The sequence below is a fragment of the Pseudophryne corroboree genome, chromosome 3, assembly GCF_028390025.1.
Source record: "Pseudophryne corroboree isolate aPseCor3 chromosome 3, aPseCor3.hap2, whole genome shotgun sequence".
NCBI classification, from domain to species: domain Eukaryota; kingdom Metazoa; phylum Chordata; class Amphibia; order Anura; family Myobatrachidae; genus Pseudophryne; species Pseudophryne corroboree.
This window is the reverse complement of record NC_086446.1, coordinates 164,983,477-165,127,655: the sequence shown is the minus strand read 5'-3', so window position 1 is coordinate 165,127,655 and position 144,179 is coordinate 164,983,477. Positions and strand designations below refer to the sequence as shown.

Below are 144,179 nucleotides of genomic sequence, written 5' to 3'. Positions count from 1 at the left end.
TCTCTTCGCCATAAAGACATTATGGTCACGTTCTTATCCTAAAGGACCTTATTAGCCCTCTCATGGTTATGTCCTTACGGCGAAGAGAAACTAGCCAGATAATGTTAAAAACAGCTATTTTCTCTTCGCCATAAGGACATTATGGTCACGTTCTTATCCAAAAGGACCTTATTATTCCTCTCATGGTTATGTCCTTACGGCGAAGAGAAACTAGCCAGATAATGCTAAAATCAGCTATTTTCTCTTCGCCATAAGGACATTATGGTCACGTTCTTATCCGAAAGGACCTTATTAGCCCTCTCATGGTTATGTCCTTACGGCGAAGAGAAACTAGCCAGATAATGCTAAAAACAGCTATTTTCTCTTCGCCATAAGGACATTATGGTCACGTTCTTATCCGAAAGGACCTTATTAGCCCTTGCATGGTTATGTCCTTACGGCGAAGAGAAACTAGCCAGATAATGCTAAAATCAGCTATTTTCTCTTCGCCATAAGGACATTATGGTCACGTTCTTATCCGAAAGGACCTTATTAGCCCTCTCATGGTTATGTCCTTACGGAGAAGAGAAACTAGCCAGATAATGTTAAAAACAGCTATTTTCTCTTCGCCATAAGGACATTATGGTCACGTTCTTATCCGAAAGGACCTTATTATCCCTCTCATGGTTATGGCCTTACGGCGAAGAGAAACTAGCCAGATAATGCTAAAATCAGCTATTTTCTCTTCGCCATAAGGACATTATGGTCACGTTCTTATCCGAAAGGACCTTATTAGCCCTCTCATGGTTATGTCCTTACGGCGAGGAGAAACTAGCAAGATAATGCTGAAATCAGCTATTTTCTCTTCGCCATAAGGACATTATGGTCACGTTCTTATCCGAAAGGACCTTATTATCCCTCTCATGATTATGTCCTTACGGCGAAGAGAAACTAGCCAGATAATGCTAAAATCAGCTATTTTCTCTTCGCCATAAGGACATTATGGTCACGTTCTTATCCGAAAGGACCTTATTAGCCCTCTCATGGTTATGTCTTTACGGCGAAGAGAAACTAGCCAGATAATGCTAAAATCAGCTATTTTCTCTTCGCCATAAGGACATTATGGTCACGTTCTTATCCGAAAGGTCCTTATTAGCCCTCTCATGGTTATGTCCTTACGGCGAAGAGAAACTAGCCAGATAATGCTAAAATCAGCTATTTTCTCTTCGCCATAAGGACATTATGGTCACGTTCTTATCCGAAAGGACCTTATTAGCCCTCTCATGGTTATGTCCTTACGGCGAAGAGAAACTAGCCAGATAATGTTAAAAACAGCTATTTTCTCTTCGCCATAAGGACATTATGGTCACGTACTTATCCGAAAGGACCTTATTATCCCTCTCATGGTTATGTCCTTACGGCGAAGAGAAACAAGCCAGATAATGCTAAAAACAGCTATTTTCTCTTCACCATAAGGACATTATGGTCACGTTCTTATCCGAAAGGACCTTATTAGCCCTTTCATGTTTATGTCCTTACGGCGAAGAGAAACTAGCCAGATAATGCTAAAATCAGCTATTTTCTCTTCGCCATAAGGACATTATTGTCACGTTCTTATCCGAAAGGACCTTATTATCCCTCTCATGGTTATGTCCTTACGGCGAAGAGAAACTAGCCAGATAATGCTAAAATCAGCTATTTTCTCTTCGCCATAAGGACATTATGGTCACGTTCTTATCCGAAAGGACCTTATTATCCCTCTCATGGTTATGTCCTTACGGCGAAGAGAAACTAGCCATATAATCCTAAAAACAGCTATTTTCTCTTCGCCATCGGGACATTATGGTCACGTTCTTGTCCGAAAGGACCTTATTAGCCCTCTGATGGTCATGTCCTTACGGCGAAGAGAAACTAGCCAGATAATGCTAAAATCAGCTATTTTCTCTTCATCATAAGGACATTGCGGTCAGGTCCTTATCTGAAAGGAATTTCTTATTCCTCTGATGGTTTTGTCCTTACGGTGAAGAGAAGCTAGCCAGATAATGCTAAAATCAGCTAGTTTCTCTTCGCCATAAGGACATTGTGGTCAGGTCCTTATCAGAAAGGAATTTCTTAGTCCTCTGATGGTCATGTCCTTACGGCAAAGAGAAACTAGCCAGATTAATGAAAATAATGCTATTCTCTCTTCGCCATAAGGACCTCTTTGCTACTTATACCCCTTTCAGACATGCTCTAAATTTCCGGGGTTTTGCACATAAACGTGCATCAACCCAGGAATTTGGTATGTCTGAAATGCACCGACCCAGGAACGTGATCCAGGTCGCCAACCCTGCAATTAACCAGGGTTTTTCCCGGGACTCAAGTCCCGGGAAGACAACCCAGTTTAGGTCTGAAAGGTGCTCCCAGGTCGCCTCTGATTGGCGTGGCTGCCTGAAGGAGGCTGGAGTGAAGAGAGGGCGTGCGCCGGCTGCTGGAGTCTATGCTGCTGTGAATAGTTGAAGCAGCCGGCGCAACCAAAAACAGGCCTGTTGGGGTGAGTGAGAGTGTGTGTGTAATTGAGTGTGAGTTTATGTGTATATATGAATTTGGCATGTGTGTATATATTACATGTATGTGTGTTTGAGTGTGACATGTGTATGTGTAAGACGTGTGTAAATGTACGAGTGTGACGTATGTGTTTCTGTATATAAGACTCGTACTTTCCCGCCTGACTTGGAAACTCAAACGCGGCAAAACGTCATCATCCCACTGTCGTATTCTCACGGGATTTGGATTCCATATAAGGAGCCGCGCGTCGCAGCTATTTTCACTCCAGTCTCGGAGAGTGTATTGAGAGGACGTGTTATCAGTGTCCAGTGTCTGTGTGGAGGCGGGAAAGTGGGGTGGCGAGTCCAGTGGCGGTTCTTGCCACGGGCAAGCGGTACTTTTGACCGGGGCGCCGCCTTCCGGAGGGCGCCGCACCAGGGCAAGATCCGCCACTGTGCCCCCCGCAGTGCCCTGCTGTGCCCCCCCGCTTTGAAGGGAACCAGACGCGTAGCGTCTAGTTTCCCTTCATTGAGAGGACTTTAGTTGTGTGGTGCGCGATGACGTCATCGCGCACCGCACAGCAAAGGTCCTCTCCATGAAGGGAAACTAGACGCTACGGTCTAGTTTCCCTTCATGTAGAGGACCTTTGCTGTGCGATGCGCGATGACGTCATCGCGCACCGCACAGCATAGTGGCACAGACACTAGGGGTCATAATTGACCTCTAGTGTCTATGCTGTTCTATGGGAGAGACGTAATAACGTCTCTCCCATAGATCGAAGAGAGGAAAAGAGCGGCGCCGCCGGCGGATGGGGGTCTGTAGCGGTCTGGATCAGGAACGGGGATGGTAAGTATACTTTTTTTTATTTTATTTTTCTTTCAGCGTCGTGACCACGCCCCCATTCGAAGCCACGCCCCCATATTTTGCCCGGGGCGCCACAAGACTAAGAACCGGCCCTGGGCGAGTCTTGTGCTGTGTTGTGCTGCCCAGTCCAGTGTAGTCAGTGTATTGTGCTGAATCAGTCCAGCCAGTCACAGTGTTTGTGTCCTCTCCTTCCAGTGTAGCTGTATAAAGTGGTGCTGTGTTGTGTTGTGCTGTCCAGTTCAGTGTAGTCAGTGTATTGTGCTGCATCAGTCCACCCAGTCACAGTGTTGGTGTCCTCTGCTTCCATATATCCAGTGTAGCTCTGTAAAGTGTTGTTGTGTTGTGCTACATCAGGCCAGTGGTAGTGTCCTGTTCATCACATCAGTCATTCCAGTGACGATATATGCTGCTGCTATATGTCCATTGCTGCCATATAAAAATAATAACAACAACAACAACCACAAGTCCCTTCCAGTGTTGTTGTGTTGTGCTGCATCAGACCAGTGGTAGTGTCCTGTTCATCAGTCATTCCCATCATTCCTGTGCCGCATATTGTCTCATAACTCCCAAAATATAATGGAGAACAAAAATTTAGAGGATAAAATAGTGAAAGATCAAGAACAACTTCCTCCTAGTGCTGAAGCTGCTGCCACTAGCCATGACATAGACAATGAATGCCATCAACGTTGTCTGCCAAGTCCGATGCCCAATGTGATAGTAGAGGGCATGTAAAATCCAAAAAGCCAAAGTTCATTAAAAATAATAAAAAAAAATGTTTCATCGTCTGAGGAGAAAAGTAAACTTGCCAATATTCCATTTACGACACGGAGTGGCAAGGAACAGCTGAGGCCCTGGCCTATGTTCATGGCTAGTGGTTCAGCTTCACATGACGATGGAAGCCCTCATTCTCCCGCTAGAAAAATTGAAAGAGTTAATCTGGAAAGAGCACAGAAAAGAACTGTGCGTTTTGAGATGGTATCACAAATCCCCAAGGAGAGTCCAAGTGTGTCGGCAGTTGCGATGCCTGACCTTCCCAACACTGGACGGGAAGAGGTGGCTCTTTCCACCATTTGCACGCCCCCTGCAAGTGCTGGAAGGAGCACCCACAGTCCAGTACCTGATATTCAAATTGAAGATGTCACTGTTGAATTACACCAGGATGAGGATATGGGTGTTGCTGGCGCTGAGGAGGAAGTTGACGATGAGGATTCTGATGGTGATGTTGTCTGTTTAAGACAGGCACTGGGGGAGACACCTGTTGTCCGTGGGATGAAGAAGCCCATTGTGATGCCTGGGCAAACTACCAAAAAAGCCACCTCTTAGGTGTGGAATTATTTCTACACAAATCCGGACAACAGGTGTCAAGCCATCTTGCCTCTGTCAATCCATAATAAGTAGGGGTAAGGATGCTAACCACCTAGGAACATCCTCCCTTATACGTCACCTGCTGCGCATTCATCAGAAGTCAGTGTCAAGTTGTGAAACTTTGGTTAAGAGCGTAAGCAGTCCACTGACACCTAAATCCCTTCTTCCTCCTGTACGCAAGCTCCTGCAAGCTATACCACCAACTCCCTCAACGTCAACTTCCTCCTCAGTCAGGAACGTCAGTAGTCCTGCAGGCCATGTCACTGTCAAGACTGAGTCCTCCCCCAACCGGGATTCCTCCGGAAGATCTTTGAGTGGTACACATGCTGTTGCTGCCGCTGCTGTTTTTGCTGCTGGGAGTGGATCGTCATCCCAGAGGGGAAGTCGGAAGACCACTTGTACTACTTCCAGTAAGCAATTGACTGTCCAACAGTCCTTTGTGAGGAAGATGAAATATGACAGCAGTCATCCTTTTGCAAAGCGGATAACAGGCCTTGACAGCTATGTTTGTGTTAGACGTGCGTCCGGTATCGACCATTAGTTCAGTGGGACTTAGAGAATTGTTTGGAGGTACTGTGTCCCCGGTATCAAAAACCATCTAGGTTCCAGTTCTCTAGGCAGGCGATACCGAGAATCTACACAGACGTCAGAAAAAGAGTCACTAGTGTCCTACAAAATGCGGTTGTATCCAGTGTCCACTTAACCACGGACATGTTGACAAGTGGAACAGGGCAGAATAAGGACTATATGACTGTAACAACCCACTGGGTGGATGTATGGCCTCCGGCAGCAACAACGGCAGCGGCACCAGTAGCAGCATATCGCAAACGCCAACTTGTTCCTAGGCAGGCTACGCTATGTATCATCACTTTCCTTAAGAGGCACACAGCTGACACACAGCTGACAACCTCTTATGGAAACTGAGGAACATCATCGCAGAATGGCTTACCCCAATCGGACTCTCCTGGGGATTTGTGATACGGACAACGCCACCAATGTTGTGCATGAATTATATCTGGCCAAATTCCAGCATGTCCCATGTTTTGCACATACAATTAATTTGGTGGGGCAGATTTTTCTGAAAAATGACAGGGGTATTCAGGAGATGCTATCGGTGGCCCGAAAAATTGCGGGACACTTTTGGTATTCTGCCACTGCGTGGCGAAGACTGGAGCGCCAGCAAACACTCCTGAACCTGCCCCGCCATCAACTGAAGCAAGAGGTAGTAAAGAGGTGGAATTCAACACTCTATATGCTTCAGAGGATGGAGGAGCAGCAAAAGGCCATTGAAGCCTATACATCTACCTATGATATAGGCAAAGGAGGGGGAATGCACCTGACTCAAGCGCAGTGGAGAATGATTTCTGTCTTGTGCAAGGTTCTCCAACCCTTCGAACTTGCCACACGTGAAGTCACTTCAGACACTGCCAGCTTGAGTCAAGTCATTCCCCTCATCAGGCTTTTGCAGAAGCAGCTGGAGAGATTGAAGGAGGAGCTAAGATGGAGCGATTCCGCTAGGCATGTGGGACTTGTGGATGGAGCCCTTCACCAAAGGACAATTCCATCTTGCACTTCTTTTTCTTCTTATCATCATGTGCTGTTTGGGGACTAGTTTTTTAATAGTGCCATCCTGTCTGACACTGCAGTGCCACTCCTAGATGGGTCAGGTGTTTGTGCCGCCCACTTGTGTCGCTTAGCTTAGTCATACAGCCACTTCGGTGCAACTTTTGTGCCTAAAAACAATATTGTGAGGTGTTCAGAATAGAGTGGAAATGAGTGGAAATTAATGTTATGGAGGTTAATAATACCGTAGGTGCAAATTTACCCCCAAAGTCTGTGATTTTAGCTGTTTTTATGTTTTTTTCAAAAATCATCCAGATCCAAAACACGAAAGGGTGGTTTTCCCAAAACCAAGCCAAAACCAAAACACGAAAGTGGAATTAGAACCAAAACACGAAAAGTGTCCACCGGACATCTATAGCAGGGACGTGCAGTCAGGGGAGGCAGTGCCTCCCCTGTCATTAATGATTAAAATAATAGAAGGAAGATACTTATGACACATATTCTGTGTCATAAGTATCTTCGTTGTATTATTATATTCATTGTAAGCCCTGAAAGTAGGTTAGGAGGCACTGATAACAGTGCCTCCCGTTGTGAATGGGAATGAGGATAAAGTGGGGGGCGTGGCCAAACACTGGGCTGTAAAAACCCATTGCAAATCGACGAGAAAGCGGCTCTCTTATAAGTGCCTCGTCGATAGGGCCATTGTGATTGGACAACGGATCCAGGGCTGGATCCGCTGGTCCAATCACCCATACGCTGAAGGATGAGTGCTCACCTCCCTCTCCGTTACCCGAGGCGGCCGCATCCTGGTCAGCCACAGTCCCTCTCCTGCCGCATGTTTTCCCTCCTGTGTCTGTGTCCGCGTCGGTGGATTCTGAAATGAGCCGCTGGCAGACCTGCTCCCTCTGCCTGCAACAGAAGGCCACCCACACCTGATGCATGTTTCCCCTTCCTGTGCGTCTGTGTCCACGCCGGGGTGTGCTGAAATGAGCCGCTTGCAGACCTGCTCCCTCCGCCAGCAACAGAAGGAGCAGCTGGAGGCCGGAATCTACAGCTTCATCCAAGGTGTGTGTCTCCCTCTCCCAAAACCTGAATTCTATCCTGAGTGTATAGGGAGGGAAGTCTTTTACAAAGCAAATTGTGTGCCCTCTCTCCTCTACAGGTACCCCTATTGAATTCTACTGGACAAGTGGACGTGATCGGCGTGGGATGTAGGTAAGTAATCTCTCATTTTTACAGGTACCCTTATTGGATTCTACATGGACAAGTGGACGTGATAGATGTAGGTAAGTATGTGTGAATGCGTAAGTGTGTTTTAATAAATTTGTACTTTCAAGGTGTGTGTGTTGTGTTTTTATTTGGGTATTTTTTTTGTTATAGAACTACAGTTACCAGCGGGCCCGTTATTTCCCTGCATGCTGGTACTTGTTGTTCTCAAAGTTCCAGCAAGTGGGGGAGGCTTGCTGGGCCTTGTAGTTCCACAACAAAAAAACAATATCCTTTTTTTTTCTTAAACACATTTATTGCCTATCAGTCTGGCACCCACCTCCCAGGGGTGCTGGGGACAGCCTCGGGCTTCACCTCTGGCCTTTGGGTGCCTTGATTAAAGGGGTCCACACTCCTCCAGGGAACCCCTGCCAGGGGTGACTAGTTAGGGGGGGTAATGCCACGGCCGCAGGGACCAATATTAAAGTGTCCCCCGGCTGTGGCATTATCTCCCTGGCTAGTGGAGCCAGGTGCTGGTTTTGAAAATATGGGGGACCCCTATATCTTTTGTCCCCCGTATTTTTGGAACCAGGACCGGTCTAAGAGCCTGGTGCTGGTTGTCTAAATACGGGGAACCTCTGTCCATTTTTCTCCCCTGTATTTAAACAACCAGGACCGGCTCAAAGAGCCCGAGGTGGGTTATACTTAGGAGGGGGGACCCCACGCATTTAAAAAAATTATTTTTTTTACCCATTCACACCCTTTTCCACAGATAAGTATGCACAGATCTCACTGATCCGTGCATGACTATCACAACACGCCAGCAAAAAGCAGGTCTATTTGAAAGCTCCATTTTTTTACGAATTCCATACTTTCCCGGCAGTGTTTGACTATTGTCGGCAGTGATTGAGACTACAAATTCTTAGTAAATGAAGAGTTCTATTAAAGAACAGCCGTGTTTGACCGATGGTCTATTGATTCGTATTTGTGTGGTCGGCAGTGTATCTCAATACAAATAGCCCTAACACTGCCGAGATTAGTGTTTAGTAAATTACCGAGATCACACTTAGAAAAAAAAAAAGCCAACTCGAATGAAATCGGGACCTTAGTAAATATACCCCAGTCAGTCCAGTCTGGCCAGAGGGGGAGAGGGGCCACGATCTCCCGCTTCTCTCACTCTCTCTCCCGACCCCAGATTCCTGTTCAGGCTGCTCTTGTCACGGGCGATCCCGCAGTTCTAGGCCCATGTAAGTAAATACCAATATAATGGTCATTCACTGTCTGTTCCCATCACCCTTTACTTCTCTCTTTTACATTCTCACCCGCTGCTACCCTATCCCTGGCATTACCCTCTCCCTGTCACCCACTAAAGCCACCCTTTCCCCGGCGTCACCCACTGCTGTCACCCTCTCCCTGGCATCACTCACTGCTGTCACCCCCTCCCTGGCGCCACCCTCTCCCTGGCATCACCCATTGCTGTCACCATCTCTCTGGCATCACCCTCTCCCTGCTGTCACCCCCTCCCTGGCGTCACCCACTGCTGTCACCCTCTCCCTGGCATCACCCTCCCCATCACCTTCTCCCTGGCATCACCCACTGCTGTCACCCTCTCCCTGGCGTCATGCTCTTCCTGGCATCACGCTTTTCCTGTCACCCTCTCCCTCGCGTCACCCACTGCTGTCACCCTCTCTCTGAAGTCACCCTCTGCTGGCTATTTTGTTGTCCAGGACTTCCGTTAAATTAATAGCACTGCATCCACGGTTCTATTAAGTTAATGAAAGCCCTGGACAACAAAATTGCATTCATGTCCTCCTCCCACTCCAAAACACTAATTTTTATTTTTCTCTAAAAATGTACAATATATCACAAGTATGATGAGCAGGCAGGCAGCGGGCATTGGCGGTAGGGGTCATCGGCAGGATTCGGCGGACATTATGGTTGCAGTGCCTCACCAGCCACTGACCTCACCGCATGCCACTGATCTATAGAGTGAAAATCCCAGGTCTGAAGCAGGGAAATTACTAGAGATGTGCACTTGAAATTTTTCAGGTTTTGTGTTTTGGTTTTGGGTTTGGTTCCGCGGCCGTGTTTTGGGTTCGACCGCGTTTTGGCAAAACCTCACTGAATTTTTTTTGTCGGATTCGGGTGTGTTTTGGATTCGGGTGTTTTTTTCAAAAAACACTAAAAAACAGCTTAAATCATAGAATTTGGGGGTCATTTTGATCCCAAAGTATTATTAACCTCAAAAACCATAATTTCTACTAATTTTCAGTCTATTCTGAATACCTCACACCTCACAATATTATTTTTAGTCCTAAAATTTGCACCGAGGTCGCTGGATGACTAAGCTAAGCGACCCTAGTGGCCGACACAAACACCTGGCCCATCTAGGAGTGGCACTGCAGTGTCACGCAGGATGGCCCTTCCAAAAAACACTCCCCAAACAGCACATGACGCAAAGAAAAAAAGAGGCGCAATGAGGTAGCTGTGTGAGTAAGCTAAGCGACCCTAGTGGCCGACACAAACAGCTGGCCCATCTAGGAGTGGCACTGCAGTGTCACGCAGGATGGCCCTTCCAAAAAACACTCCCCAAACAGCACATGACGCAAAGAAAAAAAGAGGCGCAATGAGGTAGCTGTGTGAGTAAGCTAAGCGACCCTAGTGGCCGACACAAACACCTGGCCCATCTAGGAGTGGCACTGCAGTGTCACGCAGGATGGCCCTTCCAAAAAACACTCCCCAAACAGCACATGACGCAAAGAAAAAAAGAGGCGCAATGAGGTAGCTGTGTGAGTAAGATAAGCGACCCTAGTGGCCGACACAAACACCTGGCCCATCTAGGAGTGGCACTGCAGTGTCACGCAGGATGGCCCTTCCAAAAAATACTCCCCAAACAGCACATGACGCAAAGAAAAATTAAAGAAAAAAGAGGTGCAAGATGGAATTGTCCTTGGGCCCTCCCACCCACCCTTATGTTGTATAAACAGGACATGCACACTTTAACCAACCCATCATTTCAGTGACAGGGTCTGCCACACGACTGTGGCTGAAATGACGGGTTGGTTTGGACCCCCACCAAAAAAGAAGCAATTAATCTCTCCTTGCACAAACTGGCTCTACAGAGGCAAGATGTCCACCTCATCATCATCCTCCGATATATCACCGTGTACATCCCCCTCCTCACAGATTATCAATTCGTCCCCACTGGAATCCACCATCTCAGCTCCCTGTGTAATTTGTGGAGGCAATTGCTGCTGGTCAATGTCTCCACGGAGGAATTGATTATAATTCATTTTAATGAACATCATCTTCTCCACATTTTCTGGAAGTAACCTCGTACGCTGATTGCTGACAAGGTGAGCGGCGGCACTAAACACTCTTTCGGAGTACACACTTGTGGGAGGGCAACTTAGGTAGAATAAAGACAGTTTGTGCAAGGGCCTCCAAATTGCCTCTTTTTCCTGCCAGTATAAGTACGGACTGTCTGACGTGCCTACTTGGATGCGGTCACTCATATAATCCTCCGCCATTCTTTCAATGGGGAAAGAATCATATGCAGTGCCAGTAGACGACATGTCCGTATCCGTAATCGTTGTCAGGTCCTTCAGTCCGGACCAGATGTCAGCATCAGCAGTCGCTCCAGACTGCCCTGCATCACCGCCAGCGGGTGGGCTCGGAATTCTGAGCCTTTTCCTCGCACCCCCAGTTGCGGGAGAATGTGAAGGAGGAGATGTTGACAGGTCGCGTTCCGCTTGACTTGACAATTTTATCACCAGCAGGTCTTTGAACCCCAGCAGACTTGTGTGTGCCGGAAAGAGAGATCCAAGGTAGGTTTTAAATCTAGGATCGAGCACGGTGGCCAAAATGTAGTGCTCTGATTTCAACAGATTGACCACCCGTGAATCCTTGTTAAGCGAATTAAGGGCTCCATCCACAAGTCCCACATGCCTAGTGGAATCGCTCCGTGTTAGCTCCTCCTTCAATGTCTCCAGCTTCTTCTGCAAAAGCCTGATGAGGGGAATGACCTGACTCAGGCTGGCAGTGTCTGAACTGACTTCACGTGTGGCAAGTTCAAAGGGCAGCAGAACCTTGCACAACGTTTAAATCATTCTCCACTGCGCTTGAGACAGGTGCATTCCACCTCCTATATCGTGCTGAATTGTATAGGCTTGAATGGCCTTTTGCTGCTCCTCCAACCTCTGAAGCATATATAGGGTTGAATTCCACCTCGTTACCACTTCTTGCTTCAGATGATGGCAGGTTCAGGCGTTTTTGGTGTTGCTCCAGTCTTCTGTACGTGGTGCCTGTACGCCGAAAGTGTCCCGCAATTCTTCTGGCCACCGACAGCATCTCTTGCACGCCCCTGTCATTTTTTAAAAAATTCTGCACCACCAAATTCAAGGTATGTGCAAAACATGGGACGTGCTGGAATTTGCCCATATTTAATGCACACACAATATTGCTGGCGTTGTCCGATGCCACAAATCCACAGGAGAGTCCAATTGGGGTAAGCCATTCCGCGATGATCTTCCTCAGTTGCCGTAAGAGGTTTTCAGCTGTGTGCGTATTCTGGAAACCGGTGATACAAAGCGTAGCCTGCCTAGGAAAGAGTTGGCGTTTGCGAGATGCTGCTACTGGTGCCGCCGCTGCTGTTCTTGCGGCGGGAGTCCATACATCTACCCAGTGGGCTGTCACAGTCATATAGTCCTGACCCTGCCCTGCTCCACTTGTCCACATGTCCGTGGTTAAGTGGACATTGGGTACAACTGCATTTTTTAGGACACTGGTGAGTCTTTTTCTGACGTCCGTGTACATTCTCGGTATCGCCTGCCTAGAGAAGTGGAACCTAGATGGTATTTGGTAACGGGGGCACACTACCTCAAGAAATTGTCTAGTTCCCTGTGAACTAACGGCGGATACCGGACGCACGTCTAACACCAACATAGTTGTCAAGGCCTCAGTTATCCGCTTTGCAACAGGATGACAGCTGTGATATTTCATCTTCCTCGCAAAGGACTGTTGGACAGTCAATTGCTTGGTGGAAGTAGTAAAAGTGGGCTTACGACTTCCCCTCTGGGATGACCATCGACTCCCAGCAGCAACAACAGCAGCGCCAGCAGCAGTAGGCGTTACACGCAAGGATGCATCGGAGGAATCCCAGGCAGGAGAGGACTCGTCAGAATTGCCAGTGACATGGCCTGCAGGACTATTGGCATTCCTGGGGAAGGAGGAAATTGACACTGAGGGAGTTGGTGGGGTGGTTTGCGTGAGCTTGGTTACAAAAGGAAGGGATTTACTGGTCAGTGGACTGCTTCCGCTGTCGCCCAAAGTTTTTGAACTTGTCACTGACTTATGATGAATGCGCTGCAGGTGACGTATAAGGGAGGATGTTCCGAGGTGGTTAACGTCCTTACCCCTACTTATTATAGCTTGACAAAGGCAACACACGGCTTGACACCTGTTGTCCGCATTTCTGTTGAAATACTTCCACACCGAAGAGCTGATTTTTTGGGTATTTTCACCAGGCATGTCAATGGCCATATTCCTCCCACGGACAACAGGTGTCTCCCCGGGTGCCTGACTTAAACAAACCACCTCACCATCAGAATCCTCCTGGTCAATTTCCTCCCCAGCGCCAGCAACACCCATATCCTCCTCATCCTGGTGTACTTCAACACTGACATCTTCAATCTGACTATCAGGAACTGGACTGCGGGTGCTCCTTCCAGCACTTGCAGGGGGCGTGCAAATGGTGGAAGGCGCATGCTCTTCACGTCCAGTGTTGGGAAGGTCAGGCATCGCAAACGACACAATTGGACTCTCCTTGTGGATTTGGGATTTCGAAGAACGCACAGTTCTTTGCTGTGCTTTTGCCAGCTTGAGTCGTTTCATTTTTCTAGCGAGAGGCTGAGTGCTTCCATCCTCATGTGAAGCTGAACCACTAGCCATGAACATAGGCCAGGGCCTCAGCCGTTCCTTGCCACTCCGTGTGGTAAATGGCATATTGGCAAGTTTACGCTTCTCCTCCGACAATTTTATTTTAGATTTTGGAGTCCTTTTTTTACTGATATTTGGTGTTTTGGATTTTACATGCTCTGTACTAAGACATTGGGCATCGGCCTTGGCAGACGACGTTGATGGCATTTCATCGTCTCGGCCATGACTAGTGGCAGCAGCTTCAGCACGAGGTGGAAGTGGATCTTGATCTTTCCCTATTTTTGGAACCTCAACATTTTTGTTCTCCATATTTTAATAGGCACAACTAAAAGGCACCTCAGGTAAACAATGGAGATGGATGGATACTAGTATACTTATGGATGGACGAGCGACTGCCGACACAGAGGTAGCTACAGCCGTGGACTACCGTACTGTGTCTGCTGCTAATATAGACTGGATGATAATGAGATGAAATTAATATATATATATATAATATCACTAGTACTGCAGCCGGACAGGTATATATATTTATTATGTAATGACTGATGACGGACCTGCTGGACACTGTCAGCTCAGCACCGCAGACTGCTACAGTAAGCTACTATAGTAGTATGTATCAAGAAGAATGAAAAAAAAAAAAACCACGGGTAGGTGGTATACAATTATGGATGGACGAGCGACTGCCGACACAGAGGTAGCTACAGCCGTGGACTACCGTACTGTGTCTGCTGCTAATATAGACTGGATGATAATGAGATGAAATTAATATATATATATATATATATATATATATATATATATATATATATATATAATATCACTAGTACTGCAGCCGGACAGGTATATATATTTATTATGTAATGACTAATGACGGACCTGCTGGACACTGTCAGCTCAGCACCGCAGACTGCTACAGTAAGCTACTATAGTAGTATGTATCAAGAAGAAAGAAAAAAAAAACCACGGGTAGGTGGTATACAATTATGGATGGACGAGCGACTGCCGACACAGAGGTAGCTACAGCCGTGGACTACCGTACTGTGTCTGCTGCTAATATAGACTGGATGATAATGAGATGAAATTAATATATATATATATATAATATCACTAGTACTGCAGCCGGACAGGTATATATATTTATTATGTAATGACTGATGACGGACCTGCTGGACACTGTCAGCTCAGCACCGCAGACTGCTACAGTAAGCTACTATAGTAGTATGTATCAAGAAGAAAGGAAAAAAAAAAAAAACCACGGGTAGGTGGTATACAATTATGGATGGACGAGCGACTGCCGACACAGAGGTAGCTACAGCCGTGGACTACCGTACTGTGTCTGCTGCTAATATAGACTGGATGATAATGAGATGAAATTAATATATATATATATATAATATCACTAGTACTGCAGCCGGACAGGTATATATATTTATTATGTAATGACTGATGACGGACCTGCTAGACACTGTCAGCTCAGCACCGCAGACTGCTATAGTAAGCTACTATAGTAATATGTATCAAGAAGAAAGAAAAAAAAAAACACGGGTAGGTGGTATACAATTATGGATGGACGAGCGACTGCCGACACAGAGGTAGCTACAGCCGTGGACTACCGTACTGTGTCTGCTGCTAATATAGACTGGATGATAATGAGATGAAATTAATATATATATATATATAATATCACTAGTACTGCAGCCGGACAGGTATATATATTTAGTATGTAATGACTGATGACGGACCTGCTGGACACTGTCAGCTCAGCACCGCAGACTGCTACAGTAAGCTACTATAGTAGTATGTATCAAGAAGAAAGAAAAAAAAAACCACGGGTAGGTGGTATACAATTATGGATGGACGAGCGACTGCCGACACAGAGGTAGCTACAGCCGTGGACTACCGTACTGTGTCTGCTGCTAATATAGACTGGATGATAATGAGATGAAATTAATATATATATATATAATATCACTAGTACTGCAGCCGGACAGGTATATATGTAATATCTCTATAAAAGGGTTCGTACCTGAAACTCTGTCGGTCTCGTAATCGGCCGTATCCACTCTTCAACGATGTCTTGGCCAGCGTCTATTCTTCTCCTCACCTGTAAGGCTGGGGCAGAAGGACCAGGAGAACCCGGGAAGGGCAACCCAAACCCAATGTGCTCAAGGACCACGACACATGGAGACGGTGACAACCATTTATTGCACTGACGATATCAGTCACCGCTGTAACTCAATTTTCATTAAACACAGTTGCATAGGTTGAACATTATTACAATAACCTGAGTCTTTCCCTGTCTTATAACAACATTCACAGTTTTAACACCTCGAAGGTATAACTTTGACCAAATCAAACAATCAAATACTTCACCCGTACTACCAATCATTTGGAGGATAATGTCCTATTAGGGTAAAGTATGTCCTGGCAGTAACGCGGGAGCCCTCCCTAAACTGTCCACGAGGGGGGCGTTATATGCTGGACCGTAACGTTCAGTTCCTGCGCCCCAGGGGCGTTTGCGGCCAATGTCTCTCTAATAGACTGCTTATACTGAAACAGAGGACTTCTAAGGAGGCGTCAGTGGACGCAAGGTAAACAGTTGTAAACAGGCATGCAAAACCACTTTCTCCATAATACAGAACAGCAGTAATGATTCACGGTACCAACCGCATTTGTATCCACAGAAAGGTAAGTCAGTTATCATCCAGTGATATAAACTAGTAAACAGACCAGTTCTGGCTTGCACAGTAAGAACAGGGGTTTGCACAGTAAGAACAGGGGTTTGCACAGTCCTGTTACCTTTTGTTGAACTGTGCTGTAACAACCGGGTGCAGTATAAGTGTGAAGGTCATAACATGGACCCGTTAGGAGGCGCTATTACATAGGGAGAGTCTTTGACGGAGCTGTTTAGGGTTAGGGGCGTCCCCCTTTCTGACAGGCGGCAGTTAATGATAACCCTCTACTTTACATGGAAACATCTATGAAGACCCAGGTACAGTACTTCTGTACTTGGGGTTCCTGTAACCCGGATAGCTGGGATATTGGGGATAAGTGAGAGTACCTGCGGTATATTTGTTGCTCCTGCTGTCTGCAGCCGTGCTCCCAGTCACTGCAGTCTCTCCCGTATGACTGTTGTTAGGGGAATCCTCTTCCCACGCGATCTCCCCCCTTCCGGATCTCGAGCCCTTGTGCCGTGGCGTCTTTGATGTTGGGCAGGTGTCAGGAAGCCTCTGTGACCTGAGCCACCTCCCTCTCTTGTACACGCAGCGGTGTTGTTCCTTTGCTCCGGCTGTGGCAGGCAGCAGCGAGTCTGGCGGGTGGGCGCGCTCTCTTCGTTCCCCTCACACCGCGGTCCTCTCTCTCTCCGTCTTCCCGCCTCTGCCCCGATCACCTCAGCTCACTGTTCTCTCAGTCTCCTCAGTGCCTGCTCACTCTCCTCAGCTCACTGTTCTGCAGGCAGCTGCAGGACAACCCTTTTATAACTTTGCATTCCCAGGACCACATTCTATCTGGGATTTCCCGCTCTTAGTTTGCAAATGGGTGAGTCATGCCCTTTGCATTTTGCAGACTGATCTATATTGCTATGAGCTGTGCTGTTAACTCCTTCTGTGCTGCAAGCTGTAGGCTGCTGGCACAGTGCTTATGCAACTCCAGCAAACATTTTACTTTTATTAAAGTCATGCTGGCACCTGTAGTGCCACAGTTGATTTGGGCTGCAGTTTCAGGGTATCACATGCACCCCAGCTAAAATCTTGCGTGTCCTCACGCCTATGGCAGCAAGCCAAAGTCTCTAATATAAATCTCAATTTAAGCATAACAATAAACAGGTGTAAACAAATCGGATATAAGTATACAGTGGAAACGGTTAACAGTTTACTCCCTATACCTTAAAGGCGGGACGCCCTGGGTGCTGCGTCCTGACCTTCTGGTCTCAACCCCAGGGATGTCGCTCTCGTCAGGAGCGGTAATTAGGCTAGGCCGATCCTGGTCTTCAACAGGCCCATTGAACACCGGGTTTGGCGTTATGGGTGGGGCTGAATGCGGTTGTGGTAGTCCACCCATAAACACTAAGAGCTCCATGGGATCGTGTAAGGGTATGCCCCCTAGGGTCTCCCGGCCCTCTGCCACAGGTGGATCTGCGCTTCTCATTGGTAACTCTACGGTACAGAGCTTGAGTTGGTCTCTTGGTACCACGCTGACTGGACCTTCCGGGCCCTTACGGATCTTGTAGGTGTATCGGTCGCCCTCAGGAACACTGATCACGACGTACGGGCAACTTTCCCACATAGCGTCAAGCTTGCTGGTACGGTGATTCCGTTTCTTCCAGACAAGGTCCCCAGTCTTCAGTGCCTCCGGTCGGATGTGGGCATTGTAGTTTATCTCTTGGCGCTGCTGGGCATGCTCAATTCTTTTTATTACAATTTCTCGGGCAGCTTCTATCCTCCGCTGGTGCTCACGGACCCAGTCGGTCTTTGGGTCGATGGGAGGGACCACAGCAGGGGTCAATTCCAGGTCCTGGGGTAATTTGCCTCGTCGGCCGAACATGAGGTAGTACGGTGTGAAGCCGGTAGAGCAATGTTCAGTGTTGTTGTAAAGATAGGTTAATTCGGGGAGTACGGTCGGCCACTTGGTGCAATCTTCTGCCACCAGGCTCCGGAGCATCCCGATGAGGGTCTGGTTAGCTCTTTCGCACAATCCATTCCCCTGTGGGTGATAGGCTGTGGTCCGAGCTTTCCGACAGCCGTAGTAGGAACACAGTTCGTGAAACAACTGCGACTCAAAGGCAGGGCCTTGGTCGGTCAAGATGCAGTCTGGATACCCATAGGGCCTGGCAAAGTGCTTCAAAAACAGTTCAGCAGTGGTTTTTGCAGTGAGGTCTTTGGCCGGGACGGCTACTAGGAATTTACTGTAATGGTCCGTTATTGTAAGGGCATACAGATATCCATTGGTGCTCGGCTCCAATTTCACGTGGTCCAGGGCAACAATTTGTAGTGGATGTTGACTCTTAATGGGATGCAGAGGATCCTTTTGGGTAATGTCGGCCTGCCTTTTCCTTGTGCATGGAACACAGTCACGGCACCATCTTTCTACATCTTCTCGCATGCCCACCCAGAAATACCGTGTGCGTAGGATAGCTTCAGTCTTTTGTGTGCCAAAGTGCCCGGACTTGTCATGGTAGGCCGTGAGCAGAAGAGCAGCTTGATCTTTGGATACAACCACCTGAGTGACTGGTTGGTGGGTACTTGGATCTATGCTGGTACGCACTAGGATCCCCTCCTCCAAGTGAATGCGGTCCCTATGCCGTAGTAACTTTATCAATTCCGGGTCGGCTTTATCCCGTTGGGCCCGGGTCAATGGGCGCCGCTGGTGCAACAAGGCCACAAGTTCCCTCAGCACTGGATTCTTCCGCTGCTTCTCGCGCCAGTCGACTGTGGGAGCATCCAGTAGGGCATTCTCCACTCGTGGAGGTCCAGTGACGGATAGGGGGTCTGACGTGACCGTTCGTCCCTTTCGAGAGACTTTAAACACCGGGGTTTCGACATCCTCATCCACATCTCTATCTTCCTCTGTAATGTCCACGGTGGGTAATCGGGAGAGGGCATCGGCGTTCCCGTTGGACTTCCCACTTCGGTAGGATACGGTGTACTGGAAATTTGCTAATCGGGATACCCATCTCTGTTCCAGGGCTCCGAGCTTAGCAGTGGACAGATGTGCCAGCGGGTTATTGTCCGTCATGATGACGAACGGCGTGGCGGCCAGATAGTGTTTAAACTTCTCGGTGACGGCCCAGATGAGGGCGAGTAACTCTACCTTAAATGCGCTGTAATTCTCACAGTTACGCTCGGTCTTGCGGAGGCCCCGGCTGGCGTATGCAATCACTCTTTCCCGCCCGTCCTGCACCTGGGAGAGTACGGCCCCTAAACCCCGGTGACTAGCGTCTGTGTAAACTTGAAATGGTTGTTCATAGTCGGGATAGGCCAACAACGGGGCTTCGATTAAGGACGTCTTCAACCGATGAAAGGCTCGCTGCTGTTCCTCTCCCCAACATACCAGGGACGACCCTCTTCGCTCATGACCCGATTGGCCTCTGAGTAATTCGTGCAACGGGGCTGCCACTGCGGCAAATTGTTCAATGAAGCGTCGATAGTACCCCACAAATCCCAAATAGCTTCGGACATCTCTGACGGTCTTGGGGACTGGCCAGTCCTGAACGACTCTGATCTTCTCCGGATCGGGCATCACGCCCTCAGCGCTGACGACATGCCCCAGATACTGGACCTTGGGCTTGAGCAGGTGACATTTGCTCGGTTTAAGCTTCAGGCCGCAGTGGATCAACTGTTGGAACACTTCTTCCAATTGTCGCAGATGGTCCTCGTAGTTTCTGGAGAAGATTATCACATCGTCGAGGTACAGCAGGACCATCTCGAAGTTGCGGTGTCCGAGACAATGCTCCATGACACGTTGGAAGGTGGCCGGGGCGTTGCAGAGTCCAAATGGCATCCTTAGGAATTCGAATAAGCCCATTGGCGTAGTGAAGGCCGTCTTCTCAATGTCTTCAGGGGCCATTTGGACCTGCCAGTAGCCGCTGGTGAGGTCCAGTGTGGAGAAATACGCCGCCGTCTTCAAGGCTGTCAGAGATTCTTCGATTCGGGGAAGCGGATAGGCGTCCTTGTGGGTTGCAGCATTGAGCCTGCGATAATCTACGCAGAAGCGCAGGCTACCGTCCTTCTTCTTCACTATCACCAGTGGAGCGGCCCATGGGCTGTGGCTTTCACGGATGACTCCAGCCTCTTTCATTTCCGCAATCATGTTCCTCACTGGCTGGTACATAGTTGGGGGGAGGGGTCGGTGGCGTTCCTTGATAGGAGGGGTTGTCCCGGTGGGAATGTGATGATACACTTCATCCGCTTGACCAAAATCCGAAGGGTGTTGGCTGAATGCAGCAACGTTGCGTCGCACCAGCTGTAATATTCCATCTCTTTGGTCAGTGGGGGTGTCAACATCGCCAATCTGGATCTCGGCCCACCATGGGGGTTCTTCCTCAGCCGCCGACTTTTCGCCGTCTGCCGCTCCTGATTGAGCCATGGTTACCCCCTGTCTCACGATGTCTTGGAAGTCGATCCAACTGACCTTCGCCACCGGACAATACTTGTAGAGTCTGATGGCATACGAGTGTGGGTTCAGAAGACGGACTGGTACCCTCCCGTGTACCACCTTGGCTAGTGTCCTCGCCACAGCGAACGGCTGTTGTCCGTCCCGGTCACAGGGTTCCACCAGAGCCTCGTAGTTTCTTCCCCCCGGACCAATTCTCGTTTTGCACCACACCACTTGCTCCGAATTCGGTTTCAACAGAACAGGTTGGCGGTCGGTGATTCGGGCTTTTCCAATCTCACCCTGACCATTAATGAATTTCCTTCGGCCCTCTAGTACTTTGACGGTCTGTTGCAGGGCCTTTCGCTCCTTAGGGGTCGCGGTCTTCATCTCGTGTCGCAGGGCTTCTACTAGTTCCTCTGGACAGTTTCGCAGAATGTTCATGCCTAGGATCACGGGTGGCAAGTGTGCGTTGGGCGCCGTGGTGATGAGGTATCCTTGGCGGGTCAGGGCGGCGTTTCCTACTTCCACGTCGGCTTCCCAGTAGCCTTGGAAGGCGATGGGTTGTCCATTGCTGGCTAGCAAGTGGAGCCATGTAGTGGGTGGGGACACAATGGTAGCTTCGTCCCAGTGTTGGAGGAACTCCGTGAATCGGATTGTAGAGACTTGTGAGCCCGCATCCAAGAGAGCTGGTATCTCGATCCCATTGATGCAGATGTTCAGGTGAGGGCACTCTCCTACATACTGGGGCCACCAATCCCGCGATGGCAGACCTGTCAGTGGTTCTCCTCCCGAGGGTCGGTCCCTCGCCTCGGGGTCCCCCCGTTTAAAGGGTCAAGTGGGCAGTTCCGTTCGATGTGTCCGCTCTGGTGACATCCCCTACAAATCGGTCGACCCTGTGGGTCAAACCGATCGGTAGGCCTTCGGCCTGACTCCCTCGTGACCTCCCATCGAGGGTGGCGTCTTCCACCGCGTTCTTGACGCCCTTCTCTGCGTCGGCTTCCACTTGGTTCTTTGCCGAGTTCTTCCAGCTTCTGGCTCATCCGAGACAGGCTGAGCGTCATTTCTGACATCTGTCGGTTAAGGGTTTCGATAGGGTCTGGCCCTGTTGGGGCCTGTGCCTGCTGAAGGACTGCCCCCGCTCGGGTAGTGGTGTCTACATTCTTGTACGAAGGGATGCTATGGAGGCTTTCTTCGTCCACTTTCCTTGGTGTCTCGTCGTCTTCAGCCTCATTGCCCTGATTCATTCCTAAGATCTGTAGAACATCTTCTTTAAATGCAGAGAAGGAACTGTCCGGTTTTTGGCGTTTCCACATTCCTAATTGTGACCGAATTGCTTCACCTTGTGCTCCTTCCATAAATAAATTAATTAGGGTGTCATCGGTCAGTCCGGCATCCAGTGGATCTAGTGTTCGTACAGCTCTCAAGGCTTCCTGTAGGCCTAGTGCAAACTCCCGTAGAGATTCGCCTGGTCGTTGCTTTCTTGCGTACAGACGGCTCTTTAGTTCTGCTACCGTTCTGCATTCAAATATGTTCCTTAATTTCTGGAGTATACAATCTGCACTCTTCTTCTCCGTATCCTCCCATGCTTTTACCTCCCTCAGTGCTGGGCCGGTTAATTGTCCCTTCAGGATCTCTACTTTTTGTTCTTCCGTGAGCGTATATAGGCGGAACATGGAGAGCATTTTGTCTTTGAATGCCTTGAAAGTACTTGAGCCAGGGACTTGTTTTCCTGCATATGTCGGCAACCATGAGGCCCCAAAGTAATATGGCATGGTGATCGGTGATGCCGTTGTCCCTGTCGGATTTCCGGGTGCTGCTGGTGGTTGTCCCTGTGCCGAGGACGACTCCGGAACATCTGGGTTCGACATCTTGAAACGATCCTGTTCGCGGACGCCAAGTGTAATATCTCTATAAAAGAGTTCGTACCTGAAACTCTGTCGGTCTCGTAATCGGCCGTATCCACTCTTCAACGATGTCTTGGCCAGCATCTATTCTTCTCCTCACCTGTAAGGCTGGGGCAGAAGGACCAGGAGAACCCCGGAAGGGCAACCCAAACCCAATGTGCTCAAGGACCACGACACATGGAGACGGTGACAACCATTTATTGCACTGACGATATCAGTCACCGCTGTAACTCAATTTTCATTAAACACAGTTGCATAGGTTGAACATTATTACAATAACCTGAGTCTTTCCCTGTCTTATAACAACATTCACAGTTTTAACACCTCGAAGGTATAACTTTGACCAAATCAAACAATCAAATACTTCACCCGTACTACCAATCATTTGGAGGATAATGTCCTATTAGGGTAAAGTATGTCCTGGCAGTAACGCGGGAGCCCTCCCTAAACTGTCCACGAGGGGGGCGTTATATGCTGGACCGTAACGTTCAGTTCCTGCGCCCCAGGGGCGTTTGCGGCCAATGTCTCTCTAATAGACTGCTTATACTGAAACAGAGGACTTCTAAGGAGGCGTCAGTGGACGCAAGGTAAACAGTTGTAAACAGGCATGCAAAACCACTTTCTCCATAATACAGAACAGCAGTAATGATTCACGGTACCAACCGCATTTGTATCCACAGAAAGGTAAGTCAGTTATCATCCAGTGATATAAACTAGTAAACAGACCAGTTCTGGCTTGCACAGTAAGAACAGGGGTTTGCACAGTAAGAACAGGGGTTTGCACAGTAAGAACAGGGGTTTGCACAGTCCTGTTACCTTTTGTTGAACTGTGCTGTAACAACCGGGTGCAGTATAAGTGTGAAGGTCATAACATGGACCCGTTAGGAGGCGCTATTACATAGGGAGAGTCTTTGACGGAGCTATTTAGGGTTAGGGGCGTCCCCCTTTCTGACAGGCGGCAGTTAATGATAACCCTCTACTTTACATGGAAACATCTATGAAGACCCAGGTACAGTACTTCTGTACTTGGGGTTCCTGTAACCCGGATAGCTGGGATATTGGGGATAAGTGAGAGTACCTGCGGTATATTTGTTGCTCCTGCTGTCTGCAGCCGTGCTCCCAGTCACTGCAGCCTCTCCCGTATGACTGTTGTTAGGGGAATCCTCTTCCCACGCGATCTCCCCCCTTCCGGATCTCGAGCCCTTGTGCCGTGGCGTCTTTGATGTTGGGCAGGTGTCAGGAAGCCTCTGTGACCTGAGCCACCTCCCTCTCTTGTACACGCAGCGGTGTTGTTCCTTTGCTCCGGCAGTGGCAGGCAGCAGCGAGTCTGGCGGGTGGGCGCGCTCTCTTCGTTCCCCTCACACCGCGGTCCTCTCTCTCTCCGTCTTCCCGCCTCTGCCCCGATCTCCTCAGCTCACTGTTCTCTCAGTCTCCTCAGTGCCTGCTCACTCTCCTCAGCTCACTGTTCTGCAGGCAGCTTCAGGACAACCCTTTTATAACTTTGCATTCCCAGGACCACATTCTATCTGGGATTTCCCGCTCTTAGTTTGCAAATGGGTGAGTCATGCCCTTTGCATTTTGCAGACTGATCTGTATTGCTATGAGCTGTGCTGTTAACTCCTTCTGTGCTGCAAGCTGTAGGCTGCTGGCACAGTGCTTATGCAACTCCAGCAAACATTTTACTTTTATTAAAGTCATGCTGGCACCTGTAGTGCCACAGTTGATTTGGGCTGCAGTTTCAGGGTATCACATATATATTTATTATGTAATGACTGATGACGGACCTGCTGGACACTGTCAGCTCAGCACCGCAGACTGCTACAGTAAGCTACTATAGTATGTATCAAGAAGAAAAAAAAAAAAAAAAAACACGGGTAGGTGGTATATTACAATTATATATATATACAATTATATATATATATATATATTAAACTGGTGGTGATTAATTAAACTGGTGGTCAGGTCACTGGTCACACTATCAGCAACTTGCAAGTAGTACTCCTAAGCAGACAATCACAATATACTGGTGGTCAGTGTGGTCACAATGGCAGTGTGGCACTCTGGCAGCAAAAGTGTGCACTGTACGTTAAAATATGTACTCCTGCTCTCAGACTCTAACTGCTCCCCACTGTCTCCCCCACAAGTCAGATATACACAGTCACACTATCACTTCAGCAAGTAGTAGTACTCCTAATGCTCCCCAAAATTACTAAATACTGTGTCTCTCTCTACTCTAGTCTCTTCTCTATAAACGGAGAGGACGCCAGCCACGTCCTCTCCCTATCAATCTCAATGCACGTGTGAAAATGGCGGCAACGCGCGGCTCCTTATATAGAATCCGAGTCTCGCGAGAATCCGACAGCGGGATGATGACGTTCGGGCGCGCTCGGGTTAACCGAGCAAGGCGGGAGGACCCGAGTCGCTCGGACCCGTGAGAAAAAAGCTGAAGTTCGGGCGGGTTCGGATTCCGAGGAACCGAACCCGCTCATCTCTAGAAATTACCCGGGACTTATGTCTGAAAGGGGTATTAGTGGTCAGGTCCTGCACATGAAGTGAAATTAACCAACCAAGCACAAAACATGTTCTTTACCCTTTGAGGAAAGGACACTTTTTACCCACCTGATAATTCTGTGCTTATGACTAAGGGGAACTAAGCAGCTATAAAGAAATGCTATTTTAACTTCAACCTTAATGATTTTTTTACACTCCCACGAGCACAGGTTCTCAAACTCTAGAGCAGTGTTTCTCAATCTCGGGGCAGATGTATTAACCTTGAGAAGGCATAAGGAAGTGATAAGTGCAAGGTGATTACATATTGGAGTTGATTGGCTGGTATGTTAAGTAACAGCTTGGAGCTGATTGGCTGGTACGTTTATCACCTTGCACTTATCACTGGTTTATCACTTCCTTATGTCTACTACAGATTAATACATCTGCCGTTCTCAGGACCCCACACAGTTCATATTGCAGGTCACCTGGCAGATGCACAGGTGTTTGCATTACTCACTGACACATGTTAAAACATCCACTGCTGGAGCAAATTAGCGCTTTTGATTCTGTGGTAAAACATTAACTGTTTGTAGTCCTGTGGACAGAGTTTGAGAATCACTCTCCTAGGGGATCAGCTCCTAGTTGTCAGGTTCTTTCGATGAAGGGGAACTAGCCAGCTTCATTTGAAGGCCATTTTCCCTTCAATGTAAGAATTTTTTTTTAGAGCCCTAGTGCTCATGTCCTGCATACCAAGGTAGAATGTCCGGCTACAATGTAAAACATGGGTTTCCAACCTGTGGCCCTCCAGATGCTGTGGAACAACACATCCCAGCATCCCCTGCCACCGTTTTGATATTAAGGCATGTTAAAACGTGTAGTTTCACAAAAGCTGGAGGGCCACAGGTTGAAGACCTATGCAGTACAATCAAGCTATTTCCCCTTTGCTGATGTTACTTTTATTTCTTTCTTCTCATTGGTCCACTTCTGTGAATAAAAATATTTTTTATGATATATTGGTCATCTTATTTTTTCAAAGTACATATGTACTTTGAAGTTAGTTAATAATAGATATATAGCAATAGTTCTCAGACTCTGTCCACAGGACCACAAACCGAGCACATTTTAGAGATGAACTATCATGAACTTAGGTGTACTCATTGCTCACTGACATTTTAAAAGATCAACAGGTGAAGCCAACTATTAAACCTCTTATTCTTTGTTTAGAACGTGAAAACGTGAACTGTTTGGGGACCCGAGGACAGAGTTGGAGTCTGTCCTAGTACTTATATACAGGCGAGAGTGGTAAATATTGTAAACTCCCCTGAGGCAGAGACTGATGTGAATTTTAATATACGTGCATTACTTAAATAATGTTAGTTCACATGAAAAAAAATTCTGCTTGAAGCTAGAGTTATCTTCCTAGGACAATAGCAGTCCATAAATAATTAGAAATGATGGATTTATTTTATCATTTTCAATTTACAAAGTATAATCTGACAAGCCTGTTGCCTTCACAATTGAGGACCAATATTCCAAACTAGGAATAATTTTCAAGTTTGAAGAAACACCAATACTGGAATAATATTGGTCAGCCACAATGTAAAACTATTTTCATCTACAAGGTTCATTAATAAATTTTTCCTTTAAAATTTAGTTGACATCATAGTGATAGGGTCTATATGAAGGTTGCAGTTTGATAGATAGACAGTGTCTAGTTAGACAGTCAATAGATAGACACCGTATGTTAGACAGACATTAGGTCTGCATGGTCAAAATGTCAACATGAAAATGGTCGACCACTAAAAAATAGACACCATGTTTTTTGCATTTTTGTGGTTTGTGTGGATAATTTTGTCAACTTGGACCCCAATTGTAGACTTACCCTCGCCTCACTTGCCACAAGGTTTATAACCAACTCTATGCCGACATGGATAGAGAAGGTATGAAATAGTCACAAATACATGTTACATTTAAAAAAAAAAAAATTGTCTATATTTTTTTGTCGACCATTTTCATGTCGACCTTTTGTACTGTCTAACATATGGGGGAGAATTCAAATGTTTGAAAAGTCAGTTGGGTGGCTGTTTTTTTATATCTAATATATAGGGTGGAAAAAGACAACCAACCGATTTTTCAAACATTTGAATTCCCCCCCATGGTGTCTATCTATTGACTGTCTAACTAGACACTGTCTATCAACCAGATACCCTATATGATGGTGATGTCAGAGTAAAACTGGTGTTTAGGATATATGTTCTATTAGTTTGACCCAATATGGGCTACGTAAAGTATCTTGAACCATTGCAGCAACAGAGTCCTCAAAAGAATGCGCCTATACTATATGTATGAGGACAAGTATGGATGGACAACCTCTCACCGAGCGTGTGTGGCAGATTAGTGAGTTATTTAAGTTAGGTATTGTACAATGACTGCAGTTTATATCTAAAAATGTTATCAGGCATTTGTTTCAGAATTATATGATTACATAGGCAAAATGAAAATAAAATTAAACTTATTTAAGTGATAATGAACCTCGGGTGATGTCAGATGGGCATGTTAGCTGGTTGGCACAGAACAGTCATTAAGCCAGTAATGCACACAGCGTGGTGGACATAAACTCCAAGGCATATTAGGAAGGGGGGGGGGGGGGGTCATTGCGAGTTGATCGCATGTAGCAACTTTTTGCTGCTCACGCGATCAACCTGACGTCACCTATGTGGGAGTGTATTATAGCATAGCAGTGCTGTGAACGCTTGTGCAGCCCTGCTCTGCTAAAAATGTTTCTATCAAAACAAGACCAGGGTATTAGTTACTTACCCTGTGCGACGGATCCATCCCGGTCCTGACGTCAGACATCCGCCCTCCAAACACCTGTGTTGGACTTACCACGCCTGGAAAACGGTGAGTATCCTCCCCGTAACGCCTCCCGCCTGACCGTCTTATTGCTATCGCAGGTGCAATCACATTTCTTGTTGGCAGCATCGTTGTCTAGCGATGTCGCACGTGCGCAATGCAGACGCCGCAAATTTCCGCCCCGATCGGAATAACCCCCATGGTTGGGTAGAAGTATACCAATGTTTTATAGAATATATTTGAGTATCCTTAGGGTACAGCTTTTGTCTTCCCCATTCACTCCTTTCAAAATTTCCTCTATTATGCCAAATTAAAACAGTTTTTATTCTGCTGTATTTGAACCTGAACAGTAAATTACATTTAAATTTGAAAAATCAATATATATTAAAATAAAAACAATACAAATTTGCAATAAATAATTTTTATTTTTAAAACATAAATTTAAATATAGAATAACATTTTTGTAATTTTGTAAACATTTTATACGTTTAAGGCATTTCACTTATACTGAAAAGTGCTGAACAGATCAGCAATAAATCCAAGTTACGTTAAATAACAAACATAACCACTTCCTAACATGGACAGCTTTAAACTAATTCATCTAAACTTGTGAGTATTCAGGGGTGTAGACGTAGCACTCACTAGCACAATGCAGACTGTTCATAGAGGTACCACTCTCTGTAGTGATGAAATGGAAATAAAATATTCTGCGTTCAGTCTCTGCAAGTGTTCTCATTAATATGTTAACTAACAAGGTATGGGGGCGTGGCTTGGCTGGCAAGTGAAGTAGATGTGCTTCTCCCCAGCTCTCCTAAAACCGGCACATATAGGGTCTCTTAACCCTCCTTATTTACTCCCCCAAACGACCAGAAGGTACTCCGGTGGCCCCCCCTATCTAGCTGCTGGTGTCTGGGGGACCCGCGGAGTCGGGGAGCGCTTTTAAGCGCTCCTGCGGATTGCGGCCTTCCCCCCCAGACGGAAGCCGGGACCTGGAGTAAGTGAAGCGTCCGGATCACCTCTCCGGAGACGACCTCCCGCTGCACGCGGGGCCTATTGCTGGACCTTGCCGCTCCTCCTGCACCCCTCGTGCCTCACCTGGAGAGTGGGGAGACGGACCTGTACGCGGGGGTGAGTTTGCTCCACAAACGGAGCTCAGTCTGCGACCGCCGCGCCGGCTACCCGTACGGAGCTGCTGAGGCGCCCACGAGTCAGCTGCCTCTCTCCTATAGCCCCGAGGCGCAGTGAGTCCCGCTGCCCTGACCGTCCGGCCGCCTCAGAGACAGTACACTCTCCCCTCACCCTCCACGCCCTGCAGACCCCAAGGCTCCCCCTGCCCTTGGACGCATTGCCATGGAAGACCCCGGGGTGGTCAGAGATCACTGCCTCATTAGACACATTGCTTCTTCTATAGAGGCTCATCCCACCCTCACCCCAGTGCCCACATATATACCAGTGGGGCTAAGCCACTGTTCTGACCACAGGAGTTGGGTCCGCGGAGCCGAGGAGGGCCTTAACACCCCCCCTGCAGGTTGCGGCCTAACTCCCCCCTTGAAGCCGGGGACTCCATTATCCATTACACCCGGCAGGCATTGAGACGGATCCTACCACAGATCCCAAGCCATAGCTCACATAGAAGGCTCCCCCTGGTGGCTACCTTGGGGTAATTCACTAGAGAAGTATATATCTGCTCAAATAAGAGAAATCATATAACTGCTTCACAGTCTCTCAGAGCCTATAATGCTATAAGATATATGCCTAAACCGGCTGCCGTGGCCACCGATGCCGTAATGTACTGCTGATGCCAACCCATAGGGAGCCACACCGCTGAAGGCACTCTTATGCGAATTATGTAACCATATTTCACCTCGTCAACTTGACCTCAAGGAACCTGAGCTTCTCGATGCTGATTGAGTGATGCCCAAGAACAAGAAATCTTCTCAGAAGACCGGCAAATCAACTCCTCGGGGGAACATGTCGCAGTCTGCTATGAGGCCCTTTTTACAACCCACCTCGCCCGCTCTAACAGACAACCCTCCTGCTGCAACTTCCCCCACTCCCCCGTAGGCCCCTCACCCGTCTCCTCCAAGCGCAGACGTACCACATGCTCGCTCCTCGGGAGGTAGGGATCTACAAGACATCTTAGCCTATATGAAAAATCTACCCACTAAACAAGATCTGCAAGACACAGTGAGACGTGAACTGGCTACTATGAGACAGGATATTTCCCACATCTCTGATCGGGTGTCGAGCTTGGAGGACCACCAGGTTTCCTCTGACACTTTCCTAAAGTCATTGACGACCGTCATCGAAGCCCAATCTTCGGAGATCCGCTCCCTCCAAACGCGGTTAACAGATTTGGATAACAGAGGGAGGAGAAACAATATCCGCGTGCGGGGTCTGCTGGAGGAAGTCCCTCAAACAGGCCTGATCGACGCTCTTACGAAGATCTTCAACGAGATCCTGGGTAACGACCCCAATGATACCATCACTTTCGATAGGGCTCATCGTGCCCTGAAACCAAGGGGTCTCTCCGCAGACAGACCACGTGATGTCATATGCAGATTGCATTATTTCTCCCAGAAAGAGGACATTATGCGCAAAGTTCGCCAACTCGATGGAGTTGATTTCAACGGTTCCGCGATCCAAATTTACCAAGACTTGTCCTGGCATACACTACAACAACGGAAAGCCCTCAAGCCCCTAACGGATGAACTCCGCAAACGCCAATTGAAATACCGGTGGGGCTTTCCCTTTAATCTCCAAGTCTCCTCATCGGGGAAAACCCACACCCTCAACTCCTACTCGGATCTCCCAGAGTTCTGTACGGGACTTGGCATACCAAAACCTGACTTGCGCGATTGGGACTTCCCTACTCCAGAGCTACCATCTTTCCAACCCCTGAATACAGGATCACCTTGGCAAGTGGTGCGGAAGGCTGGGGGGAAAAGCACCAACGGATCCCCCTCCGATAAGGACTCCCGTGTTACCTGATTGATTACCTGAGATTTCTTGCGTTCTACTTAAATTGTTTCTCTAGGTTGCAGCGTGATACTATTTCTAGATTACAACGTGATATCATTTCACACCACTGATGAACCTTCATGTGATATCACGCTGTTACTGAGGCACCGCCCTCACCCCCCCAATATGTCTTGGACCGTCAATTGTTGTTATTTCCTGTTCTATAATTACGAGATTTCTTGCATCCTACCACTCGAAGATTTCTCTATGTTGACGAGGTTTACGGTTTACAGTTTATTGCTTACAATTAGTTAAATCTATACATGTATAATGATTACCGCATTATTTTCTCTCACTTTCATTATGCCTTTGGCGGTGGCTCCCTCACCCGCCCAACACCCGCTTCTGGCTGTTTGGCCTCTTGGGTTCCCAATCCTTAGATGGATCGGTTACTCCATTGTGGGTTTCTTTAATGTTATTATTGTTTTTTCTCCATGCTCTGTCCCTCTCTTTTTTCTCCTATCTCTCCCTCTCTTCTTTCGTTGACCATTCTGGACCCACCGCTCTCCATTATGATACATGTCTCTTATGACGTCCACCGGCAAAGTTAAAGTCGCATCGATCAACGCGAAGGGTCTCAATGTACCGGAGAAAAGAACATCCCTTTTAAGGTCCCTTTGGGCTGATAGAGTAGATGTTGCACTGGTCCAGGAGACGCATTTGAAAATTCCAGCTAAGAACCCTCCCTTGACTAACTACCGTTATCCCCAGGCCTTTTATAATAATAACCCAGACTCTAAATCAAAAGGTGTAGCGATAGTGTTCTCCAGGACTCTCCAGCTGTCAGACATATCAGTCCATAAGCTGATCCCGGGTCGACTCCTGATGATTCGTTGTAAAATATGCACGTGCCCATACACATTTATCGCACTTTACGCCCCAAACAAGGACCAGGTTCCATTTTTCCGCTCCGCCCTTTCCCAAATGGAGCCACTCCTTTCAGGGGTGGTTGTTCTAGGGGGTGATCTGAATTGGATAATGGATCCATCCTTAGATTCATCTTCTAACGCTCCCCGGACTTCCCAACGTCAATACCGACAGGTCAGACGACTGTTCCATGACCTCCAGCTGGCTGACTCCTGGAGGATTCTTCATCCCTCGGACAGAGATTACTCCTACTAATCTCCCCCACACAATGGTTACTCTCGCCTCGATTATTTATTTCTGAGTCATAGGCATCTCCCCTTACTAATAGACTCCTCCATAGGTTCGATAACCTGGTCTGACCATGCCCCAGTACATATGACGCTTTCGACCCCCCAGACTACCCCAGGTCAATGGACCTGGCATCTTAATGAGTCATTGCTGCAAGACCAATATTGCAGGGGTGAAATAGAAAAGGCCCTGGCTGAGTTCTTCTCCATAAATGATACCGACGATGTCTCAAAGATTACCCTGTGGGAAGCGCATAAATGCACCATACGGGGTAGGCTCATACAGTTGGGGACATTTGTGAAGAAGCAAAGGTCAGCACTAATCACCAAACTATTAGATCGACTCCACCACCTCGAGTCCTTGCACAAAGCGACTCTATCGGAGACTGACTACCTAGAACTACTTGATACACGGGCCCAACTAAAGAAAACCCTTACTGATAGTATCCAACTTTCAGTCCGTAAATGCAACTCCAAAATCTACCAATGGGGTAATAAACCTGGTCGCCTCCTGGCCCAGGCTCTTAAGGCCCAACGCTCCTCTTTGTATATTAACAATGTAAAGGACCTCGGGAATGCTCTCCGATTCAAAACCCCTGAAATTGCTGCATGCTTCAAACAGTATTACTCCCTCTTATATAATTTGGAGAACCGACCTGATGGCACCGCCTCCCCTTACGACTTTTTACAGGCGAAGACATATCTAGAAAAAGTGTCCTAAGCCGTCCTATCACCTTCAGATAGGGAAGCACTGGAACTACCTTTTACCCAGCAAGAACTGGAGACTGCCCTGACCTTGACACCCTCTGGCAAGAGTCCAGGGCCGGACGGCTTCACTCTCACCTACTATAAACAATTCAAAGACCTCACCTCCCCTTATCTTCTCCAAGCCTTTAACTCAATCTCCACAGATACCCATTTCTCCAGCCAGTCCTTGGAGGCTCACATTTCTGTTCTACCCAAGTCCGGTAAAGACCCCTCGGTGTGTTCCAGTTATAGACCCATATCTATTCTAAACGTCGATGTCAAGCTTTTCGCAAAACTAATGGCAAATAGACTGAATGTATTCCTGCCTACCCTAATCCACAACGACCAGGTGGGTTTTGTCCCGAACCGCGAGGCTAAGGACAATACCACTAAGGTGCTGAGCCTAATTCATATAGCATCCCAGGGTGGTCCTCCCACTGTGCTGCTATCCACCGACGCCGAAAAGGCTTTTGATAGGGTCAGTTGGGGTTTTATGAGGTCTGTACTGGGGCACATTGGATTGGGTCCCCATGCGCTTGACAGAATAATGGGACTTTATAGATCACCCACAGCCCGGGTCCGAGTAAATGGATCTTTATCAGACCCCTTTTCCATAAGTAACGGGACACGACAGGGCTGCCCACTATCCCCGTTACTCTTTGTCCTCTGTATCGAAGCTTTTGCTAGAGCTATTAGGGCCAATGATCGCATTACTGGCCTGAAGGTTGGTGATACAGAGCACAAACTTTCCCTGTTTGCTGATGATTTATTAGCTACAATAACGCACCCGGTTTCCTCCCTCCCTCACCTTATGTAGGAGCTATTCCATTTCGGAGCACTCTCCAACTTTAAGATCAACATGTCCAAATCCTGCGCCCTGAACATCTCCACCCCCCCGACACAGTAGCCAAACTTAAGCGATCCTTCCCCTTTACCTGGAATGCCTCCCACCTGTCCTACTTGGGAATACAGCTGCCAAGCAATCTGTCTTGTTTGTACACTTTAAATTTTGCCCCCATTCTTCGAACACTCAGGGCTGATTATAGCAGATGGTACCTCAAACCACTCTCTTGGCTGGGGAGGGTGAATGTTGTAAAGATGAACACTCTCCCCAAACTACTCTACAAACTACAGGCCCTCCCCATACGGATCCCAGACTCCTGGTTCAAGTCCATCCAACTCTTGATACAACAATTTATCTGGTCTCGGAGACGGCCTAGAATCAGCCGGTCCACTATGATTCGCCCCACCCGAAGTGGCGGTTTCCAGTTACCTGATATCAGAGGCTACTATTGGGCAATATTGCTCAATAGAGTTCTGGATTGGACGAGGAGTCGAGACAGAAAGCAATGGGTGGCTATAGAGGGGCTTTATATGCAACAATTCCCAGAGATCTTCCCCTGGCTCCCCTCCCTCCCCAAGCCCCCCTCCCCTCACCCAACTATCACCGCGACCCTTTCCTTTTGGAAAAAAGTGCGCCGCTGGCCCTTCCTCTCTTCCGATTTTGGCCCATTGACCTCTTTTCTAGCTAACCCCGACTTCCTACCCGGCTTAACATCCTCCCATTATCGCGACTGGGCCCTTGAGGGTCTCTTTAGGGTAGGCCAGTTGGCAGTCTCCTCAGGAGTTAAACAGTTCTCGGAAGTACGATCTAAATGGGAAATCCCACAACAAGACTTCTGGAAATATTTACAGCTTAGACACTTTCTGCACTCTGAACGCAGATATCTCCAGGCCTCACGAGAATTAACACAGTTCGAGAGGCTGTGCGTCGCTACATGCACCCCCCAGCACACTGTCTCCTCACTTTACAGATTATTGCAGAATCCAGGTGCTCAGAAGCCCACACCCTTCCAGCTGGCCTGGAAAAGGGATCTCGGGATTCCCCTAACAGACAAAGACTGGCGGATGATATTCCTGAAATCCCATAAAAGTTCAGTCTGTATACAAGTTAGGGAAACTCAATATAAACTCTTAATGAGATGGTACAGACACCCCTCTCTCCTCCACTTCATGTATCCTGGAGTGACGGACAGATGTTGGAGATGTCTTAACGCCACAGGCTCCCTAATGCACATCTGGTGGAACTGTCCCCTACTAAGACCATTCTGGGCTGATGTTATATCCATTTCTCAAGACATACTTCATGCTCCTGTCCCTACCGACCCGGCCTTTTGGTTGCTTTCCCACTCCTCAATTTCACTGGCTCTGCACAAAACATCATTACTCCGCCACCTGTCTAATGCTGCGCGGGCAGTTATTCCCACTCTATGGAGATCTCCATCCCCGCCCACAAGGAAACTATGGTTTACTAGAATTAGTTATTATATGAATATGGAAAACATCCTCCTAGTTTCCAGAGACAAACTCTTAGAGTTCATGACCACTTGGTTACCCTGGATAGACTATACGTCCTCCAAAGACTACAAAGATTACGTCTATGCTACCAAATGACTTAGCCACGCAGCTGATCGAATGGAGAGACTGTACTGCACCTCCCCCTCAATACGAAAGCCCCCCAGATTTGGTCACACTATGTTCTTTCCCTCTTATTTCCTTCATTTCATACTTCTCTCTTTTCTATAACTTTTCCACAATGTTACTTAAGATACCACGATTGCATTATTGTATGGATAGATAGCGAATGGACACCATATTGACACTATAGAATAGCCTACTAATGCCAGTACATGTACCAACCCCAAGCGCTTGGGGTGATACGCTACCCTACTCTTTAAGGCTATGATGTAATAGACCTTCATTGTATGTCCTGACGATTTCTTTCTTTTTCTGTCAAAACGTGATGTAATCCTTACATTATCCTAAATAAAAACAGATTATACAAAAAAAAACTAACAAGGTATACACAATAAAATATAGTAATGCTGCAAATCTTTATTGTAGCAGATAGGCACACTGCTCTAAATACAGTTTCATTTGGGCGCTGAATGCCCATGAGAGCAGAAGTACATGGGACGCCTCGTTAGGAACGAGTGGTGGTAAGGGATTGTGGTTGTGGCACATCTATAGCAGCTGTTGATAAACCCTTATCAATATTCAAAGTGCCAGATTTCAAATATAATTTTTTTTTAATTAATCCTATTGCCAAACCCTACCCAATACAGAGTGCATTAACACATATACAACAAACAGGTATATTCTACAATTGCGTTTTGGGGGCGTGGCCGGACCGTGCAGGTGGCGGGCTGCAGCGCCTGAGCGACGTAACATGTAGCTGCTGCGACCATGGGCAGCGACGAGCAACTCCCGTTCAACCTCAGGATCTGCACTGGCCGGGAGTTTCTCCACAAGTACAAAAGCAGCGCCGCTGTGCAATGCTTTTGGACTTGTGCGGGGGAGGGGGTGGGCTAGCACTGTGCTGTGCGTCCTCCTGCATGTCTGGGAACATGATCGTAGCTGTGCTAAATTTAGCACAGCTACGATCAACTCAGAATGACCCCCTTAGTGCTAGGTCTCCTACTACAGTTCAGGACAGTGGGATACAGGGAGACTTAACCCCACTTCCAGGATCGATCAATACATTAACGCTGAGTGGCCTCACCTGCCTATCTTTTACGCTTATCTCTGATGAAAACCCACTAAATTTCCAGGAGTTTCTACTGATGCACCTGTGTATAATGCCCAGATGTATGCTTTGGCTCATATATTGTGTGTGAATCTGTCTCTGGTGCTAGCTAGTGCCACTTCAGCCATTTAGCTCACCACACGTCCCTGGAGTGGATCCAGACGCTATTAGTGTACACAACGGCCATGTGAACCTACAGTGAACACAAATGCCCAAGTGAACACCGACGCACTAGTCATACAGCGGACTATGCTGCGACTGGGTCTTTTAAGATACAGCCTCTCATATGGAAACAGGTCATAAACTGGGGAGGGGCAACCAGGAGAGTGTCTTACTCCCCACTGCGGACATCAACCCTAGGGATCGCAGCCTCAGACTAACCCTGGAGACTATGATCCCTGAGGCCTAGCGCTGGAGCACCCAAGGTGGCAGCCTCAACAGCGACTGTTTGGTAGCATCCATCCCAAAGCAGTGCTGCTGTGTCTCGTGTTTTCCCTCCTAAGCGGAACCCATGCCTTACCTTCTCCCCGTGCTCCGGCCATAGCCTGGTAACGTCTGCACTACCTGCTAGTATATCCTACACAGATGCCCGCCAAAAAACACTGTACACGTGGGTAAGCGTTGTTGTGACCCAGCAGAGAATTGTTGGAGCGACTCTAAATGGTACGCATAGGACGCTTTTTAGAAAGATCACGCCAAAAAACAAAAACAAAAAAAATACTATAAAAATGAAATAAAAAGCTTATGGCTGCTATAAAACCAGTAGCCCATTGACCATGGTCTGCCTCCTGCCGCTCCAAACAAACTGAATTGCCTGAGCAAGGAGGCGGGGATATAGGGGACTGGCCTGGTGCATTCTGGGAGGCCAAAAGCTTTGATCAATGGTGCCAATCCGCTGTTGATACATCATATCCCACTGTTTATCCTGCGGATAACCTGTGTACCCAGAAAGAGAAAACACGGATAGCATCAGTAAAAGTGATTTCAGAACACACTTCAATCCCTGCCACATTTAACCTAAATGCAAGAGTTTACCGACTTACATGAGCAAATGGCTAAAGGTTCACAATAACTTACCTGGCATACTAATCTGCCATTTAAAATAGCAAACACGTATAACACTTTTCCCACAAAAAAGCCAGGTCCAACCTGGGTTTTCAGAGACGGTTACAACCATGGCCAAAGAACGTTTACCCTGCACCTAGGTTATTCCCAGGTTGGCCCCATTTACACCGAGCCCGTGTCTGCCCTGCATGTCACTCAGACACTCCCTTGAGGCAGTCCTCTACATATACAGACAATCAGCATCTTTTAAGCATAACTCAGGTCATGACGTTTACACAGCACACTTCCCCAGGTCATATTCTGGTTGATAACAGGGTGGGATTCACAGGTCACTTGAGTTGGGTTATTTTTAACTGACTCTTTTACACAGCAATATGCCGGGGTGGTGACTTCAACAGTGACGCGTGCGTAGGTGGCACTTGGAGATGATCTCCAAGTGCCACCTCTTCTTATAGCGTAAAATTGTAATGGGTTGCATAGACCCGGCTTACCCGTTCACACCTCAATGCAAGACAGGTTGAATTAGTGTTCAACCCTGGTAGCTACCAGACTTGAAATAATCATGGTTGCTCGACATGGTATCTCAACTGGCCCTTTTCAGACTGCACATCAACGTGGATTTATGTGCAATAACCCAGATTTTTGTGGCAGACTGAAAGGGGTATTGCAATGAACCACAAGCCAGATAGATCAAGCAATAAACAAGGTTACTGATGAAGTGGAAAAGGGGTCTTACATGGTTTACTTAACCTGAATGCAATTTGGTTCAGGGAACAATTAAACTACTTGGTATACCAGTTACAAAGGGTTGGTGCCAGAATACTGGCGGTCAGGAGACCAACGCCGGAATGCCAACTGAGAACACAGCAAGTCCCCTTGCGGTATCGCTGCACACAATACGCATCAGGCACGGTGGCGTGCTTCGCTAACCACACTCTTATTCCCCCTTGGGTGGTGGCATGGATCACCACATGAGTGGTAATACGGGGCGGCAGTAGGGATACCAATTACATACCATTACAAATTCATGGTGGTTTCATGGAACACATACCTAGCTAACGTGGGGAAAACGTAACTGTTTTAGGAGGGCACTTACCTTAAAGGCATACTTAGCTAGAGATGAGCGCCTGAAATTTTTCGGGTTTTGTGTTTTGGTTTTGGGGTCGGTTCCGCGGCCGTGTTTTGGGTTCGAACGCGTTTTGGCAAAACCTCACCGAATTTTTTTTGTCGGATTCGGGTGTGTTTTGGATTCGGGTGTTTTTTTCAAAAAACACTAAAAAACAGCTTAAATCATAGAATTTGGGGGTCATTTTGATCCCAAAGTATTATTAACCTCAAAAACCATAATTTACACTCATTTTCAGTCTATTCTGAATACCTCACACCTCACAATATTATTTTTAGTCCTAAAATTTGCACCGAGGTCGCTGTGTGAGTAAGATAAGCGACCCTAGTGGCCGACACAAACACCGGGCCCATCTAGGAGTGGCACTGCAGTGTCACGCAGGATGTCCCTTCCAAAAAACCCTCCCCAAACAGCACATGACGCAAAGAAAAAAAGAGGCGCAATGAGGTAGCTGTGTGAGTAAGATTAGCGACCCTAGTGGCCGACACAAACACCGGGCCCATCTAGGAGTGGCACTGCAGTGTCACGCAGGATGGCCCTTCCAAAAAACCCTCCCCAAACAGCACATGACGCAAAGAAAAAAAGAGGCGCAATGAGGTAGCTGTGTGAGTAAGATTAGCGACCCTAGTGGCCGACACAAACACCGGGCCCATCTAGGAGTGGCACTGCAGTGTCACGCAGGATGTCCCTTCCAAAAAACCCTCCCCAAACAGCACATGACGCAAAGAAAAAAAGAGGCGCAGTGAGGTAGCTGTGTGAGTAAGATTAGCGACCCTAGTGGCCGACACAAACACCGGGCCCATCTAGGAGTGGCACTGCAGTGTCACGCAGGATGTCCCTTCCAAAAAACCCTCCCCAATCAGCACATGATGCAAAGAAAAAGAAAAGAAAAAAGAGGTGCAAGATGGAATTGTCCTTGGGCCCTCCCACCCACCCTTATGTTGTATAAACAAAACAGGACATGCACACTTTAACCAACCCATCATTTCAGTGACAGGGTCTGCCACACGACTGTGACTGATATGACGGGTTGGTTTGGACCCCCCCAAAAAAGAAGCAATTAATCTCTCCTTGCACAAACTGGCTCTACAGAGGCAAGATGTCCACCTCATCATCACCCTCCGATATATCACCGTGTACATCCCCCTCCTCACAGATTATCAATTCGTCCCCACTGGAATCCACCATCTCAGCTCCCTGTGTACTTTGTGGAGGCAATTGCTGCTGGTCAATGTCTCCGCGGAGGAATTGATTATAATTCATTTTAATGAACATCATCTTCTCCACATTTTCTGGATGTAACCTCGTACGCCGATTGCTGACAAGGTGAGCGGCGGCACTAAACACTCTTTCGGAGTACACACTTGTGGGAGGGCAACTTAGGTAGAATAAAGCCAGTTTGTGCAAGGGCCTCCAAATTGCCTCTTTTTCCTGCCAGTATAAGTACGGACTGTGTGACGTGCCTACTTGGATGTGGTCACTCATATAATCCTCCACCATTCTATCAATGTTGAGAGAATCATATGCAGTGACAGTAGACGACATGTCCGTAATCGTTGTCAGGTCCTTCAGTCCGGACCAGATGTCAGCATCAGCAGTCGCTCCAGACTGCCCTGCATCACCGCCAGCGGGTGGGCTCGGAATTCTGAGCCTTTTCCTCGCACCCCCAGTTGCGGGAGAATGTGAAGGAGGAGATGTTGACAGGTCGCGTTCCGCTTGACTTGACAATTTTGTCACCAGCAGGTCTTTCAACCCCAGCAGACTTGTGTCTGCCGGAAAGAGAGATCCAAGGTAGGCTTTAAATCTAGGATCGAGCACGGTGGCCAAAATGTAGTGCTCTGATTTCAACAGATTGACCACCCGTGAATCCTTGTTAAGCGAATTAAGGGCTCCATCCACAAGTCCCACATGCCTAGCGGAATCGCTCCGTGTTAGCTCCTCCTTCAATGTCTCCAGCTTCTTCTGCAAAAGCCTGATGAGGGGAATGACCTGACTCAGGCTGGCAGTGTCTGAACTGACTTCACGTGTGGCAAGTTCAAAGGGCATCAGAACCTTGCACAACGTTGAAATCATTCTCCACTGCGCTTGAGACAGGTGCATTCCACCTACTATATCGTGCTCAATTGTATAGGCTTGAATGGCCTTTTGCTGCTCCTCCACCCTCTGAAGCATATAGAGGGTTGAATTCCACCTCGTTACCACTTCTTGCTTCAGATGATGGCAGGGCAGGTTCAGTAGTTTTTGGTGGTGCTCCAGTCTTCTGTACGTGGTGCCTGTACGCCGAAAGTGTCCCGCAATTCTTCTGGCCACCGACAGCATCTCTTGCACGCCCCTGTCGTTTTTTAAAAAATTCTGCACCACCAAATTCAAGGTATGTGCAAAACATGGGACGTGCTGGAATTTGCCCATATTTAATGCACACACAATATTGCTGGCGTTGTCCGATGCCACAAATCCACAGGAGAGTCCAATTGGGGTAAGCCATTCCGCGATGATCTTCCTCAGTTGCCGTAAGAGGTTTTCAGCTGTGTGCGTATTCTGGAAAGCGGTGATACAAAGCGTAGCCTGCCTAGGAAAGAGTTGGCGTTTGCGAGATGCTGCTACTGGTGCCGCCGCTGCTGTTCTTGCGGCGGGAGTCCATACATCGTCATCTACCCAGTGGGCTGTCACAGTCATATAGTCCTGACCCTGCCCTGCTCCACTTGTCCACATGTCCGTGGTTAAGTGGACATTGGGTACAACTGCATTTTTTAGGACACTGGTGAGTCTTTTTCTGACGTCCGTGTACATTCTCGGTATCGCCTGCCTAGAGAAGTGGAACCTAGATGGTATTTGGTAACGGGGGCACACTGCCTCAATAAATTGTCTAGTTCCCTGTGAACTAACGGCGGATACCGGACGCACGTCTAACACCAACATAGTTGTCAAGGCCTCAGTTATCCGCTTTGCAGTAGGATGACTGCTGTGATATTTCATCTTCCTCGCAAAGGACTGTTGAACAGTCAATTGCTTACTGGAAGTAGTACAAGTGGGCTTACGACTTCCCCTCTGGGATGACCATCGACTCCCAGCGGCAACAACAGCAGCGCCAGCAGCAGTAGGCGTTACACGCAAGGATGCATCGGAGGAATCCCAAGCAGGAGAGGACTCGTCAGAATTGCCAGTGACATGGCCTGCAGGACTATTGGCATTCCTGGGGAAGGAGGAAATTGACACTGAGGGAGTTGGTGGGGTGGTTTGCGTGAGCTTGGTTACAAGAGGAAGGGATTTACTGGTCAGTGGACTGCTTCCGCTGTCACCCAAAGTTTTTGAACTTGTCACTGACTTATTATGAATGCGCTGCAGGTGACGTATAAGGGAGGATGTTCCGAGGTGGTTAACGTCCTTACCCCTACTTATTACAGCTTGACAAAGGGAACACACGGCTTGACACCTGTTGTCCGCATTTCTGGTGAAATACCTCCACACCGAAGAGCTGATTTTTTTGGTATTTTCACCTGGCATGTCAATGGCCATATTCCTCCCACGGACAACAGGTGTCTCCCCGGGTGCCTGACTTAAACAAACCACCTCACCATCAGAATCCTCCTGGTCAATTTCCTCCCCAGCGCCAGCAACACCCATATCCTCCTCATCCTGGTGTACTTCAACACTGACATCTTCAATCTGACTATCAGGAACTGGACTGCGGGTGCTCCTTCCAGCACTTGCAGGGGGCGTGCAAATGGTGGAAGGCGCATGCTCTTCACGTCCAGTGTTGGGAAGGTCAGGCATCGCAACCGACACAATTGGACTCTCCTTGTGGATTTGGGATTTCGAAGAATGCACAGTTCTTTGCTGTGCTGCTTTTGCCAGCTTGAGTCTTTTCATTTTTCTAGCGAGAGGCTGAGTGCTTCCATCCTCATGTGAAGCTGAACCACTAGCCATGAACATAGGCCAGGGCCTCAGCCGTTCCTTGCCACTCCGTGTCGTAAATGGCATATTGGCAAGTTTACGCTTCTCCTCCGACAATTTTATTTTAGGTTTTGGAGTCCTTTTTTTTCTGATATTTGGTGTTTTGGATTTGACATGCTCTGTACTATGACATTGGGCATCGGCCTTGGCAGACGACGTTGCTGGCATTTCATCGTCTCGGCCATGACTAGTGGCAGCAGCTTCAGCACGAGGTGGAAGTGGATCTTGATCTTTCCCTAATTTTGGAACCTCAACATTTTTGTTCTCCATATTTTAATAGGCACAACTAAAAGGCACCTCAGGTAAACAATGGAGATGGATACTAGTATACAATTATGGACTGCCTGCCGAGTGCAGACACAGAGGTAGCCACAGCCGTGAACTACCGTACTGTACTGTGTCTGCTGCTAATATAGACTGGTTGATAAAGAGATAGTATACTCGTAACTAGTATGTATGTATAAAGAAAGAAAGAAAAACCACGGTTAGGTGGTATATACAATTATGGACGGGCTGCCGAGTGCCGACACAGAGGTAGCCACAGCCGTGAACTACCGCACTGTACTGTGTCTGCTGCTAATATATAGACTGGTTGATAAAGAGATAGTATACTCGTAACTAGTATGTATGTATAAAGAAAGAAAAAAAAACCACGGTTAGGTGGTATATACAATTATGGACGGGCTGCCGAGTGCCGACACAGAGGTAGCCACAGCCGTGAACTACCGCACTGTACTGTGTCTGCTGCTAATATAGACTGGTTGATAAAGAGATAGTATACTCGTAACTAGTATGTATGTATAAAGAAAGAAAAAAAAACCACGGTTAGGTGGTATATACAATTATGGACGGGCTGCCGAGTGCCGACACAGAGGTAGCCACAGCCGTGAACTACCGCACTGTACTGTGTCTGCTGCTAATATAGACTGGTTGATAAAGAGATAGTATACTCGTAACTAGTATGTATGTATAAAGAAAGAAAGAAAAACCACGGTTAGGTGGTATATACAATTATGGACGGGCTGCCGAGTGCCGACACAGAGGTAGCCACAGCCGTGAACTACCGCACTGTACTGTGTCTGCTGCTAATATAGACTGGTTGATAAAGAGATAGTATACTCGTAACTAGTATGACTATAAAGAAAGAAAAAAAAACCACGGTTAGGTGGTATATACAATTATGGACGGGCTGCCGAGTGCCGACACAGAGGTAGCCACAGCCGTGAACTACCGCACTGTACTGTGTCTGCTGCTAATATAGACTGGTTGATAAAGAGATAGTATACTACTAATATTATATATACTGGTGGTCAGGTCACTGGTCACTAGTCACACTGGCAGTGGCACTCCTGCAGCAAAAGTGTGCACTGTTTAATTTTAATATAATATTATGTACTCCTGGCTCCTGCTATAACCTATAACTGGCACTGCAGTGCTCCCCAGTCTCCCCCACAATTATAAGCTGTGTGAGCTGAGCACAGTCAGATATATATATACATTGATGCAGCACACTGGGCTGAGCAGTGCACACAGATATGGTATGTGACTGAGTCACTGTGTGTATCGTTTTTTTCAGGCAGAGAACGGATATATTAAATAAAACAAACAACTGCACTGTCTGGTGGTCACTGTGGTCGTCAGTCACTAAACTCTGCACTCTCTTCTACAGTATCACAGCCTCAGGTCAATCTCTCTCTCTCTCTCTCAACCCTAATCTAAATGGAGAGGACGCCAGCCACGTCCTCTCCCTATCAATCTCAATGCACGTGTGAAAATGGCGGCGACGCGCGGCTCCTTATATAGAATCCGAGTCTCGCGAGAATCCGACAGCGTCATGATGACGTTCGGGCGCGCTCGGGTTAACCGAGCAAGGCGGGAGGATCCGAGTCTGCTCGGACCCGTGAAAAAAACATGAAGTTCGTGCGGGTTCGGATTCAGAGAAACCGAACCCGCTCATCTCTAATACTTACCCCTAATGCAAATGTTTATAGAACACACTGGCTTACAGTTTTGTTAAAGATAAGTTAACTAACTGCTAAAAAATAAATAAAATAAAAAATAAGAAGAAGTTATGGTAGACTTACATTTGTTCACTCTCTTTCTTCAAAGTTCATAAGGGCCACAGGGAGACAATGTGGTGTAAAATGACTGGGCAGCAAACAATTACATTTTTAGGTATGCCAAGATGCTCAGATCCTTCACCACTATACCCCGCCTCCCTGCTCAGGCTACTCTGTTTTGTCAACAAAAACAAAGCAGGAGCAGGATAGGAGAGAAGGAAGAAGTAGCAAACAAAAGAACACACAATCACGAACAGGAGGTGACCGGTGAACAAGGAAAATATACACATAGAAGCCATGTACGTCAGGGAGTGTGCCCTGTGGATCTCGGATAAAGAGTTAACCAAGGTAAGTCTATAATAATTCTTTTCTTCTGGTTCCATAAGGCTCCACAGGGAGACAATGGAGATGTCCAAAAGCAGTTCAAAGGAGGGGACGCTCATGATGGGATAGGAGAATCCTGCATCCAAATGAAGCATAGTAGGAAGCAAATGTATCAAAGGCATAGAACCTGAGAAATGTGTGGACAGAGCAGCACATAGATGACTTACACAATTGTTTGACAGACACACCACAACGTGCTGCCCATGAAGGACCCACAGAGCAAGTACAATGAGCAGAGACTGTAGCCGGGACAGTAAGGTAAGCCTGCTTGTACGCCTGCGAGTCATGCAAAGCCATCTGGCCGGAGTGTTTTTCTGCAGGACAGCACATATTGTGGAAGCCCTAGAGGACAAAGAGGGAATCCAATATCCGTAGCGAACTGGTACAATCCACGTAGATTAAATAAATAAAAAAGGAGCATGGATCACATCGAGGAAGGCCTCCACTACTGAGAGCTCCAGGTAGAGGAAAGGCAGTACCACATTTTACAAGGTGGAAATGGTAAACTAACTTGGGATGGATAAAACAGGCAAAGTTCAAAGGACAGCCCTGTCCCAATGAAAAAAAAAACAAAAAACCACACACATAGACCAGAAAAGGGAGAGCAAAAGGGGTGCGCAAACAAATCTGACACCATTCAGGCAGGTGCAATAGCCAGAAGGTATAGTCTTTTCAGTTAGCCACTTGAGATCCTCTGAATAGAGGAGGTTCAAACAGAGGCTCATAAAGCACTTTGAGAACTACTGACAAATCACATGGAGCCACTGGAGGGAGAAAGGTAGGCTGAAAAAAAATGAGGACATTCTGGAGAAAGGTGCGAACATACGGCAGTGGAGCAATTCTGCTCTGGAACAAGACTGATAGAGCAGAGATGTGCACTTTGATGTCAGGCGGGGTCTGAGATACCATACAGCTTGAAGAAAAGCAAGGATCCAGAACCCACCCCACCCCCCCACCCCCCAAAAAAACCCACCACATAGGGTCATAGTGTTGGGAAACACACCATTGGAAGTACGTGTGCCACACCCAGTAATAGATACAGGCAGAGGAGGGCTTACGCACCATGAGCATATGAACCACAGAACGAGATAAACCTTTGGACCTTAAGAATGGACTCAAGATCCACGCCGTCAAATGCAGATGGGTAAGCTCAGAGAGTGTAGACAAGGACCATGAGAGAATAGGTATAGTCGTAGAGGACGTGGAATGAGCGCGTCTATGTAGAGACTCTGTAGACCAGGGAACCAATGAAAACGGAGTCATGCCGGAGCTACCAAAAGGACAGTGCATCCTTGCTTTAACTACAGAAGAAAAAAAATACGCGGAAGGGTGACTGGAAGCAAGACGTACAGAAGAGGGAAGGTCCACCTCACAGCCAGGGCATACACAAAGGCTGCTTTGGGTCTGTTGTCCTGGACCCGTACACGGGAACCTTGTGTTTGTTTGTGTCGGGAGGCCATGAGCTACACGTCTGGCTGGCCCCATTTGTAAACCAGGAGCTGGAGAGTCTGTGGGTGTAGAGACCACTCACTGGTGTGTAAGTTGTGACGGCTGAGGAAGTCCGCTTCCCAGTTGAGAATCCCTAGGATAATGTGAACTACTTCCTGCATTGCCAAACAATGGTTAAGACTAAAGCTGGTTACAACCTGAAGCAATGTTAATAAAAATTGGAGCAACATATAGCTTATATTATTGATCAGTGTGTCCCTAGGATTGGGCCCTCCCATGCCTTCTTTTATTTATTACCGTGCGAGTGGTGGTGAGAGGTTTACCCAAACAATGTGTACCTAGCATTTGTGCTTTCATCACCTGAAGGTGGAGTGGGGGTGGGGGAACAAGGACAAGTTGGGAACTGTAGTTCTACCCAAAATAAAAATTAATCATTATAGCACTGTTTAACCTTTCATTCACATACCCAAAATTGGTCCTTATTCGCATGCTGGGGACCGCATAGCATGCATACCAGGGATGCTTTTGCAATGTAATTACGACCGCATTGCTGATGTGTGTAAGCCCCTGCCTCAGCGGCCAGGCTGCGAAGGCTGGCACAGCTCACCCATTTTTTCGGTCACAGCAGTTGCGTGTGACATCACGAAGATGTACCGAGCCCACTACAGTTTGTCAACCCAGCCGGTCAACGCCGATTCTACGCAACCAGAATACTGCACCGTTCCGCAAGAACCTCTGCCTGTCAATCAGGCAGAGATGTTCGCGTCAATGCGATGCAATCGCATTCTCCAGGCCGTGCACTGCAGAACGGGACATGCACAGGAGCTGCGATCACATGAAAATGCAGTGGCATCGCATTAGCCATCCAGCATGAATAAGGCTCATGTATGTGAGAAGAACCCAGGTGCAATTGTCAACAGGGCTTCTACACCAGGGTAGAGGTAAACATTTATTATGGCCCGATTCTCAAGGGAAAGCCACACTGGGGGTGTTTTGAATCATGGTGGTGGTATTAAGGGTGTGCGATCGCGTGTGTTGCAGAGCTGCACTAAAATCAGTTTGTGCAGTATCTGCACAGCCCAGGACTAATGGTGCCCATAAACTTATGCGATCCCCCGCAACATCGCACCAGCCGTTCAGGTGCGACGAAATCACACCTGAACTGACAAAGTGATTACCATGCAATAGATCGCATGGTAATCACGTGATGGGTGGGTGCAAATATTAAGTGCAGCACTTACTATCATGAGACGCGAGATTCGACCAGCGTGTGCGTGCGTCGCATGGTACCTTAAACGTGCATACAATCCTTCGATTTCTCTCACAGATGCAGTCGAAAACAGGATTTTAATACCTACCGGTAAATATTTTTCTCCTAGTCCGTAGAGGATGCTGGGGTCCACTTCAGTACCATGGGGTATAGACTGTTCCGCAGGAGCCATGGGCACTTTAAGACTTTTTCAGAGTGTGAACTGGCTCCTCCGTCCATGCCCCTTCTCCAGACCTCAGTATAGGAACTGTGCCCAGGGAGACAGACATTTAGAGAAAACGATTTACTTTTAATTTAACGGTGAAATTCATACCAGCTCACACCTCAACCATGCTGCACAACATGGCATTCAACATAACACATGCAACACGCTGAAAAAATGACCGTTACACAACACTTGTGTAACTACAAACTAGTGATGATCGGGTTCGGTTTCTCGGAATCTGAACCCCCCCCCCCCCCCCCCCCCGATCTTCACCCATTTTACATGGTTCCAAGGCAGACTCTGATCCTCCCGCCTTGCTCGGTTAACCCGAGTGCGCCCGAACGTCATCATCCCGCCGTCGGATTCTCACGAGATTCGTATTCTATATAAGGAGCCGCGCGTCGCCGCCATTTTCACTCGTGCATTGGAGATGATAGGGAGAGGACGTGCAGCGTTCTCAGTTTCTGTGTTCAGTGTGCTGCAAATATCTGTGCTCAGTGTGCTGAAAATATATCTGTGCTCAGTGTGCTGAAAAGATCTACATTCTCTTCCTGAAAAACGCTCCATATCTGTGCTGCATTGTAGTATAGGAGGACAGTGCAGAATTTTGCTGACCAGTGACCACCAGTATTATATAGCAGTATGGTACAGTAGTCCACTGCTCTACCTACCTCTGTGTTGTCAAGTATACTATCCATCCATACCTGTGGTGCATTTTAGTTGTGCGGAGTATATATAGGACAGTGCAGAATTTTGCTGACCACCAGTATATAATATATAGCAGTACGGTACAGTAGTCCACTGCTCTAACTACCTCTGTGTCGTCAAGTATACTATCCATCCATACCTGTGGTGCATTTTAGTTGTGCGCAGTATTATATAGTCGGAGGACAGTGCAGAATTTTGCTGACCACCAGTATATAATATATAGCAGTACGGTACAGTAGGCCTTTGCTATTGATATATTACTGGCATATAATTCCACACATTAAAAAATGAGCAAAAATGTGGAGGGTAAAATAGGGAAAGATCAAGATCCACTTCCACCTCGTGCTGAAGCTGCTGCCACTAGTCATGGCCGACACGATGAAATGCCATCAACGTCGTCTGCCAAGGCCGATGCCCAATGTCATAGTAGAGAGCATGTAAAATCCAAAAAACAAAAGTTCAGTAAAGTGACCCAAAAATCTAAATTAAAAGCGTCTGATGAGAAGCGTAAACTTGCCAATATGCCATTTACGACAGAGTGGCAAGGAACGGCTGAGGCTCTGGCCTATTTTCATGGCTAGTGGTTCAGATTCACATGAGGATGAAAGCACTCATCCTCTCGCTAGAAAAATGAAAAGACTTAAGCTGGCAAAAGCACAGCAAAGAACTGTGCGTTCTTCTAACTCACAAATCCCCAAGGAGAGTCCAATTGTGTCGGTTGCGATGCCTGACCTTCCCAACACTGGACGGGAAGAGGTGGTGCCTTCCACCATTTGCACGCCCTCTGCAAGTGCTGGAAGGAGCACCCGCAGTCCAGTTACTGATAGTCAAATTGAAGATGTCACTGTTGAAGTACACCAGGATGAGGATATGGGTGTTGCTAGTGCTGAGGAGGAAATTGACAAGGAGGATTCTGATGGTGAGGTTGTTTGTTTAAATCAGGCACCTGGGGAGACATCTGTTGTCCGTGGGACGATGTTATGCAGACCAGTGCCTGCAGGAAAGTACTGGTGTCAGAACTGTTATGCACTCCAGTGTCTGCAGGAATGTACTGGTGTTTGAACTGTTATGCAAAACAAATGGACTCACAGACAAACTGGGGAATATGACATAACGTACACAGAAGGTAATAGGGTAACAAAATACACACAAAGTGAACAGAGAAGCCCAGAGGCTAAGGAACTGGGTATCTCCCTTGTATTAGAACTGCACAGATGGAAAAAGCAAGATGTTGTGTTTTAATACGTAGAGAACCCGAAATGCTGTTGCTAAGGGTGTGGCAGTAAACTCCTTGGTCAGAGATGGAATGATAGACACAAGGAGAGTCTCCACAATCCTATTTCTCACTTGCAGTGCACAGGTTTTAGCTTACTGCCACTAAACTGACCCCTGACACCTAGCACAGTGAGACAGGATTAGACAGGCAAGTCTTAGAATACAGCCGCAAACTTGCTAAGTTCACAGAGTAGTAACAGAACCCCAGCAAGCTAAACGACTGACTCCAGTCTTACTGCTAGGTCTGGATTGGCAGAGTGTAATACCAAATCCCCAGGCCTATTTGCAGTAAGCAACAAACAAATACAAAGCTACACAGTACCGGCTAACTTTCATGAACTGACTAACCAACAAAGATTCAGCAGCATCTGCTTACCCTGAAAAGAGGCCTTATAAAGCAGGTGCTGTCCACGCCCCACTCAGACCTCACAGACTGTGAGCACAAAAACCAGCACCGGATCCCCTGCCGTGCACAGAGCCTATAACCACTGCACAGCAAAAGACCCGAACCGGAGTATCAGCTGCGCTCAGGTTACTCCACTAGCACTTGTCTCCCGGTTGCCATGAAGACGTGGCAGCACAGGGCAGGAGACCCTAACAGTACCCCCCCTCTGACGAGGGGTCAAAGAACCCCTACCACCGGGTTTATCGGGGAACTGCGAGAAGAAAGAGCGTATCAGTCTGGGGGCATGAAGATCACAACTGCGCACCCACGACCGCTCCTCCGGGCCATACCCCTTCCAGTGCACCAAAAATGACAGCCGACCCCGAACCACCTTGGAGTCAAGAATCCTTTCAACAACAAACTCCCTCTGGCCACGTATCAGAAGAGGGGAAGGTCTTCCACTGGAAGAAGGATTACTAATCGCCCGTTTTAAAAGGGAACAATGAAATGTTTTATTGATACCCAAAGAACGGGGCAGATCTAACTGAAATACCACCGGATTGATAACCCTGGTGATCTTATAAGGGCCGATGAACCGGGGGCCTAACTTATGAGATGGCTGTCTCAACTTCAAATTCTTGGCCCTCATTCCGAGTTGATCGGTCGCATTGCGAATTTAGCAGAGTTACACACGCTAAGCCGCCGCCTACTGGGAGTGAATCTTAGCTTCTTAAAATTGCGACCGATGTATTCGCAATATTGCGATTACTAACTACTTAGCAGTTTCTGAGTAGCTCCAGACTTACTCTGCCTGTGCGATCATTTCAGTGCTTGTCGTTCCTGGTTGACGTCACAAACACACCCAGCGTTCGCCCAGGCACTCCCACCGTTTCCCCGGCCACTCCTGCGTTTTTTCCGGAAACGGTAGCGTTTTCAGCCACACGCCCCTGAAACGCCGTGTTTCCGCCCAGTAACACCCATTTCCTGTCAATCACATTACGATCGCCGGAGCGAAGAAAAAGCCGTGAGTAAAATTACTTTCTTCATAGTAAAGTTACTTGGCGCAGTCGCAGTGCGAACATTGCGCATGCGTACTAAGCGGATTTTCACTGCGATGCGATGAAAAATACCGAGCGAACAACTCGGAATGAGGGCCCTTGGTAGACAACCAGACGAAGTCTCCTAATTTGAAGCTGCAGGGTCTTTTCCGCTTATCAAAAACCCTTTTGGTCACTAATGACACAGACACAAGGGCTTTCTTCACTTTCCGCCAAATACCTCTAAGGACCGAAACCACAGAGGAACCACCAGGCGTGGAGTCCAGGGGGTCAAAAGAATTGGCCTTAGGATGATGCCCATACACACAAAGGAAGGGAGAGATACCTGTAGCAGAGTGAGCCGCGTTGTTATAGGCAAACTCCGCCATGGACAGATGAGCAACCCAGTCAGTCTGACACTTGGAGACATAACACCTGAGGAACTGCTCCAAGGACTGGTTCACCCTTTCAGTCTGCCCATTAGACTGCGGATGGTAGCCTGACGACAAGCTGACAGAAATCTGGAGATCGGAACAAAATGCCCTCCAGAATTTGGCCACAAACTGGGATCCGCGGTCAGAGACCACATCAAGTGGCAACCCGTGGAGACGCACAACATGCAGCATAAATAATTCAGACAGGCGTCTGGCTGATGGCAGCCCAACCAGTGGAACGAAGTGCGCCATCTTCGAAAACCTGTCAACGACAACCCAGATGGCTGTCATCCCCGAGGATTTGGGCAAGTCCACTACAAAATCCATTGAAATGTGGGTCCATGGCTTAGATGGGATAGAGAGTGGATGTAATGGGCCAACAGGAACCCCTCTAGGAGTCTTATTTCGGGCACAGATGTCACATGCCCGAACCCACTGATCCACATCCTTAGCCACCGAGGGCCACCACACCGCCCTAGATAGCAACTCCCGAGTTCTGGCAATACCCGGGTGACCTGCCGACTTCTTGGCATGGAATTCCAGGAACACTCGCTGTCTTAACCTAGGAGGCACAAACAAAAGACCTACCGGAAGGTCTGGAGGAGCCTGCTCCTGTGCTCTAAGGACTAATGATAAGAGGTCCTGGGTAATGCCCACTTTAATACATGATGGGGAAACAATGGGCAACGGCTCCTCGGTGGTCTCCTGGATTGGAGCAAAACTCCGCGAGAGCGCATCAGCCTTGATGTTTTTTGACCCAGGGCGATATGTTATCAAAAAATTAAAGCGAGCAAAAAACAAAGCCCATCGTGCCTGCCTGGCATTGAGACGCTTCGCTGACTCTAAATATGCCAGATTCTTATGGTCAGTGAGAATTGAGACCACAAACTTAGCCCCCTCAAGCCAGTGTCTCCACTCCTCGAGTGCATCCTTAATAGCCAACAATTCCCGGTTACCCACGTCATAATTCATCTCGGCAGGCGAAAATTTACGGGAAAAGTAAGCACAGGGATGAAGGCGATTATCAGACACTCCCATCTGAGAAAGCACTGCCCCAATACCCATCTCAGAGGCATCCACCTCCACCACAAAAGGACGCTCTGAATCTGGGTGTCGCAGCACCTTGGCCGAAACAAATGCCCTTTTGAGACGGGCAAAAGCCGCTTTAGCCTCACAAGACCAGTGAGCAACATCCGCCCCTTTCTTAGTGAGTGCCACCAAGGGCGCCACTATAGACGAAAATCCAGCGATAAATCGTCTATAAAAATTTGCAAAGCCCAGGAAACGCTGAAGCGCCTTCAAACTAGTGGGCTGCACCCAATCCAGGACTGCCTGTACCTTGGAACCCTCCATTTGGAAACCTTCTGGGGAGATAATATATCCTAGAAATGCGATTTGCTGAACTTCAAATTCGCACTTCTCCAGCTTCGCCCCAAGCCGGTGGTCTCTGAGTTTCTGGAGGACTAAGCGTACATGCTTCCGATGTTCCTCCAGGGAATGGGAGAAGATTAGGATGTCATCTAAGTATACAACTAAGAATCTATCCAAATATTCCCTGAGCACATCATTCATGAAATCCTGGAAGACTGTCGGGGCATTACAGAGCCCAAAAGGCATCACCAAATATTCATAATGCCCTGAGTGGGTATTAAAGGCAGTCTTCCATTCATCCCCCTCTCTTATTCGGATTAGATTGTACGCACCGCGTAGGTCAATCTTAGAAAAAATGGTGGCAGTACGAAGCTGGTCAAACAAGACCGAAATGAGAGGCAGTGGGTATGAGTTTTTAATCGTGATACGGTTCAATTCCCTGAAGTCGATGCAGGGTCGCAACGAACCGTCCTTTTTACCCACGAAGAAGAACCCCGACCCAACTGGAGACTGTGAAGGTCTGATAAATCCCTTAGCCAAGTTCTCCTGAATGTACTCTGCCATAGCCTGAGTCTCAGGACGTGACAGGGAGTACAACCTGCTCTTGGGAAGCTTAGCATTTGGCAACAAATCAATGGCACAGTCATAGGGGCGATGGGGAGGTAGTACCTCTGCAACTTTTTTGGAGAACACGTCCGCAAAATCTGCATAACACCCTGGCAATCCTGGCAAACTTAGCTGCGAGAGCCTGACTGGAAGGCTCAAGCAACTCCTGAAACAATCAGTACCCCAACTAAGAATCTCCCCAGAGACCCAGTCAAATTGAGGATTGTGGGACCTTAACCAGGGTAACCCCAACACCAATGGGGCAAAAGTACAGACAGTCACATAAAAGGACAATTTTTCAGAGTGTGTGGCTCCAATAAACAAAGAAATCTGGCTAGTGCAAGAGGTAATTTTACCTTGGGATAATGGTTCCCCGTTTAACCCACAAATCTCAATTTCCGATGCCAAGGGTACTAAGGGAACAGAGTGTTTCAGGGCGAATTGGCGGTCCATAAAAACCCCGTCGGCCCCACTGTCCACAAAGGCCTCAGTCTTGACAGTTTGACCGAGGATCTTCAAGGTCACCGGAATGATAAAAGTCTTCTTGGGAAATTCTGACTTCTGGCCTGACAGGATATTTCCCATCACCCTCAGGCCCTGAAGTTTTCCGGCTTTTCTGGGCATGATACTACCACATGACCTTTATTCCCACAGTACAAACACAACCCCTGCTGTCTCCTCCGCGTCTTCTCACGCGAGGAGAGGCGGGTAGCCCCAATCTGCATAGGCTCCTCAGAAAATTCCTCAGAGTCTGAGGTTACCTTGGGAAGGAAGGAATTCTCAGTCTCCCTTTCAAGCCTACACTCTCTCAGCCGTCTATCCACCCGGATGGATAACTGCATGAGCTGATCCAAGCTATCAGGCAAGGGATATTGTACCAGTTGGTCCTTTATCTGGTTAGAAAGACCTCTTCGGTACTGGTGTCTCAGGGCTGGGTCATTCCACTGGGTATCATGGGCCAACCTCCGAAACTCCGTACAGTAAACCTCAACTGGCCTTCGCCCTTGCTTAAGGATCGAAATCTGAGCCTCGGCTGAGGCCGTCTTGTCAGGGTCATCATACAACATGCCCAGTGCCGTAAAAAAAGCATCAACACTTTTAAGCGACGGACAGTCAGGCTGCAACCCATATGCCCAGACCTGTGGGTCTCCTTGTAGCAAGGAAATCACTATGCCCACCCGCTGAATCTCCGACCCAGAAGACTGAGGCCTAAGCCGGAAGTATAGCTTGCAGCTCTCCTTGAAACAAAAGAACTGCGAGCGATCTCCAGAAAAACGATCCGGGAGATTTACTTTCGGCTCCTTAACCCCTGCAGGTGCTGCTGCTGCGGGAGCTCCGCCAGCAGCCTGGGAGGTGTGCATTTTAATGGACAAATCATTAAATTGTCGAGTCAGGACCTGCACCTGATCGACCACCTGTTGCAACGTATTTTGAGGGGTATGCTCCATATTCCCACAAAATTTCAACAGGAGTATTAGGCTGCTGAATATGTTATGCAGACCAGTGCCTGCAGGAAAGTACTGGTGTCAGAACTGTTATGCACTCCAGTGTCTGCAGGAATGTACTGGTGTTTGAACTGTTATGCAAAACAAATGGACTCACAGACAAACTGGGGAATATGACATAACGTACACAGAAGGTAATAGGGTAACAAAATACACACAAAGTGAACAGAGAAGCCCAGAGGCTAAGGAACTGGGTATCTCCCTTGTATTAGAACTGCACAGATGGAAAAAGCAAGATGTTGTGTTTTAATACGTAGAGAACCCGAAATGCTGTTGCTAAGGGCAACAGCAAAACCCTAAAGGGTTACCAACGGGTGTGGCAGTAAACTCCTTGGTCAGAGATGGAATGATAGACACAAGGAGAGTCTCCACAATCCTATTTCTCACTTGCAGTGCACAGGTTTTAGCTTACTGCCACTAAACTGACCCCTGACACCTAGCACAGTGAGACAGGATTAGACAGGCAAGTCTTAGAATACAGCCGCAAACTTGCTAAGTTCACAGAGTAGTAACAGAACCCCAGCAAGCTAAACGACTGACTCCAGTCTTACTGCTAGGTCTGGATTGGCAGAGTGTAATACCAAATCCCCAGGCCTATTTGCAGTAAGCAACAAACAAATACAAAGCTACACAGTACTGGCTAACTTTCATGAACTGACTAACCAACAAAGATTCAGCAGCATCTGCTTACCCTGAAAAGAGGCCTTATAAAGCAGGTGCTGTCCACGCCCCACTCAGACCTCACAGACTGTGAGCACAAAAACCAGCACCGGATCCCCTGCCGTGCACAGAGCCTATAACCACTGCACAGCAAAAGACCCGAACCGGAGTATCAGCTGCGCTCAGGTTACTCCACTAGCACTTGTCTCCCGGTTGCCATGAAGACGTGGCAGCACAGGGCAGGAGACCCTAACAGACGAATATGGCCATTGACATGCCTGGTCAAATTACAAAAAAATAAAAATAAAAATAATCACCTAGTCGGTGTGGAATTTTAACAGAAATGCGGACAACATTTGTAAAGCCATGTGTTGCCTTTGTCAAGCTGTAATAAGTAGGGGTAAGGACGTTAACCACCTAGGAACATCCTCCCTTACACGTCACCTGGAGCGCATTCATCAAAAGTCATCTACAAGTTCAAAAACTTTGGGTGACAGCGGAAGCAGTCCACTGACAACTAAATCCCTTCTTCCTCTTGTACCCAAGCTCCTGCAAACCCCACGACCAACTCCCTCAATGTCAATTTCCTCCTTAGACAGGGACGCCAATAGTCCTGCAGGCCATGTCACTGGCAAGTCTGACGAGTCCTCTCCTGCCTGGGATTCCTCCGATGCATCCTTGAGTGTAATGCCTACAGCTGCTGGCACTGCTGTTGTTGCTGCTGGGAGTCGATCGTCATCCCAGAGGGGAAGTCGGAAGACCACTTGTATTACTTCCAGTAAGCAATTGACTGTCCAACAGTCCTTTGCGAGGAAGATGAAATATCACAGCAGTCATCCTGCTGCAAAGCAGTTAACTCAGGCCTTGGCAGCCTGGGTGGTGTTAAACGTGTGTCCAGTATCCACCGTTAATTCACAGGGAATTAGAAAATTTATTGAGTTAGCGTGTCACCGGTACCAAATACCATCTAGGTTCCACTTCTCTAGGCAGGCGATACCGAGAATGTACACAGACCTCATAAAAAGAGTCACCAGTGTCCTAAAAAATGCTGTTGTACCCAATGTCCACTTAACCACGGACATGTGGGCAAGTGGAGCAGGGCAGACTCAGGACTATATGACTGACAGCCCACTGGGTAGATGCATTGCCTCCTGCAGCAAGAACAGCAGCGGCGGCACCAGTAGCGGCATCTCGCAAACACCAACTCGTTCCTAGGCAGGCTACGCTTTGTATCACCGCTTTCCATAAGAGGTACACAGCTGACAACCTCTTATGGAAACTGAGGAACATCATCGCAGAATGGCTTACCCCAATTGGACTCTCCTGGGTATTTGTGACATCGGACAACGCCATCAATATTGTGCGTGCATTACATGTAGGCAAATTCCAGCATGTCCCATGTTTTGCACATACATTGAATTTGGTGGTGCAGAATTTTTTTAAAAACGACAGGGGCGTGCAAGAGATGCTGTCGGTGGCCCGAAGAATTGCGGGCCACTTTCGGCATTCAGCCACCGCGTGCCGAAGACTGGAGCACCAGCAAACACTCCTGAACCTGCCCCGCCATCATCTGAAGCAAGATGTGGTAACGAGGTGGAATTCAACCCTCTATATGCTTCAGAAGTCAGTTCAGACACTGCCAGCCTGAGTCAGGTCATTCCCCTCATCAGGCTTTTGCAAAAGAAGCTGGAGAGATTGAAGGAGGAGCTAAAACAGAGCGATTCCGCTAGGCATGTGGGACTTGTGGATGGAGCCCTTAATTCACTTAACCAGGATTCACGGGTGGTCAATCTGTTGAAATCAGAGCACTACATTTGGGCCACCGTGCTCGATCCTAGGTTTAAAGCCTACGTTGTATCTCTCTTTCCGGCAAACACAAGTATGCAGAGGTGCAAAGACCTGCTGGTGAGACACTTGTCAAGTCAAGCGGAACGTGACCCGTCAACAGCTCCTCCTTCACATTCTCCCGCAACTGGGGCTGCGAGGAAAAGGCTAAGAATTCCGAGCCCACCCGCTGGCGGTGATGCAGGGCAGTCTGGAGAGAGTGCTGACATCTGGTCTGGACTGAAGGACCTACCAACGATTACTGCCATATCATCTACTGTCACTGCATATGATTCTATCACCATTGAAAGAATGGTGGAGGATTATATGAGTGACCGCATCCAAGTAGGCACGTCAGACAGTCCGTACGTATACTGGCAGGAAAAAGAGGCAATTTGGTGGCCATTGCACAAACTGGCTTTATTTTACCTAAGTTGCCCCCCCTCCAGTGTGTACTCCGAAAGTGTGTTTAGTGCAGCCGCTCACCTTGTCAGCAATCGGCGTACAGGTTATTTCCAGAAAATGTGGAGAAGATGATGTTCATCAAAATGAATTATAATCAATTCATCCGTCGAGACATTCCCCAGCAATTGCCTCCAGAAAGTACACAGGGACTTGAGATGGTGGATTCCAGTGGGGATGAATTAATCTGTGAGGAGGGGGATGTACACAGTGAAAGGGGTGAGGAATCGGAGGATGAGGAGGAGGTGGACATCTTGCCTCTGTAGAGCCAGTTTGTGCAAGGAGAGATTGATTGCTTCTTTTTTGGTGGGGGCCAAAACCAACCAGTCATTTCAGTCACAGTCGTGTGGCAGACCCTGTCGCTGAAATGATGGGTTTGTTAAAGTGTGCATGTCCTGTTTATACAACATAAGGGTGGATGGGAGGGCCCAAGGACTATTCCATCTTGCACCTCTTTTTTCTTTCATTTATCTTTGTATCATGTGCTGTTTGGGGCTAACTTTTTAAGTGCCATACTGTCTGACACTGCAGTGCCACTCCTAGATGGGCCAGGTGTTTGTGTCGGCCACTTGGGTCGCTTAGCTTAGTCATCCAGCGACCTAGGGGCAAATTTTAGGACTAAAAATATTGTGAGGTGTGAGGTGTAATAGACTGGAAATTAGTGGAAATTATGGTTAAGGTTAATAATACTATGGGATCAAAATGACCCCCAAAGTCTATGATTTAAGCTGTTTGAGGGTTTTTTGTAAAAATAAATAAATAAAATAAAAACATAAAAATACAAATAAACACACACACACACACACACACACACACACACACACACACACACACACACACACACACACGCACACACACACACACACCACGAATCCAAAACACACCCAAATCCGACAAAAAAATTTCAGGGAGGTTTGCCAAAACGCGTCTGAATCCAAAACATGGCTGCGGAACCGAATCCAAAACCAGAAAAATTTCCGGTGCACATCACTACTACAAACTAACAACTGCAGGTAAAGTACGCACTGGGTCGGGCGCCCAGCATACTCTACGGACTAGGAGAAAAGGATTTACCAGTAGGTATTAAAATCCTGTTTTCTCATACGTCCTAGAGGATGCTGGGGTCCACTTCAGTACCATGGGGTTATACCAAAGCTCCACTACGGGCAGGATGACCCTGCAGCACCGTGTGACCAAACTTGAGGTCCTCATCGGCCAAGGTGTCAAACTTGTAAAACTTTGCAAACATGTTTGCCCCTGACCAAGTAGCTGTTCGGCAAAGTTGTAATGCCGAGACCCCCCTGGCAGCTGCCCAGGACGAGCCCACCTTTCTAGTAGAATGGGCATTTACAGACTTCTGTATCTGCAATCCTGCCGTGGAATGAGCATGCTGAAACGTCCCTCTAATCCAGCGCGCAATGGTCTGCTTAGAAGCAGGACACCCAATCTTGTTGGGAGCATACAGGACAAACAAAGACTCTGTTTTCCGAATTAGAGCTGTTCTAGTGACATAAATCTTCAAAGCTCTAACCACATCTAGAGACTTTGATTCAGTGAAAGTGTCAGTAACTACTGGCACCACAATAGGCTGGTTTATGTGGAAAGAGGAAACCACCTTTGGAAGAAAATGTTGACGAGTTCTCAACTCTGCCCTATCTTCATGGAAGATTAGGTAAGGGCTCTTGTGAGACAAGGCCCCCAACTCAGACAACCGCCGTGCGGATGCCAATGCTAAAAGCATCACCACTTTCCAAGTGAGGAACTTCAACTCTCTCTCCCGTAGAGGCTCAAACCAGTTCGATTGAAGGAACTGCAACAACACATTAAGTTCCCATGGTGCCACTGGAGGCACAAATGGAGGCTGGATGTGAACCCCTTTCACAAAGGTCTGAACCTCTGGAAGAGAAGCCAATTGTCTTTGGGGTCAATCAAGGTCCAGATTTTGGCCTTGTCAGTGTTCTTCCAATCGGAGGCCCGCCTACACACCAGCCTGCAGAAAATGGAGAAAAATGTCCCAAGTGAAACTCTTCCGATTCACACCAAGTCACATTTTCTCCCAATATGGTGGTAATGTTTCGACATTACTCCTTTCATGGCCTGAATAAGTGTGGGAATGACTTCTTTCGGCATACCCTTTCGGGCTAGGATCCGGCACTCAGCAATGCCGTCAAACATAGCCACGGTAAGTCCTGATACACGCACGGCCCCTGCTGCAGCAGGTCCTCGCAAAGAGGAAGAGGCAGAGGATCTTCTATGAGCAACTCCTGAAGATCTGGGTACCAAGCCCTCCTTGGCCAGTCTGGGGCAATGAGGATTGCTTGAATCCTTGTTCTTATGATCCTGAGAACTTTTGGGATCAGCGGAAGTGGAGGGAAGACATACACTGACCAGAATACCCACTGGGTCACTAGCGCATCCACCGCTATTGCTTGAGGGTCTCTCGACCTGGAATAATATCTCTGAAGCTTCTTGTTGAGACGAGATGCCATCATGTCTATTTGAGGAACTCACAAAAGACTTGTCACCTCTGCGAAGACTTCTTGGTGGAGGTCAGACTCTCCTGGATGGAGATAGTGTCTGCTGAGGAAGTCTGCTTCCCAGTTGTCCACTCCCGGAATGAAAATTGCCGACAGAGCTCTTGCATGTCTTTCTGCCCAGAGGAGGATCTTTGTCACCTCTGCCATCGCTGCTCTGCTTTCCGTTCCGCCCTGGCGGTTTATGTATGCGACTGCTGTTAAATTGTCCGACTGGATCTGCACGGGTTGATCTTGAAGATGTACCGCTTGTAGAAGGCCGTTGTAAATGGCTCTCAATTCCAGAACGTTTATGTGAAGATTGGTCGGGTCAGGAAACCTTTCCTTGGAAGCTTTTTCTCTGTGTGACTGCTCCCCAGCCTAGGAGACTTGCATCCGTGGTTACTAGGACCCAGTCCTGAATCCCGAACCTGTGTCCCTCTAACAGGTCAGTACTGTGCAGCCACCAAAGGAGTGAAATCCTGGTTTGAGAACAGGATTATCTTCTGATGCATGTGTAGGTGGGATCCAGACCACTTGTCCAACAGGTCCCACTGGAAAACTCTGGCATGGAATCGGCCAAACTGTATGGCCTTGTAGGCCGCTACCATCATTCCCAACAACCGAATGCATTGATGTATCGGCACTCTTGTTTGTTTCAAAATTGGTTTGACCATTCTCTGGATTTCCAGAGCCTTTTCTACTGGAAGAAATACCCTCTGTACTTCTGTGTCCATCCCCAGAAAGGACAATCTTGTCATCGATTCCAACTGCGACTTCGGAAAATTCATGATACAACCGTGTTGTTGGAGTATGGACAGGGAGAGTGCAATGTTCTGCACCAACCGTTCCCTGGATCTCACTTTTATAAGGAGATCGTCCAGGTAAGGGATTATATTGACTACTTGCTGTCGAAGGAGGACCATCATCTCTGCCATCACCTTGGTGAATACCCTCGGTGCCGTGGAGAGTCCGAACGGCAACGTCTGGAACTGGTAATGGCAATCCTGTACTGCGAATCTCCGATAAGCTTGATGAGGAGGATAAATGGGGACATGTAAGTAGGCATCTTTTATGTTCCCCGACACCATGAAGTCACCTTCGTCCAGACTGGAAATCACTGCCCTCAGAGATTCCATCTTGAACTTGAACCTTTTCAGGTAGAGATTCAGAGGTTTCAGGTTTAAAATTGGTCTGACCGAGCCATCCGGCTTCGGAACTACGCAGAGGCTTGAATAAAAACCTTCTCCCTGTTGTGACAAGGGCACCAGGACAATGACTTGATCCCGACATAATTTTTGAATTGCAGCCGTTACTACTTCTCTGTTCGTGAGAGAAGCCGGCAAGGTCGATTTGAAAAAATAAAAATAAAATAATTCGGCATGGGGGGGGGGGGGGGTCTGCGCATGTCTTGAAACTCCAGTTTGTATCCATGGGACACTATTTGCAAGACCCATGGGTCCAGGCCAGATTGAACCCAGATCTGTCTGAAAAGTTTTAGGCGTGCTCCCACCCGAGCGGACTCCCACAATGGAGCCCCAGCGTCATGCTGCAGATTTGGCAGAAGCATGGTTGATTTCCTCTTGCTCATTTCTACACTTTCATCTCTATTTAGTACATATCGATTTAAGTCCCCAGGGGGGGGGGGGTGCCTAAACCCAACCCTCACATTCCTGGCGTAGTACTTACCCACCTCAATGTGTAAATGATAGAGATCCCAACAGTTGGAATTCCAGCGTCAGTGTCCTGTCACCTTTCGGGATTTTGCAGCCGGTATCTTGTCGGGATTGTAACTGGAACCCCATTGTGTAGTGTGCGAACACAATCTGGTTTACACAAATTCATCGCATATTCCCATATAATGTGCTGGGTGTCAGACAGGACATAATACGCCGTACAGCAGGTAGTGTAGTAGTTACATGGAAATAATATTTAGAAGCCCTCTTCTTTAGATATTCTTCCTAATATTTAGGACCCTCTTCCCTCATGTGCTTACTCTTTTCTTACTTTAATAATCTTAAACTGCACCAAATCCAGCAGTCTTCTGCCACCTGATACTTATTCCAGTGTCATCTGCTGATGTAGCTATGTTTATTTACCCTGTACTTGTCCTATATTGTCGTCAACTGTAAGTTGCTGTTTTTCTGTTTGATTATTTGTTTATGTACTCTGTAATTGGGCGCTGCGGAACCCTTGTGGCGCCATATAAATAAAGGATAATAATAATAATATTAATAATAATAATAATAATAATAATAATAGAAGCATCATGTCTTTCCAGGGTATACCTAGATGAAGCATAAGGGGCACATTAGTTATTAAATATTACTGGCTTTATACAAAAAATAAATAAATAAATTAAAATATAGGATTTTAGTACCTACCGGTAAATCCTTTTATCCTAGTCCGTAGAGGATGCTGGGGACTCCCAAAGGACCATGGGGTATAGACGGGATCCGCAGGAACTTGGGCACACTGAAAAGACTTTGACTGGGTGTGAACTGGGTCCTCCCTCTATGCCCCTCCTCCAGACCTCAGTTATAGGAACTGTGTCCAGGGGAGACGGACATTTTGAGGAAAGGATTTTTGTTTAAACCAAGGGCGAGAAAACCTACCAGCCCACACCACAAACATACCGTACAACCGGAGTATCGGGAAACCAGATAACAGTATGAATTAACAACAGCAACAAGCTGAATACAACTAATAAACAACCCGCGTGTAAACAAATTTAACCAGCAAGAAAAACACTGCAAGTAACAGTCCGCACTGGGACGGGCACCCAGCATCCTCTACGGACTAGGAGAAAAGGATTTACCGGTAGGTACTAAAATCCTATTTTCTCTTACGTCCTAGAGGATGCTGGGGACTCCAAAAGGACCATGGAGATTATACCAAAGCTCCAGAACGGGCGGGAGAGTGCGGACGACTCTGCAGCACCGATTGAGCAAACATGAGGTCCTCCTCAGCTAGGGTATCAAACATGTAAAACTTAGCAAAGGTGTTTGAACCCGACCAAGTAGCAGCTCGGCAAAGCTGAAGTGCCGAGACCCCTCGGGCAGCCGCACAAGATGAGCCCACTTTTCTGGTAGAATGGGCCTTTACTGACTTTGGCAACGGTAGCCCAGCCGAAGAATGAGCTTGCTGAATTGTACTACAAATCCAGTGTGCAGTCTGCTTAGAAGCAGGATTTCCAATCTTGTTGGAAGCATACAGGACAAAGAGAGCCTCAGTTTTCCTGGCAAGAGCCGTTCTGGCGACGTAAATCTTCAAAGCTCTTAAAACATCAATAGACTTTGGAACTGCCACAGCATCCGTAGCCACAGGTACCACAATCGGTTGGTTAATGTGAAAGGAAGAAACCACCTTCGGCAGAAATTGTTGACGAGTCCTCAATTCTGCTCTATCCGAATGGAAGATCAAATATGGGCCCTCATTCCGAGTTGTTCGCTCGCTAGCTGCTTTTAGCAGCATTGCACACGCTAAGCCGCCGCCTACTGGGAGTGTATCTTAGCATAGCAGAATTGCGAACGAAAGATTAGCAGAATTGCGAATAGAAAATTCTTAGCAGTTTCTGAGTAGCTCGAGACTTACTCCTACACTGCTATCAGTTCAGTCAGTTTCGTTCCTGGTTTGACGTCACAAACACACCCAGCGTTCGCCCAGATACTCCCCCGTTTCTTCAGACACTCCTGCGTTTTTCCCAGAAACGCCAGCGTTTTTTCGCACACTCCCATAAAACGGCCAGTTTCCGCCCAGAAACACCCACTTCCTGCCAATCACACTACGATCAGCACAGCGATGAAAAAGCTTTGTTATGCCGTGAGTAAAATACCTAACTTTTGTGTAAAATAACTAAGCGCATGCGCTCTGCAAACATTGCGCATGCGCAGTTAGCGGATAATCGCAGTATAGCGAAAATCGTCAACGAGCGAACAACTCGGAATCACCCCCATGGACTTTTGTGAGATAAGGCCGCCAACGCTGACAGTCGCCTGGCAGACGCCAGAGCCAAAAGCATGACTACCTTCCACGTGAGAAACTAACTCAACCTTACGTTAAGGTTCAAACCAGGGAGACATAAGAAACTGCAAGACCACTTCAAGATCCCACGGTGCCACAGGCGGTACAAATGGAGGATGGATATGCAGCACTCCCTTCACAAAGGTCTGAACCTCTGGAAGGACGGACAATTCCCTTTGAAAGAAAATAGATAAAGCCGAAATCTGCACTTTGATGGAACCCAATGTCAGGCCTGCATGGACGCCTGCCTGCAAAAAATGGAGAAACCGACCCAAGTGAAATTCCTCCGCAGGAGTAGTTTTGGTCTCTCACCACGAAACATACTTTCTCCAAATACGGTGATAATGTTTCGCCGTAACATCCTTCCTCGCCTTAAGGAGAGTTGGGATGACCTCCCAAGGAATACCCTTTCGAACTAAAATTTGACGTTCAACTTCCATGCCGTCAAACGCAGCCGCGGTAAGTCCGGAAATACGCATGGACCCTGCAGTAACAGGTCCTCTCTTAGAGGGAGCGGCCAAGGATCTTCCACCAATAATTCCTGAAGATCCGGATACCAGGCCCTGCGCTGCCAATCTGGAACTACCAGAATCGCCCAAACTCCTTGTTCGTTGTATGATTCCCAGCACCTTTGGAATGAGAGGAAGTGGAAGGAACACATATACCGAGTGAAACAACCACGGAGTCACCAGGGCGTCCACTGCACTGGCTTGAGGGTCCCTTGACCTGGAACAATACCTCGGAAGCTTCTTGTTGAGGCGAGACGCCATCATGTCTATCAGAGGAATTCCCCAACGCTTCGTCACTTCTGCAAATACCCCGCTGTTATGTTGTCCGACTGGATCAGGACAGGTCGACCCTGAAGAAGGCTCTTTGCTTGTAGCAGGCCGCTGTAAATGGCTCTTAACTCGAGGACATTTATGTGGAGACAAGATTCCTGGTTTGACCATTTCCCCTGGAAATTTCTTCCTTGGGTGACTGCGCCCCAGCCTTCCAGACTTGCATCTGTTGTCAGTAGGACCCAGTCCTGGATTCCGAATCGGCGCCCTCCTAGAAGGTGAGAGCTTTGTAGCCACCACAGGAGAGAAATCCTGGTCTCGGGAGGATAGACTTATTTTCCGGTGCATGTGCAGGCGAGACCCGGACCATTTGCTCAGCAGATCCCACTGAAACACCCGGGAATGAAACCTACCAAACGGAATGGCTTCGTACGTCGCAACCATTTTCCCCAGAACCCGAGTACACTGATGAATCGACACACTTGTCGGCCTCAGAAGCTCCCTGACCATTGTCAGGTTCCAGAGCTGTCTCTTCCGGAAGAAACACACTCTGTACCTCCGTATCTAGAATTATGCCCAGAAAGGGCAGCTGAGTGGTCGGAATCAACTGAGACTTTGGTAAATTTAGAACCCAACCGTGTTGTCGCAGAACCGACAGACAATTCCACATTTCTTAACAATTTTTCCTTGGACCTCGCCTTTATCAGGAGATCGTCCAAGTACGAGATAATTGTAACCCCTTGTTTGCGAAGGAGAACCATAATTTCCGCCATGACTTTGGTGAAAATCCTCGGAGCCGTGGAAAGCCCAAACGGCAACGTCTGAAATTGGTAATGACAATCTTGTATCGCAAACTTGAGGAAAGCTTGATGCGGAGGATATATTGGGACGTGTAAATAGGCATACTTTATATCGACTGACGCCATAAAATCCCCTCCTTCTAGGCTGGAGATCACAGCTCGAAGTGATTCCATCTTGAACTTGAAAACTTTCAAGTAAGGATTGCGGGATTTTAGGTTCAGAATAGGTCTGACCGAACCGTCCGGCTTCAGTACAACAAAGAGGCTCGAGTAGAACCCCTCCCCCCGTTGGGACGGGGGAATGGGAACAATGACCCTCTGTTGACACAACTTTTGTATTGCTGCCTTCACGACCTCCCTGTCCGGAAGAGACATTGGCAAGGCCGAAATGAAAAAGCGGCGAGGGGGCATCTCCTGAAACTCCAGCCTGTATCCCTGAGACACTATTTCTAGGACCCAAGGATCCAGGCCTGAGTGAACCCAGACCTGACTGAAGATCCGCAGACGGCCCCCCACTGGTCCGGCCTCCCCCAGGGGAGCCCAAGCGTCATGCGGTGGACTTGGTAGAGGTGGGGGAGGACTTTTGGTCCTGAGCGCCTGATACTGCAGGAGACTTTCTTCCCCATCCTCTACCCTTTGAAGCGAGAAAGGACGAGCCTTTTCCTCGCTTGTATTTATTTGGACGAAAGGACTGCATATGCTGATGGGGTGCCTTTTTCTGCTGTGTGGGAACATAAGGAAGAAAAGATGACTTACCCGCATTCGCGGTAGACACCAGGTCAGTCAAGCCGTCACCAAACAAGACACTACCTTTGAAGGGGAGAGCTTCCAAAGCTTTCTTGGAGTCGGCATAAGCATTCCATTGATGGATTCACAGCACCCTCCTGGCCGAGACCGCCATGGCATTGGCTCTTGATCCCAAGAGACCAACATCCCTCGCCGCATCCTTCAGGTAATCTGCAGCATCCTTGATATAACCAAGAGTCAAAAGAACATTATCTTTATCAAGGGTATCCATATCAGAAGCTAAATTATCAGCCCATTTAGCAATAGCACTACTCACCCATACCGATGCCACAGCAGGTCTGAGCAATGCACCCGAATTAGCGAAAATGGCCTTCAGAGACGTCTCCTGCTTGCGATCCGTCGGATCTTTGAGAGCTGTCGTGTCAGGGGACGGAAGCGCCACCTTCTTAGACAAACGGGATAGAGCCTTGTTGACATTCGGAGACGACTCCCATTTTTCCCTGTCATCAGAGGGGAAAGGATACGCCATGAAAATTCTCTTGGGAATCTGCCACCTCTTGAATGGCGACTCCCAAGCCTTTTCACAAAGAGTATTCATTTCATGGGGGGGGGGGTTTTCCCTTTAAACAAACAAATCCTTGTTTCCTGCACCGCCGGTTCGTCAGAGATATACGTAAAACATCTTTAATAGCCACAATCATGTACTGAATACTGTTAACTAGCCTAGGGTGTAAAGTAGCCTCAGTGAAGTCGACATCGGAATCAGAATCCGTGTCTACCATCTGGGTAAACTAACGCTTTTGCGACCGTGACGGGGCCTGCACTGAGACAAAGCATCCTCCATGGATTTTCTCCACACTTGTGTCTGAGACTCCGATTTATCCAATCTCTTAGACAATGAGGCCACATTTGTATTAAGTGTACTTAACATCGTAAGCAAATCAGGTGTCGGCTGTGCCGACAGAGCCATCTCCAGACCCATATCTGCACCCCCAGCAACCTCCTCCGGGGAGTAACACTCAGCTTCAGACATGCCGACACGTAGTACCGACACACCCACACTGCCTCAGCTAGGGGACAGACTCACAAGGAAGCACGGATAGAGAAAACACAGAGTGAGTATGCCAGCTCACACCCCAGCACCCATATATCCCACCAACCGATATATGTGGAAAGCGCTGCTGTTAATTAGAATATATATGCACCAAATATCTGTGCCCCCCACCCCCTCCCTCGATTTGCTCCCTTTTACTTGAATTGGAGCTTGGAGGTCCCGGCCCAGCGTCTCATGCAGCGGCTGTGGATGAGAGAAAATGGCGCTGGTGAGCTGTGCGGCTATGCCCCGCCCCTTCTCGGCGCTCTTCAGTCCCGATAAAATTTAAACTTGAAATGCTGGCGGGGGTACGGAAAACGGTGCCTTCTGCCAGCCCTTAGAAGACCCAGTAACATGCTGCCCAGGGCGCTCCCCCCCCCCCCCTACGCCCTGCACCCGCAAGTGCCGTTGGTGAAGTGTGTGGGAGCATGGAGCGCAGCGCTACCGCTGCGCTGCTACCTCGTTACTGAAGTCTTCTGCCGTCTGATCTTCACATACTCACCCGGCTTCTTTCTTCTGACTTCTGTGAGGGGGGTGACAGCGCGGCTTCGGGAACAAGCAGCTAGGCGAACCAAGTGATTGAACCCTCTGGAGCTAATGGTGTCCAGTTGCCTAAGAAGCAGAGCCCTTAACTAAGTAGAAGTAGGTATACAGTATAAGCTCCCAATAATCTTTTTGTTATCGCGGCTCCGGCAGAGAGTTATTGTGATTATGATTCCGGTTCCTGAGGCACCAGAAGAGTAATCCACAATAATTGCCGGCATCGTGGCTAATATGATAGGCCCCGGTGATACTAGTAACAGCATTGAAGTGAATACACAACTCATGCTAGGCATCTTCTTTCTCCCTGTGCTGATAAAGGATGATACTAACCCACTCCGTGCCAACATAGGGTGGCATTAACACACTCAGTGCAGACATGAGGGGGCAGAGGGGGAGAGCCCATTAACCCAGTCAGTGCAAACATGATAGGGCGGGGGGGGGGGGGGGTCGGGGGCCCCATTAACCCACTCAGTGAGGGCATGAGGGGGGTCATTAACCCACTCGGAGAGGGCATGAGAGGGGGGGGTCATTAACCCACTCGAAGAGGGCATGAGGGGGGGGGTCATTAACACACTCGGTGAGGGCATGGGGGGGGTCCATTAACACACTCGGTGAGGGCATGGGGGGGGTCCATTAACCCACTCGGTGAGGGCATGGGGGGGGGTCCATTAACCCACTCGGTGAGGGCATGGGGGGGTCCATTAACCCACTCGGTGAGGGCATGGGGAGGGTCCATTAACCCACTCGGTGAGGGCATGGGGGGTCCATTAACCCACTCGGTGAGGGCATGAGGGGTCCATTAACCCACTCGGTGAGGGCATGAGGGGGGGGGTCCATTAACCCACTCGGTGAGGGCATGAGGGGGGGGGAATCATTAACCCACTCGGTGAGGGCATGAGGGGGGGGGGAATCATTAACCCACTCGGTGAGGGCATGAGGGGGGGGATCATTAACCCACTCGGTGAGGGCATGAGGGGGGGGGATCATTAACCCACTCGGTGAGGGCATGAGGGGGGAGGATCATTAACCCACTCAGTGAGGGCATGAGGGGGGGTCATTAACCCACTCGGAGAGGGCATGAGGGGGGGGGGTCATTTACCCACTCGGAGAGGGCATGAGGGGGGGGTTCATTAACCCACTCGGAGAGGGCATGAGGGGTGTTCAATAACCCACTCGGAGAGGGCATGAGGGGGGTTCATTAACCCACTCGGAGAGGGCATGAGGGGGGGGGGTTCATTAACCCACTCGATGAGGGCATGAGGGGGGGGGGTAATTAACACACGCAGTGCAGGCATGATGGGGGGGGGGTCATTAACCCATTTAGTTCAGGCAGAGCCGGCCCTAACCAATATGATGCCCTAGGCAAGATTTTGGCTGGTGCCCCCTAGCACCACCGCTGGTTCCGCCTCTGACCTTGTACCCCCTATATTTTAAATAGGAACAGTTCGCACATTTGGTGCACAGCCCAAAAAGGGGTGTGTTTTTGCTGGCAAGGGGCATGGCCACACAATAGTAACCCCAATTCCAATTACGCCACACAGTACATGTGGATAAAGTTGCAGACTTTATCCACATTTTATCTTGCGATAGTGTCCATAATTCATATTACATCCCACAGTAGTATCACTTTACTTTATTAACGTTACTCCTCACAGTAGAGCCCCTTATTCACATTACATCACACTGAATTGCTCCTTCTTCACATTACACCACACCCTATTTCTCTTTATTCACATTAGACGACACAGTAGTGCCCTTTCTATATGCAACACCACATAGTAGAGCACCTTTTACACATAATGCCACACATTAGTAATGCATTTATACACATTCCACACAGTAATGCCCCTTACACATATGAGACACCTTATTAATGTCCTTATAAACAATGTGCCTTACACATTATGACAACCTTTATTAATGCCCTTTTACACATAATGTCCCTTACACATATGCCGCACATTATTAATGCCCTTATACACATAATGACACACATAGTGCCCCTTACACATATGTTGCACATTATTAATGCATTTTTACATGACACACACAATGCTCCTTACACATATTCCGAACACTACTGCGCAACCAACCCACTCACATGCACACAGCACTCACACTGCCACTAACACTGTGACCTCTGCCTCAGCTTGGATACAGATGTGTCCTCATAAATATTGCCTCAATGCTAACGTCGGGCACACCTTTTTTTTTAATGAAAGTGCATCTTATTTGCATTGCTATGTGGCTAGGATGCACAAGCAGCATCTGGTGATTAAAATGATATGCAGCATGCCTATATTCTGTGTGAGACTGTGGCTGTATCTGCATATGAAATGCTACAGACAGAATATAGGCATGCCGCATATCATTTTAATCAGCAGAATCTGCTGATGCCCCTAGGCATATCAAATGTCCTAGGCAATTGCCTAGTTTGCCTATGCCTATGGCCGGCTCTGAGTTCAGGCATGGGGAGAGGCTTTAACCCACTCACAGGGCACATTGAGCAGCTCCCATCCATAACACCCGGCCACGATAAGCTAACCCTGGGATAGGTCCGATTGCCACCCGCCAGTCAAACAAAAAAAGCTTTAAATTAATCTTACTCTCCAGCAGCCTGACGGCAACAAGGTGCTAATCAAGTCCTGTCCTGGGATCCCGCTTACATAAACCAGCGCCGGAGCGCTTCAATACCGCGGCCGCACTGTCCCTCCATTCTGTCACACTGACTGCAGTGCACTGCTATTTAAAGTTCCCACGTACCACGCGTACGCGCGCGCGACGCTTCTTTCGACTCCGCCCCCAGCACCGCCCGCTGCCTGACGTGCACTAGGTCCTTTCGGCGAAGGCATCCTAGACGCTACCATACTGTATATCAGTAGTCTTTTATTTGTGCTACTTTATAAAACTAAATGTGTATGTAAACATATCTGTCCTCAGGGAAAGTGAAATGTAACAAGAATAAGCGCAAAAGATCTTACTTAAATTAGGTCATCCACACAGAAGTTTGCTTGTTCTTGTACCATTCCATTTTCACTGAGGACAGATAAATGGGTTAATTTATCAGGGAGTGAAAAGAGTGGACAAGTTGCTCATAGCAACCAATCAGTATCTGCCTATCATTTAATAAATTGTACTTAGTAAATGCTTCCTCAAATCTGATTGGTTGCTATGGACATCTTCTCCACTGGTCCACTTTTCCACTCTTTTCACTGCTTTATACCCCAATACCTAAATTGCAAAACATTGGAAGAAGGACTTATGTCATTATTTATATTTTGAGCCCTCTGGAGTGGCACTTGTTTTTCTCCTCTAAGGGGGTAATTCTGAGTTGATCGCAGCAGGATTTTTGTTAGCAGTTGGGCAAAACCATGTGCACTGCAGGGGGTGCAGATATAACATGTGCAGAGAGAGTTAGATTTGAGTGGGTTATTTTGTTTCTGTGCAGGGTAAATACTGGCTGCTTTATTTTTACACTGCAATTTAGATTGCGATTGAACACACCACACCCACATCCAGAGCCGGATTAAGGGGGGGGGGGCAGGGGGTCAGTACCCCAAGCCCCCCTGTCATAAGGGGCCCCCCAGCCAAAACTGCTCTGCCTCGCTCTGGTGCTGCTGTTCCCTCTCCAGCCTCCGCCGCCAGCAGCAGCTCTCCTGGCAGCAGCGGAGGCTGGAGATTGCTGCCTGCCCTGTCTAAGTCCCTGATCCAAGCTGCCCGTTAGGAGGGGGGAGGGAGACACACTCACAGCCGCGAGCGGGACATCACACACCCGCTGGCAGTGCGCAATCCTCCCTCCCCAGCAGCCAGTAGTCTTCTCCTCCTCGCTGCAGCTCCTGTTGCCGGTGTCAGGCATTGTTCGGGGGTATGCCGCGATTCGGGCGTCGGAGCAGAGGAGACAGAGCAAATATAAGATAATTGTTGTCATGTTGACTCCGCCCCTCTCCGACGAGCCGCGAATCACAGCATTTTTGCCGTGTGGGCGGGCCTAATGGTGAACTGTGCCCCTTGCTCCCTGCAATATGTCCTGGTTGCAGCATCTTCACCCCTTTCCTCAGGGTAGGCTTTAGTGTAAGTTTACAGAATGTGTTCTATGTGTGTATTTGTTCTATCTGTGTACACTGTATATATGTGTATTTGTTCTATTCGTGTATATGTATGTGTTTTATGTGTATGTATGTGTGTGTATGTGGGTATATGAGTTCTATGCATACTTGCCTACTTTTGAAAAGTAGTTTCAGGGAGATTGTAGATGTTAGCAGAATGTGTGGCACGCCACTGAGTGGGCGTGCCATGTTCCACCCAAGGGGCGTGCCTAGCTCCACCTATGGGCGTATCTATTTCAATTCAGGGGTGTGTCCTGCAGTGGCAGGTGGAAACGAAATTACGAAGAGCAATATACCACCAGAGCAGGTATGTGTATGTGTAGCATACTTCCAGAAGTTGTACAGTCGAAGATGGCAATCATGTATCATGTGATTCCCTTAATGTATGGTTGAAATATGATTGATGGTTGTGAAATATTTGTATATAATAACATGTTTTCAGTCATGCTGAAAAATTATAAGAAAAAAATCCTGTGCCTCATTTGTTTTTTTGAATTCTATCTTTACATGGTTTGAAAGGCTTATTGTCAATGCATATGGACACAGAAAGACATAGCACATACCTGTACATACTACATACAGAAACCTGAACACATTAATTTATTGGCTACCCTTCTACCACATATCTTCCTTTACTAACCCATTCACTCAAATAGAACCTCTACCCACTAGTGATCCAACCAGACATACATATCCTTCCCATAGTAATTTATGCCCTCAATAAGCTACAAGAAATTGAGGTCAGGCCCCATAAATATATATAATAATTACTATCAATGCTCTGAGATGCTGACAGCCACAAGAACTTACCATACTCATTGAACATTATATGAACTAGAAAATAGGCAGTACATATCAAAATTATTGTTTATTTGAAAATGAACATGTTTTAAATAACACATAATGCAAACATTAACAGAAGTATATTTAAATAACTTAATAAGGGCTTCAATTTCTAATAAAATTACGGCTTGAACAAAATATTTTAAACCATTATATCCTTTAAAATAACCTTAGTATACTTAAGAGAACAAAACAACGAAATGTGCTTATTTATAAAAAAATAAATATTAAAAGTACAATTACTAAACTTGCATGTAAACCATTACTAAACTTGCATGTAAACCAATATTAAACTTGCATGTAAACCATATAAGTAAACACTGTTTTATAAACTGCAGTCCTAGTGGGACATTTTATCACATTTTCTCTTATCTTTATGCATTCTTAAAAAGTTACAAAATTTAGCATGGCTCAACTACCAATGACAATAATTAAGGGTTGACGTACTTTAGACAAGTGTTTCCCAACTCTCAGAGAAACAAGAGTCAAGATTTATATAATCCAGTGTCATTACAGACTGACACATTTTTTAAGATGTCCAGTTACTGTGAGGAGACCTGGAAAACATAGAGATGAGCGGGTTCGGTTCCTCGGAATCCGAACCCGCCCGAACTTCAGCTTTTTTCTCACGGGTCCGAGCGACTCGGATCCTCCTGCCTTGCTCGGTTAACCCAAGCGCGCCCGAACGTCATCATCCCGCTGTCGGATTCTCGCGAGACTCGGATTCTATATAAGGAGCCGCGCGTCGCCGCCATTTTCACACGTGCATTGAGATTGATAGGGAGAGGACGTGGCTGGCGTCCTCTCCGTTTATAGAGAAGAGACTAGAGTAGAGAGAGACACAGTATTTAGTAATTTTGGGGAGCATAAGGAGTACTACTACTTGCTGAAGTGATAGTGTGACTGTGTTTATCTGACTTGTGGGGGAGACAGTGGGGAGCAGTTAGAGTCTGAGAGCAGGAGTACATATTTTAACGTACAGTGCACACTTTTGCTGCCAGAGTGCCACACTGCCATTGTGACCACACTGACCACCAGTATATTGTGATTGTCTGCTTAGGAGTACTACTTGCAAGTTGCTGATAGTGTGACCAGTGACCTGACCACCAGTTTAATTAATCACCACCAGTTTAATATATATATATAATTGTATATATATATAATTGTAATATACCACCTACCCGTGTTTTTTTTTTTTCTTTCTTCTTGATACATACTATAGTAGCTTACTGTAGCAGTCTGCGGTGCTGAGCTGACAGTGTCCAGCAGGTCCGTCATCAGTCATTACATAATAAATATATATACCTGTCCGGCTGCAGTACTAGTGATATTATATATATATATATATATTAATTTCATCTCATTATCATCCAGTCTATATTAGCAGCAGACACAGTACGGTAGTCCACGTCTGTAGCTACCTCTGTGTCGGCAGTCGCTCGTCCATCCATAATTGTATACCACCTACCCGTGGTTTTTTTTTTCTTTCTTCTTGATACATACTACTATAGTAGCTTACTGTAGCAGTCTGCGGTGCTGAGCTGACAGTGTCCAGCAGGTCCGTCATCAGTCATTACATAATAAATATATATACCTGTCCGGCTGCAGTACTAGTGATATTATATATATATATATATTAATTTCATCTCATTATCATCCAGTCTATATTAGCAGCAGACACAGTACGGTAGTCCATGGCTGTAGCTACCTCTGTGTCGGCAGTCGCTCGTCCATCCATAATTGTATACCACCTACCCGTGGTTTTTTTTTTTCTTTCTTCTTGATACATACTACTATAGTAGCTTACTGTAGCAGTCTGCGGTGCTGAGCTGACAGTGTCTAGCAGGTCCGTCATCAGTCATTACATAATAAATATATATACCTGTCCGGCTGCAGTACTAGTGATATTATATATATATATATATATATATTAATTTCATCTCATTATCATCCAGTCTATATTAGCAGCAGACACAGTACGGTAGTCCATGGCTGTAGCTACCTCTGTGTCGGCAGTCGCTCGTCCATCCATAATTGTATACCACCTACCCGTGTTTTTTTTTTTTTTCCTTTCTTCTTGATACATACTACTATAGTAGCTTACTGTAGCAGTCTGCGGTGCTGAGCTGACAGTGTCCAGCAGGTCCGTCATCAGTCATTACATAATAAATATATATACCTGTCCGGCTGCAGTACTAGTGATATTATATATATATATATATATATATATTAATTTCATCTCATTATCATCCAGTCTATATTAGCAGCAGACACAGTACGGTAGTCCACGGCTGTAGCTACCTCTGTGTCGGCAGTCGCTCGTCCATCCATAATTGTATACCACCTACCCGTGGTTTTTTTTTCTTTCTTTCTTCTTGATACATACTACTATAGTAGCTTACTGTAGCAGTCTGCGGTGCTGAGCTGACAGTGTCTAGCAGGTCCGGCATCAGTCATTACATAATAAATATATATACCTGTCCGGCTGCAGTACTAGTGATATTATATATATATATATATATATTAATTTCATCTCATTATCATCCAGTCTATATTAGCAGCAGACACAGTACGGTAGTCCACGGCTGTAGCTACCTCTGTGTCGGCAGTCGCTCGTCCATCCATAATTGTATACCACCTACCCGTGGTTTTTTTTTTCTTTCTTCTTGATACATACTACTATAGTAGCTTACTGTAGCAGTCTGCGGTGTTGAGCTGACAGTGTCCAGCAGGTCCATCATCAGTCATTACATAATAAATATATATACCTGTCCGGCTGCAGTACTAGTGATATTATATATATATATATATATTAATTTCATCTCATTATCATCCAGTCTATATTAGCAGCAGACACAGTACGGTAGTCCACGGCTGTAGCTACCTCTGTGTCGGCAGTCGCTCGTCCATCCATAATTGTATACCACCTACCCGTGGTTTTTTTTTTTTCTTTCTTCTTGATACATACTACTATAGTAGCTTACTGTAGCAGCCTGCGGTGCTGAGCTGACAGTGTCCAGCAGGTCCGTCATCAGTCATTACATAATAAATATATATACCTGTCCGGCTGCAGTACTAGTGATATTATATATATATATTAATTTCATCTCATTATCATCCAGTCTATATTAGCAGCAGACACAGTACGGTAGTCCACGGCTGTAGCTACCTCTGTGTCGGCAGTCGCTCGTCCATCCATAAGTATACTAGTATCCATCCATCTCCATTGTTTACCTGAGGTGCCTTTTAGTTGTGCCTATTAAAATATGGAGAACAAAAATGTTGAGGTTCCAAAAATAGGGAAAGATCAAGATCCACTTCCACCTCGTGCTGAAGCTGCTGCCACTAGTCATGGCCGAGACGATGAAATGCCATCAACGTCGTCTGCCAAGGCTGATGCCCAATGTCTTAGTACAGAGCATGTAAAATCCAAAACACCAAATATCAGTAAAAAAAGGACTCCAAAATCTAAAATAAAATTGTCGGAGGAGAAGCGTAAACTTGCCAATATGCCATTTACCACACGGAGTGGCAAGGAACGGCTGAGGCCCTGGCCTATGTTCATGGCTAGTGGTTCAGCTTCACATGAGGATGGAAGCACTCAGCCTCTCGCTAGAAAAATGAAACGACTCAAGCTGGCAAAAGCACAGCAAAGAACTGTGCGTTCTTCGAAATCCCAAATCCACAAGGAGAGTCCAATTGTGTCGTTTGCGATGCCTGACCTTCCCAACACTGGACGTGAAGAGCATGCGCCTTCCACCATTTGCACGCCCCCTGCAAGTGCTGGAAGGAGCACCCGCAGTCCAGTTCCTGATAGTCAGATTGAAGATGTCAGTGTTGAAGTACACCAGGATGAGGAGGATATGGGTGTTGCTGGCGCTGGGGAGGAAATTGACCAGGAGGATTCTGATGGTGAGGTGGTTTGTTTAAGTCAGGCACCCGGGGAGACACCTGTTGTCCGTGGGAGGAATATGGCCATTGACATGCCTGGTGAAAATACCAAAAAAATCAGCTCTTCGGTGTGGAAGTATTTCAACAGAAATGCGGACAACATTTGTCAAGCCGTGTGTTGCCTTTGTCAAGCTGTAATAAGTAGGGGTAAGGACGTTAACCACCTCGGAACATCCTCCCTTATACGTCACCTGCAGCGCATTCATCATAAGTCAGTGACAAGTTCAAAAACTTTGGGCGACAGCGGAAGCAGTCCACTGACCAGTAAATCCCTTCCTCTTGTAACCAAGCTCACGCAAACCACCCCACCAACTCCCTCAGTGTCAATTTCCTCCTTCCCCAGGAATGCCAATAGTCCTGCAGGCCATGTCACTGGCAATTCTGACGAGTCCTCTCCTGCCTGGGATTCCTCCGATGCATCCTTGCGTGTAACGCCTACTGCTGCTGGCGCTGCTGCTGTTGTTGCTGCTGGGAGTCTATGGTCATCCCAGAGGGGAAGTCGTAAGCCCACTTTTACTACTTCCACCAAGCAATTGACTGTCCAACAGTCCTTTGCGAGGAAGATGAAATATCACAGCAGTTATCCTGTTGCAAAGCGGATAACTGAGGCCTTGACAACTATGTTGGTGTTAGACGTGCGTCCGGTATCCGCCGTTAGTTCACAGGGAACTAGACAATTTCTTGAGGTAGTGTGCCCCCGTTACCAAATACCATCTAGGTTCCACTTCTCTAGGCAGGCGATACCGAGAATGTACACGGACATCAGAAAAAGACTCACCAGTGTCCTAAAAAATGCAGTTGTACCCAATGTCCACTTAACCACGGACATGTGGACAAGTGGAGCAGGGCAGGGTCAGGACTATATGACTGTGACAGCCCACTGGGTAGATGTATGGACTCCCGCCGCAAGAACAGCAGCGGCGGCACCAGTAGCAGCATCTCGCAAACGCCAACTCTTTCCTAGGCAGGCTACGCTTTGTATCACCGCTTTCCAGAATACGCACACAGCTGAAAACCTCTTACGGCAACTGAGGAAGATCATCGCGGAATGGCTTACCCCAATTGGACTCTCCTGTGGATTTGTGGCATCGGACAACGCCAGCAATATTGTGTGTGCATTAAATATGGGCAAATTCCAGCACGTCCCATGTTTTGCACATACCTTGAATTTGGTGGTGCAGAATTTTTTTAAAAAACGACAGGGGCGTGCAAGAGATGCTGTCGGTGGCCAGAAGAATTGCGGGACACTTTCGGCGTACAGGCACCACGTACAGAAGACTGGAGCAACACCAAAAACGCCTGAACCTGCCATCATCTGAAGCAAGAAGTGGTAACGAGGTGGAATTCAACCCTATATATGCTTCAGAGGTTGGAGGAGCAGCAAAAGGCCATTCAAGCCTATACAATTCAGCACGATATAGGAGGTGGAATGCACCTGTCTCAAGCGCAGTGGAGAATGATTTCAACGTTGTGCAAGGTTCTGCTGCCCTTTGAACTTGCCACACGTGAAGTCAGTTCAGACACTGCCAGCCTGAGTCAGGTCATTCCCCTCATCAGGCTTTTGCAGAAGAAGCTGGAGACATTGAAGGAGGAGCTAACACGGAGCGATTCCGCTAGGCATGTGGGACTTGTGGATGGAGCCCTTAATTCGCTTAACAAGGATTTACGGGTGGTCAATCTGTTGAAATCAGAGCACTACATTTTGGCCACCGTGCTCGATCCTAGATTTAAAACCTACCTTGGATCTCTCTTTCCGGCACACACAAGTCTGCTGGGGTTCAAAGACCAGCTGGTGATAAAATTGTCAAGTCAAGCGGAACGCGACCTGTCAACATCTCCTCCTTCACATTCTCCCGCAACTGGGGGTGCGAGGAAAAGGCTCAGAATTCCGAGCCCAACCGCTGGCGGTGATGCAGGGCAGTCTGGAGCGACTGCTGATGCTGACATCTGGTCCGGACTGAAGGACCTGACAACGATTACGGATACGGACATGTCGTCTACTGGCACTGCATATGATTCTTTCCCCATTGAAAGAATGGTGGAGGATTATATGAGTGACCGCATCCAAGTAGGCACGTCAGACAGTCCGTACTTATACTGGCAGGAAAAAGAGGCAATTTGGAGGCCCTTGCACAAACTGGCTTTATTCTACCTAAGTTGCCCTCCCACAAGTGTGTACTCCGAAAGAGTGTTTAGTGCCGCCGCTCACCTTGTCAGCAATCGGCGTACGAGGTTACTTCCAGAAAATGTGGAGAAGATGATGTTCATTAAAATGAATTATAATCAATTCCTCCGTGGAGACATTGACCAGCAGCAATTGCCTCCACAAAGTACACAGGGAGCTGAGATGGTGGATTCCAGTGGGGACGAATTGATAATCTGTGAGGAGGGGGATGTACACGGTGATATATCGGAGGATGATGATGAGGTGGACATCTTGCCTCTGTAGAGCCAGTTTGTGCAAGGAGAGATTAATTGCTTCTTTTTTGGTGGGGGTCCAAACCAACCCGTCATTTCAGTCACAGTCGTGTGGCAGACCCTGTCACTGAAATGATGGGTTGGTTAAAGTGTGCATGTCCTGTTTATACAACATAAGGGTGGGTGGGAGGGCCCAAGGACAATTCCATCTTGCACCTCTTTTTTCTTTAATTTTTCTTTGCGTCATGTGCTGTTTGGGGAGTATTTTTTGGAAGGGCCATCCTGCGTGACACTGCAGTGCCACTCCTAGATGGGCCAGGTGTTTGTGTCGGCCACTAGGGTCGCTTATCTTACTCACACAGCTACCTCATTGCGCCTCTTTTTTTCTTTGCGTCATGTGCTGTTTGGGGAGTGTTTTTTGGAAGGGCCATCCTGCGTGACACTGCAGTGCCACTCCTAGATGGGCCAGGTGTTTGTGTCGGCCACTAGGGTCGCTTAGCTTACTCACACAGCTACCTCATTGCGCCTCTTTTTTTTTTGCGTCATGTGCTGTTTGGGGAGTGTTTTTTGGAAGGGCCATCCTGCGTGACACTGCAGTGCCACTCCTAGATGGGCCAGGTGTTTGTGTCGGCCACTAGGGTCGCTTAGCTTACTCACACAGCTACCTCATTGCGCCTCTTTTTTTCTTTGCGTCATGTGCTGTTTGGGGAGTGTTTTTTGGAAGGGCCACCCTGCGTGACACTGCAGTGCCACTCCTAGATGGGCCAGGTGTTTGTGTCGGCCACTAGGGTCGCTTAGCTTACTCACACAGCTACCTCATTGCGCCTCTTTTTTTCTTTGCGTCATGTGCTGTTTGGGGAGTGTTTTTTGGAAGGGCCATCCTGCGTGACACTGCAGTGCCACTCCTAGATGGGCCAGGTGTTTGTGTCGGCCACTAGGGTCGCTTATCTTACTCACACAGCTACCTCATTGCGCCTGTTTTTTTCTTTGCGTCATGTGCTGTTTGGGGAGTGTTTTTTGGAAGGGCCATCCTGCGTGACACTGCAGTGCCACTCCTAGATGGGCCAGGTGTTTGTGTCGGCCATTAGGGTCGCTTATCTTACTCACACAGCTACCTCATTGCGCCTCTTTTTTTCTTTGCGTCATGTGCTGTTTGGGGAGTGTTTTTTGGAAGGGCCATCCTGCGTGACACTGCAGTGCCACTCCTAGATGGGCCAGGTGTTTGTGTCGGCCACTAGGGTCGCTTAGCTTACTCACACAGCTACCTCATTGCGCCTCTTTTTTTCTTTGCGTCATGTGCTGTTTGGGGAGTGTTTTTGGAAGGGCCATCCTGCGTGACACTGCAGTGCCACTCCTAGATGGGCCAGGTGTTTGTGTCGGCCACTAGGGTCGCTTAGCTTACTCACACAGCTACCTCATTGCGCCTCTTTTTTTCTTCTTTGCGTCATGTGCTGTTTGGGGAGTGTTTTTTGGAAGGGCCATCCTGCGTGACACTGCAGTGCCACTCCTAGATGGGCCAGGTGTTTGTGTCGGCCACTAGGGTCGCTTAGCTTACTCACACAGCTACCTCATTGCGCCTCTTTTTTTCTTTGCGTCATGTGCTGTTTGGGGAGTGTTTTTTGGAAGGGCCATCCTGCGTGACACTGCAGTGCCACTCCTAGATGGGCCAGGTGTTTGTGTCGGCCACTAGGGTCGCTTATCTTACTCACACAGCTACCTCATTGCGCCTCTTTTTTTCTTTGCGTCATGTGCTGTTTGGGGAGTGTTTTTTGGAAGGGCCATCCTGCGTGACACTGCAGTGCCACTCCTAGATGGGCCAGGTGTTTGTGTCGGCCACTAGGGTCGCTTATCTTACTCACACAGCTACCTCATTGCGCCTCTTTTTTTCTTTGCGTCATGTGCTGTTTGGGGAGTGTTTTTTGGAAGGGCCATCCTGCGTGACACTGCAGTGACACTCCTAGATGGGCCAGGTGTTTGTGTCGGCCACTAGGGTCGCTTATCTTACTCACACAGCTACCTCATTGCGCCTCTTTTTTTCTTTGCGTCATGTGCTGTTTGGGGAGTGTTTTTTGGAAGGGCCATCCTGCGTGACACTGCAGTGCCACTCCTAGATGGGCCAGGTGTTTGTGTCGGCCACTAGGGTCGCTTAGCTTAGTCATCCAGCGACCTTGGTGCAAATTTTAGGACTAAAAATAATATTGTGAGGTGTGAGGTATTCAGAATAGACTGAAAATGAGTGGAAATTATGGTTTTTGAGGTTAATAATACTTTGGGATCAAAATGACCCCCAAATTCTATGATTTAAGCTGTTTTTTAGTGTTTTTTGAAAAAAACACCCGAATCCAAAACACACCCGAATCCGACAAATAGAATTCGGTGAGGTTTTGCCAAAACGCGGTCGAACCCAAAACACGGCCGCGGAACCGAACCCAAAACCAAAACACAAAACCCGAAAAATTTCAAGTGCACATCTCTAGGAAAACATGCACTGTTTGTGTGCCTGAGGAAAGCTTGTTATAAGCCAGAGAAAAGATTTCCTTTTTTTGTTTCAACAATTCTGTAAACATTAAAAGCAGCATTCAGAAAGTCAAACGAAAACTAGTGATGTGCACCTGAAATTTTTCGGGTTTTGTGTTTTGGTTTTGGGTTCGGTTCCGTGGCCGTGGTTTGGGTTCGGACGCGTTTTGGCAAAACCTCACCGAATTTTTTTTGTCGGATTCGGGTGTGTTTTGGATTCGGGTGTTTTTTTCAAAAAACCCTAAAAAAACAGCTTAAATCATAGAATTTGGGGGTCATTTTGATCCCATAGTATTATTAACCTCAATAACCATAATTTCCACTAATTTTCAGTCTATTCTGAACACCTCACACCTCACAATATTATTTTTAGTCCTAAATTTTGCACCGAGGTCGCTGGATGGCTAAGCTAAGCGACCCTAGTGGCTGACACAAACACCTGGCCCATCTAGGAGTGGCACTGCAGTGTCACGCAGGATGGCCCTTCAAAAAAATACTCCCCAAACAGCACATGACGCAAAGAAAAAAAGAGGCGCAATGAGGTAGCTGTGTGACTAAGCTAAGCGACCCTAGTGGCCGACACAAACACCTGGCCCATCTAGGAGTGGCACTGCAGTGTCACGCAGGATGGCCCTTCAAAAAAATACTCCACAAACAGCACATGACGCAAAGAAAAATGAAAGAAAAAAGAGGTGCAAGATGGAATTGTCCTTGGGCCCTCCCACCCACCCTTATGTTGTAAAAACAGGACATGCACACTTTAACGAACCCATCATTTCAGCGACAGGGTCTGCCTCACGACTGTGACTGAAATGACTGGTTGGTTTGGGCCCCCACCAAAAAAGAAGAAATCAATCTCTCCTTGCACAAACTGGCTCTACGGAGGCAAGATGTCCACCTCATCATCATCGTCCGATTCATCACCCCTTTCACTGTGTACATCCCCCTCCTCACAGATTATTAATTCGTCCCCACTGGAATCCACCATCTCAGGTCCCCGTGTACTTTCTGGAGGCAATTGCTGCTGGTGAATGTCTCCATGGAGGAATTGATTATAATTCATTTTAATGAACATCATCTTCTCCACATTTTCTGGAAGTAACCTCGTACGCCGATTGCTGACAAGGTGAGCGGTGGCACTAAACACTCTTTCGGAGTACACACTGGAGGGAGGGCAACTTAGGTAGAATAAAGCCAGTTTGTGCAAGGGCCTCCAAATTGCCTCTTTTTCCTGCCAGTATACGTACGGACTGTCTGACGTGCCTACTTGGATGCGGTCACTCATATAATCCTCCACCATTCTTTCAATGGTGAGAGAATCATATGCCGTGACAGTAGACGACTTGTCAGTAATCGTTGGCAGGTCCTTCAGTCCGGACCAGATGTCAGCATCAGCAGTCGCTCCAGACTGCCCTGCATCACCGCCAGCGGGTGGGCTCGGAATTCGTAGATGGATGGATAGTATAGTATTATATTACTTATGGACGACGAGTGACGACACAGAGGTAGGTACAGCCGTGGCCTACCGTACTGCTGCTTATATATATAATATACTGTATAACGGACCTGGTGGACACTGTCAGCAGACTGCTAAACTAGTATGAAGAAAAAAAACAACAACACAGGTATACAATGTAGATGGATGGATAGTATAGTATTATATTACTTATGGACGACGAGTGCACTGACGACACAGAGGTAGGTACAGCCGTGGCCTACCGTACTGCTGCTTATATATATAATATACTGTATAACGGACCTGGTGGACACTGTCAGCAGACTGCTAAACTAGTATGAAGAAAAAAAAAACACCACAGGTATACAATGTAGATGGATGGATAGTATAGTATTATGTTACTTATGGACGACGAGTGACTGACGACACAGAGGTAGGTACAGCCGTGGCCTACCGTACTGCTGCTTATATATATAATATACTGTATAACGGACCTGGTGGACACTGTCAGCAGACTGCTAAACTAGGATGAAGAAAAAAAAAACACCACAGGTATACAATGTAGATGGATGGATAGTATAGTATTATATTACTTATTTATTTATTTTATTTATTTATTAACAGTTTCTTATATAGCGCAGCAAATTCCGTTGCGCTTTACAATTTGAAATAACAATTACAAACTGGGTGATAACAGTCATAGAGGTAGGAAGGCCCTGCTCGCAAGCTTACAATCTATAGGCATATGTACATAAGGAAAGGTGCTATCTATTGCATAGAATGAGAAGACATGTGAGGATATGTGTGGACTGTACAGAGTGGATGTAATTTGATAGCAAGGTTTATGAAAGTTATGGACGACGAGTGACGACACAGAGGTAGGTACAGCCGTGGCCTACCATACTGCTGCTTATATATATAATATACTGTATAACGGACCTGGTGGACACTGTCAGCAGACTGCTAAACTAGTATGAAGAAAAAAACATCAACACAGGTATACAATGTAGATGGATGGATAGTATAGTATTATATTACTTATGGACGACGAGTGCACTGACGACACAGAGGTAGGTACAGCCGTGGCCTACCGTACTGCTGCTTATATATATAATATACTGTATAACGGACCTGGTGGACACTGTCAGCAGACTGCTAAACTAGTATGAAGAAAAAAAAAACACCACAGGTATACAATGTAGATGGATGGATAGTATAGTATTATATTACTTATGGACGACGAGTGCACTGACGACACAGAGGTAGGTACAGCCGTGGCCTACCGTACTGCTGCTTATATATATAATATACTGTATAACGGACCTGGTGGACACTGTCAGCAGACTGCTAAACAAACTAGCATGAAGAAAGAAAAAAAAAAACACCAGAGTGTTTTTCAGGCAGACAAACGTATACTGGACTGGTGGTCACTGTCAGCAAAACTGTGCACTGTACTCCTGCTATAACTGCTCCCCAGTCCCCACAATTAGGCAGTGTGAGCAGAGCAGTGCACTCAGCACAGATATATCATGCAGCAGTGCAGCACACTGAGTGAGCACAGATATGGTGGAGCGTTTTTTTTTTCAGGCAGAGAAACAAACAAAGGATTAAACTCACTGGTGTTATAATCAAAACCCTGCACTGTACTCCCTAACAGCTGCTCCCCGTCCCCAATCCTCCCCACAATTATAAGTAAGTCACTCAGTCTTTATACTCAGTCTTTTTCTACTATAATGGAGAGGACGCCAGCCACGTCCTCTCCCTATCAATCTCAATGCACGTGTGAAAATGGCGGCGACGCGCGGCTCCTTATATAGAATCCGAATCTCGCGAGAATCCGACAGCGGGATGATGACGTTCGGGCGCGCTCGGGTTAACCGAGCAAGGCGGGAGGATCCGAGTCGCTCGGACCCGTGTGAAAAAAAGGTGAAGTTCGGGCGGGTCGGATTCCGAGGATCCGAACCCGCTCATCACTAACGAAAACAAAACATTATCTTAGGCATCACTGATACGTTTTCCGCAACTGATAACCTGCAGACTTTGCTTTAGACAAAAGCTCTTTGGAAGGTTTGAATTGGTGACAGCTTAGGTCTGTAAATAAATTAATTTTGCATTGTAAGAGACATTTTAGTGTTCCCTCTGTAGCCAATTTCCCTCTGAGCTCAGTCTTGACTTTACGAACCATACTGAAAACGCGTTCAATTTCAGCATTGCTGTGTGGGAGGACTAACAGAGATTTGGCCATACTTGATAATAAAGCAAATTTTTTGTTCCCTGCTGTTGGATGCGCAACCATGCTTAGTTCATGCCAAATGCAATCCACTCTTTCAACACCTTCTTCTGTGCAATGTTGTAAGGAGGTCTCAGGCAAATCATAAACACGGGGGTAAATTTACTAAGATTCGTGTTTTCCCGTTTGAGGTCAAAGTTCAATCACGAATGACATCGAAAGTGTAAATATGCAACTTTTTGAATTGATTACGACTAATTTACTAAGCTGCCGTATTCTGCATTTTCGGGTTTTCCGATGTCGATGTCATTCGTTTTTTTTGGCAGTGTTTTACGTGAGTGACTTGTAAAACACTGCCGACTTTAATACAATGAATCTCGGCCGGATCTGAGAGATCCGTGCTGGGCTTCATTGTGCACTTTGTTTAACAAAAAAATAAAGTTTAAATGTAAAAAAAAAAAATTGCGTGGGGTCCCCCCTCCTAAGGCAAACCAGCCTCGGGCTCTTTGAGCCGATCCTGGTAGCAGAAATATGGGGAAAAAATGGACAGGGGTTCCCCCATATTTAAGCAACCAGCATCGGGCTCTGTGCCTGGTCCTGGTTCCAAAAATACGGGGGACAAAAAGAGTAGGGGTCCCCCGTATTTTTGAAACCAGCACCGGGCTCCACTAGCTGGACAGATAATGCCACAGCCGGGGGTCACTTTTATACAGTGCCTTGCGGCCGTGGCATCAAATATCCAACTAGTCACCCCTGGCCGGGGTACCCTGGGGGAGTGGGGACCCCTTCAATCAAGGGGTCCCCCCCCCCCCAGCCACCCAAGGGCCAGGGGTGAAGCCCGAGGCTGTCCCCCCCATCCAATAGGCTGCGGATGGGGGGCTGATAGCCTTTGTGAAAAGTGATTGATATTGTTTTTCGTAGCAGTACTACAAGGCCCAGCAAGCCTCCCCCGCAAGCTGGTACTTGGAGAACCACAAGTACCAGCATGCGGCGGAAAAACGGGCCCGCTGGTACCTGTAGTACTACTACTAAAAAAATACCCCAATAAAGACAACACACACACACCTTGAAAGTATAACTTTAATACATCCATCCACACCTCCATATACACATACTTACCTTATGTTCCCACGCAGGTCGGTCCTCTTCTCCAGTAGAATCCATGGTGTACCTGTAGAAAAAAATTATACTCACATAATCCAGTGTTTTCGGCTCCTCTGTAAATCCTTTTGTAATCCACGTACTTGAAAAAATAAAAAACGGATACCCGACCACGAACTGAAAGAGGACCCATGTTTTCACATGGGCCCCCTTTCCCCGAATGCCAGAAACCCACTCTGACTGATGTCTAAGTGGGTTTCTTCAGCCAATCAGGGAGCGCTACGTTGTGGCACCCTCCTGATCGGCTGTGTGCTCCTGTACTGTATGACAGGCGGCACACGGCAGTGTGACAATGTAGCGCCTATGCGCTCCATTGTAACCAATGGTGGGAACTTTCAGGTCAGCGGTGAGGTCACTTTCGGTCAACCGCTGACCTGAAAGTTCCCACCATTGAAAATTTATAACATTTCCCCCCCGTTCCCACTGAAAAACATGCACGGATCTCATGGATCCGTGCATGCCTATACAAACACGGGATAAAAAAGCAGGTCTGTTTTTTTTTAGCACTTTTTCACGATTTGTATTTTATCACGGCAGTGTTTGGCTATTGTCGGCAGTGTTTGTGTTTTGCACTTTTTAGTAAATTCCCGATTTCTAGCAAATTGCAGGCGTATTTGACCGATGGTGTATTGATTCGTGATTTTTTCCTAGGACTTCCAAAATATTACGAATGCCCTCATCACTGCCGTGATTTTTGCTTAGTAAATTACCGAGATGACACTTTGATGAAAAAACGGCATCTCGGTCAAAATCGGGACCTTAGTAAATATACCCCACGGTATTCACAGAACTCTTCATGCACTTTCTGCATCATAGTATGGTCTACCACTTGGGGAAAGCGTTCAGCAAGCACTTCAATGTCTCCGAATTGTGCTACCACGCGGTTTTTGTAGTCAAAGACTTTCATAGCTTTTACTACATCATCATTTAAGGGACATTTGTTTTTCATATACGTAAGTGCAGAACAATAGAACTTTCTAACTTCTCTAAAAAATTTAGCCACTGCTCTTGGCTCTAGCGAAGGGCAGGTCCTTATGTAGTTGCTGGTCGTAAAGCCAATAAATAGTTCTCTGTCCCCCATTTGCATTTCTGGATCACAAAAATCTATGCCCAGAAGTCCTTCGACAGTATCAGCAGCTTAAATTATGGTGGGTTTCATCAATTTCTGCAGCAGTTTCTTGTATAAATCCATTAAGCACTCCTGCAATTTGTGGATAAAAGGGGAACGGTACTGGAGTAATGTATTGGTCTCATTGAATGTACAAAGTACTGCATGAAGGAAGAGAACATACAGCTCAGTAGTTGCATCCTCGAACATTTCACAGAGCGCTCTACTCCTGGCATTCTTCTCACAGTCTTCTGATTGGAAAAATGACTTCAGTGCTGGAAACATTTTAAGTAGAGATGAGTGGGTTCGGTTCCTCGGAATCCGAACCCGCCCGAACTTCAGCTTTTTTTACACGGATCCGAGCGACTCGGATCTTCCCGCCTTGCTCGGTTAACCCGAGCGCGCCCGAACGTCATCATGACGCTGTCGGATTCTCGCGAGGCTCGGATTCTATCGCGAGACTCGGATTCTATATAAGGAGCCGCGCGTCGCCGCCATTTTCACACGTGCATTGAGATTGATAGGGAGAGGACGTGGCTGGCGTCCTCTCCATTTAGATTAGAAGAGAGAGAGTGAGATTGAGACAGAGACACTTGATTTACTGGAGCTTAGGAGTACTAGAGAGTGCAGAGTTTACTAGTGACTGACCACTGACCAGTGACCACCAGTGCAGTTTTATTTAATATAATCCGTTCTCTGCCTGAAAAAAACGATACACAGTGACTCAGTCACATACCATATCTGTGTGCTCAGCCCAGTGTGCTGCATCATCTATGTATAATATCTGACTGTGCTCACACAGCTTAATTGTGGGGGAGACTGGGGAGCAGTTATAGGTTATAGCAGGAGCCAGGAGTACATACATATTATTAAAATTAAACAGTGCACACTTTTGCTGCAGGCAGGAGTGCCACTGCCAGTGTGACTGACCAGTGACCTGACCACACTGACCACCAGTATAGTATACTATATTGTGATTGCCTGAAAAAGTTAAACACTCGTCGTGTGACTTGTGTGGTGTTTTTTTATTCTATAAAAAACTCATTCTGCTGACAGACAGTGTCCAGCAGGTCCGTCATTATATAATATATACCTGTCCGGCTGCAGTAGTGATATATATATATTTTTTATATCATTATTTATCATCCAGTCGCAGCAGACACAGTACGGTAGTTCACGGCTGTAGCTACCTCTGTGTCGGCACTCGGCAGTCCATCCATAATTGTGTACCACCTACCCGTGGTTTTTTTTTCTTTCTTCTTTATACATACTACATCTCATTATCATCCAGTCTATATTAGCAGCAGACACAGTACAGTACGGTAGTCCACGGCTGTAGCTACCTCTGTGTCGGCACTCGGCAGTCCATCCATAATTGTATACCACCTACCCGTGGTTTTTTTTTCTTCTTTATACATACTACATCTCATTATCATCCAGTCTATATTAGCAGCAGACACAGTACAGTACGGTAGTCCACGGCTGTAGCTACCTCTGTGTCGGCACTCGGCAGTCCATCCATAATTGTATACCACCTACCCGTGGTTTTTTTTTCTTTCTTCTTTATACATACTACATCTCATTATCAACCAGTCTATATTAGCAGCAGACACAGTACAGTACGGTAGTCCACGGCTGTAGCTACCTCTGTGTCGGCACTCGGCAGTCCGTCCATAATTGTATACCACCTACCCGTGGTTTTTTTTCTTTCTTCTTTATACATACTACATCTCATTATCATCCAGTCTATATTAGCAGCAGACACAGTACAGTACGGTAGTCCACGGCTGTAGCTACCTCTGTGTCGGCACTCGGCAGTCCATCCATAATTGTATACCACCTACCCGTGGTTTTTTTTTCTTCTTTATACATACTACATCTCATTATCATCCAGTCTATATTAGCAGCAGACACAGTACAGTACGGTAGTCCACGGCTGTAGCTACCTCTGTGTCGGCACTCGGCAGTCCATCCATAATTGTATACCACCTACCCGTGGTTTTTTTTTCTTTCTTCTTTATACATACTACATCTCATTATCAACCAGTCTATATTAGCAGCAGACACAGTACAGTACGGTAGTCCACGGCTGTAGCTACCTCTGTGTCGGCACTCGGCAGTCCGTCCATAATTGTATACCACCTACCCGTGGTTTTTTTTTCTTTCTTCTTTATACATACTACATCTCATTATCATCCAGTCTATATTAGCAGCAGACACAGTACAGTACGGTAGTCCACGGCTGTAGCTACCGCTGTGTTGGCACTCGGCAGTCCATCCATAATTGTATACCACCTACCCGTGGTTTTTTTTTCTTTCTTCTTTATACATACTACATCTCATTATCATCCAGTCTATATTAGCAGCAGACACAGTACAGTACGGTAGTCCACGGCTGTAGCTACCTCTGTGTCGGCACTCTGCAGTCCATCCATAATTGTATACCACCTACCCGTGTTTTTTTTTCTTTCTTCTTTATACATACTACATCTCATTATCAACCAGTCTATATTAGCAGCAGACACAGTACAGTACGGTAGTCCACGGCTGTAGCTACCTCTGTGTCGGCACTCGGCAGTCCGTCCATAATTGTATACCACCTACCCGTGGTTTTTTTTTCTTTCTTCTTTATACATACTACATCTCATTATCATCCAGTCTATATTAGCAGCAGACACAGTACAGTACGGTAGTCCACGGCTGTAGCTACCTCTGTGTCGGCACTCGGCAGTCCATCCATAATTGTATACCACCTACCCGTGGTTTTTTTTTCTTTCTTCTTTATACATGCTACATCTCATTATCATCCAGTCTATATTAGCAGCAGACACAGTACAGTACGGTAGTCCACGGCTGTAGCTACCTCTGTGTCGGCACTCGGCAGTCCATCCATAATTGTATACCACCTACTCGTGGTTTTTTTTTCTTTCTTCTTTATACATACTACATCTCATTATCAACCAGTCTATATTAGCAGCAGACACAGTACAGTACGGTAGTCCACGGCTGTAGCTACCTCTGTGTCGGCACTCGGCAGTCCGTCCATAATTGTATACCACCTACCCGTGGTTTTTTTTTTCTTTCTTCTTTATACATACTACATCTCATTATCATCCAGTCTATATTAGCAGCAGACACAGTACAGTACGGTAGTCCACGGCTGTAGCTACCTCTGTGTCGGCACTCGGCAGTCCATCCATAATTGTATACCACCTACCCGTGGTTTTTTTTTCTTTCTTCTTTATACATACTACATCTCATTATCAACCAGTCTATATTAGCAGCAGACACAGTACAGTACGGTAGTCCACGGCTGTAGCTACCTCTGTGTCGGCACTCGGCAGTCCGTCCATAATTGTATACCACCTACCCGTGGTTTTTTTTTCTTTCTTCTTTATACATACTACATCTCATTATCATCCAGTCTATAATAGCAGCAGACACAGTACAGTACGGTAGTCCATGGCTGTAGCTACCTCTGTGTCGGCACTCGGCAGTCCATCCATAATTGTATACCACCTACCCGTGGTTTTTTTCCCCTTCTTTATACATACTACATCTCATTATCATCCAGTCTATATTAGCAGCAGACACAGTACAGTACGGTAGTCCACGGCTGTAGCTACCTCTGTGTCGGCACTCGGCAGTCCATCCATAATTGTATACCACCTACCCGTGGTTTTTTTTTCTTTCTTCTTTATACATACTACATCTCATTATCAACCAGTCTATATTAGCAGCAGACACAGTACAGTACGGTAGTCCACGGCTGTAGCTACCTCTGTGTCGGCACTCGGCAGTCCATCCATAATTGTATACCACCTACCCGTGGGTTTTTTTTCTTTCTTCTTTATACATACTACATCTCATTATCAACCAGTCTATATTAGCAGCAGACACAGTACAGTACGGTAGTCCACGGCTGTAGCTACCTCTGTGTCGGCACTCGGCAGTCCATCCATAATTGTATACTAGTATCCATCCATCTCCATTGTTTACCTGAGGTGCCTTTTAGTTGTGCCTATTAAAATATGGAGAACAAAAATGTTGAGGTTCCAAAATTAGGGAAAGATCAAGATCCACTTCCACCTCGTGCTGAAGCTGCTGCCACTAGTCATGGCCGAGACGATGAAATGCCAGCAACGTCGTCTGCCAAGGCCGATGCCCAATGTCATAGTACAGAGCATGTCAAATCCAAAACACCAAATATCAGTAAAAAAAGGACTCCAAAACCTAAAATAAAATTGTCGGAGGAGAAGCGTAAACTTGCCAATATGCCATTTACCACACGGAGTGGCAAGGAACGGCTGAGGCCCTGGCCTATGTTCATGGCTAGTGGTTCAGCTTCACATGAGGATGGAAGCACTCAGCCTCTCGCTAGAAAACTGAAAAGACTCAAGCTGGCAAAAGCACCGCAAAGAACTGTGCGTTCTTCGAAATCCCAAATCCACAAGGAGAGTCCAATTGTGTCGGTTGCGATGCCTGACCTTCCCAACACTGGACGTGAAGAGCATGCGCCTTCCACCATTTGCACGCCCCCTGCAAGTGCTGGAAGGAGCACCCGCAGTCCAGTTCCTGATAGTCAAATTGAAGATGTCAGTGTTGAAGTACACCAGGAAGAGGATATGGGTGTTGCTGGCGCTGGGGAGGAAATTGACAAGGAGGATTCTGATGGTGAGGTGGTTTGTTTAAGTCAGGCACCCGGGGAGACACCTGTTGTCCGTGGGAGGAATATGGCCGTTGACATGCCTGGTGAAAATACCCAAAAAATCAGCTCTTCGGTGTGGAAGTATTTCACCAGAAATGCGGACAACATTTGTCAAGCCGTGTGTTCCCTTTGTCAAGCTGTAATAAGTAGGGGTAAGGACGTTAACCACCTCGGAACATCCTCCCTTATACGTCACCTGCAGCGCATTCATAATAAGTCAGTGACAAGTTCAAAAACTTTGGCCGACAGCGGAAGCAGTCCACTGACCAGTAAATCCCTTCCTCTTGTAAGCAAGCTCACGCAAACCACCCCACCAACTCCCTCAGTGTCAATTTCCTCCATCCCCAGGAATGCCAATAGTCCTGCAGGCCATGTCACTGGCAATTCTGACGAGTCCTCTCCTGCCTGGGATTCCTCCGATGCATCCTTGCGTGTAACGCCTACTGCTGCTGGCGCTGCTGTTGTTGCTGCAGGGAGTCGATGGTCATCCCAGAGGGGAAGTCGTAAGCCCACTTGTACTACTTCCAGTAAGCAATTGACTGTCCAACAGTCCTTTGCGAGGAAGATGAAATATCACAGCAGTCATCCTGCTGCAAAGCGGATAACTGAGGCCTTGACAACTATGTTGGTGTTAGACGTGCGTCCGGTATCCGCCGTTAGTTCACAGGGAACTAGACAATTTATTGAGGCAGTGTGCCCCCGTTACCAAATACCATCTAGGTTCCACTTCTCTAGGCAGGCGATACCGAGAATGTACACGGACGTCAGAAAAAGACTCACCAGTGTCCTAAAAAATGCAGTTGTACCCAATGTCCACTTAACCACGGACATGTGGACAAGTGGAGCAGGGCAGGGTCAGGACTATATGACTGTGACAGCCCACTGGGTAGATGTATGGACTCCCGCCGCAAGAACAGCAGCGGCGGCACCAGTAGCAGCATCTCGCAAACGCCAACTCTTTCCTAGGCAGGCTACGCTTTGTATCACCGCTTTCCAGAATACGCACACAGCTGAAAACCTCTTACGGCAACTGAGGAAGATCATCGCGGAATGGCTTACCCCAATTGGACTCTCCTGTGGATTTGTGGCATCGGACAACGCCAGCAATATTGTGTGTGCATTAAATATGGGCAAATTCCAGCACGTCCCATGTTTTGCACATACCTTGAATTTGGTGGTGCAGAATTTTTTAAAAAACGACAGGGGCGTGCAAGAGATGCTGTCGGTGGCCAGAAGAATTGCGGGACACTTTCGGCGTACAGGCACCACGTACAGAAGACTGGAGCACCACCAAAAACTACTGAACCTGCCCTGCCATCATCTGAAGCAAGAAGTGGTAACGAGGTGGAATTCAACCCTCTATATGCTTCAGAGGTTGGAGGAGCAGCAAAAGGCCATTCAAGCCTATACAATTGAGCACGATATAGGAGGTGGAATGCACCTGTCTCAAGTGCAGTGGAGAATGATTTCAACGTTGTGCAATGTTCTGATGCCCTTTGAACTTGCCACACGTGAAGTCAGTTCAGACACTGCCAGCCTGAGTCAGGTCATTCCCCTCATCAGGCTTTTGCAGAAGAAGCTGGAGACATTGAAGGAGGAGCTAACACGGAGCGATTCCGCTAGGCATGTGGGACTTGTGGATGGAGCCCTTAATTCGCTTAACAAGGATTCACGGGTGGTCAATCTGTTGAAATCAGAGCACTACATTTTGGCCACCGTGCTCGATCCTAGATTTAAAACCTACCTTGGATCTCTCTTTCTGGCAGACACAAGTCTGCTGGGGTTGAAAGACCTGCTGGTGAGAAAATTGTCAAGTCAAGCGGAACGCGACCTGTCAACATCTCCTCCTTCACATTCTCCCGCAACTGGGGGTGCGAGGAAAAGGCTCAGAATTCCGAGCCCACCCGCTGGCGGTGATGCAGGGCAGTCTGGAGCGACTGCTGATGCTGACATCTAGTCCGGACTGAAGGACCTGACAACGATTACGGACATGTCGTCTACTGTCACTGCATATGATTCTCTCAACATTGAAAGAATGGTGGAGGATTATATGAGTGACCGCATCCAAGTAGGCACGTCACACAGTCCGTACTTATACTGGCAGGAAAAAGAGGCAATTTGGAGGCCCTTGCACAAACTGGCTTTATTCTACCTAAGTTGCCCTCCCACAAGTGTGTACTCCGAAAGAGTGTTTAGTGCCGCCGCTCACCTTGTCAGCAATCGGCGTACGAGGTTACATCCAGAAAATGTGGAGAAGATGATGTTCATTAAAATGAATTATAATCAATTCCTCCGCGGAGACATTGACCAGCAGCAATTGCCTCCACAAAGTACACAGGGAGCTGAGATGGTGGATTCCAGCGGGGACGAATTGATAATCTGTGAGGAGGGGGATGTACACGGTGATATATCGGAGGATGATGATGAGGTGGACATCTTGCCTCTGTAGAGCCAGTTTGTGCAAGGAGAGATTAATTGCTTCTTTTTTGGGGGGGGTCCAAACCAACCCGTCATATCAGTCACAGTCGTGTGGCAGACCCTGTCACTGAAATGATGGGTTGGTTAAAGTGTGCATGTCCTGTTTTGTTTATACAACATAAGGGTGGGTGGGAGGGCCCAAGGACAATTCCATCTTGCACCTCTTTTTTCTTTTATTTTTCTTTGCGTCATGTGCTGTTTGGGGAGGGTTTTTTGGAAGGGACATCCTGCGTGACACTGCAGTGCCACTCCTAGATGGGCCCGGTGTTTGTGTCGGCCACTAGGGTCGCTTAGCTTACTCACACAGTCAGCTACCTCATTGCGCCTCTTTTTTTCTTTGCGTCATGTGCTGTTTGGGGAGGGTTTTTTGGAAGGGACATCCTGCGTGACACTGCAGTGCCACTCCTAGATGGGCCCGGTGTTTGTGTCGGCCACTAGGGTCGCTTATCTTACTCACACAGTCAGCTACCTCATTGCGCCTCTTTTTTTCTTTGCGTCATGTGCTGTTTGGGGAGGGTTTTTTGGAAGGGACATCCTGCGTGACACTGCAGTGCCACTCCTAGATGGGCCCGGTGTTTGTGTCGGCCACTAGGGTCGCTTATCTTACCCACACAGTCAGCTACCTCATTGCGCCTCTTTTTTTCTTTGCGTCATGTGCTGTTTGGGGAGGGTTTTTTGGAAGGGACATCCTGCGTGACACTGCAGTGCCACTCCTAGATGGGCCCGGTGTTTGTGTCGGCCACTAGGGTCGCTTAGCTTACTCACACAGCTACCTCATTGCGCCTCTTTTTTTCTTTGCGTCATGTGCTGTTTGGGGAGGGTTTTTTGGAAGGGACATCCTGCGTGACACTGCAGTGCCACTCCTAGATGGGCCCGGTGTTTGTGTCGGCCACTAGGGTCGCTTATCTTACTCACACAGCGACCTCGGTGCAAATTTTAGGACTAAAAATAATATTGTGAGGTGTGAGGTATTCAGAATAGACTGAAAATGAGTGGAAATTATGGTTTTTGAGGTTAATAATACTTTGGGATCAAAATGACCCCCAAATTCTATGATTTAAGCTGTTTTTTAGGGTTTTTTGAAAAAAACACCCGAATCCAAAACACACCCGAATCCGACAAAAAAAATTCGGTGAGGTTTTGCCAAAACGCGGTCGAACCCAAAACACGGCCGCGGAACCGAACCCAAAACCAAAACACAAAACCCGAAAAATTTCCGGCGCTCATCTCTAATTTTAAGCACTCTCTCAATGCAGGAATGCATACTGAGCCACCTGGTTGCCCCATGTTGCAGTATTTTAGCATTCTCAATTTCCACAAACTCACTGATATCTTTCAGTGCTTGAATTCTTTTGCCACTGAACCTGAAGTAGGTTGTAAGTTTGTGGAGAAAAGCATCAGCATCAAATGAAAGTTCATTGTTTCCCTTGCTTGCAGCAAGGTGTACAAGATGGCATGGACACCCTTCTGTAAAAACTGAAGGACTTTTCTGTTGGATTAAAGTCTTTACAGACCTGTGTCTTCCCATGTTTACAGATGCATTATCTAAACAAAGGCCAATGCAATTTTTCCAGGGAATTCCTTCTTTTTTAAAAACCTCATCAACTGCATTTACAATATTAATACTTGTGGCAATATTGCATACTACAAGATCTAAAAGCTTTGGCTTAACTTTTCCATCCATATCAAAATAGGATACTAAAATGGGAAATAACTTTTCCTCTGATTCATTTCCGCAATCCAGTGCTAAAGTAAATGGCAAGCTCTTTAAGGCCTCAATAACCGGTTTGGTGCATTGTGGAGCGAGAGCATGATTAATAATTGCAGTTGTTTTTGTTCTCCCACAGCCATATTTTTGCACTGCAACTTCACTTGAATTTGGCATCATAGCCCTCAGCAATTTCCCTACATGATCAGAGGCAGAAATTGAAATATTATGTTCAATCAGAAAACAAGTAAAAAGAAGTTCTGCATGAATCACTGCGCTTTCATCATGAGATGTAGTTAAGAAGCTAACCATTTTGTGACTTGTCTCACGGGCTTCGGATTGCTTTCTATGTTTGGCACTGTCAACATGGCGTTTACAGTCATTGACACCACCATGTTAAATATCAAAATCACTGTTACAGACTGTGCAAGGGCCCTCATTCCGAGTTGTTCGCTCGGTATTTTTCATCGCATCGCAGTGAAAATCCGCTTAGTACGCATGCGCAATGTTCGCACTGCGACTGCGCCAAGTAACTTTACTATGAAGAAAGTATTTTTACTCACGGCTTTTTCTTCGCTCCGGCGATCGTAATGTGATTGACAGGAAATGGGTGTTACTGGGCGGATACACGGCGTTTCAGGGGCGTGTGGCTGAAAACGCTACCGTTTCCGGAAAAAACGCAGGAGTGGCCGGGGAAACGGTGGGAGTGCCTGGGCGAACGCTGGGTGTGTTTGTGACGTCAACCAGGAACGACAAGCACTGAAATGATCGCACAGGCAGAGTAAGTCTGGAGCTACTCTGAAACTGCTAACTCGTTTGTAATCGCAATATTGCGCGTACGTCGGTCGCAATTTTAAGAAGCTAAGATTCACTCCCAGTAGGCGGCGGCTTAGCGTGTGTAACTCTGCTACATTCGCCTTGCGAGCGAACAACTCGGAATGAGGGCCAATATGCTGAATATTTTCCACGTGAGGATTTCTTTAGCACTGGGTAACTTTTTGATAATTTGGTTGTAAATTCACAGTAGTATTTCTTTTTTTTAGTGGGTACAGTTTGTGTTTCATCCTGCTCTTCTCTACTACTGGAGCAAGGATCTGCCTGTTCATCACACCCAACTTCTTTGGAACTTGTACTTGGATTCTGAATGTCTAGAATAGGTGCATCACTGTCATCACTACTGTCTACGATATATTCAGGAGAATCAAGTCTTAGGGGCATAGATCCACTTTCCTCACTTGTCTCGGGATCAGAGGCCTGTGATGGCTTGTCACTTTTTTCCCAAAGAAATTCCGGATATCCATATTGTATGGTTTTTCAGAGATCACCAACACATCTGTAGTAGCTAGCTGCACAATCAAGGATATTTTTTATTGTAATTAGAAAATGGAATATGTTAACTACCTGTATTAAATGTAAAAGCTGGCCAGCTTTATGTAGGTATAGGAGATGATAACTGATAAAGCTAATTATTTATCTTGAACCTAAGCAATATACTTATTAAAGACAACATACGCAATAGGCGCACAAGGTGCCGTAATGGTACGCACTTAGCGTAGCAGACGCTAGGCCGTGGTCGAGACGCACGAGCGGCGCGTTCGCTCACAGCTTACGCTTGGTATCGAGCACGCTATAGGCGGCCCGAGTACCGTAAAGCTACGCTAATAGCATAGCAGACGCTGTACCGCGAGAGCGGGATACGAGCGGCGCTGACGCTCACTGATTTACACACAGACAATCTTGTAACAACACACTATAAGGGTATGCTTATACTGTAATATTATCACAATGTAACGCTGATTAACCTTTATGATATGAAAGCTGTTTGAGCGACTGAGACACTCAAAACCCTTTATACTAACTAGTGAAACACACACTCCTTGCTAAGGTTCCAACACCTTTACTGACGATGTTTAGTACGTAAAAAAGGGAAAACAGATACAGTTCATACACTACAGACCTGACATTAATACCTAAACACAATAACTAAGCAGAAATACAAACATTAGCAAACGATTGCAAATACAAATAAACAGAAAGAGAATAAATGGCAAACTCTTATAGGTTAGCTACAAAAGAACAATTGCATACATACAGAGTAACGAAATGGCCACAGAGAAAAACTTACACACTTGGGAATGAATCGCATGCGCTATCTGGAAACCAGCTCTCAGTCATCACGGGGAAAACCTTTTGAAGAGAAGTGAGGCTGGTCTGGCTATGGGGTCTTTATATACACAACATACTGTACAATACAATGGGCCCTACAATCTCATTGTTCATTGGACACAGGAATGTCTCTCTGCACTATGACAAAAGGTCATAGGTGGATTTGAACAGGTGGGCTGTGACTATTTCAAACTGCTCAGATGGGAGGTATCTTCAAGATTCCCGCCGCATGGATAATGAACCGCAAATACAGTAAATGTCCATAACCTACTCATAGACATAACTATACGCAGGAGCGATTAATCTCTACCTAACCAGCACCGGATTGTTTCTAATAAAATAAACTTCAGTTAGGTACCAGACACCACTGTTCAACCTTTGTCAGACCCTTTGTATCGTGAAAAGAGGAATTCCCAGGTCCCTGAACCATTTACACTAAACATACTTGCAGACATTATTAAGGGGATTAATATCTACAAAACACATTATATTGGTTAAATATGTAGCGATCGAGTCGCTCGCTAGTCTCACACAAACTCTACCGTAAATACACATCCCCACGCGCAGGCGACGTGGGAGCGTCCCTTACGCAACCTGAGGGGATGCGTACGCACGGGGGAGTGGGTGCACGAGCAGCGGGCATGTGCATTGGGGTTAGTACATGGCGATGAGAATAACGATATTTTTCGACTTTGACAGTCCACCCTTTGGCAGTCACCAATAACTGCCACTTAACAATTCAAACAGAAAAAATAAGATTTTACTTACCGATAAATCTATTTCTCATAGTCCGTAGTGGATGCTGGGACTCCGTAAGGACCATGGGGAATAGCGGCTCCGCAGGAGACAGGGCACAAAATAAAAGCTTAAGGATCAGGTGGTGTGCACTGGCTCCTCCCCCTATGACCCTCCTCCAAGCCTCAGTTAGGATACTGTGCCCGGACGAGCGTACATAATAAGGAAGGATATTGAATCCCGGGTAAGACTCATACCAGCCACACCAATCACACCGTACAACTTGTGATCTGAACCCAGTTAACAGTATGATAAACGCAAGGGAGCCTCTGAAAAGATGGCTCACAACAATAATAACCCGAATTTTTGTAACAATAACTATATACAAGTATTGCAGACAATCCGCACTAGGGATGGGCGCCCAGCATCCACTACGGACTATGAGAAATAGATTTATCGGTAAGTAAAATCTTATTTTCTCTGACGTCCTAGTGGATGCTGGGACTCCGTAAGGACCATGGGGATTATACCAAAGCTCCCAAACGGGCGGGAGAGTGCGGATGACTCTGCAGCACCGAATGAGAGAACTCCAGGTCCTCCTCAGCCAGGGTATCAAATTTGTAGAATTTAGCAAACGTGTTTGCCCCTGACCAAGTAGCTGCTCGGCAAAGTTGTAAAGCCGAGACCCCTCGGGCAGCCGCCCAAGATGAGCCCACTTTCCTTGTGGAATGGGCTTTTACTGATTTTGGCTGTGGCAATCCTGCCACAGAATGTGCAAGCTGAATTGTACTACAAATCCAACGAGCAATCGTCTGCTTAGAAGCAGGAGCACCCAGTTTGTTAGGTGCATACAGGATAAACAGCGAGTCAGATTTTCTGACTCCAGCCGTCCTGGAAACATATATTTTCAAGGCCCTGACAACGTCAAGCAACTTAGAGTCCTCTAAGTCCCTGGTAGCCGCAGGTACCACAATAGGTTGGTTCATGTGAAATGCAGAAACCACCTTAGGTAGAAATTGAGGACGAGTCCTCAATTCCGCCCTGTCAGAATGAAAAATTAAGTAAGGGCTTTTATATGATAAAGCCGCCAATTCTGACACACGCCTGGCTGAAGCCAAGGCTAACAGCATCGACACCTTCCATGTGAGATATTTTAAGTCCACAGTGGAAAGTGGTTCAAACCAATGTGACTTTAGAAAACTCAACACCACATTGAGATCCCAAGGTGCCACTGGAGGCACAAAAGGAGGCTGTATGTGCAGCACCCCTTTTACAAATGTCTGAACTTCAGGTACTGAAGCCAGTTCTTTTTTGGAAGAAAATCGACAGGGCCGAAATTTGAACCTTAATGGACCCTAATTTTAGGCCCATAGACAGTCCTGTTTGTAGGAAATGAAGGAAACGACCCAGTTGAAATTCCTCTGTAGGGGCCCTCTTGGCCTCACACCACGCAACATATTTACGCCAAATGCGGTGATAATGTTTTGCGGTTACGTCCTTCCTGGCTTTGACCAGAGTAGGAATGACTTCTTCTGGAATGCCTTTTTCCCTCAGGATCCGGCGTTCAACCGCCATGCCGTCAAACGCAGCCGCGGTAAGTCTTGAAACAGACAAGGCCCCTGCAGTAGCAGGTCCTGTCTTAGAGGTAGAGGCCACGGTTCGTCCGTGAGCATCTCTTGAAGTTCCGGGTACCAAGTCCTTCTTGGCCAATCCGGGACCACGAGTATAGTTCTTACTCATCTCCTTCTTATGATTCTCAGTACTTTTGGTATGAGAGGCAGAGGAGGGAACACATACACTGACTGGTACACCCACGGCGTTACCAGAGCGTCCACTGCTATTGCCTGAGGGTCCCTTGACCTGGCGCAATATCTGTCCAGTTTTTTGTTTAGACGTGACGCCATCATGTCCACCTTTGGTTTTTCCCAACGGTTTACAATCAGGTGGAAGACTTCTGGGTGAAGTCCCCACTCTCCCGGGTGAAGGTCGTGTCTGCTGAGGAAGTCTGCTTCCCAGTTGTCCACTCCCGGAATGAACACTGCTGACAGTGCTATCACATGATTTTCCGCCCAGCGAAGAATCCTTGCAGCTTCTGCCATTGCCCTCCTGCTTCTCGTGCCGCCCTGTCTGTTTACGTGGGCGACTGACGTGATGTTGTCCGATTGGATCAACACCGCCTGACCCTGAAGCAGAGGTTTTGCTTGACTTAGGGCATTGTAAATGGCCCTTAGTTCCAGAATGTTTATATGAAGAGATGTTTCCATGCTTGACCACAAGCCCTGGAAATTCCTTCCCTGTGTGACTGCTCCCCAGCCTCTCAGGCTGGCATCCGTGGTTACCAGGATCCAATCCTGAATGCCAAATCTGCGGCCCTCTAGTAGATGAGCACTCTGCAGCCACCACAGGAGAGACACCCTTGTCCTTGGCGACAGGGTTATCCGCTGATGCATCTGCAGATGCGATCCGGACCATTTGTCCAGTAGATCCCACTGAAATGTTCTTGCATGGAATCTTCCGAATGGAATCGCTTCGTAAGAAGCCACCATTTTTCCCAGGACCCTCGTGCACTGATGCACTGAGACCTGGCCTGGTTTTAGGAGGTTCCTGACTAGCTCGGATAACTCCCTGGCCTTCTCCTCCGGGAGAAACACCTTCTTCTGGACTGTGTCCAGAATCATTCCTAGGAACAGTAGACGTGTCGTTGGAATCAGCTGCGATTTTGGAATATTTAGAATCCACCCATGCTGACGTAACACTACCTGAGATAGTGCTACTCCGACTTCTAACTGTTCCCTGGATCTTGCCCTTATCAGGAGATCGTCCAAGTAAGGGATAATTAAAATGCCTTTTCTTCGTAGAAGAATCATCATTTCGGCCATTACCTTGGTAAAGACCCGAGGTGCCGTGGACAATCCAAACGGCAGCGTCTGAAACTGATAATGACAGTTTTGTATTAAAAACCTGAGGTACCCTTGGTGAGAAGGGTATATTGGGACGTGGAGATAAGCATCTTTGATGTCCAGAGACACCATATAGTCCCCTTCTTCCAGGTTCGCTATCACTGCTCTGAGTGACTCCATCTTGAATTTGAACCTTTTTATGTAAGTGTTCAAGGATTTCAGATTTAAAATTGGTTTCACCGAGCCGTCCGGCTTCGGTACCACAAACAGCGTGGAATAATACCCCTTTCCTTGTTGCAGGAGGGGTACCTTGATTATCACCTGCTGGGAATACAGCTTGTGAATGGCTTCCAAAACTGCCTCCCTGTCGGAGGGAGACTTTGGTAAAGCAGACTTCAGGAACCGACGAGGGGGAAACGCCTCGAATTCCAGTTTGTACCCTTGCGATACTACCTGTAGAATCCAGGGATCCACTTGCGAGTGAGCCCACTGCGCGTTGAAATTCTTGAGACGGGCCCCCACCATATCTGAGTCTGCTTGTAAAGCCCCAGCGTCATGCTGAAGACTTGGCAGATGCAGGGGAGGGCTTCTGCTCCTGTGAAGCGGCTGCATGGTGCAGTCTTTTTCCTCTTCCTCTGCCCCGGGGCAGAAAAGAGTGGCCTTTTGCTCGCTTGTACTTATGGGAACGAAAGGACTGAGTTTGAAAAGACGGTGTCTTTTTCTGCTGATGTGGAGTGACCTGGGGTAAAAAGGTGGATTTTCCAGCCGTTGCCGTGGCCACCAGGTCCGATAGACCAGCCCCAAATAACTCCTCCCCTTTATACGGCAATACTTCCATGTGCCGTTTGGAATCCGCATCCCCTGACCACTGACGGGGCCATAACGCTCTTCTGGCAGAGATGGACATAGCACTTACTCTTGATGCCAGGGTGCAAATATCCCTCTGTGCATCACGCATATATAGTAATGCATCCTTTAAATGTTCTATAGTTAACAAAATATTGTCCCTATCCAGGGTATCAATATTCTCAGTCAGGGAATCCGACCATGCGACTCCAGCACTGCACATCCAGGCTGAGGCGATTGCTGGTCGCAGTATAACACCAGTATGTGTGTATATACTTTTTAGGATATTTTCCAGCCTTCTATCAGCTGGTTCTTTGAGGGTGGCCGTATCAGGAGACGGTAACGCTACTTGTTTAGATAAACGTGTGAGCGCCTTATCTACCCTAGGGGGTGTTTCCCAACGCGCCCTAACCTCTGGCGGGAAGGGATATAATGCTAATAATTTTTTAGAAATTAGCTGTTTTTTATCGGGGGAAACCCACGCTTTTTCACACACCTCATTTATTTCCTCTGACTCAGGAAAAACTATTGGTAGTTTTTTCTCACCCCACATAATACCCTTCTTTGTGGTACTTGTAGTGTCAGAAAGGTTCAATGCCTCTTTCATTGCCGTGATCATGTAACGTGTGGCCCTACTGGACATTACGTTTGTCTCGTCACCGTCGACACTAGACTCAGTATCTGTGTCAGGGTCTGTGTCGACCCACTGAGGTAACGGGCGTTTTAGCGCCCCTGACGGTGTCTGAGACGCCTGGACAGGCACTAATTGATTTGCCGGCTGTCTCATGTCGTCAACAGTTTTTTGCAAATTGCTGACATTATCACTTAATTGTTTAAATACAATCATCCAGTCAGGTGTCGACTCCCTAGGGGGTGACATCACCAACACAGGCAACTGCTCCGCCTCCACATCATTTTCCTCCTCATACATGTCGACACACGCGTACCGACACACAGCACACACACCGGGAATGCTCTGATAGAGGACAGGACCCCACTTAGCCCTTTGGAGAGACAGAGGGAGAGTCTGCCAGCACACACCCAGCGCTATATATATATATACAGGGATAACCTTATATAAGTGTTATTCCCTTATAGCTGCTGTTATTATCGTTATTTGCTGCCAAAAATGCCCCCCCTTCTCTTTTTTACCCTGATTCTGAAGCAGGACTGCAGGGGAGAGTCAGGGAGCCGTCCTTCCAGCGGAGCTGTGAGGGAAAATGGCGCTTGTGTGCTGAGGAGATAGGCTCCGCCCCTTCACGACGTCCTTATCTCCCGCTTTTTTGTGTAAAAATGGCAGGGGATTAAAATACATCCATATAGCCCCGGAGCTATATGTGATGTATTCTTTTTGCCACCTAAGGTATATTTTTATATTGCGTCTCAGGGCGCTCCCCCCCAGCGCCCTGCACCCTCAGTGACCGGAGTGTGAAGTGTGCTGAGAGCAATGGCGCACAGCTGCGGTGCTGTGCGCTACCTTAGACTGAAGACAGGATGTCTTCTGCCGCCGATTTCACCGGACCTCTTCGTCTCTTCTGGCTCTGTAAGGGGGACGGCGGCGCGGCTCCGGTGACCCATCCAGGCTGAACCTGTGATCGTCCCTCTGGAGCTAATGTCCAGTAGCCTAAGAAACCCGATCCACTCTGCACTCAGGTGAGTCCGTTTCTTCTCCCCTTAGTCCCACGATGCAGTGAGCCTGTTGCCAGCAGGACTCACTGAAAATAAAAAAACGAGGGGCGTGGTCTGGCTGCTGAAGGAAGCAGCTGTGTGTTGGCAGAGCTCCCGGGACTCACGATATAAAACACATAAACCCATACCCACCTGCAATCTCTATCCTGCCCCAATACTTTCAGAGCCCTTATTACACCCCCTGCTGAGTCCCCCGAGGCGCCGCGGAATCGGGGAGCAGTTTTAACTGCTCCCGCGGGTTGCGGCCTACGGGGACCATAGAAGCCGGGGCCTCGATTTTAACCCAGAGCCGGAGATGGTTCCGGGACCCGATGCCCGGGCTGTGAATCTCCCCCAGAAGTCTGGACCTCCTGCTGCCGCTAGCCGCTGACCGCGACTACACATATCTCCCCGCTCTCCACTGCACCCACAGCACTCCTACCTGACGGAGATCGGAGGAGACGCCGCGCGGGGCTGAACTGCCTGGAGCCCGGCGGCCATCTTGGAGACGGGCTCTGAAGAGAGCTGTGGAACCGGGGACCGAAGAGGAGTCTTCCCCCCGCCTGGACTCATCCCTGGCACCCCGGAGGCAGAGTCTACACCTGCACACATCGGGGGGCGGCGGCAGACGGGAGGGGAAACCGCGGGACGTGGCAGCGGCGACGGAGCTTTGGTGCACCCAGGGTCCAGACGGAGGCGACGGCTGGTAGGTCTTTGCTGGCTTGCCGGTCCCTCGTTTCCCGGCGGCCCCACGGCACCCGCTGCACTCCCCTCGCTCCTTGTCGCCTAATCAAAAGGCGCTCAAATTAGGCCTGACATCCGAGGCCCCCACCTCTCCCCTGCATCCGAGGACAAGGAACGGAAACCTAGCGGAGGCCCGGCTGTGAGTTCCGGGACCGGAACGAGACGCGGCGGACCCCAAAATCCTGAACCACGTGTGGTAGGCCTAATTACAATAACCTACACCAGCAAACAAAACACAGGGGTATTGATTATTTAATACTAAAAACCCTAATGACACACAGCACATTGAGGTGAATACGCCCCCTGGAGACCCTGCACCATTTATCCCCCCATATCCCATTAGGCCTGCAGAATCCCAGCGAGGTCTCTTTATAAAGCATAGTTTTACTATTATACCTCCTGAGACCAGCAACTCCTAATCTACAGTGACTGTGCCCTCTATGATTAATGTCCTGAGTTGGAGCTCCCTCTAGTGGCCTATCTATATACACAGTTATACACGTGTCACTCAAGCCCCTTTGTACTCTCACAAGAGAATCTGTGAAGGAGGTGGGCCGCTCCCTGGGAGCTGGCAATGCAGACACCTCATGTCTGCCTCCGCACCGCCGAAGAAACGAGATCTGACGCCATCTATATGCCTAGAATTGTAATACCGACCACCGACTAATGGCGTGCTAGTGCCATTCCACTGGGAGTCACCATGCTATAGGCACCTCATAACGCACCAAGCAAAGCCAAGTCTACACTTATGATAGCTCTTGCAACCAAGTACTCATCTACTCATTCTTAAGCATGGTCAGATCCTGGAAAAAAAAAAAAAAGAGGTAAAGCCACGCAACATAAGGAGACCGCGACCCAACCGGGGATGAGACCGTTCCTACAACCTACTCCCACAAGGCTATCCGAAAACCTCTCCCCCTCCAGCCCATCTTCCTGCCATTCGGCTTCCTCTGCTTCCCCGTCAACGATGGAACAACCTATCTTACACACTCACAGCGATACCGCTCTTCAAGATATCCTGCAATTCATGAAAACACTACCAACTAAACAGGATATCCAAGATACTATGCGAAGAGAGCTGGCGTCAATCAAACAAGATATCTCACAGCTCTCTGAAAGGGTAAACACACTGGAAGAACACCGAGACTCCACTGATAAATTCCTGGGGTCCTTAACAGACGCCATAAAATCCCAGTCGGACGAGATAAGAGTGCTACGGTCCCGTGTAGTGGATTTAGATAACAGAGGGAGGAGGAATAATATCCGGGTGAGAGGGGTTCCGGAAGAGGTTCCCCAGACAGGCATAGTGGATGCCTTGACGATAATCTTCAACACAATTATGGGCAAAGACCCAACCACCGCCATAACATTTGATAGAGCCCACCGCGCTCTAAAACCAAGGGGACTTTCCTCCGATCGACCCCGAGACGTCATATGTCGCCTGCATTATTACTCCCAGAAGGAAGAAATCATGAATAAAGCGCGTCGTATTGATGACTTGAACTACAACGGCGACCCTATTTCCATTTTTCAAGATCTCTCCTGGCACACCCTACAACAAAGGAAGATTCTTCGCCCCTTGACAGATGAACTCCGCAAGCGACAGCTGAAATATAGATGGGGTTTCCCTTTCAACCTACAAGTATCTTCCTCTGGCAAAATACACTCTCTCCACACCATATCTGACCTCCCAACCTTCTGCTCCGGTCTCGGCCTCCCATCTTTAAAGATCCCAGACTGGGACTTTGCCCCCCCAGATCTACATCCACCACAGCCATCAAGAGGAGGGGAACCATGGCAAGTGGTCAGCAGTGCTCAAAAGAAACCCTCAAATCCACTTTCTCCACGTCAGGATCATCCCCCCGCCTGAAGAAATTACTTCCCACTATCTCGCTGAAGGAACTCTGCGGTTCTCTGTGTGAGAACTGAATATCTTGACTTTAAGGTACCGGGTGAGACAAGCCAAACACGGCATAGTGCCAACTTGACCTCGTTGTATTGTACCCTACCCTTTCCCCCCCCGGTCTTGTTCTTGGTCCCGGAGCTCAGCGACGAGACTCTAGTAGACGATGAGTACCTGTATCCACCGATGAATATTATTATCGGTTGTTATAAACCTTATTAAATTGGTTTTGCACTATCGCGATGTTTATGTTACAATAGTGCTTGTAGGGGTGACTCCCTTACCCCGATCCCACATACGGCCGTCGTGCCCCATGGGGATGCTGGTTAATATACCTACCAACTTCCCCATTGCGGATGTTACTATGTTTATGATGTTTCTATTCTTTGTAACCTGCTCTCTTTTTCACTCCCTTTCTCTTCATGGTTTCTTTAACCTTCTTACTTTTTCTTTGGTGAACTGTCCGAGTCCTATGCTTCTTAATGTTGCGATATAGTGTGATGTCTACTTCAAAAGTAATTAAATTCACTTCGATCAATGCAAAGGGACTCAATACCCCCGAGAAAAGATCCCATTTACTTCGGACACTAAGATCTGATAAGGTAGATGTAGCTCTAATTCAGGAGACACACTTTAGGATCTCCGCTCGAGGCCCCTCTTTAGTAAACCAAAGATATCCCTTAGCTTTCTATTCCAATAACCCTGACAGTAAATCTAAGGGAGTCGCCATAATTTTTTCCAAGGCCCTCCAAGTATCTAATGTCTCGGTCCATAAACTTGTCCCAGGGAGGTTGCTAGTAGTCCAGTGCACTATATTTTCCCAAGCATACACTCTCATATCCCTCTACGCGCCAAATCAAGGCCAAGTACCCTTTTTTCGATCCTTCCTTCCCCGACTTGAAGCACTTGCAATAGGTATAATGGTATTAGGGGGTGATCTAAATTGGTCCATGGATCCCTCCGTAGACACTTCTCCCCCAGCCCCGAGATTCTCTGAACACAAACATAGACAGGTTAGGAAGATCTTCCATGAATCTCAACTGGCTGATTCCTGGCGGGTCACACATCCCACCGATAGGGACTTCTCTTTTTTCTCACATCCACATCAGGTTTACTCACGCCTTGATTATTTATTCTTGGGCCATAGACACCTCCCCCTAATTGTAGAAGCCTCTATAGGCTCCATCACGTGGTCTGACCATGCCCCAGTATTTTTATCCTTATCGACCCCCTCCCGAACCCCCGGTCCTTGGACCTGGCGCCTCAATGAATCACTCCTATACGATACGTACTGCAAATCAGAACTGGATAAGGCATTGTCTGACTACTTTGATATCAACGATGCAGGAGAGGTGTCTAAAATTACGATTTGGGAGGCCCATAAATGTGTTATACGGGGTAAACTAATCCAATTAGGCTCATTTGTGAAGAAAAATAGTCAGGCCTTGATCACTACATTATTACATAAAATTCACGCCTTAGAAACCCGCCACAAATCCTCCCTGACTCCATCAGATTTGGTGGAGTTGTCCGCGGCCCGAACACAACTCCGAATCACCCTTAATAACAAAACTCAAGCCACTCTACGCAGATGTAATAGTAAATACTATAAGTGGGGGAACAAACCAGGTAGACTGTTGGCCCAAGCACTTAGATCTCAGAGACTGGCCTCCTTCATTCCTTCAATGAAAAACAACACGGGCTCCATATGCTTTAAATCTCCGGAGATAGCAACATGCTTTAAAAACTATTATAACTCCCTATATAACCTAGGTAACCCTTCCCAGACCCACGATCCCCTCTCCAATATGTTGAGAGCCAGGAAATATTTAGCCGATGTAGCATTTCCTCAACTATCACAATCCGCTCGGGAATCTTTAGAAGTACCTTTCACTTTAAATGAGGTAGAACATGTCATTTCTATCGCCCCCTTGCGTAAAAGTCCAGGCCCAGACGGTTTTACAGCCACCTATTATAAGATGTTTAAAGAAGTTCTTGCTCCCAAACTACTGCAGGCTTTCAACTCCATATCTGCCGAAACCCACTTTTCTAGACAATCACTTGAAGCACATATCACAGTAATTCCCAAACAAGGGAAGGACCCCTCAGTATGCTCCAGTTACAGGCCAATCTCGTTACTTAATCTAGATCTCAAATTCTTCGCGAAGCTGATGGCTCTTAGACTAAATGACTTCCTCCCGTCGCTCGTCCATAACGACCAAGTGGGCTTTGTACCCGGTCGTGAAGCCAAAGATAATACGACCAAACTCCTCAATTTAATCCATTTGGCCTCTAGCAGTAAAACACCCACTGTATTGTTGTCCACAGATGCCGAAAAGGCCTTCGACAGAGTAAGTTGGGACTTCATGAGAGCGGTGCTGGAGCATATTGGGGTGGGCCCTCGAGCCCTCCATAGAATATTATCTCTGTATACACAACCATCAGCTAAGGTACGGGTTAACGGGACCCTCTCTGATAACTTTTCTATCAGTAATGGAACGAGACAGGGCTGCCCCTTGTCCCCCCTGATTTTCGTCCTTTGTATTGAAGCCCTAGCCAGGGCGATCAGGGCTAATGACAAGATTAAAGGACTACTAGTAGGAGATATAGATTATAAACTTGCTCTATTTGCAGATGATCTGCTAACAACGGTCACAGACCCGGCGCTTTCGCTCCCCAACCTGATGAGCGAGCTGGACATTTTTAGCTCCATGTCGGGTTTTAAAATCAACACATCCAAATCCTACGCCCTTCATATCTCCGTCCCCCATTCGGTCTTAACCGATTTGAAAGCGACATTTCCCTTTCAGTGGAGAGACTCCCACATCACTTACCTGGGAGTTCAACTATCCAGCGACCCCTCACGTCTACTGTCACTGAACTTCCACCCTATTCTCCAAGCCATCAGAAATGACTATTGCAGATGGCAGTATCATAACCTCTCTTGGCTAGGAAGAATTAACGTTGTAAAGATGAATACGTTACCCAAACTGCTTTATCTCCTTCAGACCTTACCAATCCAGATCCCCGACTCCTGGTTCCAGACTGTGAGATCTTTGATTCAGCAATTCATTTGGCGTCGTAAGAGACCCAGGATCAGTGGAGCTATCCTGACTCGACCACCTCAAAAAGGGGGGTTCTCGCTCCCAGATTTTAAAATTTACTACCAAGCAATCCTCTTAAACAGAGTCTTGGACTGGACCAGGAGCCGAGAGATTAAACAATGGGTGGTCTTGGAAAGTTTATGCATACAATTGTTCCCAGAAATATTCCCGTGGCTCCCGATCTTGCCCAAATTACAACGCCCTCACCCGACCATTACTCCTACACTTTCTTTTTGGAAGGGGACACGACGAAGATCATATATCTCTTCTGTCTTTGGCCCCCTCACCTCCTTTCTCAGCAACCCAAACTTTCCACCTGGCCTCTCACTGGGATATTATCAAAACTGGGCGCTAGAGGGACTCTTTAGAGTGGGGCAGTTGGTCCACCCATCTGGGATTAAACAATTCTCGAAGATACGGGAGAAATGGGAGATCCCACAGACAGATTTTTGGAAGTTCCTACAGGTCCGACACTTCCTATACACAGATAATGCATATCGTGAGGCTTCAAGGGAGCTGACCGCGTTTGAAAAAATGTGTGTGGCTCCTATGACTCCCATACACACTGTCTCCACCCTGTACAAACTCCTAAGTGCATCTGACTCCCTGACACCTCCCCATTTTATTCAAAAGTGGGAGAGGGATCTAAACATCTCACTCTCAGACAAGGAATGGAACTCTATCTTTCTTAAAACACATAAGAGCTCCATCTGTATCCAGGTTAGAGAAACACAATATAAGATCTTGATGAGATGGTACAGACACCCCACTCTCTTACACGTCATTTCCCCATCCATATCACCTATCTGTTGGAGATGTCGTGGAGACCTAGGCTCTCTATTACACATCTGGTGGACCTGCCCCTCTATAAAAAACTACTGGGATGACGTAATTTCTATATCTGGTGCTGTTTTACATACTCCCGTCCCATCTGACCCGGCCTTTTGGTTACTAAATCATTCCACTACCCCAATTTCTACCTACAAGTCATCGCTATTAAGACACCTAGGCAACGCCGCTCGAGCAGTGATCCCCACAATGTGGAAATCTCCCAGTCCCCCCACAAGACATACCTGGTTTTCTAGACTAGATTATTACATGAACATGGAAGATGTCTTAATGAGCGCCGAAGACAGGCGCTCGGAATTTACGGCTCTGTGGTGGCCTTGGATAGATTATAAAACATCGGACTCATATAAGACTTACATTTCCTCTGTAAAATAGAGCAGAAGACGGAAATACCTCCCTGACTCAACCTGTATAGGGTCCTAGACGAATAAACTTAATCATTGAAACATTGCACATATCCTACTCTCCTCACCACAACATACTCGGTTCAGTCACCTCACCTCTGTGATGTTTTCTTTCTCTTTTCACATATTATACACCTATTCTTTATTTTACTTCTTTAACCCAAAATGTTAATGCAGACTATAACTGTATGGAATATGCGATTATCAATATATGTACGCTCATGTTGACATATTATCTCGCTTTGATTGTTACCCAGAAATGTTTACAACCTGTTGTAAGTCTGTATTGTTACAATAAAAACAGATTATACAAAAAAGAAAATAAAAAAACCTAAACTAAACTTTTATTCTAAGCAGCTCAGGAGAGCCACCTAGATTGCACCCTTCTCGGCCGGGCACAAAAATCTAACTGAGGCTTGGAGGAGGGTCATAGGGGGAGGAGCCAGTGCACACCACCTGATCCTTAAGCTTTTATTTTGTGCCCTGTCTCCTGCGGAGCCGCTATTCCCCATGGTCCTTACGGAGTCCCAGCATCCACTAGGACGTCAGAGAAATATATGTCATCATGTAAATACCTTTTTATGATTGGGTAAAGGGAGGAGAGGAGAAGGTGGGAAAGATATGACCTAGTGAGATAGTAAAGCATGTGTGTATGAATCCATGTCTGAGGGGTCATGTATCATCGTGCCGTACGTGTTTTAAAGCAAACTTCGAGGTATTGCGAAGTATACATTTGAATCCTTCTTATCCCGTATTAAGGGTCTGTGGATGGGCTGTCAAACTCTACCGAGCTCTTTTCGGCTTTTGGTTGCAACAAATGGGGTGCACATTAGTTGATGATACATGAGGGGGGGAGAGTATGTGGATGCTAATATGTGAGAATCACCTGTCGACTATGTGGGATACTACCTGGAGGTTGTAGAGATGAAGATAAGAAACAAGCGTTATAAATGCAGTCATATAGCTATGTGAGTTTTAGTATACAGTCGCCGATTGAGGTCTTGTTGATGTCTTGTCTGATGTACGTGTTGTCTGATGTCTCGGGGTGCTTTTGCTGTAAGTGATGAACAAAAGCTTTTCCAGTGTCCATAAAATTACAGTCTCTAAAGTATTGGGTTTCCAGTAGATAGTTAAAGTCACTAAAAGTATTGGCTGTCTGTGACATAGTTCATCAATGGTCTGTATAAAAGAGGTTGTCATATTCTTCTTCCAAGTGGATGTTCTTGTACCTTGGAGGAAAACAAAGGAGAAACGGGTGAAAGAAACGGACCGTGGAATCACATTTTCATCACAACATTGTCTCTATCATTGGGTCGTAAAGTAAACCAATTGGTATTACAGTGTCCTCGCTCCTCAGACTCATCACTCTGGTACTACGTTTACACTTCATTAAAGTTCGAACGCATCTAAATATCAGACCAATCACTATGACGACTCCCAGAATACACAAGAGAAATTTCCCTACATCCATGATAATGCCTTGGGCCTATTCTCCTAAACCAGAGAACCAATTTCGTGGGTTCAACCATGACACCCAACTGGTCAGTTCATTACCCACAGCAGCGAGAGTAAGATTATGCCTCCTTCGAAACTCCCACTTTAATTGCAAAATGTCATCCATCTTTTGGTCTATGACCTCGGCCGGGTCCTCAGTGCTGTTTGTAATATACGTGCAGCACTTTACACCATACTGAGTTGCTAGGGTAACACAATACCCGCCTGTCATTGCTGTGAGGTAATTGAGAATCATCCTATGCTGAACCAGCTCTGTTTTGTAGGCTTGTAGCTCTCTCCCAGTGTACCTGAACGTGTCGTCATACATTTCGGTGATATTGTCTATCAGGTTCGCAAGTGCGTTTATATACCTAAAGTTTATCACTCCTCTGGCGGTACGAGTGTTATCCAACGTGAGTAGGAATTGAATCCCGGTGGATTCATGGATCAGATCAGAGGCCGGATGCTCTGTCCTCTCTATCAGGTGCCTTTTAACAATGTGCTCGTAATGAGTGTGAGTATAAGGAGCTTGGGCACCGCAGTGAATGTCTTTCATTTTGTTATGGTTTACAGTCATTACTTCAGGCAGTACCTTTCCAATGTAACACAATCCCTCTGAGTTTGGGGCGAGCCACTTATATGCCTTCCTCCCGCATATGAAATATGCATCATCAGGGAGAACATATGGGACGGAGTATGACATAACCATGTTACAAACTTTCCATGTAAAATCTCCTAACCCTAATTCTCCCATCTGTCTAATGCACGTATCCGGTTGTACGATATGTGCACAGTATCCTGGTGATACTTCTCCAACTCGCATGGTCCTACTTCCTAGAGTGTATCTATACAGGAAATATTTTCCACTGTTGGCTATCTGGCGTATAAGCCCTGAATCTATGGGCATTCTATCGGCTCTATGTGAAAATGTCATGGTTTGATTACTCCATGACACTTCCCAATTTTCCGGCTTTCGGGGATTGGAAATGTTAAAGCATACTAAGGACCTATCTACATGGTATTGGTGGAGCTTCAAACTAGGAGGACTAGAGATATTAAACCTCTTGTTCACCGGCCTCCCACCACTTAACTCAAGTACCTCTCCTGTCGTTAAAGGGAATGGTACTAGTCCTGATTTGCTATGACCTTGAGGTACTTGAGAGCACACCCAGCAGTCTGTCTGGTTTAACACTTTACCCACTAAGGAGTGATAGTCACTCAATGGATGCCGGTCCATGTGGGTATTAAAACTGGACTGACATTTCTTGATGCACCCATCCTCGACTACACTATCACAATGCCGACAGATGCAGTTCTCTTCAGCTAACAATCCTTCACAATGTCTATAAATAACATGGCTACTAGATCGTTTTCTGGTACTCGCCTTTGCTCGGTGATTGTGTTGCTATTGGAATTCTACGAATCCATCCTGATCCTCAGATCCCATTCCAGATCCTCTCTCGACCTCACTGGTACTCTCACCGAAGCAGACTGCTCTGGTCAACAACAGGGTCAACAGGAAAACACGGACTGCAGTCTCTTGGGGCGAGTCCGTCTTACAGGAGGAGAAAGAGAAAGTTGTAATGGGGGTACAGAAAAATAATTGAAGGGGGAAAAAAAAAACTTGTTATGATGATTTGTCCTCTGGTCTTGTTGTTCTTCTTGCTCTGTCGTCATCTCAAAGGTGCTGTCTCTCAGTCTTCCAAACGAACATTCCGGTGATGCAATATTCTTTCCGACTCAGCGATCTTTCTGTAAGGAGAATAAATCTTGCATTACCATTTGTCTAACTGATGTGTGACATACCATCCGTAAAACATGAAAGAACAAAAAAGAGAGAGAACAATTTTGGAAAGGGAAAAAAAAACATTATCAGATTTTCATCAACAGGCTGTCACATCAACATGTCCACCAGTATCTCTGCATAATCTCCCCCCCACCCCCCACCAGTATTTCCCCTCTCCACCCTTTGCGTCTGGCCAAACACAACGATGCTGGTAAGACATACTGGGGTTAGGTAGACTTCTGAAAAGACCAAGTAGCCATGTGATGTTTGAGTTCTGCCGATGAAAGTTACAGATGAGAAGAAAACATTCAAAGATAAATTACAAAGTTTACCCGGCCGTTCCTGTCTCTACAAGGAACTGACCTCCCAATTTCATTAACTGTAACCTCAGGCTTATTGTCACGACTAATGATCAACTTTACTGACTGCACATTACAGGTGCGGCCCAAACTTCTTCCTAGGTGATTCCTGATTACAATTTCGTGTGTCATGACTTTGCTCGTGTTTTTGGTCTAGGGGTTTATCTACCTTGTGTGTATCTTCAAAACCTACAATTTCGTGCAAAATGACCTTCCCTCTGGCAATTATAACATCTTATCACCTTTGACTTACCCACAGGGATCTGAGGCTTCTTACCTCCCTGTGCCTCCCTGTGCTTGCTGATGTTTTGATCATGCCCAACAGCGGACTTTCTTAATGCAGCCACCGAGATATTTCTCCAGTTTGGGTTGGTGATCTGTACCCTTGTTCTCAATACTTCCTTTAAACCATCCATTAATACATAAACCGCTATCTCTCTATGCTGTGCATGATATATAACACCGTACTTACCTGTGGACACGACCTCACCTGACCCTCCGTTAGGGGGTTTGACTACTGCCTTTACCGATTGGGTCGCGACCACCTGGATGTCTTGTATGATGGCTGCTGGAAAAGGTGCCGACATCGTGCTGGGCTCACTTTCTTGCTTGTAATCCTGAGGGAAGTTTAACATGGAGTGCAACTTGCAAGGGTTAGAATTTGTACATTTATCAGTTTTCCTTCTATCATTATTACATTTGTTACAATTATTCTTATCATTAATAATACAGTTGCTAAGTGCACAATTATCATATACCAGTGTGTCATTCTCTGCAGCCATTTGTTCTCTATGTGCCATGTTTTTCTTACCAAAGTGAGAGTCAGCTGTGTAAGCTAATCCTCCTTGTATCTCACCTTCCCGTTGCCATAACTGTAAACAATCATAATGCCTAATCCTCTGTTTTGCAGATGTTATTAGACATATCCTTTTCTTTAAATTTTGTAACACCTCGGGACTAAAACTGCCTACTCGTGGGAACTTTTCCCCATTATGCACAGTCATTCGTTCCCACTCATTGCATAATACCTCTGCGTGTGATCCATATTTCTCACACATTATGTACCTCGCTGCCCCGGTTGGGCGCGGAATATCATCAACCTGAACCTTGGTTGATCGCCCCTTACTTGAGCAACTGGCCCCCATTATTTGCAGGTGTTGCCTTCTCAGCGAACCCTTACAAAAAACCAAGTTCCCAGAGGTAAGGCGACGGTGAAAGTTTACCGAGTACCTTCACACACTCTCGCCCACGTCGACCAATATGCCCACACGCTGCCTTAGCGCTGGCGTACTCAACCCAGGGCCCCTGCAACCTGAACTTCCATTTACTGGGACATGTGGGTGTGATCCGCAGAGCACTTACCCTTCCCAGTAAATATCAGTTGCTGGAGAATTCCTGAGTGATCAGCGAACCTCCCTTAAAATAAAAAAACCTACACAAATCACGTTAGAATGTACAAGTAGCGTTTATGATCCCACAGTAAATCTTAGTGGGTATCAAGGTAACAAACTAATGCACACACATACTTGCGGTACAGTCGCACTGTGTATAAATAACTATTATTTATACACCTTACGACCAGCGGAATCGATAATTGCGGCTGCGAATTCCTTTCAGCCAGAGCGTAATGGCCTATATGGGTATTGCACCAACCCTCCCGGGGTTGTGCCTCTTGACTCTATCTCTAGCGGACTTCCTAGTCTGCTGTACCTGGACCTCCTGATCTGTATCTACAGTAGACTTCCTAGTCTGCTGTACTTCTAATGCTCTTATTTCAATATTAACAAGGGATGCCTCCCAAGCCACCACGTGCTATCACTTTCACGGATGTACCTCACGAGAACTCGACTTCTAAGGTTCACCAAAGAGAAAAAAAAACTTTTGCATACACACGATCTTTCACCTCATATACTCTTTGACTTTTCTGTACAGAAAATTTTTCTTTCACTCAGGTAACACAGGCTAATCCCAGAGGAGTTGCAACAAGAGAAGGATCTTTTTAAACTAGTTTTAGAAGACTGAAATCAATTTGTGCTATTATCGCGTTGCTCCCGTATCGCCTTACTAAAACAATGCTATTGTGTGATTTGTATTAAGTGGGCGTACCTTTACGCTCCGTTGCGTAATATACGCTACGTGTGTAGGCCTTTGCGTCGCGTACGCTTGTCCCGCCTTTTGTTAGGGACACGTGTACGCAGGCCAGACACTTCCGCAGTAACACAAATAACACGCTTCTATAAATGTAAACGATATTTAACTATAATCGCTTACTGCACATCACACAGTATTCCACTGTATCAACCTTTAATTAGGCCAGGCTATGTGTGTGCCTTACAATTACTCCCTTTAAGTATTTAATTCTATTTTTAACTACCAATAGCAACAAATCTTTCTCAGCACGTTATCTAATGCAAATGGCAAACAGGAAGGAGATATGTGAAAAATATACAAATGAAAAGTATGCAATTTGTATCAGCACAGAAATTTAAACCAGGTTTAAAATACAATAGCTTACCGTTCTTACCTTCCGGTTCCGGATTCCACCAGCATCCCTACAAACCAAGAGAATCAGACGCAGACGCTCATCTGATCAGCACTATGAGATACTACTATTCGCCCTTTGCTGATCGATAAAGTCTGCGTGTCTTCGTCTGACTGCGGATATGAGGTGGACCGGACTAGCCTCCAATTGATAAAGCTAATTATTTATCTTGAACCTAAGCAATATACTTATTAAAGACAACATACGCAATAGGCGCACGAGGTGCCGTAATGGTACGCACTTAGCGTAGAAGACGCTAGGCCGTGGTCGAGATGCACGAGCGGCACGTTCGCTCACGGCTTACGCTTGGTATCGAGCACGCTATAGGCGGCCCGAGTACCGTAGAGCTACGCTAATAGCGTAGCAGACTCTGTACCGCGAGAGCGGGATACGAGCTGCGCTGACGCTCACTGATTTACACACAGACAATCTTGTAACAACACACTATAAGGGTATGCTTATACTGTAAACCTTAGTACTGTAATATTATCACAATGTAACGCTGATTAACCTTTATGATATGAAAGCTGTTTGAGCGACTGAGACGCTCAAAACCCTTTATACTAACTAGTGAAACACACACTCCTTGCTAAGGTTCCAACACCTTTACTGACGATGTTTAGTACGTAAAAAGGGGAAAACAGATACAGTTCATACACTACAGACCTGACATTAATACCTAAACACAATAACTAAGCAGAAATACAAACACTAGCAAACGATTGCAAATACAAATAAACAGAAAGAGGATAAATGGCAAACACTTATAGGTTAGCTACAAAAGAACAATTGCATACATACAGAGTAACGAAATGGCCACAGAGAAAAACGTACACACTTGGGAATGAATCGCATGCGCTATCTGGAAACCAGCTCTCAGTCATCACGGGGAAAACCTTTTGGAGAGAAGTGAGGCTGGTCTGGCTATGGGGTCTTTATATACACAACATACTGTACAATACAATGGGCCCTACAATCTCATTGTTCATTGGACACAGGAATGTCTCTCTGCACTATGACAAAAGGTCATAGGTGGATTTGAACAGGTGGGCTGTGACTATTTCAAACTGCTCAGATGGGAGGTATCTTCAAGATTCCCGCCGCATGGATAATGAACCGCAAATACAGTAAATGTCCATAACCTACTCATAGACATAACTATACGCAGGAGCGATTAATCTCTACCTAACCAGCACCGGATTGTTTCTAATAAAATAAACTTCAGTTAGGTACCAGACACCACTGTTCAACCTTTATCAGACCCTTTGTATCGTGAAAAGAGGAATTCCCAGGTCCCTGAACCATTTACACTAAACATACTTGCAGACATTATTAAGGGGATTAATATCTACAAAACACATTATATTGGTTAAATATGTAGCGATCGAGTCGCTCGCTAGTCACACACAAACTCTACCATAAATACACATCCCCACGCGCAGGCGACGTGGGAGCGTCCCTTACGCAACCTGAGGGAATGCGTAAGCACGGGGGAGTGGGTGCACGAGCAGCGGGCATGTGCATTGGGGTTAGTACATGGCGATGAGAATAACGATATTTTTCGACTTTGACATAACTTATACGGGAAATAATAGGGGGGAAAAAAGTAACAATATGAGTATTAATTATATTGGGATATATATGTAATCTAGCGAACACATTTCCTCCTCTAAAGAGGTATTACTTTATATAATACTTCTTCCACATGGGTTTATGTTGTCTGTTTCATTCCATAAATGACTGTGCAACTTCTACTCTCAATAACCTTTCTAGGGAAAGAATAGAGGTGATGAATCAGGTGAAGAGAGAACTTAGCTCAGTGAAGGTATGGAGTCAGTCCCACGGAGAGTTGGTGGTGGTTTTGTGGAGGGGAAGGGGGTGACTGATACCCCTTTTACACTAGCTCTTAGAAACACGGGTAAATGTGCGGGGGCGCGCATTTACCCGTGTTTTGCCCTAGTGCAAAGGGGTTCCCCGGCAAATTCCCGGATCAAGAGATCCGGGAATCCTACCCGGGTAGCTAGCCGGGTTGAACACGTGTTTAACCTGGCTAGCTGTCTAGTGTGAATAAGTGCCGTGTCGAGGCGACACGGCTCCCGTTCACAGTGTATAGGCAGGGCGGCGCTGGGAGATCATGTGATCTCCCAGCACCGCCCCTGCCGCGTCAGTAGTAGCGTCACCAACCCGGCAATATGCCGGGTTGGTGAGCACTGTATAAAAGGGGCTGTAGCACGGGTCGCAGCCGTGTCAGGCGACACGGCTGCAACCCGTGCTTTAGTGGAAAAGGGGTATGACAAGATTGGATAGAAATGTATGTGTTATAGGACTGAGTGTGAAGTAGCAAACATTTTCTACTTGAATTGTAAAAGCACTGGACAGAGGGATTTAATGAACAGAAGGGTTTTCAAAAGCATGTAAACCATGTATTTTCTATTGGGCACATATGATTTGCCAGTGGCAGTATAGGAACATGTCCACATGATACATAAAGCTAATAAATGAAAGTATAATCATCTAACTCTATCAATAGTAATTCAAATCTAGTTCCAATAAAAACACAAATGTGTAATTGAAAATGTCCACATTCAAAACTAATACTTTAGGATTGCAGTTACAATTACTAAATGTTTGTTTGTGCCTGAGAAAAAGATACAACACAGAAAATAAGTTGCTTTTTCCTTTTACTTTAAACAAAATATATATACACACACATTACAATTTCAGGCTACATTCAATTTGCCAAGATGTTCCATTGTAACATCATTCAATAATATCACGTTGGGTTACCCAGGCAGAAAAACCTTGCCTGTTGCTTATGAGCAAGAAACAGACAGGGTAACTTCATGGCTAATTGAACCTGTCCATGTACATACACGTGATCTTCACATAAACGTTTGTTATTAAAGGGCCTAGTCATTATCATTCAAAGTAGGTGAAACTATTAGCTTTCACCTACTTCTGTAGAAACATGAGTTTTGGCCCCATTCATTAAACAGGTAACGCTGGAAATTTCATGGAAATCTCCTGCTTACCTGTTATCGCCAAAGAAAGTCGTGGTCCCCATACTGGACCTCCTTATCTCCCAATTCATCAAACTCCAAAAATACATAATTTATAGAATTTGATTGCAAGAATGGATGGCTTCCATTCTTGATGCCCTGCTCCATCCTATGGGAAAGAGATTCGGGATGTGAAGAGGGGCCCACTCGAATCCCCCTGCTGGACATCATGCTCTTCACGAGCATGTGTAAACACCAGTTCACGCGTGCTAGACTCAGCAGTGTTCATTTTCACTGCTATAGAAGTAGCGGTGATAGGGAATGTTTGGACAGCTGAATTTTAGACCAGCTGTCTTTGCACCAGAGCAATGTGGAATTGCTTGGGTGTTTTAGTACTCATAGCAAGTTAGATACTGAATTAGCACTGCCGAACAACAGTGCCCCTGAGAGCAATAGGATTTAAACATTATAAATAACACTCCATAGTTCAAGTCTACTATGTTTCACATTGAAATAGAAAACGATTAAAATTTTTTAAAATGGAACCTACTTATGAAGGACTTTAACTGTGGTTGTCGCTGTGTTGTGCTGCAGTGCAGAAATGTTGAACAAGGGACAGGCCCTGTAATACTATAAGAAACCATCTAAAATTTACAATCATTATAACAAATACATACAGTTATTTTACTTATCTTTACATAGGCTTCCAATATGGGGGCCATTAGACATAAGAGTCTCATTACCTGGGGAGAAAGATGCTGCTTGGAGTGATGTACTGAATTGCTGTTTTGGTGAGTGGGCAGTAAGTCCACACACATAGAGAGGGTAACATGTATAGTCACAACTGTATAGGCTAGGATTTAGGTTTATGTTTTAGTTTTACTTTTGCTGCAAATAAAAATAGCTGAGAAAATTTGTACCAAACTGGGTGCTGAGTGTCACAGGCATTACCTGCCTCCAGAGAGAGCGCTCACTGACAGTCCTGAATCCATATACTGCATGCACTGACTTTAAGCAATGCAACGGATTTCAACAGCCCGATTGTTGACTGCGCTTTCCATCTGTAAGCAACAGAATTCACTTAATTTCATTAAATTCTACCTTATGCATGAGACTCCCATATTGGAACACTCAGAGAAACCAATATGCACACAAAATCAAGTTGCATTTCCTAGACTCTAAACGGTAAAGTGGTAATTATTTTGAAACTGCCTAGGTAGCTCCTTTGCAATGTTGTACTGTGTGATTAGATCAATAGATTTATTTATTAACAGTTTCTTATATAGCGCAGCATATTCCGTTGCACTTTACAATTAGAACAACAGTAATAGAACAAAACTGGGTAATAACAGACAGACATAGAGGTAGGAAGGCCCTGCTCGCAAGCTTACACTCTATAGGAAAATAGGCATAGATACACAAGGATAGATGCTACCTGTTACATAATGGTCCACCAGATTGCTAGGTTCTTAATGGGTTGTATGATATGATCACCCAGCAATATTGGCCAAGTGTCAGGAGGGTGTGAGAGTAAAGAAAGACAAGATATGTGATGTTATGTGGACTGTACAGAGAGGATGTAATTAGAAGCACTGAAGGTTATGTGGGTGGGTCTGGAATTTGATAGGCTTGTCTGAAGAGGTGAGTTTTCAGGGAATGTTTAAAGGTTTGGAGACTAGAGGAGAGTCTTATTGTGCGTGGGAGGGCATTCCACAGAGTGGGTGAAGCCCGGATAAAGTCCTGTAATTTTGAGTGTGAACAAGTAATGCGTGTGGATGAGAGACGTAGATCTCGTGCATAGAGGAGAGGTCGGGTAGGGAGATATTTTGAGATGAGTGAGGAGATGTATGATGGTGTAGTTAGGTTAATAGTCTTGTATGTCAGTAAATGTATTTTATATTTAACATGGTAGAATACCGGTAACCAATGGAGGGACTGACAGAGAGGATATTCTTCTTAATAGTCATAGAAACATTGAATTTAACAGAAGATCAGAAACATTCAAAAATAGTCATTTGTATATACAGCTCAATCTGGGGATGTCACTAGTGATGCCATGCTGCCGAATGCAGCATGGCCCTGCTCCACTCCCAGCGCCGATCCGTCACTGCAGACAATAGCAAGTGTGTATGCACTTGCCGATGTCAGCATCCCGCTGGGTGCCATCGCTAGCGAGATCGCCAGGTACACACATCATTTAGTGTGTACCCAGTGTTAGGGTTAGAGATTAAGAGTGATGGTTGGTGTATTAGTGTTTGGAGTTAGGTATAATATTAATAATTTTATCTATACAACATACTTTCTCAAATAGGACTCAAGGCGCTTAAGGGTGAGGGTTAAGGTAATTGGTGTTAGGGTATTTATTAAGGCTAATAGCGAGGGTTAGGGTATTAGCATGCATGGCAGGCTGGGGGGCCAGGGTGCCACTGCCACCCAGGCTCATACATTTTTGATGATCTAGGGCCGCAGCTGCATCTACATAGCTGGCTGCAGGAGGCTGACAGAGCGAATACCTCCCGAGTCCCTGCTCGGCCGCTGTGTGATAGTAATATCGAGAAGCCTGGCAACTCGATCTCCATGAGCTCCTCACACAGACTCAGTAGGTGTGCATAAGTGATCGTGACTTTATTTTCACATCAGCAAGGATGGGTGTAGAATGGTATGCCGGCTGTCGGGGGGCCCGGCGCATAGCATACCATCGCCGTAATCCCGCCCGCCGGCATACTGACAGCTGGGCGAACGCAAATGGGCCCCTTTCAGGCTCGCTGCGCACCACGCTATCTATTCTCCCTTCAGGGGGGGCGTGGACCCCCAAGAGGGAGAAAAGGTGTTGGTATGCCGGCTGTCGGAATTCCGGCACCGGTATACTGTGCGCTGGGACCCCGACAGCCGGCAAACGGAAGACCACATGCCAGGATTCCAGGCACCACTGCAAAGTCACTTCCAGTTCCAAAGTACAGTAAAGTGAGAGGTAATTTTGCTGGTGCTGGGGAAAGGTGGGAGTGGTGTGGACTGTAGACTGTGAGGTAAACATGTGGGTATAGGGTCTGCGCTAATCCACTATAGGTCTACAAAATACACCTGTTACAAGTTGCTGCTACAAGCGTGGTTGCACTATAGAGCCCACATACAAACATATAAGTCTAAAAGCAAATTCTTCAGTGCATACCTTGTCAGGCATAAACAACTGTATTCACAAAAAGGGGTTACAGTATGATAAAAATAATATATCTACTTTATTAATTCATAAATGGAAAATTCTTAAAAGCTGTCTATTAGACTCTATTAAACACATGGTTTACAACACTTAGACACAACACACCATGGGCTAGATGTAATAGTATGCGATTTTTTGGGTGTCCAGAAAATCGCATCAAATCGCATGTTTGTAACTTGCAATTTTTAGCTAAATATCACAAATGTAATAGTGTGCGATTTTTAGGGTTAAAACGGAAATCGCAAGCGATGTTTAGTGATTTTTTTGTAAAGGAAACATGCAGGTTTTAGTAATAAAAACATGCGATTTTTAAGACATGTTTTCATTATTTTGTGCAATTAGCCAGAAGCATGCACAGATCGGTGTAATCCGTGCATGCTTCTCTCCGGAATAGTAATGAAAGTGTAAAAATAACAACGTGCAGGTCCCCCAAAAGCATAACCAGTCCTGGGCTCTTTGAGACGGTCCTGGTTGCAAAAATACGAGGGGGAAATGAGTAGGGATCCCCCGTATTTAAACAACCAGCACCGGGCTCTTGGACCGGTCCTGGTTCCAAAAATACGGGGGACAAAAGAAGTAGGGGTCCCCCATATTTTTTAAACCAGCACCGGGCTCCACTAACCAGGGAGGTGATGCCGCAGCTGGGGGACACGTTTATATAGGTTCCTGCGGCCGCAGCATCACAACTCCCCAACTAGTCACCACTGGCCGGGGTTTCCTGGGGGAGTGGGGACTCCTTAAATAAAGGGATGCCCCCTCCAGGCACCCAAGTGCCAGGGATGAAGCCAAAAAAGTGTAAGAAAAGAATATTGTCTTTTGCTCTGGAACTACAAAGTCCCATCAAGCCTCCCCCACATGCTGGTACTTGGAGAACCACAAGTACCATCATGTAGGGAATTAAAGGGCCAGCTGGTACCTGTAGTTCTACAACAAAATAAATAATAATAAAAAAAAGACACACACACCGTGAAAGTAAAAGTTTATTTATACATACTTGTACAATTACACATTTACACATACTTACCTACATCCCACGCCGCCATTCACATCCCCTTCTCCAGTAGAATCCATTAGGGTACATGTAAAAAAAAATTAAAAAATCACCAGAAATCCAGTGTAGATTGGTCCTCTTCTTTCCATGTAGGCATCCAGGGGTTACAAAAAAAATAACAAACCGAAAAAAAAACGAACCATGCAACTATTTACCCGAATGCCGGGATCCCTCGTGACTTCTGTCAGTTGGGGACCCACCAGCCAATCAGGAAGAGCCACGTCCTGGCTGTGTTCTCCTGGCCTGCCAATCAAGTGGAGCGAATAGGCAGTAATCGGGAGACAAATCACCATTATCGCCTATGGTGGGAACCTTGCGATCTGCGGTAGACTGTAAAGTTAATTGATGTCACTCTTGGGTGCTGCCACAGCTTATATTCTCACTCTATGGGTGTCATGGACACCCATAGAGAGAGAAAAGCCTGTACCGCCGGAGTTTGGATAGTACCGCTGTGCGGGATCCTGGCATCAGCATTGTGAACGCCGGGATTCCATGTGGTGGTATCGTCACAGCTTCTTAGATAAATGCGCCCCCTAGTCAGCAACAATCATCACAACGTAATAATACAAGTAGTAAAAGGTGGAGGCAAAAAAAAAGGCCTCATTGCCTCAGTTTGTTCACTTTCTTCTTTACTACACAGCACAGCCCAGCCCAGTCACCATTCAGCTCCATGACAGTTTAAATTAATTCACTCACATTTTAGTTAGTAGTAATATGCTACTGTGAAGGGGGGAGAAGACCACCACTGCTGGTGCCTCTGATGTGGCAGTACTTCCCGCCGCTGCTGACACTGCCGCTAATTAAATACCTCTCCTTCCCTCCTATGTGACCACCGCAACCCAGAACCCTGCGGTGGCCGTCATTTAAATAACATGACAAACACGTCATGAAGAGACTCGTGCAGGCTCTCCCCGCCGGCATTCAGGACTCGCCGAAAATGCAGACTGCGAACGTGCGAGTCCGGAATGTTGGGGCGGAACCTGCACGGGCAACGTCATGATGTGGGCGGCATGTTATGCAAATGCAGATCACAGCGGGTGCGGTTGTTGGGAGCTGCTTTATGGTATTTAAATGAAAGGAGTCTTTATCATGGCGTCGTGTGAGGGCCCCGGCCCCTGCCAATCTGGGCTCATACATGCGCAGTCCTCATTTTCGGTGGGCAGCTCATAAAACTGAAAGGACGCGGAGATTTAGTGGGGCAGCGGGAGGCTCATTCAAAAAACGGGAGACTGCCGCTGAATGTGGGAGAGTAGGCAACCCTGACTATAGAGCACCACATACGATCATATAAGTCTAAAAAAACCCTGGACATGAACCCCTGTAGTTAGTTTTAGGGACTTACCCAATGAGAGGCTACCTTGGCGCGGTGGATAAGCTCATAGCCCTGGCCAGGATTATGCTAAACGCCTCTGGTTATTACAGGCTGAGCTAGAGTGAGATAGTGCACCTGCAACTTTTTCCCTCTGTACGCTGTATTAAGGCGGTGATTCCGAGTTGATCGGACGTATCAACTATTTGCTGCTGCTGCAATCAACTAGATGCCGCCTATGGGGGAGTGTATTTTAGCATAGCAGGGCTGCGATCGCTTGTGCAGCCCTGCTATGCTTAAAAAGTTTTATGTAAAAGAAGACCAGCCCTGCAGTTGCTTACCCTGTGCGATGGATCCAGCGATGAAGGTCCCGGAATTGGCGTCAGACAACCACCCTCCAAACGCCTGGACACGCCTGCGTTCGGCTCTCCATGCCTGGAAAACGTTGAGTAGACGCTCCGATCCTCCTCCCGGCTGTCAATCTTCTTGCGGTCCCCGCTGCAACCGCTTTCTTCGTTCCCGGCGTCTGCTGTCGCTGGGCAACGACACACCTGCGCATTGCGTCTGCCACGCATACGCAGAACCGACCCAATCGCACCGCTTTGAAGAACAGCAGCGTGCGAACGGGTCAGAATGACCCTCTTTATAAATAATTATGGACCTGATTCATCTTCAGTTGCAGTTTGGCTAAATTAGCAAAACTGCAACTGGCTAGAATCGCATGATGGGGTCGCTCAGCACAGGGCATGGCCACCCAGCATGCTAATGGCAGCCAGCTAGTCGGGCCACCACCATTTTCTTTGTTGAAGCGTATGACGTCACGCGGCCTCCCCTAAAACGGCCCTGGCCTGTCCTAATTTTCACTGCAATGCCCCTGCAATGCCAGTTCGCCACCCACGACTACACTCAATCAGGCTGAGGCGTCCGCATTACTGAGAAGCGATCGCATCTCCCTGCTTGCGCACATGCAGAATGGGCCCTGCGATGGAAACCAGGAAGATGCGATCGCATCTCAGGTGCAGTGGCTAATGAATGAGGCCCTATGTACACAAAAAGAGTTACAGTATGCTAAAAATTATATATATATAATATTTTATTAATTCATATGGAAAACTCGGTATCTGTTCATATGGTCGACAATGTTAAGGTCGACAGTCATTAGGTCAACCACTATTGGCACATCACAGGTCGACACATGAAAAGGCTTTTTTTTACAACAACAAAAAAATAAATTAGATTTTTAACTTTTTCATACTTTACCATCCACGTGGACTACAATTGGGAACAGTAACCTGTGCCGAGCGCAGCAGTAGCGGAACGAGGCACTTTGCCCGCAGAAGGGGACGTGGTACACTAATTGGGGTTCCTGGTCATGTTACGGAAAAAATTACACCAAAAACAGTTCTAAAATTCACATCGACCTTTTCATGTGTCGACCATATGTCCATGTCGACCATGTCAATGTCAACCAATAGTGGTCGACGTAATGACTGCCGACCTTCATACCGTAACACGCATATGCCTACTGTGACACAATTTAATATCTTGAGATTTTCTTTAAGACTACCATGGGGGAGGGGAGAAAGAGACCCCCACTGCTGCCTCCTCTTCTGGTGAAACTGCCGCCCACCAGAAAAGCCGCTTCCAAGCGACTACCGCTGCCCAGCGCACGGAACCTCGCGGTGGGAGACATTTACATAAAATACCATACACGTCATGACGTCGCCCGTGAAGACCCACCCCTGGCATTGTAGGGAGGGGAGCGGCGGAGAGTAGCGTCGGCCCATCGGCGTGGGTACGGCGTACCCATGGCTAAATTCTTATGGGTACGCCGTACCCAGTGGCGGATTTAGGGGGGGGGCACCAAGGCACGTGCCCCCCCTGTCATTTTTAGTTGATTTTTGTATTGCTGCGGGGGCGCCACTGATTTAGTGCAGACTGACATGCGGACGAGCGTCCGCATGTCAGTCTGCGGTCTCGTTTCCTCCCCCGCTGTTAGGAGGGACACGGAGGGCACAGTGCACGCCTCCCTGTGTCCCTCCTGGGTCTCCGGCGGCCGCGGGTCTCATAAAGGAAGTGCCGTTCGTGAGCACTTCCTTTATTAGAGTGACCCGCGGCCGCCGGAGACACAGGAGGGACACAGGGAGACGTGCACTGTGCCCTCCGTGTCCCTCCTAACAGCAAGGGAGCGGGGGGAGCGGCGGCGGCGGAGGAAGCGGGGGGGACGCACTGAGGGGGCATATCTGGCACTGGGGGGGAATATCTGGCACTGGGGGCATATTTGGCAGGGAGGGGGGGGGGGAGAATATCTGGCACTGAGGACATATATGGCACTGGGGGGGGGGAATATCTGGCACTGGGGGCATATGTGGCACTGGGGGGGGGGAATATCTGGCACTGGGGGCATATGTGGCACTGGGGGGGAATATCTGGCACTGGGGCATATGTGGCACTGGGGGCATATATAGCACTGGGGGGGATATCTGGCACTGGGTGCATATGTGGCACTGTCGGGGAATATCTGGCACTGGGGGCATATGTGGCACTGGGGGGGTATATGTGTACCTGGCACATGGGGGGGGGGGCTATATTTGGCACTGGGGGCATGTGAGTACCTGGCACCGTGGGGGAATATCTGGCACTGGGGACATATGTGGCACTGGGAGCACAGCCCTAGCAACAAGGACTACCTCCTAGCAACGAGCATGACACCCAGTGCATGAAACCCCTGGCAACGAGCATGACACCCAGTGCATGAAACCCCTGGCAACGAGCATGACACCCAGTGCATGAAACCCCTGGCAACGAGCATGACACCCTGAGCATGAAAACCCCTGGCACCGTGCATGGAACCAAGAGCATGAAACCCCTGGCAACGAGCATGACACCCAGTGCATGAAACCCCTGACAACGAGCAGGTATTTGAAAAGTAATTAGAAGCCTTACTGTAGGACTTAATGTGTAATGGGCATTACGGTGTGTGGCATAATGTATCACGGACATTGCGGTGTGTGTCATAATGTGTCACAGGCATTACAGTGTATGGTATACTATATCGCTGGCATTGTGATATGTGGTATAATGTCTCAGGGTCATTGCAGTGTGTGGCATAATGTATCACGGACATTGCGGTGTGTGTCATAATGTGTCAGGCATTACGGTGTGTGGTATACTATATCACGGGCATTGTGGTATGTGGTATAATGTCTCAGGGTCATTGCAGTGTGGCATAATATATAACGGGCATTGCGGTGTGTGGCATAGGGTATAACGGGCATTGCGGTATGTGTCACAGGCATTACGGTGTATGGTATACTATATCACGGGCATTGTGGTATAATGTCTCAAGGTCATTGCAGTGTGTGGCATAATGTGTCACAGGCATTGTATGTGCTATAATGTATCGGGCATTGCAGTGTGTGGTATAATGTATCACGGACATTGTAGTGTGTGTCATAATGTGTCACAGACATTGTATGTGCTATAATGTATCAGGGGCAGTGCAGTGTGTAGCATAATGTATAACGGGCATTGCAATTCCTGTCATAATGTGTCACAGGCATTATAGTGTGTGGCATAATGTGTCGGGGGCATTACGGTGTGTGGCATAATGTGTCGGGGGCATTACGGTGTGTGCATACTGTGTCATGTGCATTATTGTGTGTGGCATAATGTCTAAGGGCCATTGCAGTATGTGGCATAATGTATACTGGGCATTACTATAAGGAGGAAAAATGACAAATAATGTAAGGGGCATGAATCAGGATTATTTTTCTTTCCTGTGGTGGCCAACGTCTGGGCGTGCAGGTTGCAAAACTGGGGTATAAGGTAGTCTTTTCCTGCAATACCACGCCCATTCCAACGAAGCCACGCCCATTCCAATGAAGCCACGCCCCTTATGGTGCCCCCCCCTGTAATTTTTTTCTGGATCCGCCCCTGGCCGTACCCACCCGTACCCGCCCACTTGCACCGCTAATCACGGCCCACCCCGGCCATCATGCAGTTCCATGATGCAGTTTAAATTAATTAATAAACTTACATTTTAATTGTAATAGTATATACTACCAGAGGGGTGAGAGAGAGACCACCACTCTGCTGCTCCTGCCTCTACCTGATGCTAGTGACCGTCGATTTTTTACCTTATGCGGTCACCAGCAACATCCATTCCACCCAGAAACCTGCAGTGGCCGGTATTGAAGTGACTCATGCAGGCCCCACCCCCAGCATTCAGGACTCGCATAAATGCAATCTGCGCATGCGCGAGTCCGGAATGACAAGGGGCGGGCCAGCACCATGACATCATGAGGTGGGTGTCGTTTATTTAAATACCGGCTTCTGCTCCCTACATTCCCGCCCGCTTTGACTCATTTCACGGGGTCCGCAGCGCGACGTCATGAGGGGATGTTTTTGAGTTAAAAGCCGGCCTCTGCTCCCCACAGCACATACCCGTCCCGTCCTCTGTGGCTCATTTGAATGGATGCCGCCCTTATCGTGACGTCGTCCGTGCAGGCCTCACCCCCCCAGCATTCAGGACTCACAAAAATGCGATCTGCGCATGTGCGAGTCCTGAATGACAAGGGGCGGGGCCAGCACCATTACGTCATGAGGTGGGTGTCGTTTATTTAAATACCGGCTTCTGCTCCCGGACCCTACATTGACTGTCATTCCCGCCCGCTTTGTCTCATTTCACGGGGTCCGCAGCGCGACGTCATGAGGGGATGTTTTAGAGTTAAAAGCCGGCCTCTGCTCCCCACAGCACATACCCGTCCCGTCCTCTATGGCTCATTTGAATGGATGCCGCCCTTATCGTGACGTCGTCCGTGCAGGCCTCACCCCCCAGCATTCAGGACTCGCAAAACTGCAATCTGCTGGGGGCGTGGCCTGCACGGACGGCGTCATTATATGGGCTGCATGTTATTGAAATGAGCTACTACTGCAGGTGGGAATGTGAGAGGATCCACTTCATGACGTCGCGGTTCAGGCCCCGCCCCCTGTCATTCCGGATCGCGCATGCACAGACCGCATTTTCGGCGGAAAGCACTGAAAAACCGTGAGGACCCGGAGGTTTAGTGGGGCAGCAGGAGGGTCAGGTAAAAAACGGTAGCCTCCCGCGGAATGCGGGAGGGTAGGCAACCCTGGTTCTATGTAATGTGTTTGTGTATGTGGATGGGTGTGTGTGTGTGTGTGTATGTATCTATGTATGTATGTACGTACGTACGTACGTACGTACGTGTATTTGTGTGTGTATATATATATATATATATAAACACACACAAATACACGTGCATGCATCAAAGGGTACCCCCCCTTACGAATCCTGCTCTTGCCCCTGAGGGGGGTGGTTCTGGTGGGCGGGGGCCCTGTCTTGTGTGCCCTGGGCCCCCCAAGGGCTTAATCCGGCCCTGCCCACATCTAACTCTCTCTGCACATGTTATATCTGCCACCCCTGCAGTGCACATGGGGGGTCATTCCGAGTTTATCGCAGCAGCAAATTTGTTAGCAGTTGGGCAAAACCATGGCCCTCATTCCGAGTTGATCGCTCGGTATTTTTCATCGCATCGCAGTGAAATTCCGCTTAGTACGCATGCGCAATATTCGCACTGCGACTGCGCCAAGTAATTTTACAATGGAGATAGTATTTTTACTCACGGCTTTTTCATCGCTCCGGCGATCGTAATGTGATTGACAGGAAATGGGTGTTACTGGGCGGAAACAGGCCGTTTTATGGGCGTGCGGGAAAAAACGCTACCGTTTCCTGAAAAAACGCAGGAGTGGCCGGGGAAACGGGGGAGTGTCTGGGCGAACGCTGGGTGTGTTTGTGACGTCAAAACAGGAACGACAAGCACTGAACTGATCGCACAGGCAGAGTAAGTCTGAAGCTACTCTGAAACTGCTAAGTAGTTAGTAATCGCAATATTGCGAATACATCGGTCGCAATTTTAAGAAGCTAAGATTCACTCCCAGTAGGCGGCGGCTTAGCGTGTGTAACTCTGCTAAAATCGCCTTGCGAGCGATCAACTCGGAATGAGGGCCCATGTGCACTGCAGGTGGGGCAGATGTAACATGTATAGGGAGAGTTAGATTTGGGTGGGTTATATTGTTTCTGTGCAGGGTAAATACTGGCTACTTTATTTTTACACTGCAAGTTAGATTTCAGTTTGAACACACCCCACCCAAATCTAACTCTCTCTGCACATGTTATATCTGCCTCCCCTGCAGTGCACATGGGCCCTCATTCCGAGTTGATCGCTCGGTATTTTTCATCGCATCGCAGTGAAATTCCGCTTAGTACGCATGCGCAATATTCGCACTGCGACTGCGCCAAGTAATTTTACAATGGAGATAGTATTTTTACTCTCGGCTTTTTCATCGCTCCGGCGATCGTAATGTGATTGACAGGAAATGGGTGTTACTGGGCGGAAACAGGCCGTTTTATGGGCGTGCGGGAAAAAACGCTACCGTTTCCTGAAAAAACGCAGGAGTGGCCGGGGAAACGGGGGAGTGTCTGGACGAACGCTGGGTGTGTTTGTGACGTCAAAACAGGAACGACAAGCACTGAACTGATCGCACAGGCAGAGTAAGTCTGAAGCTACTCTGAAACTGCTAAGTAGTTAGTAATCGCAATATTGCGAATACATCGGTCGCAATTTTAAGAAGCTAAGATTCACTCCCAGTAGGCGGCGGCTTAGCGTGTGTAACTCTGCTAAAATCGCCTTGCGAGCGATCAACTCGGAATGAGGGCCATGGTTTTGCCCAATTGCTAACAAAAATCCTGCTGCGATCAACTCAGAATTACCCCCTAAGTGCAGTGGGTTTTGGTTTAATAGATCTGCAGTGTCTAGATCTAGGTCTAGACACAGTGTCGACTTGGATAAAAGGTCGGCATGGTCATTAGGTCGACCTATAAAAGGTCGACACCTGAAAAGGTTGACAGGTACAAAAGGTCGACACATGAAAAAGTCTACATAGAAAAAGTCAACTCGCTTTTTTTTGTATCGTTTTCACCGTCAGAGCACAGGGAACCCATACCTCCCAACTGTCCCGATTTTCGCGGGACAGTCCCGTTTTTTGGGGAATGTCCCGCTGTCCCACCCGCGAGCCACAGTGTCCCGTGGTGGGGGGGCAGTTGGGAGGGTCCTGCACTCTCTGCTCTGCAAAGCAGAGCAGGTGAATAGACGCTGTGCGCACGTGCACAGCATCTATTCAGTGCAGACAGGAGGAAAGGGGGCATGCCAGCAGCTCACGGAGTGCTGGACATGCCCCCTCAGTGACGAAAACGGGGCGTGGCTCGCGATAGCAGGTCCTCCATGAAGCCACGCTCCTTTTCATAGGCCACACCGCTTTTCGGGAGTGCGCCTTCGCCGCGCGTGTGTCCCTCTTTGCCTTAGATGAAAGTTGGGAGGTATGGGAACCCCAATTTGTGTACCGCATCGTGCAGGGTCGGACTGGCCCACAGGGGAACAAGGGAAACCACCGGTGGGCCCCCTGCCTGTGGTCCCTCCTCCTCCTCTAGGGATCAGGTTCCAGATTCTATCCTAGTGCACTTTAATTATGCATTATACTTACGTTACATCAGGGGCGGATTGGGATCAAACACCAGCCCAGGAAATTTATGAAAGCAACCCTAATGGGGCGGAGTCTGTTGAGGGGGAGGGGCCTATCAAGAGGGCGGGGTCACTTCTCAGAGGTCCTGAATCTGAGAAAGACACAGTTGGGGCCTCCTTTGCTTTACGTTATGCTAATGTTTACCTGTGACTGTGGCCCTCATTCTGAGTTGATCGCTAGCTAGCTACTTTTAGCAGCCGTGAAAACGCATTGTCGCCACCCACGGGGGAGTGTATTTTTGCTTTGCAACTGTGCGATCGCATGTGCAGCCGAGCGACACGAACACACATTTTGTGCAAAACAAGACCAGCCCTGTAGTTACTTGCAATCCTGTGCGATGATTCTAGCGACGGAGGTCCCGGAATTGACGTCAGATACCCGCCCTGCAAATGCCTGGACACGCCTGCATTTTCCCAAACACTTCCAGAAAACGGTCAGTTGCCACCCACAAACGCCTCCTTCCTGGCAATCTCCTTGCGATCGGCTGTGCAAATGGATTTGTTGCTAAAAGCATTGCACAACAACGATGCTCTTTGTACCTGTACGACGCGCGTGTGCATTGTGGCACATGCGCATTTTTGTCGTTTTTTTACCTGATTGCAGCGTTGTGAAAATCGGCAGTGAGCGATCAACTCGGAATGACCCCCTTTATGCATATGCTGCTACAATACCCTTCCCTGATGCACATCTGTACGTCTGAATATACAAGGACTGATATGACCACTTTCAGTGTCTACTGACACTGCAGTCATGCCTTTAATCTACTTCCGATTTAATTGCTTTTTCATTCTACAAACCCCTTTTTTTAAACTTATATGTTTCAAAGTACAGGGAGGAGGAGCACACACTACATACAGCACAGTATAGGGAGGGGGAGCACACACTACATACAGCACAGTACAGGGAGGGGGTGCACACATTACATACAGCACAGTACAGGGAGGGGGATCACACACTACATAATACTTGCCTACTCTCCCGGAATGGCTGGGAGGCTCCCGAAAATCGGGTGACCCTCCCGGCCCCCCGGAAAAGCAGGCAAGTCTCCCGATTCCTGCGCTCCCCCCTGCCCGGCCGCCCACTTAGCGAGTAAAGTGGGCGGTCCGGGCAGTCGATGGCGCGATTCTTGTTGAATCGCGTCATCATAGCCACGTCCCCTACAGTATAATGCCTGTAAAAACGGCATTCTGCGGTGGGGGCGTGGCCTAAGTGCTGTGATACCTCAGCCACACCTCCACCCCGCCTCTGCCACACCCCGTCCTGCCTCTGCCACACACCCGTCCTGCCTCTGCTCCGCCCCCTCTCCTCATCACTACCCGTCCCCACCCCCTGCTGATCCGACCTGGCTGCTCTCTCCCGGAGAGAGCAGCTGAAAAGTCGGTAAACATGCACTACATACAGCACAGTACAGGGAGGGGGGGATCACACACTACATACAGCACAGTACAGGAAGAGGGGAGCACACACTACATACAGCACAGTACAGGGAGGGGGAGCACACACTACATACAGCACAGTACAGGGAGGAGGAGCACACACTACATACAGCACAGTACAGGGAGCACACACTACATACAGCACAGTACAGGGAGGGAGCACACACTACATACAGCACAGTATAGGGAAGGAGCACACACTACATATAGCACAGTACAGGGAGGGGGTGCACACACTACATACAGCACAGTACAGGGAGGAAGCACACACTACATACAGCACAGTACAGTACAGGGAGGAAGCACACACTACATACAGCACAGTCCAGGGAGGGAGCACACACTACATACAGCACAGTACAGGGAGGGAGCACATACTACATACAGCACAGTACAGGGAGGGAGCACACACTACATACAGCACAGTACAGGGAGGAGGAGCACACACTACATACAGCACAGTACAGGGAGGAGGAGCACACACTACATACAGCACAGTACAGGGAGGGAGCACACACTACATGCAGCACAGTACAGGGAGGAGGAGCACACACTACATACAGCACAGTACAGGGAGGTAGCACACACTACATACAGCACAGTACAGGGAGGGGGAGCACACACTACATACAGCACAGTACAGGGAGGGAGCACACACTACATACAGCACAGTACAGGGAGGGAGCACACACTACATACAGCACAGTACAGGGAGGGGGTGCACACATTATGTACAGCACAGGGAGGGGGAGCACACACTACATACAGCACAGTACAGGGAGGGGGGAGCACACATTACGTACAGCACAGTATAGGGAGGGGGAGCATACACTACATACAGCACAGTACAGGGAGGGAGCACACACTGCATACAGCACAGTACAGGGAGGGGGAGCACACACTACATACAGCACAGTACAGGGAGGGGGAGCACACACTACATACAGCACAGTACAGGGAGGGAGCACACAGTACATACAGCACAGTACAGGGAGGGGGAGCACACACTACATACAGCACAGTACAGGGAGGGAGCACACAGTATATACAGCACAGTACAGGGAGGAGGAGCACACACTACATACAGCACAGTACAGGGAGGGAGCACACAGTACATACAGCACAGTACAGGGAGCGCACACTACATACAGCACAGTACAGGGAGGGAGCACACACTACATACAGCACAGTACAGGGAGGGGGAGCACACACTACATACAGCACAGTACAGGGAGGAGGAGCACACACTACATACAGCACAGTACAGGGAGGGAGCACACAGTACATACAGCACAGTACAGGGAGCGCACACTACATACAGCACAGTACAGGGAGGGAGCACACACTACATACAGCACAGTACAGGGAGGGGGAGCACACACTACATACAGCACAGTACAGGGAGGGACAGTGCCAGATTAAGGGCAACATGGGCCTGGAGCTGAAATTTACAAAGGGCCTAATTGTGTGCGGCAACAAGGGATATGGCTAGTGATATGGGGGGCATGGGGTGCAGTGATCGCGCTGAGCAAAAAAAGTTGTGGGTCTCAGGGACTCCTCACTTTAAGAAATTGGGGTCCTACTTCACGGTTTCTGGGTCCCATCACAATTTATGCATTATAGGCAGTGCTGGGGGAAGGCAGCAGTTGGGGTAGAGCTGGGGGTTGAGGCAGGGAACACTTAGGGCGGGAGGGGGTTAAGGGCAGGCAGTGCTGGGGGTAGTGAGGAGGTAAGAGCAGGCAACACTTTGAGAAGTGCTGTGAGTGGGTAGAATTTGGGGTAGAGGGAGATAAGGGCATGCAGTAGAGGGTAAGGAAAGACAGCAGCTGGGGAAGTACTGGGGCAATGCTGGGGATAGGTAGGGTGTAAGTGTAGGTAGGTACTGGGGCAGTACTGGGGATAGTGGTAGATTTCAGCTGGGGCAGTATTGGGGGCAAGGAGTGGGTTAGGGGCAGACAGTGTCAGAGGTAATGCTGAGGTAGCGAGGGGGTAAATTTGGGGGGTTGAAAGTACACTGCTTTGTAATTATACCACTAAATCACGGTGTAAGGTAGTTTTTTATTGCAGCAGTAACTGGCAATAGAAAACCAGAGGTAGAGTGTGATGCCTTGTGGAGACAGAGAGTGACAGGAGAGTGGGTGATGGGGAGATAGTGATGCAGGGGAGAAGCAGAGGGTGAGGCAGTGGGTGACAGGGAGAGACAGAGGGTGACAGGAGATTGTGATAGTGAGAGGCATTGGGTGATGCCAGGGTGTGGGTGACATAGAGGATAATGGGAGAGGCCGTTGGTGACAGGGAAGTGAGGTGACAAGTAGATATAGGAGGAGACGGAGAGGCAGTGGGTGACAGGAAAGGGTGATGGGGATAGAGAGGGTGACGGGGAGAGATAGTGGGAGACAGAGAGGCAGTGGGTGACAGTGTCACGTCTCCTTTATGCGTGCACAGGTGAAGCTTGGGCGTACGCTCCAGCTGCTCCAATTGTGATAGATATGAAACAGACCTAAAAGGGGAGGTAATGGGATAAGGTAGAATGGGGTAAGGGACCAGAGATAGGGGGACGAGACAGAACGGTGGGGATGGAACCATGATAGAGAAAGTAGGGGGGAAGGCGGGACAGAGCGAGTTGGGGCAGACGCTGGGTGATGGGCCTAATGTGCAAAATGTTTTGAAATAGTAATTAGAACACTGCAGGATAATTATGGAACCACTGCCTGCTACAATGTCTTGTAATTAGAACACTGTCTAGTAATTAGAACACTGCAGGATAATTATGGAACCACTGCCTGCTATTATGGAACCACTGCCTGCTACAATGGTGAGTGCACCCCCAGGGCCCCAGCACCCTCAGCTATTCCACTGACACCAGATGGTGCGAATGCAGCAGTAGAGACTTCTTCCAATTCTCCCTGAGCCTGGCATTCATGCTGCCTGCCCCGAGACCTCTCACTCTGTGTCCTGCAGAATCAGATAGAGCAGCGGCACTCCCATCCACACAAACAGTGACCCGGAGCGCGCTACTGCACAGTGCACACAGCTCCTCAGCCACAGCCAGAAGGGGGCAAAGCCCCGGCTGCAGTGTCGTAAATTTATTCCCATTGCCCGGAGGCAAGTTAGAGCTTGGTGCCCCCCACGACCCCCCTCCTACACAGCTATCTACCCTTTTATAGCTATCCCTTCCTCACACAGACCCCTCCTCCACACACACAGCTATCCCCCTTAGCTCCCCAGAAACACACATACAGCGCACCACCCTTACACAATCCCCCATCACAAAGCTTCTCCCCCTTCCTGCTTCTCCAAATCTACCGTCTGCCCGCTCCCTCCTGACTGGTCAGCGGACCTCCTTAGGTGACAAAATGGGATGGGGCTCACTCACCGATCCCCCTAATTTTTGTGCCACCTAGCTCCTCTCCCCCTTAGATGGCTCCAGCACCATCTTGGCATCCTTTGCCCCTAATACAGACACACAGCGCCCCTCGCCCTTCCCCAGACACACACACAGCTATCTACACTATTATAGCTATACCTTCCTCACTCCCCCCTAAAAACCACACACACACACACACACACACACACACACACACACACACACACACACACACACAGTGCTGTCACCCATTACAGTCAGCTCCCCTGAAACACACAGTGCACCACCCTCACACAATACCCCATCAGAAAGCTGTCCTGTCCTCACACAGACCCCCCCCCCCCTTACTCAGCTCCCCTCAAACAGCGCACCACCCTCACATAGATCCCGCCCCCTCCCCTCACCTATACCGTAGGTCACCTTTCCTCATACAGATTCCCACACACAGGCACAGCTCCCCCCAGTCCCCAATCAGCTGCTCTCCCCAGTCCCCAATCAGCTCTTTACTCCCACCACACAGACACACAGCATACACACACACACACACACACACACACACACACACACACACACACACACACACACACACACCAAGCTATCCTCCCCACAGACACACAAACTCTTTAGTCCACCCACACAGATCGGCTCCCCTACACTGAGATCTCCTCCAGGCGCAGAGTCTTAACGGCCGGCTTTCACTTCCGCCGCGGGAGGATCACTTGCTGAGCGTCTGTTTCCAGTGCAGACTGTGCTGCACTGCGTGTCCTGATCACTGCTGCCCACAGTGATTGGGACACAGTGTGAGAGAAGACACCACTTCTGAGAGAGACACTCAGTCGCCAGGAAAGGGGTGGGGGTGGGGTTGTGGGCTGTCCGATCACTGACCAGCAGTGATCGGGACACGCTGGAGGTGGAGCCGTGGCTGCAGGCGGACTGATCGGGTCTCAGGCGGCGATTAAATGTGGAGATGGGAGGCGCTGCTGACAGTGACTGGATGTGGAAACGGGGGACGCTGCCGGCAGTGTTTGGCTGGGATAGGGAATGCGGCTGATTGGTTGGGGAGTCAGAGCGCATCCTGCAGGACCCACTCATATTTCAAAATTGTGTCCCTCACTGCCTATAGCACGTAAAATACACACACACATACAGTACACACACGTACACCACCTCAACATGTACACACTACACACACATACCGTATGTACACACCACATGCACATACAGTACACACACACACACAGTACTCACTACACACACACTACTGCATATACACACACAGTACACCAACACATATACACACATACAGTACACACACACTACTGCTGCTGCTTATATATATACACACAGTAGAGTACATACTACACACATACAGTACACACACCACTGCAGAATATACACTCAGTACAACACACACACACACACACACACACACAGTACACACTACTTATACCTTAAGTACCAGGCTTCCTGCTGCAGCTCCCTCCTCGTGTGGCCGGGGGCGGAGCTTGTGACAGGCTCAGTCAGGACCCCGGAGAAGGAGAGACTGGAGGGGAGAGGTGGCCCCCACACTGCCTGCACGGCTCTCTGTGGCTGATCTCAGAGAGTGCTGGAGCTGAAGGAGGCAAGGTAGGGGAGAGAGGGCAGCCGCTGGCAGTGTGTGACAGGAAAAAGTTTTTTTTTCCAGTCAACGCTGTCAGTGAGTCTCCTGTGGGCCTATTTTCAATGGGGGGCCTGGAGCTGCAGCTCCATCCGCCCCATTGTTAATCCGGCCCTGGGGAGGGAGCACACACTACATACAGCACAGTACAGGGAGGGGGAGCACACACTACATACAGCACAGTACAGGGAGAGCACACTACATACAGCACAGTACAGGGAGGGGGATCACACACTACATACAGCACAGTACAGGGAGGGAGCACACAGTACATACAGCACAGTACAGGGAGCGCACACTACATACAGCACAGTACAGGGAGGGAGCACACACTACATACAGCACAGTACAGGGAGGGGGAGCACACACTACATACAGCACAGTACAGGGAGGGAGCACACACTACATACAGCACAGTTCAGGGAGGGAGCACACACTACATACAGCACAGTACAGGGAGGGGGAGCACACACTACATACAGCACAGTACAGGGAGGGGGAGCACACACTACATACAGCACAGTACAGGGAGGGAGCACACAGTACATACAGCACAGTACAGGGAGGGGGAGCACACACTACATACAGCACAGTACAGGGAGGGAGCACACAGTACATACAGCACAGTACAGGGAGGAGGAGCACACACTGCATACAGCACAGTACAGGGAGGGAGCACACAGTACATACAGCACAGTACAGGGAGGGGGAGCACACACTACATACAGCACAGTACAGGGAGGGAGCACACAGTACATACAGCACAGTACAGGGAGGAGGAGCACACACTACATACAGCACAGTACAGGGAGGGAGCACACACTACATACAGCACAGTACAGGGAGGGGGAGCACACACTACATACAGCACAGTACAGGGAGCGCACACTACATACAGCACAGTACAGGGAGGAGGAGCACACACTGCATACAGCACAGTACAGGGAGGGAGCACACAGTACATACAGCACAGTACAGGGAGGGGGAGCACACACTGCATACAGCACAGTACAGGGAGGGAGCACACAGTACATACAGCACAGTACAGGGAGGGGGAGCACACACTACATACAGCACAGTACAGGGAGGGAGCACACAGTACATACAGCACAGTACAGGGAGGAGGAGCACACACTACATACAGCACAGTACAGGGAGGGATCACACACTACATACAGCACAGTACAGGGAGGGAGCACACAATACATACAGCACAGTACAGGGAGCGCACACTACATACAGCACAGTACAGGGAGGGAGCACACAGTACATACAGCACAGTACAGGGAGGAGGAGCACACACTACATACAGCACAGTACAGGGAGGGAGCACACACTACATACAGCACAGTACAGGGAGGGGGTGCACACACTACATACAGCACAGTACAGGGAGGGGGATCACACACTACATACAGCACAGTACAGGGAGGGAGCACACACTGCATACAGCACAGTACAGGGAGGGAGCACACACTACATACAGCACAGTACAGGGAGGGGGTGCACACACTACATACAGCACAGTACAGGGAGGGGGATCACACACTACATACAGCACAGTACAGGGAGGGAGCACACACTACATACAGCACAGTACAGGGAGGGGGAGCACACATTATGTACAGCACAGGGAGGGGGAGCACACACTACATACAGCACAGTACAGGGAGGGGGGAGCACACATTACGTACAGCACAGTATAGGGAGGGGGAGCATACACTACATACAGCACAGTACAGGGAGGGGGTGCACACACTACATACAGCACAGTACAGGGAGGGAGCACACAGTACATACAGCACAGTACAGGGAGGGGGAGCACACACTACACACAGCACAGTACAGGGAGGGAGCACACAGTACATACAGCACAGTACAGGGAGGGGGAGCACACACTACATACAGCACAGTACAGGGAGGGAGCACACAGTACATACAGCACAGTACAGGGAGGAGGAGCACACACTACATACAGCACAGTACAGGGAGGGAGCACACACTACATACAGCACAGTACAGGGAGGGGGTGCACACACTACATACAGCACAGTACAGGGAGGGGGATCACACACTACATACAGCACAGTACAGGGAGGAGGAGCACACACTACATACAGCACAGTACAGGGAGGGAGCACACACTGCATGCAGCACAGTACAGGGAGGAGGAGCACACACTACATACAGCACAGTAGAGGGAGGGAGCACACACTACATACAGCACAGTACAGGGAGGGGGTGCACACACTACATACAGCACAGTACAGGGAGGGAGCACACAGTACATACAGCACAGTACAGGGAGGGGGAGCACACACTACATACAGCACAGTACAGGGAGGGAGCACACACAAGTAGTGAAACACAGACACAGGGGACCAGCACAGCAGAATCTGTCCCAGTGGCCAAGCCACCCCTGATTACATACATAGCCACCACATTATTACATGAATAGCACCACATTATACAAATAGCTCTGCATTACACGTATAGCACCACATTACACGTATAGCACCGCATTACATGTATAGCACTACACGTATAGCACTGCATTACACATATAGCACCACATAACACGAATAGCACAACATCACAGGTATAGCACCGCATTATATGACTAGCACCGCATTACATACGTAGACACAGCATAAATAGGCCCATCATCATGGACAGACATTGGGCAGCTATAGGGCTGAAGGACGTTGCATTAGAGATTGTCCCAGGGCTGGCTGTGAGTGCTGCCTGATCAGCTGGCATCCTGAGAACAAAGTACATCCTGCTCC

At 47.5% G+C, this 144,179-nt stretch overlaps 1 long non-coding RNA gene across 1 annotated transcript; it reads right to left on the bottom strand.

Moving 5' to 3' along the window:
- Positions 1–35,590: 35,590 nt before the first annotated feature.
- Positions 35,591–122,808, bottom strand: LOC135057554 (uncharacterized). Its single transcript, XR_010244198.1, has 3 exons — positions 122,703–122,808; positions 122,302–122,381; positions 35,591–37,226 (listed from the first exon to the last, which is right to left on the bottom strand). It is a non-coding gene; the product is annotated as an uncharacterized LOC135057554 (long non-coding RNA).
- Positions 122,809–144,179: the final 21,371 nt, after the last annotated feature.